The 144,179-nt window shown below is 41.0% G+C and overlaps 3 protein-coding genes and 1 long non-coding RNA gene across 9 annotated transcripts; 3 read left to right on the plus strand and 1 right to left on the minus strand.

Annotated features, from left to right (window-relative positions):
- On the plus strand, positions 891-18,885 carry CNIH4 (cornichon family AMPA receptor auxiliary protein 4). Of its 3 annotated transcripts, none has more exons than XM_018060206.1 (5): positions 891-1,053; positions 4,448-4,516; positions 9,378-9,490; positions 11,749-11,889; positions 15,204-15,401. In XM_018060206.1, exons 1-5 carry the CDS (start codon positions 985-987, stop codon positions 15,229-15,231), a joined length of 420 nt encoding a protein of 139 aa, XP_017915695.1. In that variant the 5' UTR covers positions 891-984; the 3' UTR covers positions 15,232-15,401. The 3 variants fall into 3 exon arrangements, with proteins under 3 accessions (XP_017915695.1, XP_017915696.1, XP_017915697.1); XM_018060207.1 differs by lacking the exon at positions 4,448-4,516 and adding an exon at positions 3,281-3,336 and having other exon boundaries at positions 964-1,053; positions 15,204-18,885; XM_018060208.1 differs by lacking the exons at positions 891-1,053; positions 4,448-4,516 and adding an exon at positions 5,830-9,038 and having other exon boundaries at positions 15,204-18,885.
- Positions 24,463-65,348, minus strand: WDR26 (WD repeat domain 26). Of its 4 annotated transcripts, none has more exons than XM_005690519.3 (14): positions 64,561-65,348; positions 62,563-62,662; positions 62,358-62,462; positions 56,736-56,872; positions 53,859-53,956; positions 52,288-52,444; positions 49,810-49,948; positions 42,856-42,996; positions 39,667-39,786; positions 37,623-37,768; positions 37,253-37,331; positions 36,853-36,982; positions 33,423-33,608; positions 24,463-28,883 (listed from the first exon to the last, which is right to left on the minus strand). In XM_005690519.3, exons 1-14 carry the CDS (start codon positions 64,986-64,988, stop codon positions 28,858-28,860), a joined length of 1,992 nt encoding a protein of 663 aa, XP_005690576.3. In that variant the 5' UTR covers positions 64,989-65,348; the 3' UTR covers positions 24,463-28,857. The 4 variants fall into 4 exon arrangements, with proteins under 4 accessions (XP_005690576.3, XP_005690574.3, XP_005690575.3 ...); XM_005690517.3 differs by having other exon boundaries at positions 62,406-62,462; positions 64,561-65,313; XM_005690518.3 differs by lacking the exon at positions 24,463-28,883 and adding an exon at positions 32,752-33,028.
- Positions 84,336-95,390, plus strand: LOC102186708. The gene is made up of 3 exons (XR_310603.3): positions 84,336-85,245; positions 90,162-90,388; positions 95,349-95,390. It is a non-coding gene; the product is annotated as an uncharacterized LOC102186708 (long non-coding RNA).
- Positions 101,654-102,420, plus strand: LOC100860961 (peptidyl-prolyl cis-trans isomerase A). The gene has a single exon (XM_018060209.1). It carries the CDS (start codon positions 101,720-101,722, stop codon positions 102,278-102,280), a length of 561 nt encoding a protein of 186 aa, XP_017915698.1. The 5' UTR covers positions 101,654-101,719; the 3' UTR covers positions 102,281-102,420.

Genomic DNA, 144,179 nt, shown 5'->3' on the forward strand with positions numbered 1-144,179 from the left:
TACATTATTTTAAAACAATAATTTAAAAAATTGTAAACAATTTTTTACATCTGTAAAAAAATACAGGGGATATTTTTCTCTTTTATTCATTCTGTATCTTTAAGGTCCAGTATTGGCATATGCTAGCTACTCGTAAAATACTGGTTGAATGAATGTATGACTTTCATAAAGTATGTTCCTAGATCCTATAACCCTTTGAAGTTATCTCTTTCTTGTATTTAGCTGCTTATTTATTGTGTGTTCCTCCCACACACCTACCTGGTAAGGGCAGCATCTTGTCTGCCTTACTCATTTCTGTATCTCTGTAGACTACAGAAGTTCTTGGCATATACAGAAATGGAGTTGGTAAGTCTGTGGTAAATGAATGGATAAGACAGTATATTCAATTTTCAAAGATCTTGAAATCTAGAGTGGAGAGAAACATGGCTGTAACGAAGAATAAGCAAGAGACTGAAATTTCCGGAGAAACTGAGATCAGGATGGGCAAGTCTCAACCATTAAGCCAGGAGTACTGAGGTTAGACATGTACTTTGAGATGAAATTCTCTTACCATTCCCAAGTGAGGGGGTCCGGTGGGTCCAGTGCAGAATCTAAAGAATTAGCACATGGCAAAGAAGTTCTACTGGATATTCAGAAGATTACAAGCGATCAGTAAACACTTGTTGACTAATTGCTTGTCACATCTCTGGAAATAATCAGATTTAGGACAGAGACCAGGTTCACCGCTTTGATAGGTATTCGTACTACTGAACCACATTTCCCAGCATGCATCAGATTTAGGGAGGTAAAGTTTTTTAAATGGACTACAACTCCCGGCATGCCAAGTCCTGTCGGAGCGGACTACACGCCCCGACAAACCAGGGCAAAGACTATCAGGAGGCGGGGCGGGGCGGGGCTGGTCGGGTCACTTGAACCGGTTTGACGGAAGAAGCGGCGCTGCAGCGGTGGCTGCGGCGGCGGCGGCGGCGGCGGCGGCGAAGGAGGATGGAGGCGGTGGTGTTCATCTTCTCTCTCCTCGACTGTTGCGCGCTCATCTTCCTTTCTGTGTACTTCGTATCCTTGCCTGAGACGGGCGGAGGCCGGCCTGGGGCCCTCCGTCCGAGGGACCGGGCCGGGGCTGGGCCCGTGTGGGGGCCAGGGCAGGGTCGAGGGAACGAGGAAGGTGGCAGGCGTCGGGCGCGGGTACCCTGGGTGCTGGCACGGCTGGAGGCGAGCCCGGGCTGGAGGAGGGCCCCGGTGGCCCAACTCCGCCCCTCACCTGGGGGTCCGAGCCAGCCTTACTCTCGAAGCGCCCGGGCCCGGCCTGCCCACTGCTTCTGCCTCCCGCGACGCCCGGACCCGCTCTGCCATGCGCCAGCACTGGCACTTGGCTTTTCCTTGTGGCCCTCGGGGGAGAGGGTCGAGGTTTACTTCTTTTTTAGCCCCCGAGAGAGAAGGATCACGGTTTGTCTTGCAGCTGCCCTGGGCCCGGGCCTTTCGCCTGATGCTCGGGGTCCGGAGAGCGAGGGCCCGTGTCCCGGGGGCGGTCTCTCGTGGACGGTTCCGCGCTGAGCCAGGCGGAGACGATTTGGCGCCTCTTGTCATTCTTTGGGCAACTCCCCCGCTGCCTGCCCCTTTGTTCTCGCGGGTGTTGGAACTTGTAGGGAATCTTTCACATCCCCAAGTTGACTCATTTCAAAAGCGAGTGAAGTGTTTTCTTTCACGATGCGCTTTTGTAGGGAGTGCTGGGAACGGTTTGTTTTAAAAAACCAGCTACAGCTGATTATTTCGTTGCCCCTGTTGGTTACATATCTGTAAATTTTAGTATCTGTACACGTAATTTAATTCTCCGTCGTTTCTCAACTTTTAGTTTTCTCTGTCGGTGCATGTTTAAAACTTCCGTATTTTGTATAGCCGTTCGCGCTACAGTATTCAAACTATATTTTCCAGGCATTAATGGTCGTTGAACTCCAGAAGGCGTGTGGGGCTACCACTTTGCTCTTGAGGAAGCTTCTAGTCTTAGTTGTCACCCAGTGATGTAATGCACAATCAAATTTTAAGTAATTAAATGTAAACTAAGGAAAAGCATGAGAAACTCTCCATTTTATTTTTTCCCCTTGGAAATTATATGTGTCTCTTTCTGGCAGAATTAAACTGTTTGTTTGCCAGAGCATTCTGGCATTAGGATGGTTGTACAGAGTATTTTTCAGTGTGGCTTTATAATTTATTATGGACTGGCAACCTGTCGAAGTGGGATAAGGCAAAACCTGGAATCAAGACTTCTTGCTTAGCTAGTTATTTGCTATGCACATTGTTTTACCTTTCTAAGCCTCAGTTGTTGTTGTTTTTTAAATGGGAAATGTTTACTTTCTAGATAGATAGGTGTGTGCACTGTAGAGGTGTGCTCAGCATCTAGTAGCACAATGCGTGCCCCATAGCCAATGCTTAGTAAGTGTTGCTCTGCCTTCACACCTCACCCCTCACTGAACAGCAGTGTTTGCTTTTACTGATGATTTCTGATGAGGAGAACCCTGACTTTTATTAGGCTTGGGGAACTTGAAAGTGCAGCATCCCTTAGGAAGTTTTTGGTGATCTACCTCTCCCGTGGCATAAGAAACTGGAACTTAAGTTCAGAGAAATGAAACTTGGATTTCTTTTATTGCAGTTTGGAAAACTAGTCTTGATAATTTAAAAGAACCTTGTCTAGGGAATTCCCTGGCAGTTCAGTGGTTAGAACTTAGTACTCTCACTGCTGGGGCCCTGGGTTCCATCCCTGATTCTGCAAGCCAGGCAGCATAACCAAAAAAAAGAAAAAAAGAAAAAAAAGAGCCTTGGCTTACACAAATTTATGTATATAGAAACATATTAGGTGGAGTTTTAGTCTTAAACATTAAGGTACATTCAGGATGTGTTTTGATGAAATTCAGCATATTGTATTTTTGAATAGTTATACAAGCTTAATACTAGAGCCGAGAGGTAGAAAATCACCAGAGTATACCTTTTGCAGGAATAAGAGTTTTCCTGGACTTTGAACCTAGAAGAAAACATGCAGAGAAGGAAAGGGGTGGATATTCAGAATTAGACAGTCGAGAGTAAAGGTGCAGAGACAGATGTGTTCATGGCATTTCTGGGTGATGGAGGAATAGGCCATCTGGAGCAAAAGGTTGATTTTTGGTGGCAGCCGAATGTCAGGTTTGGAAAGGCTAGATTAGATTCAGTTTTGGAGGGTTTAAGGAGAAGGGCTTTCACTTTTATCCTCTAGGCAATACTGAGCCATTGACAATTTTTGACATAAACAAAGTGGTGTGTCGTGAAGATAAGTCTGCAGAGTAGGTTGGAAACAGGAAAGACTGGAAGGTAAGAAATCACTGGAGAACGGGTTCATTTGGATCTGAAGTGGGGTGCTAATTGTGGGCAGGTGAAAGGGATTAATGTGAGTGGCATAAGAAAGAAATGATTGACAGAACCTGGTAACAGTTGAATCTGAGATAATGAAACAATCCAGAAACAGCTTTCCATATTTTGAGCCTGGACAAATAATGCTTATGTCATTGAGAGAAGTAAAACAAATTGGAGGTGGAACAGTTTGGAGAGAAAGTGATGATTTTGATTTTAGCTGTGTTGAGGTAATGGGGGGACTATCCATATGGAAATGTGTAGAATTTACTTGAGAGCATTTCTTTTTACCTATTTTATTGGACACTTTCAAACATAAAAGTAGAGTAGTGTAATAGATCCCATGTTTCTGTTATTTCAGTGATTTTGAACACTTTGCCATTTCTTTCTCATTTTTCTCCCAACTATTGTGAGGAGGCTATGGGAGCATTTTAAAGTAAATACACACATTCAGTGGGAGACTTTTCCTTTTTTGTCTGTCTGTCCCTCAGATTTTTATTTGTGTGTTCATATTTTGTGTTAAGACCCATTTTTTCTGTAAGTCCAGTGTAATATATGTTTACTGTGGAAAGTTTGGTAATAGGGAAAAGTATTGGGAAAACAAACTATCTGTAATCCAACTTTCAAAGCATAAACACTGCTAACTTACGACCATGCTGAGTTTATAGTTTTGTGTCCTGTTTTTTTATATCTTAGTTTTCAGATATTTTATGGATATATCATAAATAAACACTTTTTCTATTATTGGGAATTAAGGTTTATAACATTTAAACTGTTTATATGGGTCATATTTTCCATTTCTTGTAGCCACTGTTCAACACTTGAGGAATCCTGGTGGAATGTTCTGATATGGGTCACATTAGAATTGCACATAATAAGAGGATTATATTGTGAAAATAACTTGTTGAAAGAACATAAATGAGAAAATTTAGGTGTCTAATAAATGAGCTTTAAGGAAAGAACTTAAATCTTTTCAAGTCAAATCTAAATCTGCCTTGCAACTGGGGTTGCTTTCTGAAACTTAAATAGTTATTATAAAAGAAATCTAATAATTCCTTATCTTGATCATCAGATAATTACATTGTCTGATTTAGAATGTGATTACATTAATGCTAGATCATGTTGTTCAAAATTAAACAAGGTAAGACGTTTCTTTCCTCGTTTTTCAGCCTTGAAGACAGTTCTCCATTTTCTGTACTAGAGATTATTATACATAGTCAGCATATGTGTATTTGGTATACACTGAGATGTTGGTGGAGCTCCTGTGCTTTGGAATATTTTTAGATCATGAAAGCATACCAGAAGACTTAACTTGAAATTTTGTTTCTTCACTGTTTTTCCGTGTCCCTTTGTCCATTACTCAGACTAGTAAAGGTTCATTATCAGGTAATTGTTTTTGTCTTCTGTGTGCAAACCCCCTCCTTCCTGCTCAGTCTGTCTTTTGTTAAATGAAAGATGACCTTCTTTTGTGGCTTGATGAGAAATTGAATTAGTTAATTTGTTTTCAGACCGTTTTATCTTTAGTATATAATCAAAATTTTATATTGGCAATAAAACTTTGAATTTTCCAGCTTCTCTAAGTATGAGGAAACCAGTTGGTCCTGATTCATTTTATGAGATGAGTAGGCAAAAGTTTTTTGGATATAAAAGTTCATGTAAAGGGAACTTCCCTGGCGGTCCAGTGGTTAAGACTCTGTGCTGTGCAGTGCAGCCAAAGAACAACTTCATAAAATGTTTATATATACAATAAAATATTTTTATTGTATATAGAAAAATACAATGCTGAAAAAAAAAATACAATACTGAGAAACACGTTTTGGCTTGACCTAAAATTCTCATGGGTCTTTTCACATCTTCAGTCTACTTGGTTCCTCTGACCCAGGAGGGAAATAGAGTTATACTTGAAAAGTTACAATTTCTGGCAAACTATATTCCTCCTCTCCTCTCCTCTCCTCCCCTTCCTTTTTTCCTTCCAATTTTCCAGAACATGTTTTAATACAATGATAGATTTAAATAAAAGATTTTAAAGAAAAAAAAAAGATTTTGTTTATCTGGTATGCTTTCAGAGTTCTTGTTTTTCCTCAAGATATAATTGAAATATAACATTCATTAGTTTCAGGCCTCCTCATCTTTAATTCTTTTAGAATTTAAATTTAAATTAATTAATTAAAAAAAAGTCCTCCAGTGTGCCAGGCAGGGTCTTCCCCCTTTTTAAAAAATTGAAGTATGGTTGAATAGGCCTTCTCATCTTTAGAAGAAGAATTTTTTACTGAGAGATAAATCCATCTCATATATGTATATGTGTATGTGTGTTTCATATTTCTTGCTTACTCAGTATTTTTGGTGGATATTTTGTGGGCTTTCTTTTACAAAAATAAAAATTTAAATACAAAGAAAAGATTACCTGGGTTCTTCTATTGAGAAAGTAACTCCTTCAATTTGAAGTTAAGTAGTTTTTTTTTTAATGTTTGTTTTTGTGAAAGTTATACTTGCACACAACTAAAGTTAGAGTATTAGAAAGCTCACAATGAAAACAGCAGACCCTTTCTGACCCTTTAAAATCATATCTCTCTTGCTTCTGAGGGGCCACTGATTTCAACCCTTGAACTGTTAATTTTTTTCTGATACTTACATCCATATTTCTCTATGTGCTTACAGTGCTATTTCTTTCTTTCTTTTTTGTTTTTACTCTATTGCATGTGTTGCAGGATCTCAGTTCCCCTACCAGGAATTGAACCCAGGCAGGGAAAGCCTAGAATCCTAACCACTAGGCTGCCAGGGAACTCCCACTACTTTTTGATTTATCAGTTTTACACATTATCTATCGACTTCTGAGTCAGTATGGTAGATTTTGTTCTTAGGTACCAACTTCTGAACGTCACTCCTGTTTTTTTGTTTTTGTTTGCAGGTAAGTTCATATTTAATGTTTACATCATGATGTACTATTATAATGTTTTTTATTGCTGAGCCTTATGGCAGACAGTGATCATGTTTTTCTAATTTTTTTTTTTTTTTGGATAGCTTGTCTTTTCAGATAACATCTTTAAAGTCTTTCAGTACTATTTCCTACATGGCTCAAACATAAAATAATCTATCAGTTGTTTTTTTCCAGGTGATATTTCTCCACAAGACCTCCATCCTCTTGCTATAGTCTGGAGTGGTTGCTCTTAGACCTTTTCACAGCTTCCATCTTGGGACTCCTGGTTGGATCTCCTGATTCTTGGAAATCATGTCTTCTTTTCTCTTGGCTTACTACCTCATTTTGCTGGAGTAGCTTCTTGAGATTCGGGACATGGGAATTAAGTTTTTTGAGACCTTGCATGTTTGAAAATGTCTAATCCTTTCCTTTGATTGACAGTTTCTCTGAGTATAGAATTCTAGGTTAGAAAAGACTTTTTTTTCCCGAGTTTGCTTGATCAATGTCTTTTAACTTCCAGTGTTGATGAAGTTGGGAAATCTGGTACATTTTGATTTCTTGTCCTTTGGATGGGATCTCTCTCTCCCCTTTCCCCCCACCCCCACCTCCACCCTTTCCAGAAGCTTTGGAATCTTTTCTCTATCCTTGGTGTTATTTATTTATGGTAATCCTCGGTGTTTCGGAATTTTGCAGGCTTCTGAGAGGTTCCTTCAGTCTGGTAAATTTTCTTCTTTCTCTGATGATGTCTTCCCCCTCTATTTTCTCTCTTCTCTTTCAGCAACTTGGATTTGCTTGATGTTTATCTGCTGGGTTGATCTGCCAATTCTTTTTTCTTATTCTTGTCCCTTTAGTTTTTTTTTTTTCTACTTTCTTGTAAGATTTGCTGTTTTATCTTCTGAATTTTCTAGTTTGTATATAGTTTATGTTGAACTTTTAATTTCTAAGAGCTTTTTGTTCTCTTGGTTCATACTTGACTCTTTATCTCTCTGGGATATTGATTATAGTAGTTTTTGAAATTCCCTTCTACTTCCTACATTATATCTGTTTTTTCCAAGTTCCTTTCTCTTTCCCCCTTATTTCGTACTGAGGGCTTTCCTCAACTTCTGATATGTGGCTGTCTGGTCATACTTTATGGTAAAACACTGAAATACTCATTGGAAGCTCTTTGGGTGGTCCAGGCTATTGACTGATAGGTGGACTTCACTGAGGGTGATTGGTTTCTGCCTTTTTTGGAGGTACCTGAAATGGCAGTTTTTGTAGGTGTTTTCTCTTATGCCATTAAGGCACTCCAGAGAAGGATCCTCCAAACTCTTGCCTGGGTGATAACAAGTCTTGAGCTAGCAATCTGAGAACAAGTGAGGTAGAGAACACATTGTTAATGAGGGAAGAGAACAGAGGCCTTGGTTGAAAGTCAGTAAACCAATATACAAGTATAATAAGGTCACGTGTCACTTCCTGAAACTTTTGTTTTAGGTTTGTGTTTATGTAAAACAAAGTGCAGCCCATAGTAAGAAGTTCAGTTTGAAAGCTACTGCTACGTGGGTCTGATAACATGGAGGGGGGTAGTAGTAGTAACATCAGCTAACATTTATTGAGTGTTTACTTTGCATGTGGCTTATGTATGTTATTTGCTCTAATTCTCAATAACAACCTCTTGAGGTGTTAGTATTATTATCTCCATTTTACAGATGAGGAAATCATGATTTAGAGAGGGTAGGTAACTTCCTAAAATTGCACAGCTAATAAATAGGATAGAGCATGGGTTTTACTCCAGGTTTATTTGACTCTGCAGGTTACACATACTATGTGTATGTGTTAGTAGCTCAGTTGTGTTCCACTCTTTGAGACCCATGGACTGTAGTTCTCCCGGCTCTTCTGTCCATGGAATTCTCCAGGCAAGAACACTGGACTTGGTTGCCATTATAGCATTATGTTAAATTGGTTACACTTTAAAAATAATTTGCATATTAAAAATGCCCTTGTTGATTGCAAATTAGGTTTAAGGCCCAGAAAATCCCTTCTTCTTTGTTTATTAAATAAAAAAAAGTAGCCAAGAAAAACTGAGGGAATAAATTTCCTGGTGGTCCACTTTTCACTGCGAAGGTGAGAGTTTAATCCCTGGTTGCACAACTAAGATTCCACAAACCTCCCAGCAGTGGGTCCCCAACCCCCACCCGCAAATGTATCTAAAATCTAAATGCACGAGACCTGGGGCCAGTGAGTCTGAGCTTCTGTTATATTGATTGCCCGGACACTATGTAGTCGTGTGACCTTGGGCAAGTTACTTAATCTCTCTTGAGTTTTATTTTCCTCCTTTCTGCAAGTTGGGAGTGCCAGTTTCTGGCTCCATAAATACTAGGTGTTAACTGCCATTAAAAGAAGTCTTAAAGAAAAAAAAAACAAAAAACAAAAAACATTTTCTGCTCTTAGGAGAGGAAGACTATTGGTGAATTGAGAGCCTGCCACAGTAGCTCTTGATACATGAAAACTAGAATATTACACAATAAAGAGCATAGATAAGGGCATTGGATGCTATAAAAGCAGTAGTCTGGGATTCTTTTATCCTGGTCCTTTATCATATTTGTTCAACTTTGAGCTGATATTGTAAGCTGTTAAAGTACCTTTTTTTTTTTTTTTTTGTAAATGTGAGATTATTTTCCCCAGGGTTCTGGAGCTTGGAAATGTATGGATAGATATTCTGACTTGAAGGCAGCATGAATGTGGATATAAACCATCCCAAATTAGAGTAAGAGATTTTAGCACAGATATTGGAATAGAGAGTAAATAATATTCTGTTTTTTCTCTAGTTGTCATTCATACCTGCTTAGTGAATGAATCTGAACCTATGCTTAGGATAAAATGTAATTAAAGTTTAAGTGCATTATTTTTCAGCTGTGTCCTGATATATTTGCAGGGGGTTAAGCAGTGATAGCAGTATGCAAATCTGGGACATCTGAGTCTAAAAATAATCTTGAAATACTAGCTTGGAAGATTTCTGTACTCCTTTGATTTAGCTTCAAGTAACATGTGCATTATTTAGGAAGAACACAGCATGAGACGTGATAACTGTGTTCTTCCCTTGCAGTGGGTAGCTCCAGAATTGGTTGGCCATACTCTCGTCACTGTACTAATGCTCATTTCATTGCACTGGTTCATCTTCCTTCTCAACTTGCCTGTTGCCACCTGGAATATATATCGGTGAGTACTTTCTGTTTATTGTTTTGTTTAGAGAAAAAAATTTAAGATTTGACAGCTTTTTTTCCTCCGGTAAAACATATGGTAGTCATAAATGATGGCAGAATGCATCATTAAATCAGCACACATTTTTATTCACTTTGTAGCAATTTGCATGGCTCAGTCTTGTAGTAAAAACACAAATTTACATGTGTAAGTTAAAAAAATATTTAATGTTGCACTGTCTAAAGAGAGTGAGTTGTTTTTTCCTTATCTACCTTTTTTCTTTATGAATAATCAAAAACCTGAGAATATAATATAAGGTCTTTATTATTTATATCTGCAATTTTTAATTATAGTACATGAAATGCTCTGAAGAGAATTTCATTTTAAATCTTGCATGTTAGATAATGTAAAAATGTTATCCAGATATTCATGTGGGCTACTAGGATTTGAGGGAGAATTTAAGATTTGTGGACCTCAGAGAGCCATTGCATTTCTCAGAAGCCATAACTGAGAAACCTAATGGTGAGAAACCCAAGGCTGGACCAGAAGAAGCTTGGACGCGAGAGAAGGCAGAGGTCATGAACAGTGCTGGGCTAGGACGTGCATGTTGTGCAGACGGTGCAGTGTGAGTGCCGAAGCGCAGGTGCTTAAACTCACCGATGCTCTCAAAATTACCCCGTTTTCGTACTTGTAAAAGGAATCATTGAGGAAGATTATCTTTTGTAATACTGTGTACACAGTGGTATTCCATAAATGTGAAATGTTATATGTTATCAGGAGCCCCATAGACGTCACAGTATGTTAAATGCAGTGTCTTCAAGATGCTTTACGTTTGAGTCTGAGTCTGTGGGAACACTGAATTGAATCAGTCTGGTTTGGGGACTAGGTGTGTGCTTTCCATGCCCTTTATCTTCTGCAACAACTTTGTAGCCCTATTCTCCTCCCCGCAGCGTGGTCATACCTCCATCACTATAAAAAGTACAGTTCTTATCTGTCAAAACAGTATAATTTAATATTTAGATGTAAATTAAATCTAAATAAAATTTTTAAGAGTCATGTAAAGTTAGGCATTGCATTTGTGTCTGAACTATCCATTTATAGTCTTCATTGAAGAAGAGTTTTATTTTACCACAGTAGCATTTATTCTAAATCATTTCTGTCTTCTTGAAATTGGTCTTTCAAGGTAAGTACTGTTTATTTACCATGCAGATGGAGACACATCTGTTGATCAGCAGCAGCATCACATATGAGTGTTGTATTCTGGGTTTCCCAGGTAGCACTAGTGGTAAAGAATCTGCCTGTGCAGAAGATGTAAGAAATGTGGGTTCTGTCCCTGGGTCAGAAAAATTCCCTGGAGTAGGAAATGGCAACCCACTGTAGCATTCTTACCTGAAGAATCCCATGGATAGAGGAGCCTGATGGGCTAGTCCATAGGGTCACAAAGAGGCGGTCATGACTGAAGCAGCTTAGGATGCATTCTGGGTGTAGAATCTCTCTTTTCAGTGTCATCTGTGAAATGGGAATAGTGTTTGACACTACTCTTCTTACAAACACATTGTGAAGGTGAAGGGAATTGCATTAATTAATTTAGAACTTTGTAGATGAAGAAGTTTCTAAGAACTTGATCAAGTTGATTTGGTCTTTGCGGCTCCTTTCACTTGTCTCAAGGAAGATGGCTATAACTATTACTGATTCAGTAGTTTTCTACAAAAAATGAGTAAAAGGGTCTTAGTACATAAAATGGGAGAAGGCAATGGTACCCCACTCCAGTACTCTTGCCTGGAAAATCCCATGGATGGAGGAGCCTGGTGGGCTGCGATCAATGGGGTCACTAGGAGTCGGACACGACTGAGCGACTTCACTTTCACTTTTCACTTTCGTGCATTGGAGAAGGAAATGGCAACCCACTCCAGTATTCTGGCCTGGAGAATCCCAGGGATGGGGGAGCCTGATGGGCTGCTGTCTCAGGGGTCGCACAGAGTCAGACATGACTGAAGTGACTCAGCAATACATAAAATATCCTTCTCTAGAATATTAGTGGATTTGTTTCAGAGGGCAGAAATTATACCAGAAATTAATAATATTGTATCTTTCAGGGAAAAACTTAAGTCATGACCTGTGGTGATATCATTATAATACCCTGTCAATATATGGTCTGACTATAACTATGACTGATTCCTTTTTAAAGTTTGATTATTACTGGTTACTTATTTTTCCGTGTTTATGCTGATGGTTTGATTTTCTTTCTAATGTATGTACATCCTTTAATTTATCAGGTACATTATGGTGCCGAGTGGTAACATGGGAGTATTTGATCCAACAGAAATACACAACCGAGGACAGCTGAAGTCACACATGAAAGAAGCCATGATCAAACTTGGTTTCCACCTGCTCTGTTTCTTCATGTATCTTTACAGGTGAGTTTACAGTCCTCTTGGCATTTCCCCGGATGCCATGCCTGCTTTTGATGGGTGAGATACTACTATTCTATGAGATTTTATTTGGGCATTGTAGAATTTTTGGGAGTTATGTGAATTTTTTATGACTTACATAGATTTTTTTTTTATGTCATGTCATTGAATCCGTATCCTGTCTGACCTGCAGTAGACTTACTCCATGTTATTAGTTACTCCTTAGCTGTGGAGGCTGTCCACACACTTAAAACTGTCTTTTCTCTTCTTCCCCTGCCCTAGTGTCCAGTTATGAGGTCTTACTGCCTGTTTTAAGCATTTCTAGATGTCCTCCCAGAGACTTTCCCCCTCTTGGGTCTTCTGGGAGTCAGACCACTGATGGCAGTTCTCAACAGCTTTTATCCATCCTGGGCTGCTCTTTCTTGGTGTTAGGGAATTTAGTTAGGTGTGATGGCCTTCTCTCCAAGATGCAAGTGGTCTGTTCTGGTAAGATTGCATCAGTCTTCCAGTTAGATTGGAAGTAAGGATTAATATGAAGGATTAGCTGTCAGACACTGCAAGCCTTATGCTATCCTGCTTTAAAATTGAATTTATTACCTGAAGTTTTAGAGATAACGTGCCACTTCTTTCCTTACTCATTGTAGACCCATAGGATAGACCAAAGAATAGAAAAAAATTGTCGTGTGTGTATGATTTAATTAAGCCTTTAAAAGGCTAGAAGTCAAGGCTTAACTTTTGTATCCAAGCGTAATTATATCATATTTGTTTTCCTGAGGTAAATTTTAATTTTCACATGGGCATAAGACTAGTAGGAAAAAACTTGTACTGAATTAAACTCCTGTCACTCAAAACAGCCCTAATAATTAGAAATTGTACATAGATAAGAATTTCTAAAAATTGCTATTTTTTTCTGAAATAGCTTAGAAGTCAGAGCCATTTTAGCCTCTGCCTGAAAAAGCAGGCTTCCCAAAATTCTTTTGCTGTGCTGATTCCACCCACTAGCATAAATTAGGTTGAAATTAGAGTTTAGATGGTTTCCTTTTTACTATTTATTTGCTTTCCTATATTTTAAAAAATAGGACCAAAAAAGCACAGTAGTATTAGTTTCTGGTTCTCATACTCTATCTTATTGCTAATGTGTTTAATTTTTAATCCTAGCATTAAAGATGCAAAGATCCTAGCATAAAGAATAAAAAGCAAAGAAGTTTAATATTAAGAATACAATGATACACCTATTCTCATTTTTATTACTTTTAAAGTCAAACCATATGAAGGTATCATTACCATCATATATGTTCCCTTGTTTATGTCAGAGGCAAAAAGCAAGGTGGTTATCCTTTCTTCATCCTCCTCTCCCCTCCAGGTTTTATGCTTTTGGAGAGTAAACTAGAGTGGATGCCTCCTGAGTCTTGATAACACGCCCTTCTATCTAGGGGCAAAGCCAGTGTAGTTACACTTCCGGGTGTAAACATAGGATTAGGGAACAGTATCTTGCTTAGTAGAAAAGTCTTAGGATTTTAAAATTGACAAGACTTTCTTAGTTCTTAGCTATTGAATTTAAAGAGATGGGAAGATGGACTGAAGACTAGGGATTGGAAGAATCAGAAAGCAGTTGAGGGCAGGTTTAAGGAAGGGTCCTTTACAATGAAATAAAAGATAGTAAGTAAAGTAGCTCAGTTGTGTCCTACTCTTTGCGACCCTGTGGACTGTAGCCCGCCAGGCTCCCCTGTCCATGGGATTCTCCAGGCAAGAATACTGGAGTGGGTTGCCATTTCCTTCTCCAGGGGATCTTCCCAACCCAGGGATCGAACCCGGGTCTCCTGCATTGCAGGCAGACGCTTTATCCTCTGAGCCACCAGGGAAGCCCAAATAAAAGATAGGCAACCTATAAAACTGGTTTGACTGAGGAGCTGCATTCCTCACTGAATGCATCCTTTTTCTTTCTTTCCCCTTCCTTTCCCCTTCCCTTCTTAGCTTACCATTTTTAGCCATGGTGCTGTTACCTTATTCCTTGGCATTTCCCTGTAGCCCAGGGATTCAGGATGGAAGAGTAATCTCAGAAGATGTCCTTGTAACACTTTTTCTTAGCTTTTGGTTGTCGTCTTTAAAAAGTGTTTGTAATTCTGAATCACCACTTTCTAATGTAGGGGTTTATGCTGCTCCTTCTAGCCCACCTGCCACTACTTGCATGGTGTGTTGCACCACGGCGCCTTGTAGACACTTGGGGTTTGTTAAACAGAATTAAAGGGAAAAAATGCCCAACTTCTTTAGAGATTGGTGGAATCTATGCCTTTGGAGTTTGTTGGGTACTAATCTGGTGGAAGCTACTACTTCCTGATGGTATGACCCGGGGCAAGTTTCTTACCCTCTCTGTGCCTCAGTTTCTTCATCTGAAAATGAGATAATAATAGTGTCTGCCTCATGGGATTATGATACGGATTAAATGAGATAATGCACATAAAGCGCTTTGTTTTTTGCTGACCTCTAGTAAACTCTAAACAACACATTAAAAAAAATTAGTTACTGCCATTAATTTGTGCTATGCAGTGCTTACTCTTAGTTTTGTTAAATTTGGACAACTAATCACTTTTAGCAGTAGTAATGTAAGGGTATTTCTGTGTTTTTTAGTCATTCGATCTCAGAGCAAGGCTGGTTCCTGTTAAAAATGATAGTCTCCTTACTCTTGTTAAATGTGATGGTTTTAATGGTGTATTTATTGAGTGATCACCACATGTCAGACACTGTATTTGATACAAAGGAGCAGCACAGAATCCCTGTGTCAAAGTTGGGACCCTGTTGATGGCAGTATGTGGGTGTCACCTGGAAAATGAAAGTGGACAGGAACTGAGGCATGCAGGGGCCAAGGAGCTCTGGAAGGAGGCCTGGCCACTGCCTGTGGCTGAGAGGCTGGCTTCTCAGAGGAGCTGCCAAAGCCAAGGGGTCATGCAGCCTGAGAGGAATGTAGGGTGTGAGAGGAGGGGTTCCAGGAGTAGGAACAACATGTGCAGAGACCTCCATAGAGAATTAAAGTTTCTTCCCTGGATATAGCCTGTTTTTCCTCAACTATAGTCCAACGTTGGTTTTAGGTTATACTCCCCACCCTCGCCTCTACCCCAGGTTTCTTTCTTTGCTTCCTTCCTTCTTTCTTGAAACATAAGAGCCTCTTGGTGCCCCAGTATAGATCTTCTTCCCTTTAGGTATTGCTTTATGCCCAAATGAGTGTCATCTGGTGAGCCTTAGGGATGCAGGTCTGTACAGAACAGACTCTGTAGGAACATTCCTAAGGAAACATTAGTAACATGAATTTCTTCTCTCCACAGTATGATTTTAGCTTTGATAAATGACTGAAGCTGGAGCAGCCGTGGTTGAAGTCAGCCTACACTACAGTGCACAGTTGAGGAGCCAGAGACTACTTAAATCATCCTTAGAACCGTGACCATAGCAGTATATTTTTTCCTCTTTGAACAAAAAATATTTTTGCTGTATTTTTACCATATAAAGTATTTAAAAAACATGAATTGAGTTTTTGTAGCTTTCTGGTTCTCAACTTTAGCCTGAACCCCCAACATGTGAAGGTGTGTTTCATCATCTGTATATAGAAGACAGTTATTTGTATGTAGGAAGAGGACTCATTCCAGCCTTGCATGCCAAAGAGTCAAGAACATGCTGTAAATGGAAAGTGTAATAGATAAGCAAGGTGCCTCTTCAGGTCAAGAGTACAAAACCATACTGTTAGTCTGGGCAAAGGAAGAAAGAAACTAAACTACCCTTTTGCCTATATTGTGGCAGCTTCTTGTATTTCACGTGGTTTACAGATTTATGGGACTGTAAGCCAAATATCTTTTCATAAGAATGTTAACATAAAAATGACATTTCAAAAAAATATATATTTCTTTGCTGAATTTGTGAAGCCTTATAAGCCATTACAGGTATAATGTAATTCCTGCCTATAGAAAGGAAAATAAGCCAAAACAAATTTTATCAAGAGCTTTCATTTAAAAGCCACTGCCTCCACAATCACCCTCAAACTCATACACTCTCACTGGCTCTTGCTGGATCCTGGTTTTGTATTCTCATTGATCTAATTATATTTGATCTCTCTGATTTGTCTTTCAGTGGTTTTGGAGAGGTGATTTGGTGGAAGATGCTCATCAGGTTAGATGCAGGAGCAGCTGGTCATTCAGTGTCAGTGAAATTGATCCTGCCGCCAGTCTGCGTGGTGCCTGACTGATACTTCTGTCCTGCTGCACTGACCACTTGGTCCATGTCGTGGACATAGCAATATCTAAGCAAACTCGGTGCCTTGGAGTATTTGTCAACTCTTGCAGTTGTTGAGAGAAGTAGCTTCGTAGGTTCTGTTGGCCAGGTGAAGGGAACCTAGCATTTTATTCTTGGTTCTCCTTTGTGTTTTAATGTCTCTAGGCGCTGGTATTTAGGTGAAACAGCTGTGGTTTATGACAGAGTCCAGAGAGATTCTTCAGTCTGTGGAGGCAGAATTGGCTAGCCAGATAAGTTGTGTGGTCACCAAACATCAAATGTTGCATGTCTTTTCAGCCTTGGACTAGGCCTTGGCTTGGCAGAAGCCAGAGAGCCACTAAGCAAAACTCCCTTTATGGACAGACCCACATTTTGCGGATGATGGTATGCCCTGGCCACACGTGAAAGGAAGGGTGAAATGGTAGCAAAGTAAACTTGGTTCTTTCGTTTTGCAAGTCTCCGAATTTGCTCCTTGGGGTTAACTTGTATTTTTTCCAGGGAAAGAGCCAAGGAGCTGTAACATAGAAGTTAGTTTGTTTGCATCTCTCTTACCTTTTCTATCTTAGGCACCTTCCTCTGTTTAAAAAAAGCTGTCACTTACTCTGGCTGTATCCCTAACTTCCAGTGCCTTTAAATGTTCTTCTGCTCAAGGTTTTAAAGCAGTGAAGGTGTTGGAAAACTTAGAACTGAGAGATAAATAAGCTACTTCAGGAAGCTCAAAGGACTTCAAAGGACTGTTGAACAAAATGTTTTACCTTCTCATTCAAATATTCTTTTTTAAAAAATGCCAATATTCACAATGTTGTGTTAGTTTCATATTTATAGCATAGTGATTCAATTTTTATTTTATTCCATTATAGTGTATTACAAGGTATTGAATATATCAAGTATTCCCAGTAACCAAAATAGAAACTCCATGTAGTTGAGAGCATCTGGCTGTCAGTTTGCATGTCATTGGGCACAGAGCAGAGGCTGAGCAGATCAGAAAGTTGCCTTGTTTATAAGACAGGAGCTCTTCTGAAACATTAACTGTGGTTAAAAGCAAAACCACCTTTCTTCTATTGCTTGTCTGTATCAAAGCCAGGAAAGAGGGTGACTCTAGTTTTTTGTTTTTTAGGGGCTCTTCTACAAATGATGAAAAGAGGAAAAGAGCGGTGACTTTTAAGAGCTGTGGTTAAGATGCTAAAGATTTATTTTCTATGCTTTTATCTGATTGGAGAGTTGCAGAGGCCCTTAGAAATCCTTTGGTCTAACTTCATCTTAGAGGTAGAGAGCAGAGCCCTGGGGACTGCATCTGGAATCCTGCTGGTTAGTCTAGTGTTCTCTCTCGCGTATCATTCCTCTTCCCTGTCTGTCTGTGATGATAGTACCCAGGGCCCAGCCACTGAAGGCTGCAGTGGCGTGCTCCTGGGTGCAAAATACTTTTATCTGTGTGTCCTGTCCTTTTCCTTCCCTCCCTTCAGTGGTAGCAGGTGCCCTTACTGATCATGGGACTCTCAGCTAAGAGAGCTGAGGAAGAAAGATCTAAGGTACAGCTTGGTTTTTCAAAGCCTGACAGCCACTTTGCCATGCCACACAGATGACAAAGGAATAAGATTGTCCAAATCTGCTTCCCCACATCTGAACTTTGAGAGATAAGAAAGCTCCCCAATGGAACTTTGTTTTCTGTGGCTCTCACCACTTTCTCTCTGGTATTATGGTCATTTATATGCAATTCATCTCTCCTCCTAGACTGTACACTCGTGGAGGGTTCAGTATATTCTTATTTATGTTTGTATCTTCTTCCTGTTGCTCCTGGCACCTAATACAGTGCCTTGCACACAGAAACAGTAACTGACTGTTGAATGAACGAATAAATCTGACATAGAAGAAGGGGGATGGACTTAGGAAGTAGTTCTGGGTTCAGATTTTCAAGCCCTGCATCTTCCAGTTAAAGTTATTAACCTTCTCAAGCCTCAGTTTCTTCATATGCAAATTAAAGATGATACTACTTACAAGAAAAAAAAAAACCAAGTAAATCTGATTGTGTTGTTCTATTGCTCTTTCAGCTTGAAGTCTTAACTGATGTCCTTTACGTCAGAGAAGTCAGAAGTAATGGAGCAACATAATCAAAGTCTACCGTCTGTTTTCGAGGCAGTGACATTATGGAATGTTCTAAGACATGCTAGGTTAGGAAAGGAAACAGCTGTATTTGGTGCACTTGAGACTTGTGAACTTTACTCACAAGTAATATTTTGTTAGTAATTGTGATAATTATGTACTAGGTATAATTATTCTCAAATGTAAATAAAAGTGTTCTAATATATGGAAACAGGCAGCAAGATAGAGAAGGGACATCTGAAATTCTATGCTTATTTAGATTGGTGCCACCTGAATGTATGTACTTAGGCCAAATTTACTATTTTGCAATGTAGTGTAACAAAACTTGAAATAGTCTTGGTGTAGTGACACTACAGTGGATAAGGTCATTCAGAGAATGGGCTGTTATGCCTTTGTGAGAACTTGTCAGTGAAGCCTTTTGGTTTTAAGCCATATTTACCATGAAAATTCTAAGACAGTAGTCAAACTGTTTTGCTCTAAATATAGTCTGAGGACTGAGGGGCATTCAAAGCCTTAGGGATTAGCATTGTGAACTTTGGTAACCACAGTAATAATTACCTTTAGGACATAGATGTTAAAGGGATTGATCACTAAGTTGGTACTGAGCTCGAATTCTCTTCAGAATAAATTCTTTGATGAAAGCTGCTTTTGCTTTCAGTTGCTTCCCTCTGAAGCTGGGTGAGGAAGAGTGAGTGGGTGGGCAGTCCAGATCAGCTAGCTGAGAGTTTCAGAGGTTTGATTGTGTCTTCCCTGCTGTGTATCGGGTTTGTTGCTTCCATTTATGGAGCAATCTTGGTTTCATCTGTATTAGTTCCCATTCAACATTAATGCCTAGTCAAAAAGTGAGTCAGCTTAACAAAAACTGAATTTGCTGTTCTCCAGCAGAGCACCTTGTGTGTAGAGGCTGAGAGGACTAGTAAGGTGCCAAGTTACACCCTACTACATCATCTCCCTCCAGCCATCTCTCATATTCTTGGTTCATTTTTAAACACCCTGTGTTTTATCAGTCCCCACTTTGTTACTGACCCAGGGGACATAGTTAATCTTAAATATGATATTTTAAGTACCATATACTCTCAGGGTCAGAGACTGGCACTTAAGGAAGGAGCTTGCATCCTTCGTGTGTTTTCACAGCTCAGTTCATTCAAATTGATAACTGTGAAGGAGAGGATGTAACAGGAAATCAAGTTCCAGAGTGATCTCATCACTTGATCTATCAGCAGCCTATTTCACAGACTGGATGCAAACCAGGTGAGGGTTGAACTCGACAGCCCAGTTAAAAGCAAGTTTGGCTGCCACTGCATCTAATCTCTGAGACCTGCGGGGCAAGGCTAGTCTTCTGGTGTAAGTCTATATAAAACACTAACTTTTAGGAAGACAGTAGTAGGACTAGTCCACGTTAATTGGTAATTTTCTATTTTACCAGCTACAGTAATCAAATGTAAGGGCATTATCCACAAACTACTACCTTTCCTGCCTCACCTATTTTGAAGCCAGTACCAGACATTACATATATAAGGTTCTTAAAACACACACACACAGTCCCAATATCATACATAAGTTGGTAACTACTAGTACTAAATAGCCAATTGGTGCTCTGGTTTGCCCCACTGGCTTAAGTTTTATAATTTGTTCACATCAGGATCCACCAAAGATCTGTACATTTCACTTGATTAGTCTCTTAAGGCTCTTAATCTACTAAAGTCCCTTTTTTCCTTTGCAATTTGTTGAAGAAATGGTTTCATTTGACATAGCAATCAAGTCATTTGTTGTGTAGAACTTGTAGTATTCTGGCTTTTGCTGACTGCATCCTCTGCCATAAACTCTTAAAAAAAAAATCGTTTGTAATTTTACTGTGTACATTCTCACCCATCACAGTGCTGTCTGATAAGATACCGTTAGATCCTTTCTTAGGTAAGGGAACTAACTTAAGTACTTGCCTAAAGTGACATGCAAGTTACAGTATTTGCATTCAGGTCTGATGATTCCAAAACCACTACTTTATAAAGTAATTGAGATATTCATATTTACTGTGGAGGTTTTCTTCTATAAAACGTCATGAGCCTGTTTTATTAATTATATGGAGAAATATCAAGAATTTCAAAGGTGTCATTTTCTTCTATGAACTACACAGTTAATTAGAATCAGTCAAGTGTGCCCTTAAATGTTGTACCTATCTTTGACAAGTTTTAAGTCGATTTTTAATCCAGGGTTAAGTGGCCATCTACAGACCAAGTAAGGTTTGTATGACATAGTGGCTAAAAGCATAAGCTCGGGGGCACCTGGCTTTGAATCCCAGCTCCTTCATACCAGTTAATTTATTTAAACCTACTTCCCTCATTTGTAAAATGGAAATTAGTATTTGCCCCATGAGGCTACCTTGAGAATGAGAATTAAATGAGAATGAAATGAATGGCTCATCCACAGTGATTGGCCTAAAGCAAGCACCAAATGCATTAGCCCAAAGGAATACCTGTTCTGTAATCATGTTACTTAACCAACTAGTGTATAGCTTTGTGTTTGAGAGTGTCTGACTCTTTGCAACCCCATGGACTATACCTATACAGTTTATGGAATTCTCCAAGCAATTTTACTGGAGTAGGTAGCTGTTCCCTTCTCCATGGGACCTTCTCAACCCAGGAGGTGAGGGGGTCTCCTACATTGCAGGTGGATGAGCTACCAAGGAAGCTTAAGCGCTGTGGTTGGCCCCTCTCAATACCATTCTTGCTTCTACTTTTAATTCTTGGTCTCAATGCTAATGTAGCACAGTCCCAGTTTTCAAAAACCACCAGTAGGTGCCAGCTGACAACATAGTTACCTCATGTGTTAACAAATCTGATTCATGATCTGAAGATGGCTTAGAAATCTAAAGGTTAAAAAAGCCTTGAGTCCCACGTGCACCTGGATTTAGGAGTTAAAATCACAGGTTTGGGAATCAAAATGAGTTTGAAAATCCCAATGCTACCACCTATTAACTGTATTAGTTTTCTTAAGCCTGAGTTTATCACTGAAAAAAAGTGAGCAATACTTGCTTACAGAGAAGTTTAAATAATGTATATAAAGTACCTGGTATCTGATAAGCACTCCAACTATATACACAAACATTAGGAGAAAGTATACAAAGGAAAAGGAAATTAAAACTAAACCAGTTGGTTTATCAATCAGTTCTTTCTGGACAAGGAAACAAAATCTTACTGAAAAGGTCTTCATGTGGATCCATTAACGGGAAAAAGAACCCATTTAAACAGTGTGAAAGAACTTTTAGAACAAATTTTTTATTGGTAATAAAATCAAGACCCCTCTTCTGGATTCACAGGCTGAAAACTGGTATTTTTCCATTTGGGGGATGAGGGAAGGTTAGTATTTGGAAACTATTTGGTACACAACTCCCAATTCAATATGTAGCTGCATTTTAATATATTAAAAAGGAAATGAAGCCACACAGGACTTAAATGAAGAACATTAATTTATTTGAATTGTAGATACAGTCTATCACCATGGCTAACTATATCTTAAATAAGATGTTTTCCCTGAGGCTATGAAAAGAAAAAAGGCTTGGACTCATTACATCCACTTAATACAGTGACCAAAGCAGCCGCTATCTTCACGTCAGAAAAGGAAATGCTCATGGTTGGCACACTCATCAAGTCTGAGGGAGAAGAGCCCACTGCCGTAAAACCAGTGGCAGGCACCTAGAATTGTTGGAAGTACTGACTGACCACTCCAGTATTCCTGCTTAGCAAATCCCATGGACAGAAGAACCAGGGGGGCTGCAGTCCATGGGATTGCAAAAGAGCTGAATATGACTCAGCAAGAGTATGAGTGACAGGGTGATGGGGTGATTTTGTTGAATGTTTACAGGTTTGTCTTTCTGGAAAAAATGTCAAGTCATGAAATGATGTAACTAAAGACCAACTTTTCTCTTGCTTAAGTGGAAGAGAATTGTGTTTTTAAAATACAACTCCCTATTGTCAGATTTATTAAGGTTGGGAAGTTTTCTATACCTGCTGGGATCTGGCATGAAGCTTTAAACAGAGGGATAATCTGACTAAGCTAAATCTGCCAAGTGTAGCTGTATATTTAAAGACTCAAGTAGAAAAAGTTCCTCTTGCCTGTTATCAGAGCAAGTGGCAACCATACCTTCGAAGAGGGGAGCAGTGGGTGAAAGCCCTACTCTCTGCCTCACCAGTAGATCTGCTATCCTAAGCTGACTCTCCACTTACTACCTGCCAAATACAGATTTTCCACATTTGAAGTTCCTTCTACTGTGCAGAATGTCGCCTTAGCAGTAAAAATCATAAAGCCTACTTCTGTAGTAATTCACTGATGGGCAATTGGTTTTCACTTCCATAAATACAAGTGTACTACATAGCTTTGTATATATTTATTGAATGTGTTCTCCAAGGAGATCTTTAAAGAAGATCTTTGTTATGAAATAAATTTTAATTTCAAATTGGAAATGTATTTTCGTCCCTTGTCAACATTTCCACTGCCTAACTGCACAATTTCAGATGTAGTAGTATTTCTGAAACTTTCCCAGTCCTGTGGCCACTGCTGGGTCTTCCAGACTTGCAGACATACTGAATGCGACACCTTGATGGCATCATCCTTTAGGGATTCCATCGCATCCACTAGCTTTATTAACGGCAGTGCTTCCTAAGGCCCACCTGACTTCGCTACACAGAATGTCTGACTGGGTGACTGACCACACCATTGTAGCAATCCAGTTCATTAACATCTTTTTGGTACAGTTCTTCTGTGTTCTTTCCATCTCTCCAGCATCCACCAGGTCTCCACCATTTCTGTCCTTTATTGCGCTCTCTTTGGGTGAAATGTTCCTTTGGTATCTCCCGATTTTCCTGAAGAGATCCCTACCCCTTTGTTGTCTTCTTCTAGTTTTATACACCTTTTCATTGAAGAAGGCCTTGTCTCTGTGCTGTTCTTTGGAACTCTGTGTCTAGTTGGATATGCCTTTCCCTCTCTCCCTTGCTTTTTGCTTCTCTCCTTTGTCCAGCTCTTTGTAAGGCCTCCTCAGATGACCACTGTGTCTGCTCTTCTTTTTCTTTGGGATGGTTTTATTCGCTGCCTCCTGTATAATATTATGGACCCCTGTCCGTAGTTCTTCAGGTACAGTTAATTAGATCTAATCTCTTGAATCTATCTGTTATCTCCACTGTGAGAGCTGGACTGTAAACAAGTGAAGTTTAAGTCGCTCAGTCGTGTCCAACTCTGTGACCCTATGGACTATATACAGTCCATGGAATTCTCCAGGCCAGAATACTGGAGTGGGCAGCCTTTCCTGTCTCCAGGGGATCTTCCCAGCCCAGGGATCGAACCCAGGTCAAGGCAGACTGCCAAAGAATTGATGCCTTTGAAGTGTGGCTCTGGAGAAGAATCCTGAGTGTCTCTTGGACAGCAAGGAGATCAAACCATTCAATCTTAAGGAAAATCAACCCTGAATACTCACTGGAAGGACTGACACAAGCTGAAGCTCCAATATTTTGGTCATCTGCTGTGAACAGCCGAATCATTGGAAAAGTCCCTGATGCTGGGAAAGATTGAGAGCAGAAGGAGAAGAGGGAGTCAGAGGATGAGTTAGCTGGTTGGTATCACTGATGCAATGGACATGAACTTGGGCAAACTTCAGGAGATAATGAGCGACAGGGAGGCCTGGTGCACTGGAGTCCATGGGGTTGCAGAGAGTCGGACACGACTGGGTGACTGAACAACATTTTTGAACATGTGGCATATGAGTCCTTTAAAATGCAAATGTTCCTGCAGATTTTCTAAATTAATCCATAATTACATACAATAGCTCTTTTAAAAATAACTGGCTAAGCAGTGCTTTGTTAGACACGGTTAAAAAATTCCAGGTGAATCTATGGATGTCAAATTCAGCAAACTGATTGTTCTAGGTAACAAGTACTATTTAAACACTCAGACTAATGGCTATTAGATTTAACACAGCTACAATTACTTAATTATTCATTCTGTTTATTGAATTAAAAAGGAGTACAAACAATTGGTTAAGTGCTATGCACTGACATGGAAAAGGTGTATTAAAAAAAAACAAACCCAGAAAAGCAAATCAAAGTTAACGTAGTTTCAGTTGAACAAAAATTTAAAGACATTTAATATACTACACATTTATAAAATAAAAGTTAACAAAGGGTGTTTTGTAAATAATTAGTAGAACAAGTGAAAATAAATATACCAGAGACCTCAAGTTTTTTACGCTTTAATGAAATAACAAAGCAAAGAAATTTAAACTACTAAATATAATCTGAGAGGCAGTTAAAAACAAAAAACAACCCCCCCCACCAAATTTAAGAACACAATCCTTTGAAACATTTAATCAGTCCATAGCAAATAATTATTACATACCAAAAGCTCTAAGTGTTAACTAGTTCCACCACAATGCCATGTAAATCTTGACAACTTAGAAATCTTGAGATCAACACTTAAGTTCTTTTTTTGATCTCTACAGCTTGGTTTGTAAATACACACATGCTTTTGTGGATCTATTTCCCCGCCACACACACACATTTTCAAGGAGCCAATAAAATTTTTTCCACCTGTGCCTAAAAATGTTCTGATTCAGTTTTAGCACATTGACCCTGATGATGAAAATGTTTTTAAGTTAAAGATGGGGACACAATTTCAGTCTTATAAAAATATACCAGTATTAACCAAACCTTAATTCAGAGAGGGCACTTCACATGTGCACGAGACTGTCAGTAAAACTGCTAAGAACCCAGAACAGCTGCTCCTAGGGCTTAAGTACTCTCTCTCTTTCATACAGATACAACACACACACACATTTTTATACTATTAGTTTCATTAAATCCAGGCTATCTGGACTAAGTAGATAAAGGATGGGTTTTGTTTTTGCAACTATAGGGCAGCTACTGTAACAATAGCTTACCACCACCAAAAATTTTCAATTAAGTTCACCCTGTTTTTAGAAAGTGTCTAAGTGTAAATGCAAATTCACCTCTTCTCTTAAAGTTAGCGGTTTATATTAAATCAGGTATGGTTTTTGAAATGGAAGTAATGTTTTCGGGAACAACCCCAAAAACGTTGCTAAAATTTAAATGAGAAAGTAAAACGAAACCAAGATAAACATTTTAGATATGGGACAAAAAGGATATTAATAAAAATGTCTTCTTTCCTCCCCATTCAAAAGTAGTCATTCTTCTGCTGTGAAAGAAACTGACATGGATATTTCCCTTTCAAGAGATGTAAGATATATTTACCAGTGTGAGCAGAGGTGTTAGGGTCAGTTCTTGTGTGCAGGAACCTAAAAAAGAGAATTTCAAAATGGGGAGGGGTGGGGAAAAAGGGTTTTCTATTAATGTCATGGAATGCCACTCTACAGGGACAACACTCCTAATAATAAAAATCACCAAATTACTACTAGTGTGATTTCAGATTGATAAAATATTGACAAGTCATTTTAATTAGTTTATTTTTAAAGTTAGGTAATCCCTTTTTGTTCTCCCACCCACTAAAATGGGCCAATCTGTAGGGGTATTTGGAAACAAAATTTCCTCTGTTTAAACTACTTACCTGGTTAAATAGAACATTTACCTGGCCAGTAACACAAAGTGTAGCTAGCATGAACACTAATAAAATACAGAAATAAAAACTGAGGCCATCTTCCCTCCCAGCTAATTCCCTACTCTTAATTCACCACCCACACACCCATTTTAGGAACCCCATATCCAACACTGTACTATTAATAACCAGTTATTTGGAGGAAAAAGACATTTAATTTCATACATGCTCTAGCCCTTGATCAATGAATAGTTAACAACAAAAACATTTTCAAGCACATGGAAATGAGCCTACTAACCTGATTTTTGGAGCCAAAATTCTCCACTCTATTTTGATCTATGTGCAAAAAGTATTGGTACTTTTCAGTTTATACATTTGTGAGTATCTTGCAGCTGGCTTGAAAATACTCTCACCTCAAGCCTAGACTACAGCACAGAGGTTTCAGTTGACAGCTATGAGTTAGACCATCGTGCCATCAGGTTCTTTGTACCATAAAATCCTAGGTTTCTTCATGTATTTCACCTTTCTAGCAGTCGCTGCACGGCACATGCACGAAATAGACGTTTACAGCAAGTTGGCACCGCAAAGTTCCAGTATATGTAGGAAGCTGCCGAATAAGACAGACTTGGAACACAAACTCACCTAGCTGCTACAGAAACCTTTGCATAGTTGTTACTCCATTTTAATGGAGTTATGTTCTTGTAAAATGTGCCTCACTTTGCCTCCACTTTTTTATAGTGTTCTTAAACTGTACTTCAGAAGCACTCTGAAAACTCAGATCTAGGGGTGGTTGGGTGAAGGACAGTAGACTCTGAGTGCCAAATTGCCCCTGAACGGGCACAAATCCCAGTGAATGTTACAAATGTACCATGGCACACTGTAATGCAATTTGTAAACAGCTGTGGAGTTTCTATGCCCACATTTTGTTAGTGATGTTACCATAGAGATCAGGGTAATTAATGGCTTCAGGGTATACATGAATCACTTAAAATATGAATGGATTTAACTGTGCTGAGGTAAACAGAAGTTGCCACTTAATTATATACAGTTACCAATGAAGATTTTATTCAAGCTTAAAGTAAAAAGTAATTTTAGTTAAGAAAAATGAAGTACCAGATAAACTGTAACATATAGTTATTTTAACTTAGAAATATCAAAACAGGAATTCTTGATTCTCTAAGTGGTGGTCTCTGCAAAATGGAGCTTAAAGAAATCTTTTACATTACCAATTTGATAAAATAATCTGCTGACCACGATCTGTCATCTCCTCTTACTATGAGCTTCTGGGAGAATCCGAGCTATTTTAAGGCCAATTTGTGTTTTTCTTTCTTCTCCCCTTCCCTGACTTGACCATTTCTCCCTGCTACCCTCCTGTTAAACGCCCCCCACCCCCATCCCACCCACCAAGGAAGAACTCCTGACATCCAAGCCTTTCTTCTCTTCTTTGTGGATCCTGAAGAAGTCTGCTCATGGTAAATAATAAAGATTTGGCTGGGTCAAAAGGAAACAGTGTTAAGACTTTTTTCTTCACCAGAATCTTATTTTGGAGATATTCCCACTCTTCTCAATGTAACAGCTATGGTCACCATATTCATCCTCTACTGAAAAGGGGAGGGAATTTCAAAGGAGACTAAGTATGTTGTACTCAGCTGTTATGGGATTTTAAAAGCACAATGTGAACATCAGGCTTTTGGCGTATTTTAAATGTGAAATTCTCAAAAGTGCTTTTCCATGAAGGAAACCTTTCCTTAAACTAAACAGGGAGGGGAGAGGGACACTACCCACAGCACCAGTTTAGAATGAGGTTCAGTATGGCAATATCTGAAAAACTGAGGAGAAATAGTGTTTAAATTTATGTATCCCTATGTCAAAATATTAAGGGCAATTAGAGAAATGATTATGAGGTTTGAAACCCAGTTTAAGTATGTTTGTAACCTGCTGAATTCTAACAAGCTCAATTATACTATAAACTTCCAAAGTGGTTATATCTGCTGATTTCTACTCTCTTGCTAGATGACACCAAAATGATTCCCCAAATTGAAAACAACTTGGAACAAGCTTTGTTGAAAACTTATACGGACTACTGATCTCTCATGTTGGTACAAATTTAAAATTCTCTTTTTGAATCTTGAATTTCTTCAAGATCAGGTACTGATGTTCCTTCGGGAATAAAACAAAAGGGGGAAAATCTTCAAAGCACTACTCTGAACTTTCTGTATAATGTCCTTCCAAGTACTGTTTCTGACCATGTCTCATGTGGTATTCCAGAAGAGCATCAGTTATACTGCGTATCTAAGTCATAGAGGAAACTCTTTTTTAGCTGGTTTAGATTCCAAATGTATACAAATGAAGTCACTTTAATCCTATAAATACTTCTTAATTTATTTTTAAAAAATTGTGCTGTTAACCCTTTTACGGGGCAACAAGCTATGTGAAAAGTACAAAACTTTTTGTCAAATGTAATATTGAGAGTGCTTTTGACATAGTTCACTGGTTTATCATCTGGATCAGTATATACTGCGCAACGGGCAAGGCTAGAATCCATGAACCAAGCTGCAAAGATCTCAAGCTAAATAAGGCGGAAAGATTTGGAGAAACAAAAGAAGGAAATTCTTTCCTATCCAATGTATACTCTTCAGACTAATGCACTCTTTCTATCAAGCCTTCTAAACTGTTAAATAAAGTTTTCCAAACAAGCATTTAAACTTCATTACACAGAAGAGCAACAAGAATGGTATCCTGCCAGACAAAAGGCAGGAGGGAAAAAAATATATATACTGAGTTCAATGGGTAAGCCTGAATGTAGCACAGTTCTTCACAACCGATGGGGGGATAATTCAACATGGTGTCCAACAACGTTCTAACGACGTGCTTCATCTCAACTGGTTACTATGAAGCAAGGTGTAAATGTTTGGCCCCAATCGGGCTTCAGAAATGGTTCTTTTTTCATGACGAGCATGTCAGTCCAGCTATCAATCATGTTTGTTTGCACCAAATCCCAAGCCATTAAAATACGACTAATTTTAAGTTAAACAGAAGTCGTCTGCTCCAAATTCGCCATCAACTATCCATGCTACTGCATTCCTCTGAATGAAGACAAGATGAAATGTGTATTGGGGGAAAAGAAGAAGAGGGGAGGGGGAGAAAAAAGTTACCAGTTAGAAAGTTTTGAAATCAGCATCATGACATCACAAAATATCTTAACATTAAAAAACAATCACATCAAGGCAAATTCTTGGTATTTTCATCATGATCATTAAAACTGTGTTATCTTAGGCTACATATTAACAGTCTAAACCCATGATTATTTTGAATATTGGAGAACCCAAGTGAATAATCATATTGGAATCTTATACTTTAAAAAGAAATCTTGAAATAGTTACTCAGAGTGGAAACATTTTTATGGTAGAATAAATAGAGAAGAAAGAAATAGAAGAGAAGAAAGAAATAGAATAGAAGAAAGAACATCAGGCAGTCCAAGGCAAAACTGCACTATAGCTATTGTACTGGGTTGGCCAAAGTTTGTTCAGTTCCCCAATTTTACAGAAAAATCCAAATAAACTTTTTTGTCCAATCCAGTATTGAATTATTTTAGTGGCTCAGCTTGAAACTCTGCAATATTACCCTACTCTGTGTGTGTTTGTGGGAAGGACAATGTGTTAACAGCTCTATTGATATAATTCACGTACTCTACAATGCACCCATTTAAACTGGACAATTCAGTAGTCATTAGCATATTCACATAGGATTGTACAACCATCAAGGCAATAAATTTTAAAACATTTTCATCACCATTAGAAGTCAATCAACAATCCTTAGCAATTACTAGTCTGCTTTCTCTACAGATTAGCCTATTTGGGACACTTTCATATAAATGGAACCACAATAGGTACTCTTTTGTGTCTGGCTTCTTTCATAGCATATTGTTTTTACAGTTCATCCATGTTGTAGCATGTATGAGTACTTGATTCTATTCGATTTTGTATAGTCCTCAAAAAAAAAAGTGCAGTATGGATTGCTACTTATAATGAAAGGTCAGCGATTCTTTTTTTTGGGAACTTAAGTGTTTTTAGTTAAATGACTTATAGTATCTTAGGATACTTATGGTTTTGGAATGCCATTTCCTTAGCTTCATCTACATTTTTCCCAAATGTCTATTCCAAACAGGTATTAATTAGAAAAAATGTTTTCAAGCAGGGGAAAAAGAACTCAGAGGATATCTTAATAAAAGGCATGTAACTAAGTATCTGGTTATAAAGAAGTTGTTTTCTTATTGTAGGTATAAATGAAAATCTTTTAGTGCTATACCTATTTGCAAAGCACAACTGAAAATTGCTTAATATGACCCAGTTCTTACAACTGGACTAAGTTTGTCTCATCCACCATAATGAGTATCCACAATAATTAAATTACCAAATAGCACTGCAACTCTTATTCCACTGTAGTGGAGGCACAAACATATCCTTAAAGCTATGTCTAAAATAAATCTACTTACAAGGTAAATCTGTTACTATATACCTAGTATTTTCCTAGTTCTTTGTATCAAATGTTTATTTGAAGAAGTAATTTCCAAAATGACTAATAAAATTTGAAAATCACATATAATCTCAGTTTATAGATCTCTAAAGTATCTATGAGTAGGCCTTGAAACCTAAAAAGGGCCAACAAACAAACACAAAATCAATCAAGACTTTTGCCTTTAGCTAATTTCAGAGGTATGTTAGTGAAATCATGTCATGTAGTGATCTACAAACACAAAAAGGCCCTAGAATGTTCTGAGTAACTCAAGAGTAGTTTTCAAACTTCTTGAGCTGTGTACTCTACATGCTTTTTACCCTTGTCTTTGGCTGTATATCCTCACCTACCAGTGAGATCTGGTACAGCTTGTACCATACAGATAAAAGCACAGAGAACATGCTTTTAAGCCATTTGTGCTACCCTGACAACCCTCCTCCTCTGAGAATAACTGAGAGCAGCTGGTCATCTTTCTTACTAAAAACACTTAGGTGGGACACACTGTGAACAAAAAAATCTGTTTATCCGTTTCTAGGTAAATTATTTCCTTTTAAGCAAACTAAACATTTTTGCTCTGAAGAAAGAACAGGTAAGTCATTTACATAAAATTTCTCATTATCTCTTCTTTCTAGCATATCTTGCTCAATTAAGCTATGTGCTTAACTTTTTAGCTTTCTGGCTTTGGGTTTTCTTCTGGTATCTCAAAGTAATGGAAAACACCTTTTAGACTTAGATTTGAAGACCTGGTAGCACTCTACAAGTTAATTAGTCTTGCCATGCTTCATTTTTCACACTCCAGAAATGAGGACAAATACACTTCTCCATTTCTCTTATAGGGCTATACAGATTGGGAAAGACTAGAGATCTCTTCAAGAAAATTAGAGATACCAAGGGAACATTTCATGCAAAGATGGGCGCAATAAAGGACAGAAATGGTATGGACCTAACAGAAGCACAAGATATTAAGAAGATGTGCCAAGAATACACAGAAGAACTGTACAAAAAAGATCTTCACGACCCAGATAGTCATGATGTTGTGATCACTAATCTAGAACCAGACATCTTGGAATGTGAAGTCAAGTGGGCCTTAGAAAGCATCACTATGAACAAAGCTAGTGGAGGTGATGGAATTCCAATTGAGCTGTTTCAAATCCTGAAAGATGGTGCTATGAAAGTGCTGCACTCAATATGCCAGCTAATTTGGAAAACTCAGCAGTGGCCACAGGACTGGAAAAGGTCAGTTTTCATTCCAATTCCAAAGAAAGGCAATGCCAAAGAATGCTCAAACTACCGCACAATTGCACTCATCTCACATGCTACTAAAGTAATGCTCAAAATTCTCCAAGCCAGGCTTCAGCAATACGTGAATCGTGAACTTCCTGATGTGCAAGCTGGTTTTAGAAAAGGCAGAGGATCCAGAGATCAAATTGCCAACATCCACTGGATCATGGAAAAAGCAAGAGAGTTCCAGAAGAACATCTATTTCTGCTTTATTGACTATGCCAAAGCCTTTGACTGTGTGGATCACAATAAACTGTGGAAAATTCTGAAAGAGATGGGAATACCAGACCACCTGACCTGCTTCTTGAGAAACCTATACGCAGGTCAGGAAGCAACAGTTAGAACTGGACATGGAACAACAGACTGATTCCAAATAGGAAAAGGAGTATGTCAAGGCTGTATATTGTCACCCTGCTTATTTAACTTCTATGCAGAGTACATCATGAGAAACGCTGGGCTGGAAGAAACACAAGCTGGAATCAAGATTGCCAGGAGAAATATCAATAACCTCAGATATGCAGATGACACCACCCTTATGGCAGAAAGTGAAGAGCAGCTAAAAAGCCTCTTGATGAAAGTGAAAGAGAGTGAAAAAGTTGGCCTAAAGCTCACCATTCAGAAAATGAAGATCATGGCATCTGGTCCCATCACGTCATGGGAAATAGATGGGGAAACAGTGGAAATGGTGTCAGACTTTATGTTTTTGGGCTCCAGAATCACTGCAGATGGTGACTGCAGCCGTGAAATGAAAAGACGCTTACTCCTCGGAAGAAAAGTTATGACCAACCTAGATAGCATATTTAAAAGCAGAGACATTACTTTGCCGACTAAGGTCCGTCTAGTCAAGGCTATGGTTTTTCCAGTAGTTGTGTATCGATGTGAGAGTTGGACTGTGACGAAGGCTGAGCGCCGAAGAATTGATGCTTTTGAACTGTGGTGTTGGAGAAGACTCTTGAGAGTCCCTTGGACTGCAAGGAGATCCAACCAGTCCATTCTGAAGGAGATCAGCCCTGGGCTTTCTTTGGAAGGAATGATGCTAAAGCTGAAACTCCAGTACTTCAGCCACATCATGCGAAGAGTTGACTCATTGGAAAAGACTCTGATGCTGGGAGGGATTAGGGGCAGGAGGAGAAGGGCATGACCGAGGATGAGATGGCTGGATGGCATCACGGACTCGATGGACTTGAGTCTGAGTGAACTCTGGGAGATGGTGATGGACAGGGAGGCCTGGCGTGCTGTGGTTCATGGTGTCGCAAAGAGTCGGACACGACTGAGCGACTAAACTGAACTGATACAGATGTTCTGCAAGACAGTGTACATAAAGGGCCTAGCAGGTTACTAGGCACACAGGTACATGATGAATTCTAGTTCCATTCTCTTTATCCATCATGCACAGTTCATGCTAGTGTGCTACATGGTATTAACAGACAGTCATCTGTAAGGATAAAACCATAAGCAAGATCATCCTGAAGTTGTTCAAATTTCATATACTAGCTAGTTTTCATGAGCACAGATGTATAAAATACTTGTCTAATGAAGCAAGATTTTTAGGAAGATTTTGAAAGTGGCAATACTAACTTGCCTGTAAATGAGGTGGCATATTCCTGCTTATTCTCACCACTGTCATCAATAAAACAAACAAAAAAATACTGTTGCATATTAGATTAATTAAAACTCCTGTGGAGTGAGATACAGTGTACAATCTTTAAATGAGGGAGAAAATCTATTATATCCTACACTTTAAAGTATCACCTAAAAGTGCTACAACTTTATGATAAATTAAGGCAAGGTTTCATTTGGAAAAAAACACAATACTGTATGACGGTTACCTTCAATATTCTGGTGGTCTATAAAAGGTGCTGGTCCCCATATCCTAACAGTGCCGTCATCTGAGGCGCTGGCCATCATGGATGGAATCTGTGGGTTCCAGCTCACGCAGTTGACTGTACGTGTGTGCCCTGTCAGCTCCGCAATTGGCAGTTCACTACGTTTGTGCCAGATGTAAACCTTGTGATCTGAATAACAGTAATTCAGAAAAAAGTTGGGAAAATGTTAACAGATTAACAAAACTGACTGATTTTAAGTTTTCTGCTCATTACAGAACATTTATCAGACTTGAAAGGACAACAAAAATAATGTGAAAAACAACATATATTATTTTTTGAAAAATCCATTTAAATTTTAATACACATTTTCCCTGTTAAAAACGACAGACTAGCTTGCAAGTCATCACAGAATCTGCAATATTCTGTAATATATAATGTATAATCACAGTCAAGACCTTTGAATATAAAGAAATCTAGGATGAAGATAAATTCTATGGAAATGAGAGGTGACAGAGAAGCAATGTATCCAAACTCAAATATGGCAATTAGGATGACAGCTAAATATTGAGTGCTTACAACATTCTAGGTGCTAAATAACTCTTATTTAATCTTCACCATCAAGAGGTGGTGCTCATCCCTTTTATGGTGACTGATGAACTGCAAGTGTAAGCAATCTCCTCATGGTTAACAGCTGGTAAACGGTGACCCTGGGATTGAAACCCGGGTAGTCCTGCTCACGTGTTTACTTGTGAGGCTAGACAGCTGTCCTACAGCTGTATCATGATATGACTGTGTGGTAGTCTATACTCTCATCAAGTGCCCATAAAAACCAAAAACCCCAACAACTTTGTTTCTTTGGATAAACTAATCTTCATAAACAAAACGAAACAACTGTCTAGTACAGAGCAGTGGTTCAAAGAAAGGGCTACAGAGTCAGCCTGCTTGGTCCACATCCTCCCTGTGTTCCTGACCAGGTGTGCAGCTGTGGGCACATTTCCCGTTCCCTGCAACTTTTCTTCTGTAGAAGGGGAGTCATACTTACCTCATCATGTTATGAGGATAAAATAAGTCTGTATATGAAGAAATGTTTTGACCAGAGTCTAACACACAGTAAACACCATGTATTCCCATAAAGAGTTAACTAAATATAAGTGATGGTTCTTGAACAGACAGCAGAACCCCAGGGTGAGTTAGAGAAGTGTCCCATCTGAAGAGCTGTCACTCAACTACATGATCAATGTGAGAACTTTCAGCAGATGTGCTGCCAACTGAGGAAACTTTACAGTGGTGAATAGGTAATAAACTTGTGGTAAAAGAACATGCCCTGGTTTCAAAACTTACAAAGGTAAAAAGTTGGAACCACTGTTGAACATTTTTTTGTGTATGGGAAGCAAAAGCTAAAAGGAACTCACTGATACTGAATTTATCTTTCCTAGAAGGTATTTGTTGTTCAGTCATTTTTGAAAATAATTTTCCTTGAATAAAACAAAACTTGAAAAAAAAAAATGCCCAGACCTGCTATGTTTCCCCTTGGACAGAGCAAGTCCACAAAGAAAGACTACAGGCTTTCTTGAAAAGTGAGAATGCAACTGAAATCTGCCTACTGAAATCTGGATGAAAATGCTTTTGTGAACACTGTAAATATCCAAGGAGGATATTTATTGAATATGCAGGAAAAATTAAGAAAGATCTGAGCAGTCAAGGTCAGAATGACAGGCCTTATGATCAAGTTCTGCTTACTTTCATCAGTTTAAGGAATCCAGTGCCAATGAAGAGGAAAAAGAAAGTTTTTCTCTTTATTATCAGCATAATGAAAAGGCTGGAGTAATGGCATAACTTTTAGGTGGAAATGCTTCCTATTGCTCTATCTTATATTGACATTCATGATTTTGGGGGTTTGGAAGGTTCTTGGAATATATTTCTTACAAATAAACAACGAATGGATTACTGTGGACATCTTGGGAGAGAGCATATTTGCTATAACCACTTGGTGTTGAAAACATTTTTAGAGTCATTCTAAACCACCCGAGTCATGAGAATCCTAATCTCTTTCCTTCACAGTTATGTTTCATTTTTAGCCCTAAATAGAATATAATGTGGCTTAATTACATTATTCATCAGGCTTAGTTCTAAAGTTAGTTTGGGCCGAAAAAAAAAAAAAAGATTGGCATCACTAGGGATAATGGTGGCAATACATGTTTTTTAAAAGTACTTCTAGGCTACATATTATTTTTAGAAAGAGTATAGGGGATTGTCACAGTTGGTAAAGAATCCACCTGCCAATTCAGGAGACATAATAGATGTGGGTTCTATCCCTGAGCCAGGAAGATCCTCTGGAGGAGGAAATGGCAACCTATGCTATGGTCCATGGGGTCACAAACAGCTGGACACACACAGACACAGATATACACACACACACAAACATACACATGCCAGGAAGATCCTCTGGAGGAAGAAATGGCAACCTATGCTACGGTCCATAGGGTCACAAAGAGTTGCACTTGCACACACACACACACACGATTGTGTCCATGGGATCACAAAGAGTTGGACACACACACACACACACACGATTGTGAGGCATAATTAAGAGGGGTAAAAAACCCCACCAGGAGCAGGATTAAATAGAGCATGGGGAAGAATCTTTGAGTAGGGGAGCTAAAAAGCATGTAGAAGGGCTTAATATATTTAAATCATATCAAATAGAAACCAATGGAAAATCTAGAAGAAAATAACATTAAATTAACAGATAAAAAAGATTTTTTGATGGGCAAGAAGTGAAATTTTTAATAATCTGCCATTATTTGTTTCTATTACCTTAAAATGTACAGCAACTTTTAATACTGCCTCACTTATTTGTGCTTGCATATTTTAAACAATTTGTTTTAAATTAGACTACTTGAGGCACATGCCTGCCTGATATACTGATGTTATTAGACCAGAGTAAGTTATTAAAAAAGGTAGTAGTTAATTCCATAATTTGAGCTTTTCTGAGATCATAAGAATCCCATGGTTTCAAAGAAAATCTAAATTATTTTCTTTGGTCATTAAAGAACCACTGAAGATCTAATTACAATCAATTTTGTCCAAGATCAAGTAAAACATCATTAACCTTGATTTTTAAGATACTATTAATATCTGAAAACCGTTCAATGTCACGAAAAGAAAGAGTAATGATTTAACTAAATCTTGATTTGACACATGCACCAAATACACTTCCACACAGCCACAACAGGCACTATTGATCTGTGACAATGAGGGACTCAAATCATCTCAAGAAAAGGGAAATCAACAGTGCACTGGATAAATGACTCATACAGTTTCTGATTTAACATCCTGAATTTGTTTGGAGACATAACTACCTTTACAAACAGAATTATAGAACTTTCAGTCCGTCTGTATATATCTGTGAATCAACAGAGACACAATTCACCTTCACTGCCACTAGCGATGAAGTCTTCATTATGGCCTCCAAAACATGAATGAATCGTATAAAACCCTTGTGTAACACCTTGATACTTTCTTACTAAAACTCTGTCTTGCAAGTCCCATAAATGAACTCCCTGTAAGCAAAAGAGAATATAGGTATTTATTCTTAACGCAAAAGAATTTTAAAGAGTAATCTGTGACTATGCATTTGCCTGATGAACATTTCCATTTTCTGTTTATGCAAAATGCCAATGTCCTGAAAAATTTCCAATTGACTCTACAAACTTATGGATCAAACACATGAAGTAAAATTTAAGAATTCATCAAGATATTTGTTATATAAACTAAAACCCACGAATTTTAACTAAGCTAAATTTTCCCGAGAATTATGTTAATAAACTTACCTGAGTTGCTACATTTAACAAAGCTAATCGGCCATTCTTTGAAATAGTAAAAGACATAATGGGATGATCTTCTTGTACTCTGTAACCAAAAAATAATTTGTCAAAACCAACATACTAAGAATCAAGACATTAAAATTATTTAAATACAACAAATTTTGTCTGTAATCACTATTACATACTATATTTCAATCAAGAAAAAGAATCTGAGTTAATAATTACTAAGCACCACTTGACTATCCACCCAAATTACCAATCAAACCAAAAATATAATAAAAATAATAACTCTTCTTTTGAAGAAGCAAGTTCTACTACACTTTTGTTTTAATATAAATCAGATAACTGTTGTTTAATGGATATAAAGTATATTTACATGTTTCTATCTGTAAGGTCCTCGAAGTTATATCCCCGAATTCGCTGGTGTGTATCTGATGCCAGAACAGTCTTCCCGTCACTCAAGCACCAAAGACATTGCACTCTCACTCCTTCCCAAGAGTCAAGGAGATTACCATCTAAATCCTGAGGAGAAAATTACTATTAACTTCATTACTGAACAGCACTCAGAAAGCAGACAAAGAACCAAAAGAATCTTTTTTTTACCCCAAAAGAATCTCTTAATGTATCTTTTTGTAATATCTATCTTTTCCTGAGACTGATCGCAACCTAGTTGTTCCTTAAGTATTTTCAATCATCAAAATTTATATAAGTCAAATTTCATTACAATACCTAGGGGAAGGGGGATAATCTTAGTAAATCTATCTCCCCTTCTATCAAGCATAGATAAATACAATAAATACAAAGAAAGAAAAGAATCCTTAAGTTTCAAGGGCTCACAACTTTTGGAAAAGAATTTAAACATCCCTTTAAAATACACTATACTGGGATTTGTACTGTAATATTCAGAAGCTGTGATATGGAAAAAGATAACTAATATGAATTATAGCTGTATAGAACTTAGGAATCTGTTATGATGTTTTTAAAAAAATCACCAAGTTTGTAACATGCTCTACCGAGCAAAGCTCTTAGGATCATTATCTTCCTGAACATTCAAAGCTCTGAGTGGCAATCCTATTTTTACAGGTTAGGGAGCTACCAAGTCATGTACCCTGAAGGCTTAAACACTGTAAGGGACGGCAAAGTCAGCAGAAACACACAAGGCCACTTTGAATCCAGGGAATTAAGAACTAATGGCTTAAATGCCAAAATGATGACTATAGTTAATAATACTGTATTGCATATGTGAAAGTTGCTAATAAAGTAAATCTTAAAAATCCTAAGAAAAAAATTTTGTATGTATGGTGATGTTTGTTAATAAGACTTATTGTAGAAATCATTCTGTAATACATACAAATACTGATCATATTATGTCATATACCTGAAACTAATGTAACAATATATGTCAATTATATCAATCAATCAATCAATGAAAGTACAGCATTAGCCCATGGAGAGAAAGTCCAGACATAAAATGCTTAAATTAGTATATTATAATGGTACTGACCACTTAAAATAACAAAAGAAAATCAGGGGTGTATCAATAAACTGTATTGGGACAACTGGGGAAAAATTAAATGACTTACAACCATGCTGAGACAATAGCACACTAGATTCCATGAGTCTTGCAGTCAGCTTAATGAAACTGATAATTTGTAATGGCAACATAAAAGCTTTTATGATAAATGACCTACACTGAATGATTTGATGGGGTTATGATATTTAACTTTAGTCTTAAATAAATAAATCTAGAAGGATCTACTGGAACCATGGTAGGCAGTGATATGAGACATGAAATCTAGATAATAGGGAGTAATGACACTGCATTTGTATCATTATCTACTTTCTCAAAAGACTTTTTACCTATTACTTACTTTTATTATCCCAACACACCAAGATTAATAGAGCAGGTAATGATCAGAAGACACCTCAAATAAAGACTGGACAGTTTCCTGGCAACATTCATCATCACTTTTATTCCTCAAATATTTAAAAGTCAGTCTCCTCATGAAATACAGCATTTTTCGGGGGGTGGGGGCGGGGTGGCGGGAGGCCGAGAGAGATACAAAAAATCCAAAGGGCTAAAGACCTCCCCACCAAAGAAAATTAATACTAAAACTTTTTGTCCCTATACATAAGAAACTTACTTATTTATAAGAACAAAATGTTTAGTAGGACAATCTTTTTTTTAATGTTTCACTAAATTCAAAGCCTATACTTTGTATAAGCACTTGAAATGTGTTTTTAAAAAAGAGAAAGATTCCACAGAAAGTTCTATTGGACAGTGTTTATCTTAGACAGTCAAATGGGTTTTCATATATTTTATAAAAGTTATCAAGTCAAGTGAATTCTTTATTTTTACAAAACTAAATTTGCTTTTAAGTAAATTTGTAGGCATCTGAAATAGGGCACTAAATACTCACACACTGATAGAACTGCCCACGCTGACCTCCAGTCACAAAGCGTTTCCCATCTGGATTCCAAGCCACACTTGTTAAACTGTCTTCATGAGATTGGCTCATTTTTGTCCTTAGCTCTCCCGTCTACAAGGAAATAAAACTGTGGATGAGATCTTCAAGATACTCCTCTAAAGGGAATGTATAAAGAAAAAAAAGAAAAAGGATAGTAACTGGGATATCTGGTTAGTTTAATACTCCTAATTAGCGAAGTAAACTGTTTAAATTGGCCTTACAGAACAAGACTATAGATATTCAGAAGAGAAATTAAATACTTGAAAAAAACTCAGGAGTCAAACAAAGCCTGGCATAGGTGATTCAAAGAATAGCTATGAGATAAACTTCAAACAGAACTCTTGTCTTAAATCAATTACATGCATAAATTAAAACAAGTAATTTTCCCCAAGTACAATGATGAAAAGCCCAGCACAACATACCTATTGCTTCTGAGTTCTCACTTCTCCTTAGTTCACAGTTCTTTATTTTATTCTAAAATTGTAGTTCATGCAATTAGCAACTCCTTAAGAACATGAGTAATAGGCAGAAAAACTATGCCCTTACTCTAGGCCAAGAGTGTAGGTAGTCTAAATTACATTAATTTCATATCCGATATGCTCAAAATGTAGAAGGGAGAATGGGAAAACAAAAATTATTTTTCTGATACACTTTGTACTGTTTAGCATAGTCATTTTAAAGCATTCCCAACTAAGTAAGACTATTTAGTTGGTTACAACCCTCAGATATCCTCCTGTTATTTTTTCTAAGTTATTCAACTTAGAAGGTAGACACATACCATTTAATCTAGTCTTGATTCCATTTTGTTCATGGATTAGAAACAGGATCTGAGAGATTAGAGCTGCCCTTGGGATAATAAAAAGTACATGGGCATAATTTTCCTGTGAGAAATGGGTAATCAAATTAAAAAAAAAAAAAGAAAAAAAAAGGGTGCATGATCAGGAAATGGGGCGAAGTAATAAAAGCAAAGAGGGCACAAAAACCAGAATGTCTTCCTTACACTGAAAAAGAAAAAAAAAATTCAGCAGTCTTAAACCCTTCCCCCCATATTGTTAACTATTCTCAAGTCATGATCTTTTGAAATAAATGGGTAAAAAAAAAAAAAAAAATTTAGAAACACAAATACATATGCAACAACTGAATCTTCAGCATTTTCTATTTATAGTAAGTTCTGAAGGCAGAAATGGTCTTTTCTTCTGTTATGCTCAGGACTGTTTGAGTATGAGGACAGGTATCCCCAGAATTTTGAAAGTTTGCTTTGTACCACTTGGCTTTTACAAAGATCTACATTAGTACCTGTTTTTGCCAAGCAAAAGAGGATGTTTGCTTTTACGAAAAATGTCTGTGGAAAGTGAAAACAGTGTTTTGCAGGGAGTTGTTACAGAGGCAGCATACACTCTGAAGCGTGAGAGTGGCTCCTTCCCAGGAACTACTCTCAGCATCAAGCTGCCATGGCTTTGAGCTATGTGAGCACCTGTGCTTTATCTTGATTTATTTTGTGCATGCTTTAGTAAGATGTGTCCTAAGGTAACTGCTTCTTTATGCCATTTTAGCTTATGAAAAATTTCACAGAAATAATTACTTTCAGATAGCAGGGGAAACCTGTAATGAGCAGTCTACATAAAATCTAAACGAAGCAATTTTGAAAACTGACTTAAAAGGACCACCCTTTTAGAATAAGTCTGTAACATAACACACAGTAAAACAGTTAAGCTGTAATAGTCTAACTGTCCAGAAATTAAAAATTGAATTTAAAGAAGACTATACAGGCTGACTCTCTGTTGTGGCACTATGACCATATACTTCTTCTCCCTTTGAGGGGTGGAAATTTTAGGTCAGATTCATTTTAAGCTTGAGAAGCCATCTGATCTACTCTGTGCTTTGCCACCCTGAGCCCAATCACAAATACAACACTGATTCAACACTAGTTTGATAAAAATGGCATAGACACATTTTGGGAACAACTGGGGATTTTTAAATTATGAAACAAATATTAGAGAATTATAGGTAAGATAATGGCATTTGATTACACAGGAAAATATTACTATTAAGGAGATACATGTTTAAATAGTTAGTGGTAAAATATAATCTTAATCTACTTCCAGATGTTTTAGGTATAGATATATAAATATGTATGTTTGTATGCATGCATGTATATACACACAAAATGTAACAAAATGTTAATAACATCTGCTGAATCTATAGTGGCACAGATACAGGTCATCGCTATATTCATATTTCAACCTTTCTCAATATTTCAAAATTTTTTTAATAAAAAAAACTGGGGTGAAATATAAATGTTACTGTAGAATTAGATTTATGGCACAGGTACATTTTAGTATTCATCTGTCTCCTATACCATCTTATTGAGTCATTTCTATGGAGCTTTTATCTTTACTCTTGAAAAAAATCAATTTACACAGGGGTCCCTAAACTCAAAACCATATCCCATCAGCTTATACTTTTACACCCAAACTGTAGCCTGAACTATTCCCCTGCCAAGAAGTTAAAAAAAAAAAAATCATTTAACCAGCCAGCTTATGGAAGAAACTTAAAAATAATTTAAAATGATTAACTAGAAGATTTCCAAAATAGAGCCAATAGATGATAGGGTGAACTCAGTGCTGAGTTTTTCTAAAATGGAACTCTAGATAAAGTGTTTAAGTTTTCATTTGGAAATTACAATAAAACTCTTGATAGTAAGTACTGTAAACATCATTTAAATCTACTAAACGAGACTGTAACATTAAATATAGGTAAGGAAACGGTGCAATTGCCACTGGGATGGAAAGTGTGGTCATGTCCATGTTTACACCCTTGAAAGTAAGTTTTATATAAAACTGTGCAACCTCAAAGCAACTGTGAAATCTTTACTGAGGCACAAAGTATCACAGTAAAATAGTACATATTACACACTACAAAGTACAACATCCCTAAAAATACCTACTGATCATTCTTTCAAAAATGCTCAACAAAATATTTAAATTTATAAATCTGGATACCTGGGTTCCATTTGATGAATTAATTATCTTTTATAAGAAATACATCATGGGAATTTAGGTTGAATGAATAAAGTTATAACAAAGATGTGCAGTATGATTATACATTATAAAGACTAAACCAAGGATAAAATTTGCTCACTTGTACATTCCAAAGCCAAAGCTCAGAGCAGTCATCTGGGCCACAAGCAACAAGATAGTTGTCGTCAGGACTCCATGCAATATAAGAAACGCCGTAAGCATGTCCTTCTAATGTTTTAAGCAGTTTTAGCAGGTGTGTATCCTAGGAGAGAAAACAGACAACTCAGTTAACTCTCATTTCTAAAGTCACTGTTTTTTGGGCTTAAGAACTTAAATAGCTACAAAGATGAGCTTTGATAATATAGTTTAATAGGAGGACATTTTCACAGATTTTGCCAATTCCCTGCCCCTAAGAGAACCTCTAACTTGCTTCATAAAAACTCATTCACGCTGCAACATCCATTAAGCATCAACTACACACAGAGCACTGAATGCTAGATGGAAATAAAGATGACACAGGTTTTGTACTTACGAGACTTTCAAGGAAACTTAAAACAGGTAATAATAAAAGCTACCCCCTCCTCTTAAAAAGTTTTAATGAGATGTATCTTAGCATAAAATTCATCCCTTCTAAAGTATATGATTCAGTGACTTTTAGTATATTCAGAGATTGTGCAACCATTACTGAGAACATTTTCATCACCCCAAAAAGAATCTCTATACTAAATGGCAGTTATTCCCTATTCTCCCTTCCTCCAGCCCTGGCAACTGCCACTTTCTCCATGGATTTGTCTGTTATGGACATTTCACATAAAATAAATTATACAACATGTCCAGTTTTTTGTAACTGGCTTCTTTCACTTAGCATAGTGTTTTCACAGTTCATCCCTGTTGTGGAATGTATCAGTATTTTATTCCTTTTAATTGTTGAATAGTATTCCACTTTATGCCTATACCATATTAAGCAACATCTGGATTGTTTCCACTTTTTGGCTATTATGAATAATGCTGCTACAACTATGTAAGAGTTTTTGTGCAGACCCATGTCTTTATTTCTCTTGGGTATATGTGTAGGAGAATTGGTGGGTCATATGCCAATCCTGCACTTAACAATGTGAGGAGCTGCCAAACTGTTTCTTAAGTGTTTAAACCATTTTACACTCCTACCAGGAGAGCTACCACTTATTTGGTGCTAATCAGTATTAGCACTATTCACAATCAATCTCATTTAAACCTCATAAATCTAAAAGGTTAAGAATTATTCTCCTCCCCCATATTACAGGAAAGGACATGAAGATTGAGAAAGGTTAGAAACAACTTGCCTTTACTGATAGTATTATCAGGGATTTGAACCTGAGGTGCCTGATTCTAAAGCTACATAGGATGAAATACATAAACTGCAAACATGGAGTGGCAAATGAAAAGACTGGAAAATTGACATCTTTATTTTAGACTAAAGGGTTAAATTTTATCCTGCAAGTGAAGAATGATTTTTAAGCTTGGAAATATACAACATACTTGGCTTTAGGAAGAGAACTCATTAACAGGGTGGAAGAAGAATCAGAACAAAGAGAGACGCAGAATAAGGATACTCCCAATAAAATAGGAAAAGGAGTACCCTGCTTATTCAACTTATATGCAGAGTACATCATGAGAAATGCTGGGCTGGAAGAGGCACAAGCTGGAATCAAGACTACCGGGAGAAATATCAATAACCTCAGAAATGCAGATGATGCCACCCTTATGGCAGAAAGTGAAGAGGAACTAAAAAGCCTCTTGATGAAAGTGAAAGTTGAGTGAAAAAGTTGGCTTAAGCCTCAACATTCAGAAAACGAAGATCATGGCATCCGGTCCCATCACTTCATGGCAAATAGATGGGGAAACAGTGGAAACAGTGTCAGACTTTATTTTGGGGGGCTCCAAAATCACTGCAGATGGTGACTGCAACCATGAAATTAAAAGACGCTTACTCATTGGAAGGAAAGTTATGACCAACCTAGATAGCATATTCAAAAGCAGAGACATTACTTTGCCAACAAAGGTCTGTCTAGTCAAGGCTATGGTTTTTCCAGTGGTCATGTATAGATGTGAGAGTTGGACTGTGAAGAAAGCTGAGCACCGAAGAATGGATGCTTTTGAACTGTGGTTTGGAGAAGTCCCTTGGACTGCAAGGAGATCCAACCAGTCCATTCTGAAGGAGATCAGCCCTGGGCTTTCTTTGGAAGGAATGATGCTAAAGCTGAAACTCCAGTACTTTGGCCACCTCATGCGAAGAGTTGACTCATTGGAAAAGACCCTGATGCTGGGAGGGATTGGGGGCAGGAGAAGAAGGGGACGACAGAGGATGAGATGGCTGGATGGTATCACTGACTCGATGGATGTGAGTTTGAGTGAACTCCGGGAGATGGTGATGGACAGGGAGGCCTGGCGTGCTGCGATTCATGGGGTCGCAAAGAGTCGGACACGACTGAGCGACTGAACTGAACTCAACGAGCCAGCACAACAGTCACATAGTTAAGACAAGAAATGGGCCTTAAACTAACATGGTCAGGACTGAAAGAGGTTGTGGAACATAAAACTGACATGACAGAATGAGACAAAAAATGTTCCAAGACTATCTCTAAATAACTGTTTTAGGGAATAACAATGAACGTAAACAGTGTGAAGGAAGCAGAATTTGGGAAGACTAGACTAATGGAGACCAGTTTGGGCTAATTCCAATGCTGATGGAAATTTCAGTGATGACCTATAGCAGTTAGAAATGGGTCTGGAACTAGTCTGATAAAACTAGATTGGGAATTTATTTTGAAAATTCAATAGTTTACAATGCCATTACTTCTGATTCTTCTTTGGGAAGATGATAATAGGCCTGGGGTATTCGATCATAGTATCATTAAGTCAAAGTAGCATGCATAATTTAATAAGCAAGTCAAGTCTTTTGGACTAGCCCAGTATCTTCTGGGAACAAACTTTCATTCACAGTGGTGTTTTAGATTTACAGAAAGATTTGCTTCTAAACTAATGACAAGCTACTACAGAAGTATTTACCTAAAAAACTAATAATTTCATGCAATTAAAAAATAGAAAGCCATGAAAGGAAAAGCTGAAAACAAATGAGAATATTAATATTATATCTTCAGAAGTACAATGCCTTTATAAAGAGTAACCTATTCCAAATGGTAATATCATATTCATGCAATCCACTTAATTTTGCTTGGATTCTGAGGAGGGGAATGGGTAAAGTTCTTTATTGGGAAAAAAGGTAAAAAAAAACCTGTTAAAGGAAACTTACCACTGGAATAACATCAATTCAAATATTAAGGTTCTCTCTATATACTCTTTCTATCCACTAAAAATACATATTCAAAAACATAACTGATTTTCCTAACAAGTTTTTCAAATAGTATTTGACATAGAAAAATACCATGATACCAAACTCTAAAACCCACTGTATCACAGATTTAAATATAAGCACTGACTGCATTTGCCAAGCTAATCTGGACATAAAAGCCCTTTACATGTAACCACTGTTAACATTTTACATAACCAGTATTCTCATAAGAACACTTTGGGAAACAATGGCATAAAAGTCTGATGTCTTTAGCAAAGTATAGAAGATCCTCCTTGATCTGGCTGCTACTTACTTCATGAACCTCATCTCCTAGTCTACAGAGTCTTCACTCAAACTGCCCAGTCACGTTATCTTTTACCTGAGGGCCAGCTGTAATGTTTTGCCTAAATAATTTACTTCCCCTTCATCTCAGACTTACTTGTCATACTTTTCCTTGCTTTCCAATTCCAGTAGGATCTTTTTTGAGTTCCTGTAGCATTCACTAAAGAATAATTACATGTATTATCGGGAGCCCAGTCCGACTTCTATCAAAAAGGCCAAGCACACAGCAGGTGCTCAATAAATACTCCCTAAACAAAAGGGACTCATACATTGCTGCTAAAAGAAAATATGTAATAAAGAAGTTTTGATACGGCTGCTTTCTTTTCAGACATGTTATAAATATCTACTGAATGAAAATACTTCTTATAGTAGTTCAGTTCAGTCACGTCGGACTCTTTGCGACTCCATGAACCGCAGCACGCCAGGCCTCCCTGTCCATCATCAACTCCCGGAGTTCACCCAGTTTGTCCATTGAGTCGGTGATGCCATCTAACCATCTCATCCTTTGTTGTCCCCTTCTCCTCCTGCCTTCAATCTTTTCCAACATCAGGGTCTTTTCAAATGCATCAGCTCTTCGCATCAGGTGGCCAAAATATTGGAGTTTCAGCTTCAACATCAGTCCTTCCAATGATAAGGTTATGATGGATCCCAACCTATTTTTCTAGTCACATTTCCCATGCTTTGCCTTACTCATCCTATTCGCTTACTAAATAGTAGTTCTTATACTTGAAAATGCACTTCTTTATTTTCACTAACCACACACTGATATTCAGTATTTCTTTCAATCCTGAATACAGGCAATTAACAAGGCAGCATTGGGTGGTATTAGGCAACTATTAATAATGGATATTTCAACTATTTTCACATATTATAGCTTTGGATATCTCAAAATTTTATGCTTATCACTACTTCAAAATTTTTGAAGTTATCAGATCTGCTACTAGAATCTGTTACTAAGCTTATAAAAAGCAGCATATTACTGTACTGTATCTGTTTTTGTACTATTTTGATAATTATATTTCAGTATAATTTGGTTTACATTTATGATACATACTTGGGCTTCCTAAGTGCTTTGGATTACGCGTTTAAAAACATTATTCTGAGGAGGGAGTCCATAGGGTTCAGACTGCCAGAGGAGTACATGGTACAATAAAAGGAAAAAAATGCCTGCTTTAAGGCAGAGTAGATCTTGTTCATCTTTCTTCATTCATAGCATATTGCAGGTACACAAGAATTGATGTATGTTCTCAAACTGACTCTACTCTTTTTAAAATATTTCCTTCTATGGCTCCCTTTCTCAATAATGTTATTTATACTTTCTGATTTTAGGTGAATGACTCCTAAACCAAATACATCTTAACCTATTTGGAGTCATGTACTTCCTTAATTGCTTGGCTGAAAGAAATGGACGTACTCCTCTCTACAAATTTGTAGGTCACCTGGTCCATCCTAAAGACAATTTTGATTTTTGAGGGAACTTAATGCCAAAGAATGCTCAAACTACCGCACAATTGCACTCATCTCACACGCTAGTGAAGTAATGCTTAAAATTCTTCAAGCCAGGCTTCAGCAATACATGAACAGTGTACTTTCAGATGTTCAAGCTGGTTTTAGAAAAGGCAGAGGGACCAGAGATCAAATTGCCAACATCCGCTGGATCATGGAAAAAGCAAGAGAGTTCCAGAAAAACATCTACTTATGCTTTACTGACTATGCTAAAGCCTTTGACTGTGTGGATCACAATAAACAGTGGAAAATTCTGAAAGAGATAGGAATACCAGACCACCCGACCAGCCTCTTGAGAAACCTGTATGGAGGTCAGGAAGCAACAGTTAGAACTGGACATGGAACAACAGACTGGTTCCAAATAGGAAAAGGAGTATGTCAAGGCTGTATATTGTCACCCTGCTTATCTAACTTCTATGCAGAGTACATCATGAGAAATGCTGGGCTGGAGGAAGCACAAGCTGGAATCAAGATCGCTGGGAGAAATATCAGTAACCTCAGACAGATATGCAGATGACACCACCCTACGGCAGAAAGTGAAGAACTAAAGAGCCTCTTAATGAAAGTGAAAGAGTGAAAAAGTTGGCTTAAAGCTCAACATTCAGAAAACGAAGATCATGGCATCCGGTCCCATCACTTCATGGCAAATAGATGGGGAAACCGTGGAAACAGTGTCAGACTTTATTTTTTGGGGCTCCAAAATCACTGCAGATGGTGATTGCAGCCATGAAATTAAAAGACGTTTACTCCTTGGAAGGAAAGTTATGACCAACCTAGATAGCATATTCAAAAGCAGAGACATTACTTTGCCAACAAAGGTCCATCTAGTTAAGGCTATGGTTTTTCCAGGGGTCAGGTATGGATGTGAGAGTTGGACTATAAAGAAAGCTGAGCACCGAAGAATTGATGCTTTTGAACTGTGGTGTTGGAGAAGACTCTTGAGAGTCCCTTGGACTGCAAGGAGATCCAACCAGTCCATCCTAAAGGAGATCAGTCCTGGGTGTTCATTGGAAGAACTGATGTTGAAGCTGAAACTCCAATACTTTGGCCACCTCATGCAAAGAGTTGACTCATTTGAAAAGACCCTGATGCTGGCAAAGATTGAGGGCAGGAGAAGAAGGGGATGACAGAGGATGATCTGGTTGGATGGTATCACTGACTCGATGGTTATGGGTTTGGGTGAGTTCCGGGAGTTGATGATAGACAGGGAGGCCTGGCGTGCTGCAGTTCATGGGGTCGCAAAGAGTTGGACACGACTGAGTGACTGAACTGCACTGAAAATTTTAAATCTAGAATACAATACTTTTCGTATGCATCACTTGGCGGGAAAGAAGTGTGTGTGTGGGGGAAATGTTTAACAGAAGTTCCACAAATTACAAAAGATAATGAAGGGTTTGGGAAGGCAAAGTGGTAAATGAGTCTTTTCTAACCTGTGTCAGAATGGTTACTGCATTAATCTGTAAATCAAATACTAACAAAAATAGCCGACTGGCAGAGAAATTGAAGAGCAATAGGTCTAGAGTAAAAATATCCCTGGATTTAAGTCTAACTCTGCCATTTACAAGCTGTGAGAGCCTGGGTGTTCAACTTCTACCTTGGTTTCCTCATCTGAAAAGAGGAGATATTAGTATCTCAAGAGAGTTAACCAGAGGATGAAATTACAAAATGCACACACAGACTAACTACAATCCCAGCATGTAACACTCACCAATTCTGATCATACGAATCTCTATGTATTATTTAAACAACACAAAAAGAGGTAAGACATGACAAAGATGACAAAAAATGCTCTTGGAAAGAATGCCATTTATATACACATACTTGAAAATTATGTACTTAATTAGATGAAAAATTACCTCTTTTTATAATCTAAACATTCATATTTAGAATACATACCGGATCAACTTGCCATATGATAACTGTCGTATCTTTTGATCCTGTTGCTAATTTAGTGCCATCGTTAGAGAATTTACAGAACCATACTTCATTACAATGCTCCGTAAGTATCTGCTGAGTATAACATGGGAACTGCCTCCTGAAACAAATAAAGCCACAAATAATTACTCTTAAAATCAATTAAGAGTAATAATAATGAAAAATGTTAAAAAAAAAACAATGAAACATTTTTTGCTCAGATTAAGTCAATTCATATAAATAAAAATTAACCAGGTCTTCATGTTTGTCTGTATTAAGTGGCTGGGATCAGGTTGTTCTAGAAGAAATAATGTACATTTTCACTGATATAAAAGCAACTTGGTGTGACAAACAGAATAGGCACTATAGAGAATTTGGGGTTACAAGCTTTAGTATCTTTGCCAAGCCATTTAACTCCTGAGTCTCAGCTCTCTCATTTATAAAATGAGATGAATCTACCAAGGTTCTTAGGGTTCCCATAAGGATGAGAAATACATCTAAAATTCCTGGAATGCAACAGCCATTCAAAAGTGGACTGCTAGTATTATTTTGGGGACAGCACAAGAGAAGTGCAATATATGATAGAGGCCGTAGTGGTCAAAAGTAAAGTCTTAAGAATGGGGGCAGTAGAGTCTGAGAGACTCAGGTTCATATTCTGGCTACTTACTAGCTGTGATTCTGAGAAGCCTAATCTCTCTAAATCTCAATATATCCAACCATAACCTAAAGACAAGAGTACTTTATAGAACTCCTTATATAAGGATGAAATAAAAATGATGAGACAATGAATGTAAAGCATTTAGACTGGCTCTGATGTTTAGCTAGTATTTTATAAAGTTGCAGTTATTATTAAAGACAAAGAATTCTATGATTAACTTTGAGTTAAAGAGGAAAGAGTTAAGACTGACTATTCTCATTAAGTATTCACTTTTAAAAACCATTCTATCCTTTTCCAGTTATCAGGACCGTTCAGTAGAGCTTCCTGTGATAATTCCAATGTTATATACCTGCACTGTACAATCTGATAACCCTAGCTGTATGTGTTTATTGAGCACTTGAAAAGTGGCTAGCATACTTGCGGAACTTAGATATTTTCATTTAAATTAACTTGAATTATTTTTCATTTAAATTTAAATGTAATCAGTGGCTACTGTTGGAACAATACAGATCTGTATTGTAAAAGTTACTTAAACATTAATGGGTAAACTCTTAAGTCTATTTTTAAAAATGTTGTTTCAGGTTGCTAACTGTGTCCGACTCTTATGACCCCATGGATTGTAGCCTGCCAGGCTCTTCTCTCTATGGGATTTCCCAAGCAAGAATACTGGAGTAGGTTGCCATTTTTTTCTCCAGGGGATCTTCCTGACCCAGGGATTGAACTTACATCTCCTGCATTGGCAGGTGGATTCTTTACCACTAAGCCACCGGGGAAGCCCCCTCTTATATGGGAACACCAAAGTGGCACTCAAATAGTCACTATTTTATTATTACTTAAGTAATCTTCTAAAAAGACTAGTAATTAAGCCCTTAGTTTATTAAAAGGCTAACTCTAGGGTATTAAAATGATAGTCTTTGTTTTCAAATAAATGTAAAATTTGCTAAAAATATAAGGACCTTCCTTAACCAAACTGAAAAAAGTAGCATTTTAATCAAGCTAAATACCCTAACATTTGATAAATCTTGGAGTTTGAAAGATTTCACATTTTGTTTTTCAGTATCTTAAAAATGGAAGCTCTGTTGAAATTTTGGAGATCATCATTAAAACAGTAGGGACTTTCATACTCAAAATACTTCTAACATCAAAAGTGAAGCCTGAATTCTTGTAAGTTAAACTATGCAGATGCATAGGTTATGGCAACAAAACCCAAACCAGAAAATTAATACCTGTTCTTATAAGTATTTCTAGTCAAAAGGTTACCTTCAACTAAAAAGCAGAGCGTCCATTATGAAAAGTACTTCCATGATCTTCATGAGCAGAAAATAATTTGGGCCACAGTTAAAACAGTCATAATGTCTGGGAGTGGGTGGATGGGGTGGGGGCATGCAGGGGGGGTGGGGGTTGGGGAGGGGAATAACTAAGTGGTCTCTGGCATACAAAGACAACAAAGGCTTGGATCACTGGCATTCTCACATAGGATCACTTACAATTTCTTTAAAAAAATAAAATAAATAAAGGCCAGATACAGAAAATGACCAACCAAACCCACAGACAAGTAAAGGAACAAACAGGCTAACCAGCTTCAGTTCTCAAGGAGTAATTTCCTATACAAACACAAACAAATTTCTCTTAATTGTTAACTTCAGTGGTTCTAGCACTATTTGTAAATGCTAAAGCAAACATGAATTGCTTTATGGTGACAGGATAAAAGTCTAAAACAGAATCCTAACATTTTAATAAATTTCATAAGTGAGTTTGTAAAATGTTAGCCTACTTTAAAATATAAAATGTTTTCCTCTTACCTACTACAAACATGATCTATAAGCAGAGACACAGAATCTAGATTACTATCAAGTTTGGTATTGTGATAGAGGCACCGATCCCTTTGTAGTTCCACCGCTTGCCGCAGGAGAGTCTGTAAACGCCGTGGGGGAAGCATCACTGATGGTGGTAAATAGGCTTTAATAGAAGATATTTTTAAAAAAGAGAAATTAAAATTAAAAAACAAAAGAGAACAGTTTACTTTTATTTAGGACACTTGACTCATCTTCTCTTGCACTTGCCCCTACCTGAGTGATGTCCTGACCTTTAAATAGAGCAGTTCTGGGTGAAATGATGTAACATGTAAGCTTTATGAGTATTTGTCAGCGACTACAGCTATGCTGTAGAATACATACTTGGGTAGAATGAATATACTTGGGTAGGAGAGCTTTAAATTTCAAGTGAATTTTCTAAAACAACAGCAAAAACCTAACAAAAAAAAATTTGACAGAAAATGAAAAGGTAGTGATGATGAAAATAAAATCTAAAGATATTTGTGCCCCACAGGTAGACAAAGCATCACTAAAAGTGTAAGAAAAATCTCTACTTAACAAGGAGCAAACCAAAATGGAGGAAGAAATCAAGTTCCAGGTTTCATCAAATTGTGTCTAATGCCAAGGTACTGTGAAAATGCAGGGAATAACTGGTGTTTTACCAATTTATTTCAATCCTTTAATGCCTTATCCCTCCACAACATTGTTTTCTAATTCTGAAGTATCTCCACTCTCACCTCAGTATGAAAACATAGGATATGGTTTAAATAAAGAGGGAAAGACAGTCTTTTATTATAAAGATGTGGCAAACAGGAAATGGCTACTGTAATTTGGAAGTTATATAAAAATATCTAGAGGGAGGGTAAAACAATTTACCAAAGGAAATTGGTGCTTTACGCTTGAAATCAACATAAAAATAGGTACACCTCAGAGGTATTGAGGGTTTGGTTTTAGATCACCAAAATAAAGCGAACATCCCGATAAAGTGAGCTACAGAAACTTTTCTGGTTTCCCAGTGCATATAAAAGTGGTGGTTATACTATAATGTAGTGTCTTAAGCGTGCAACAGCATTATGTCTAAAAAACGGTACAAGCTTTAATTAAAAAACACTTTATTACTAAAAAATGCTAACCATAATTTGACAACTCAAGGTTGCCACAAACCTTCAATCTATAAAAAAATGCAGTATCTGTGAAGCACAATGAGGTCTGCTTCTATCTAAAACACTTGTGGCTTAAAGCTGTGGTTTCCATGTTTCTTCTCTAACCACAGTACTTCTCCCCCAGACAAAATCTTAAGGGGAGCATCACTACATAAAAGAAATGAAGGAGACATGCTCTGGGAACAGCAACCACTCGCTGACTCCTGAGGTTTAGATTCTTTGACTCCACGGTGGATTCTGAAGCCTCTAGTTTAAAGGGCGTCCTAATGGGTCTCCACGCTCATCCCTCCTATATAACCACCTGATAAGAGTATGTCTAGATATAAGTCTTCCTAATGGATTTGTAGTATCCTTTCTAAGAGAACATATAGAAACATCAAAAATGAGGATGCTTACTCTGAAGTTTGTCCAGCAGTTTGGATCGGGAAGCTGTTCCTTTGCCTTCCCATTCTGCTTTTGCACGTAGGTCTTCTGCATGGCTACACATCAGATACCTAAAAAATACGACAAAGAGAGCACCAAATATCAAACCCTTTTCTTTGGATTAAACATAATTGATAAATACTGATTATACTCTGGAGATCTAGTTCTTATAAAAAATATATATCAAGAAGAAATTTATACAGTGGACTCAATTCATTAATACAATCTAGCACCTGAATAAGAGTTACAGCAGAACAGACATTACTATTTGCTATCAATTAATAGAATGTATCCGTAGATTTGGTACTTTCCTCATAGCTCAGCTGGTAAAGAATCTGGCTGCAATGAAGGAGACCTGGGTTCAATTCCTGGGTTGGGAAGATCCCCTGGAGCAGGAAATGGCAACCCACTCCAGTATTCTTGCCTGGAGAATTCCATGGACAGAAGGGCCTGGTGGGCTATACTCCATGGGCTCACAAGAGTTGGACACGACTTAGTGACTAAACCACCACCACCATCCTTAGATTTACTGTTATGTATCATTATACATATGTAGCTCTTATGGTGTGCCAGGCTCTATTCTTCACTAAGCACTCAACATATATTGGTTCATTTTATGTTCATAACGATCATCTACGAAGTAAACACTATTATTGTATTTTTATAAATGAGGAACCTAAGGCACAGAAAGCTTAAGGAACTGGCTTAGGAGAGGCAAAGTAGGAAAATAAATCCAGGCATGGTAGCTGTAGAACTTGCTCTTAATCACCATGCTAACTTAATTGCTCCTCAATAGTTAAGACAAAACAAACAAAAAACCCCCAACAAAAAACCTTCAAAGATATTCATACTAAGTTAAATAAACCAAACCAACATATCTTCAAGAGTTGATCATAAATGCCACTCAAGAAATGGTATAACTGGATTATCATCATTGTGTGATCTTATGAAAGTTATGGGATCCCAAAGAACAACATTTGGGTACTATTTTATTACTCACTATATATGCCGAAGGAGGTGTAAGTGCTAAATTCATGGATTCTAGAGAATACATGAGGGCCCACTGCTGGAAGTGTGAGTCTAACCTGGTTCTGCCTCTTGTCAGAAGAACTGGCTTTAAAAGTAAAAGAAGTGAAGGCATTAATCAAACATGGAGATTAGCCCTGGCAAGTAACTCTCCTCCTATTCTGCCTCATACTCTGGTCTCAGACCAATCTGTTCTTATTTGTAAAAAGGATATTAAGAAGGGATGTAGTGAGGATTAAATAAGATGGAATACATGAAGTACTTGATCTACTGTCTGGTATACAGAAATGTATCAGTTTACATGAGTATCATCACCTTCTTTTCTTAAACTGCATACTGCATTTAGCAAATTGCATTTAGCAGGTAAAGAATTTAATAGCCTCTTACCCAATAGCAGGACTACTTGTTCTCCTGCTATTTGCTATATAATATGCCTTGACTGGAGCTTCCCAGGTGGCGCTAGTGGTAAAGAACCCGCCTGCCCAATGCAGGGGACTGATGTGGGTTCGTTTCCTGGGTGGGGAAGATCCCCTGGAGCAGAGTATGGCAACCCACTCCAGTATTCTTGCCTAGAGAATCCCCATGGACAGAAGAGCCTGGCAGGCTATAGTCCATAGGGTCGCAGAGAGTCAAACATGACTGAAGCAATTTAGCATGCACACATGCCTTAGCTGATGAGAATTTATTTTTTAATAGTGTAGTAATCAGACTCACAAAACCCTATGAAAGAAGTTGGACACTATAAAAATTTGGTTTGTAAAATAACTTTTTGGGAGGAAAATTTATTAACAATTTTATGAAAAACTGTTTTCTTTAAAAAAATTTCCAAGTTATCCATGATTACTTCTGCTTCCTTTTGAAAATATACATTATACTTTAAGGTTTCAAATGTGTGTCTGTTCATGAGGGTCACACAGTATAACTCAAAGGACACTGAACTAAGAGAAAAAAACCATGTCGAATTTGATACCTGCCTTCTATGGGCTATTTCCTTACACGAACAATATATGTCACAGTTAGAAGATTAAAATCCAAGGATGAAGTTTAAGTTTTTTGTTGGAAGAAGTGGGTAGAAGATCTTACCATTTACTGAGATGGGGAAAACTAGAGGAAGAACAGGTTTGTGGCGGTAGGTGGAGGGATCACAGGAATCAAGAATTTTTATTCTGAACACGTAATTTGTTCCTATTATATACATATATATAAATACCTATTACACATCCAAATGGACACTATCAAGCAGGCTATTAGATATATACGTTGGGAGTTCAGATGAGGCTAATTTTATGAGCTACTGGCATACAGACGGTATGTGAAGCCATGCACAGGAGATCACCTAGCAAGTGTGTATAGACAGAACAGCGGGCGGTCCAGAACCAAGGTTCGGGGCACTCTAATATTTAAAGGGTTGATGTGAGGATAAAATGAGACTATGTATATAAAATGCTTAGCAAGGACTTTGTACGTGACAAGTATATGTTTAAAAAAAATGTATGCAACAACCCTAGAAACTTCACTGCTTATTGTATCTATAGAACATTATGCTGTAGGACTTTTACAGAAGATCATGAAATGGCATTTCACTGTCGATACATATTTCTTCTTTTCATTCACTTAAATACCTCTATTCTAATATGGAAAGCTTCCTAGGATGACAAAAATAGTCTGAACACACATAAGTGAAACTACCCAACAAGTATTACCCAAGAATTTAGCAATACTCAGATCTTGGGAAAATGTTAAAAGAAACGCAACTCTGGGATGGTAACCTTGATAAAAATAGCTTCTTCCTCAACCTGAAGTCTAAGAATTGAGCTTCCTTACCCACTAAGAACATGAATGCGCTCTGTATTGTATTTCAGTGGCGTCAATTCACAGCGTAGAACTTGAAGTGCCTCCAGGACCTTGCCATCCTCCAGGTATTCCAGGTACTTCTGCTGCAGCAGCAAAAACTTCATCCTCTGACATGACAGAAAGCAGCAGTCAGGGGAAAAAAGTTGATGGAGGTTTCAGAAAATGTTTGTGCCTAAACAGAACAGTAGAAACCATTCTACTATGCCCTTTGAAAATAATTTTTATAAAGCTTTAAAATGACTCAAAATATCTTTATTTAATAGGGTCACAACAGATGAAACGTGACTCTATTGCTCATTTCACATCTTAATAAAACTCTTTGAACGAATAATCTCAAATTAGAAAAGATCATTAGTGACCAAGGCATCAACGTTGGAGAAAACTTACTCTGTCCTCAAAACATTCACCTAGAATTTTACTTCTGTGAAAATTTAGAACTATTTCAAATATCCTAAATTTGCTTTTAAATTAGCCTTTCTTCTCTACTGGGCATTGGGGAGTTTCATGCAACAAGTTTAAAAAAGATGGCAGAAAAACCAGTTAATGAAGGAATTATTCAAAAGCCACAATGTGAAAGAAGGACTAAGGAGACCAAAAGCAGAACTGGAGCCACTGGGTCGAAGCTACAAAGTGTCAGATTTTGGCTTATCAAAGGTAAGAGGAGTCGACCGGCAGCTGGACTAGAGGTTGGTGTGCAAAGTACTGGGTTTCCTATGATTAAAGTGGACAAGCACGAGCTTGATGGATTCACTCTCTCCAGGTGGCAATAAAGGGATGCCTACAACTGAAGGTTAAACTTGAAGGTCTTTGTGTATTGGTAACATCTCATCCTGATGCATTTCACTATGAAGCACTACTATTAACACTTTCCTCCCCACAAAAGACAAACCATTTCCAGCTTATGGTGAAGCCCTTTCACATTTAGTTTTTTTCTGATACATGTTTAATACTTTTAATGTTCCTTTACTCTGTTACTTTACTTTTAACTTGAAAGTGATCATCACTCGTTTAGCAGCTTTCTGCTAGACAAAAGTTTTTACTAACATTAAGTTTGGAATTTCTTTTAAACCTTAAACCTAATTAAAGACCACTGCTTGGAGGGTTAGGGTTTCATCTATCATATTTGCTACTTGTGGTGCTTAAGCAAGCCAAATGATGCAGATAGAAAAGTTGACAGGAAATGTTAGTCATACTTAGAGATGCCAAGGAATATAGCAGTAAAGATCTCAAATCCATTTAAAAGAACACGCCAAATGACTTTTCTTCTTCAATAAGACGCTTACTTTAAAAAATAAGGTACTGCTGTCAAAAATGGTGTGGAGAAATCATCTTTTACTTAAAAATTAACAGTATAATTAAATGGTCTATAGGATTTTCTTTTAGGGAGTATTTAGAAAGGAAAGCTTAACCTACAAGTTTATAAAAATGGTTTCTAGAGAAAGTAAACAAAACATACCCTCCCATGTAACTTAGGCATACATTTAAATACATCTTTTACAATATACATTGCTTATGTTTGATAATAATCTAATCTTAAACCGACAGTTAAAGAACAGAAAAAATTTTAAACTATGAGATAAGCTCCTGTAACTCTAGAAAAATTACATTTACCAAATTTTACACATAAAGTTAGATAGACAGTGAATGTTTCAGAAATAGGTTACCGAGATGTCTTGAAACATATAACCTAATGTTAATCTCTAGATGGCAAATAAAATATGTAAAGTCTACCAGGTGACAAAAACCAAAAGTCTAAATTAAAAAAATCTAAAAATCAAAGGATTTTAAAGTTATTATGGGTATTCTCACCATTTTATCTTCTGGAAAGAACATCAACTCTAATGAAGCATTCATATATTTACCAACAAACTGTTAAAAAGTTTATAATCATTTTATAGTGTTTTTGAATCAAATTCAAGTATCTTTTACTTGTAGAATTTTTTCATTTAAATGCCACTGGTGGCATGTGTATTTAATTTGACTAAATTTTCTTAGTAATTGAGAATTTGGTGGAAAATTTTGTTTTAGTTCAGGGCACATCTTAATTTGTGGGGTATCAATCATGTAGGTCCTATGTACTCCTCCTTGCCCATTCCAATCTGTGTAGGGACAGTGCCCCAAGAGCTACTTCCTATTTCCCCCTTTCTTTCCCATCAATATCCTACTACATGTTCCTCTCTTTCTAAAGGGCAGAGGCAGGGCAGGAGAGAAGAGAAAGGCAGAGTAAAACTTTGAGAGAAGCCAATATAAACACACATTTCTGCATGTACAGGGAATGCTATAAAAGCAGTGCAAGAACATTTCTCTATGAGTCATTTTATCCAGATTAAGACACAGAATATCCTCAAACAGATACCAATTTCTGGTAGTGTGCATGGCAACTAATGTTACTGGCCAAGAACTGCTAGAGTTTTGGTTGAGAAACTGTTTATTCTGCTAAGAATCAATTTCAGTATTTGACACATATGATAAAGATGGAGAAAGTAAAGCCATTATTTTACTTTCCAAAATTTAAAGCACAAGAGTAAAAATACAATTTCAAGAAAATGAACATCTTTCACAAAAGATGTTAACTATTTACTGAAAAAATTTAAAGAATCAGGTAAAATTAAAGCTTGCTGAGGTTAGGGATATGGTTTTGCTATTTTTTTTTTTAAAGATCACATGCTTCTTAAATGAAGAAAAAAAGAAAACAGGTTGAGAAAATAAACTCTCCTTGTATCTTTCCCCACCTCCTAACTAGACCTCTGTAAGAGATTATTCTTAATCTCTGGTAATTTTTCAGCATCTTTGGTCCTAGTAATAATTCTTTCTCTTTTATTATTTAACAAAAACTTGAAATTGTAAGTGACTAGGTAGGATAGTTTGAAAGATAGTGTATGTGGTAAATCTTAAGGATTTAGGTTGTCCCCTCAACCCTATCCATTGTTTGGATTTATTGTTTTCTTCCATTAACTGAATTTAATGTGAAGTTCTGAAATTCAGAACTTATGATATACAGAAAGTCTGGTTATTAAGGGCAGACTGCTAGCTAACTTAGTAGTGATTCTGACTATCTCTGAAACAAGGTTATAACCAAGTTATATCAATTAAATCATGACTCAGAGAAAGGGGAAATGAATTATATTTAAACCATGGCTTTCAAAATGTCTCCCTATTTGACTTTAAAATACACTAGTAAATTTTTGTATATCAAGTTAATATCTGAACACTTTTGTTAAGCATGTTTCTATTATATTAAGAATCAAACATTTCTAGACATATAAAGTTTTCTATGTTATTGATCTCAAATACCGAAATTATCTAGACACAGCTAAGCATATCTGAACCCAAACTGAAATATGTTGATTCACAGGCTCAGCTTCTAGTAACTCCAGAAAAAAATTCTGCTATTCGTAGAATCACTTGACTAGGAACAATTTAAAAATATGGAGGCTGAGAGGGAGAGCGGACTGGGTCAACAGAAACATTCAGGTTTAAAAAGAAAATACAATTTTAGTCTAGACTAAGTCATCAAATGTGTCTGGGTATACAATTAAAATAATTATGTTTTTTTAAAAAACCCAAATAGTTGTCTTCTAAGGTATTATTACAAATTTATGCTTACATTAGATTATCTTTTAGCAATGGAGTGGAGGAAAGGAGTATATCTAAACATAATTAGGTGAAAAAATGCTGACCTAAATCTTTAAAAGCAATTGATATTAATGTTTAAAGTGAGATACAGTTGGAACCCCTTTCTTTTATAAATACCTAAACAGTTTGATGGTGTGAGGCTCAGCCAGAGATTTTATCTTCATCTCTTATTAGATCCTAGAATGTTCTATAGACTGAACAGGCTGTAAAAAGAAAGGATTCCTCCTTATTATCTACAACTACCTCTCATCAGTTTACATGTTGCTTCTAATGCAGATTTCTAATGAGATATTTATAATCAAAATCCAATACAGAAGTCTCAAACTACTACAAATAAATAAGAAAAAAAGAAGTGAGCCTATTAATAATTCTTCTACGAAGTTACAGATACAATTTGGATGAAGCTTAAAAGAGGAAAACAATCCTCCAAGAAATCACACATTTATTTTAAAATAGTCCACGGGCAAGTTCTCTACTGTCACCATACAAGTAGTGCTAATGTCCAATGGGAAAGGAACCCCAACTCTTATTTTGGCCTTTTAATTGTCTTCACATTAGGGTCACCTCCATTCTGTCAGGGCTAACAATTTATTAAAAAACTGCCCAATCAAAATTTATTTGGGTATCACTTAATAAAAAAAGCAACCCCCAAACATACTGATTGGGAAAAATTTACTTGCTAGAAAATCTGCAATCTTTCTGAATATAGATGTTGAACTTCTGTGTTTCCATTTAAAAAATTTACCAGAGTTGATTATTCCATCAGTTTATTATCAGGCATCTGATTCAATAGTAACATAAACATTTTAGTATTTTAAGTGTTTAAGGGGAAAAATCCCACAAAACACTAGATCATCAATTTAAATGACTCCATATTTGTTCATATGGCTCCTCCTTTATTTCACCTGAAGTCCATTCTCTAGGATTATATTTTTATAAAAGATTAAGAATTTGAAAACTCTCATAATTAAGATTTTCTTAAAAAAAAAAAAAAAATCCCAAAAAACAGAACAGGAGGGTCTATTAGGTTTATAGACAAAGGTAGAAAGATTAATGTTTGACCCAATTAAAAAAAAATCAAAATGTAACAGTCAACAAACAGCTGGTTTCCCTACTTCACTTCCTATTCGCCTTCTTTCCCTCCCCCACCAGACAGGAAACTGCTTTTGACAACAAATGAATCAGCTAGAAGTTAAAAAGACAGCAGCCAGCAGCTGATTTTTCATGGTTTCCAATCACAAGGAGTTAGGAAAAAAAACTGATCCCCTCCTTTCCCTCACCAACATCTACTGAAGAATTAAAGCCTATTAGTATAAAAGATTCATTAAGATTTATGAAAGAGGTTAACAGGTTAAACTTCGACAATGATCTTGTCGGGAAATAAGGGCAATAAGCAGAGCCCAATGGTCAAATTTGCCTATGAGTCCTCCACCAGAGTGATTTATATCATACAAACTTTGACACTGTCAATTCACACAACTGGAATGCAGGAATGGAAAATGGTGAGCACACCAACGGAGCTGGTTTGAATTAATTATAATTCCCAAAGATTTTTTTTTTAAGTTACTTAATGTGGTCAGCTACTTAAGGTTATACAGATACACATACATCCCAAAATGTTTTCTTTAACAGCACATTCAGTATTTTAAAGAATAAAAGGATAATTTATCCTTGATCCTATAAATATAAAACTCCTATTAATAGCATTGAGTGTAAAGATCTTTCAATATAACTTAGTAGAAAATTTATAAACTAGATTCAAAGGACGTATTTATTAAATATGATTTTAAAAGTATAAAGCTCAAACTTTAAAACACCATCAATATTCATCTTAGTTTACAAATGTAATGCTATGAAAATTACAGCCTTATCTTTTATAAGAGGCAGAAGCCTAGACTTATCAATAACCTACTAACATAAGCATAAATGTGAAACTAAGAACAAAAGTGTATTTACCACAATTATTCCCAACAACGTTTGAGAGATTTCAAGTGCGCCTCTTACCACAATAGCATGAGGAGAATGCACTAAAGGCTTTAGTTCATTCAGGTCATTTTCTGCCTGCAAAAATTGGTATAAGAGAAAAACAGAAATGTCACAAAATGCACATCAAATACATAATTTTAGCAGCAGTTACACAGCTCTATATGCCCTACTTTACCTTATCCCAGTCTCCTTCCATGACATGATTTCGGAATTTGGTAGCAGAAGGATGTTCTAAACGACATCCTGACTCTTGCATGAGGAGATCAACAGTCTGGCTGCAGGAGAGATACAGTGTAAAAAAGACCTGACCAACTTTAGGGTTTACTCTTCCAAATAAACTACTGTCTATGAAAACAGTTTCCAAAGTTCTTAAGCTAACCTCATGATGAAGGAAAAAGAAATAAACAGCTTTGATGTGCTTGGCTAAACAAGATTTTTAAACTGCCATCTATGTTTACATCTAAAGTCGAAAACCTTCTTGAAACCAGAATCAAAATAAAATTCTTTCTTCTTTTCCATTTTATGCCTTTAATAAAAGTATAAAATTTCTAAAAATGTGTTGTAACCAACTGGTAAAGAAACATGAAAAACCATGATTTACATACTAGCTACATTACTACAGTTTTAAAGATTAAAAAAAAAAAAAGTTAGTTCCATACAAGGTGATGGAAATGACCTGTATTAGGTAAGAGCCTTACATCCAGGTATTATGTCTGCAAAGAATTCTAACAAGTCAATCTCTAAAATTAAAATAAATCCAGCATCAAAAAATCATTCCCTTTCTCTCTATACTAAAAATAGCAAATTTACTATGGTGTAGGTTCCAAACAGTCACGAGTTATTTCCTCCTGCTGCTGTCAGCTTGCTTCTTGTCTCAGTAATAGGTTCTGTTAGCATTTACAAAAATCTGTTTTCACACTAATCCTTTTCCTTAGGGAACAAAGTGAAATCTTCCTTCGATACATTTCTTTCAGAGCTTAAAGGATTCACAACATGTGGTTTCTTCCATCAGATATTTTGATATCTCTAAGAATCTTTATCCATCTTACATACTTATGTTTCAATGCTTTCTTATTCAGCTCCATTTTTCAGCAAAAACAGTGCAATAATCTGCTTGAGAATCAAAATATTTATGTCACTCTTAAAAATGCTCTTTCACCTTCTTCCCAGAACAAATCTATAAATCCAAAAATACTAAGTGTAGGCTAGGTCTAAGAGCTTATTCTATTTAATCTATGCTTTGAAGCTGGAAACTGACTGTTGCATGCTGTTTCCTAGTCTTTTTCTGTCTGGTTCCTCCATCAGGCTCCTCGGTACTCTCACCAATCCTACCGTCCACCCCCACCCCCGGCTTGGTTTTTCTTTGTGTGTATACAAAACGGGGGTGGGGGGGTTGGGGCCAAGGTCGTCTACCTTCACCCCATTTTAGGTACACAAGGCCATCTAAACTGTATCTGAAAATAAATGATTCACCAGATCCGATGTCCCTTTTTCAGAGGCAACCGCTTTCTTGGTATTACATTGGGATTTCAGATAAGTTAGTGGTAGGCCTCTTGCACACACACAAGGGCCTTTACATGTCATCAACATGGTATCTTACTTCATTATTCCCATCAGATTTATTTAGCAGCCTCCTTCCGAATGATCCCAGCCCCTCAGTTCCCATAAACACTTGTAACTGATTGTCTTTCCTGATTGGTAGTTTGCCTGGGTCGTCTGTCATGGTTGGGGGTGGGGAGGTGTCCCACAAAGATGCCTCTGAGATACACTTGAAAAACAAATCCTCCAAGGTTCATTATTTCCACCAGCTCTAATCCACCCCTCCCCCAACACATACAGAGACACACTCCCGCATCTGTCTTTACTGACAGACAATTAAGCTCTGAAGGTGTGTGGAGAGGGGTGAATCTTTGGGCTCCTACGCCCCCTCTCCCCCAACCCTCCCAACCGCCTGTCTCCTCTCACAATTTGTCCGACAGATTGATTTTCCCTTATTTCCCTTCAGGTCAGCTCCTCCTCCCTGGTCAGTCTGTCTGGGCCGCGTCCTCCCGTGTCCTGGGCCCAGCAGTAATTCTCTTTGAGCTCTTTCCAGCGCGCCCCGCTCCCCTCGCCTCCCCGCCAGCTTCGGTCCCCTTGGTCCGTCCACACCAGCTTGCCTGTAAGGGATACTTACTTGAGCCCTAAGCCATTCAAGTGCTGTCCTATTAGCCTAATGACATCCTCATCTGACTGGGAGAGCCGCTTCTTCTTCTTGAGGCTGCTGCCCAGTTCGGGGGTGGCCAAGGAAGAAGAGGCGGCGGTGGTGGCGGAGGCAGCGGCGACGGTGGCGGAGGCAGCGGCGGCGGCCCCGCCGGGGACCCCGTTATTGACATTCAGGCTGTTGCTATTGTTGCTGGCGGCGGAGGGGGCGGAAGGCAGGAGCCCATTGGCGTGGGCCAGGTCCCCCGCGGACGACGAGGACGAGGGGGACGACTCCCCGTTCTGGGCCGACAGGCAGGCGAGTTCCTGGGTCTGTCCCTGGCCCCCGCCGCCCCCTCCTCCTCCTCCGCCGCCGCCGCCGCCGCCGCCTCCTCCTCCTCCTCCTGCCCCGTTGGCCTGCATGATGCTGCCGCTGACCAGGCTGTGGCCGCTACTTCGGTGGGGGACGGCAGCGGCGGCGGAAGGGGCAGCAGCCGGGGGGAGTCCCACCACTACCACCACGGAGGAGGAGGAGGAGGAGGACGACGACGACGACGAGGACGAGGACGACGAGGACGGAGGGGAGAGGCCTGCTCTGCCTGCCGAAGCCCCGGGCTCTCCTGCTCCCTCCGCCGCCGAGGCTCGGGGTTTCTTCCGCGGGGGCGGGGAGGCTCCGCCGGTGTCCGAGTCGGAGGAGGAGGAAGCGGAGGCCAGAGTTTCCTCGCCGAGAGAGGCCGTGGTGGGAAGCCGGTGGGGCGAGGCGGGGGAGGGGAGGCGGGGGCCGGGGACAGGGTCGGGGTGAGGGGGGGCTGGGGAGGCGGGGAGGGGGGTCAGGGTAAGGGGTGAGAGGAGGGGGAGGAGGAGGGAGAGGAGGAGGGGGAGAAGGAGGATCCGGGCCCTTTCCCCCCCCCCTCCCGGAGGCAGCTCGGGGTGCGCGGCCCGGGGGTCGGGCCGGGGGGGGCGCCGCGGGGCGGCTGCGGGGGGCTCGGGGCCCGCCGCTGGGCTAAGCCCCGGCGGTGGTGGCGGCGGCGGCGGCGGGCGGCAGCGGAGGCAGCTGCCGCCTCTGTCCTCGGGTCCGCTCCGCTCTGCTCCCTGGTGTGTTGATTCTTCCCCCAGCTGCTGCCTAATGGAGTCCAGGCGCTCGCGTCACAGGAAATGCCTATACTGCCCTCCTCACTCACTTCCGGTGGCAGGTATGGAACCTATAGGGGGGCCTGTCACCCGGCACGTGCGCCGGGGGCCGGCCGGGCGGGAGGGGAGGAAGGCCGGCGGGCCGGCAGGGGGCCGACCCCGACCCCGACCCCGACCCGACCCGACCAGATCCGCCCCGGAGCCCGGGCCTGGCCGGCTGGGCCTCGCTCCCAGCGCCCCTGGCAGGGCTGCCTCGGCGAGGAGTAAGTTTGTAACCGCCCTCCGAGGCTGGGCGTGCACAGGAGGGCGGCGATCTCGATCGTGTGCGCGAGAAGTGTGCGTGTGGACCCCGGGGTGACCTAGAAACGCCAGGGGTGCGGAGGGACTGCAGATTCGCCATCCCCGGCCGAGGACGGGGCCGAGCAGGTGGCGAGGTTTTTGTCATGAGAACGATCAGGCACAGGGCTGTAGTAGGCCCTGTCGACTCGCCCAATGGTAACCAGGACTGGCCAGCTCTTGGTTTGAGTGTGGAAAATTCGAATTTCCACAGCCAGGTGCCACACACAGTTGTCGTGCCTGGGCCATCCCTGGAGGTTTGAGATGATGAGCCGGCCCCCTGGGAGACTCTGTGTTCCACCCAGGGAAGATCGAATAAGATGGCTAAGAGCAATATCTGATGGGGGCAAGGAGTCAGAAAAAGGCTGTGGGTGTAGAGGGGCGGGGAAGGACTTTGCTGAGGGGCTTTCACTTAGCTTTTGCCCAGCATCTCCTCCCTTCCAGTTGCCTCTTGAGTCACTGCCCACTCTAGGCAGCAGTAGTAGAGACCAAACAGCTTCGTCCAAAACATGCATCTCAGGGAGAATTCAGACTCAATTTGGATCCAGGCTTAAATGTTTAGGTGAACTGCGAGGCTTCAACGTCGCTGTAACTTAACCCATTTATGTGGCTGTAGAAATGCAACAACCAAGAGCTAGGCTGTCTTGATCATTGGTGGATAGTCTCTCTCCATTATCCCAAACAATTATTTACATATATGTGGTCGATAGCATATACACCTGACATGTACAGTGATTTTCTCAGACATTTAACAATCTTATTCTGAAGTAGTTTCCATGTGGAAAAACAGACTCAACAATAGAGTATATTACAGCTCAGAAATCTCAAAAGTTTATAGCGCAAAATAACTTTGAGACTTTTGGTTAGGTTTCTAAAGTTAGAAAAATTCGTCAGTTGGTAAAGAATCTACCTGCAATGCGGGAGACCTGGATTCGATTCCTGGGCTGGGAAGATTCCCCTGGAGCAGGAAGTGGCAACCCATTCCAGTATTCTTGCCTGGAGAATCCCATGGACAGAGGGGCCTGGTGGGCTACAGTCCATGGGTTCATAAGAGTCGGACACTAGTTAGTGACCGCCGCTCTGCATTCAGTTGTGTCCCACTCTGTGCGACTAAACCACCACAAAAAATAATTCTTATGAGAAAGTATTAAAGAATCCTGAGCTCTGTTGATCCTCAAACTTAAGGAAGGAAGAAGACCAATGCAAGATCTGACAGAGATTTAGCTTTTAGTCTCATCTCTTAAATATGCTTCCAGGTGGCGGTGTAATTTCAAGGTGACTCACATTCAGTATTCTTACTCACCTGAGACAGACCTGAGTTCTACCTGAGGTTCATAGGGCACTGCCATTGTATCCAGCAGAGCCTGAATTACTAGATAGTTAACACTTCAGAGAGTCCTGGTTGTATGCTAACTTTAGACAGCCTTATTATTAAAAGTGTTGTTATTGTTTATACAAAATTAAATTTTGCAAAGTCATTTATAATAATTTATGAGGCCCATAGCAGTACTGAGGACAAGCTTCTGAATAAAGTCTGTAGCTTTCATGAAGGAAACAATTACTTAGTGATAGCCACAGACAAGGCTTACACTTCATGAACAAAAGTAAAGGATGAAAGGCAAAGGAAACTGGTCTCAATTGGTGTCTAAACTCATATATATACACCCTAGCTTTTGTATGTTTTATATGACTAAGGTGGCTGTTACTAGAATTTTGAATTTATGAAGTCCACATGGGCACACATTTTTCTCTAAACTAAAGTACAGCTGGAGACCCTGTTGTCTGAACTTTGAGTGTTTTTAGACCCAGGTTTGAAGCCCATGTACAGATGAATAATTCTGAAATACCACTCTGTACACTCTTAGAATCTTCAGTAATACCATATTACCTGCAGGATGCAATCCAGAGTTTATCTTGCTCTCCACAGATTGTTCTCCAGCTTTCTCATTGACTTTGTTTCTTACTGCTCCCTTTATGAACTCTTCACTCCCCAAAATGTGCTGGCCTCATCTTCTGAGTCTGATCACATGCTCCCTCCCACCTTTTCTCTACCCTTCTGATTCAAGACTTGGCTCCTTTCTCACCTCCTTGGAGGAGTTTTTCCTGACTTCCAGCCTCCTTACCCTCCTTCTGAGAGTCATTTATTTAGACTTCCAATATTGAAGCCTGCTTGCAATATTTAACTAAAACCCCTTCTTCAAGTCTTCAGAGAGGACTGATTCAGTCCCCCTGATTCTTCCCCTTTTCACCCTCCTCCTGGAAAAGACTGAGATAGATTTATGAGTAAAGGTCCAAGATGTCTTTTAAGAAAAAAAAATTTGAATGTATATTCAGGTATTTGATTCATTTATTTTCATTTCCTGTGCTATTTTAACAGGTCTTTATATGACCAATCCTGTGCTAGGTTCCAAATAAGAGGCAACTTTTATCCTAGAGATACTGAAACAAAGACTTACAGGGATGTAAAAGGTAGTTGAGCTAATTTATGTCTGAGGACTTTCCAACTACAAGATGTCTGTGAGTTATGTACATTATGTGTCTCTCAACTAGTGTATAAATTCTTTGAGGTAGGATCTGTGTATTGTTCATTTAAGCCAATGTTTCTCAGATTTTGGACCCTGACCTGTGAATCATAAAATTGGTGTATTGGTTGTGATTACAATTTTTAAAAATGAAATGGAAAAATGGAAGAGGAGGAAACATCCAAGTCAGTCACTAGTAAGAAAGGTCATTATTATTTTGTTAAAGTTCTGTTTTAATGACAGACATATCTCTCAGCTTTACAAAGCAAAATGCATCCTTCTGTAGACCATTCTCATAAAAGTTTGCAAAACCCTCATCTCGGACGGTCTAGACTGACAAAAGGCAACTCAGGAAATCAGTGTTAGACAAGTTCTGTCCAGAGCAGTGTCTTAGCCGTAAAAATTAAAAGCTACTAGATTAAAAAATTAAAAGCTACTTAGATAGTATGGGTGTTCATAATAAAACATAAAACCAAATTTTCATAAAAGACTTTGTTAAAAAAAAAAACTAGAGACTGTTTACTCTTCTGTCAAGTTTTAAATTTAGTGTTAGCAACATTACTATTATTCAGTTTATTAAATTTCTACTGGAAGAGGTAGTTCTCGGGTGTCCTTGGAGAGGGATATATTTGTATTTACATCTCTAGCATCATTTCTGGGGCTTCCCTGATGACTCAGACGGTAAAGAATCTGCCTGTATCATTCCTAGCTTTTCTTTGTTCAGGGTTCTAATACTGGCAAGCTGGACTTGTTGGACTTGGGAGAATTCAGGAAAGAGCACTGTTCTTGGAGTGAGAGCACATTTGATCAGCCAGTTGACCTTGGGCAAGTAGTTTGACTTCACTGCCCTGCACTCATTTCACAAAAAGGAAGTGTGGATAATGGCACCGGCCTACCTGCCTCAGAGACTTGATCTGGGAGTCAAAGAAGATATCAGGTATAACAGATAGCTGGGAAAAGACTATCTTGAAAGGTTTTAAAACATAACTTAAATCTTCCATCATTTCAAAAAGGATTTGAGGCAATGAAGTTCAAAGAGAATTTAATAACTGCTCGTTATTTCTGAGCTGTGGACTCTATAGTCATTTGTTAACCCCAACACTGCCACTCCACTGGGTTCTTGTGCACCTCTAGCCTGACAGCTCTCACTACTGTGCTTCCGATTGGTCTTCCATGAACGGGGAGTTTCCAGTACAGTGAATGGCACGGTAACCCGGCAGTTACTGCTCTGTGCGTGTCTCTCTAGCACTTGCTTGTCCTCCCCTCCTACAAACATTCTGCTCTTGGCCACCAGCATCCTCCAGTACCCTCCAGTACCGTCCACCAGTACCCTTCTGAAAGGGAGGGGAGGGGTGGCACACTGGGTGAATCCAAGTGCAGAGACAGGAGCCTTATACTTAGAAGGGAACATGTGGAAGTATTCTTTCTCCTCTCAGCTGAATACAGTCCTTTTTGCCAAGAAAACTAGATTGTTCTTTTCCCACCACACCGCTGGGTTAGACTGCTTGGAGTAGCTTGTTCTTGCTGCTCTGTCACGAAATGCATGTAACACGAAGATGTGTGTGCAGAGATATTCACTGAAGCATCATTGGTAGGAGCAAAAAGAATGGGGTCATCACCTTGTGCTAATACAGAAAGAGGATCAAGATATATTGAGTAAAAAATGCCTATAACAAAACAGTGTGCCTAATATGACTCACCTGATAAATAAATGAATAGAAATGTATGCATTATTTTTTTCTGGTAGGCTAGAAGAGCATAAAGCAGTGATTTATCTTTGAGTGGAAGGACTGGGGTGGTTGAGGAGGGAGGTTCTGATTTTTCCGTTTGATACTCTTCTGCAGTGTTTGCATTTTCTAACTAAATATAAGTATTTTTTTTAAAGTGTCAATAGAGGTTATATGGATTTTGCTTTTTTATGTATTAATAAGTGCCATGTTTTTAAAGTACTTGTTTCTATTTTTATTTTAATTTTTAAAATTTTTTCACATTTTTAAAAGTACACTCAAAACCAATCAAAATATTCATGATCATTAATCATAATAAAAGATGCCAGATGAAGCAGTGTTGTGTATAATTGATGACATTAAATATATTTGCTTTGTAAACATCTCTTTCTTTCCCATTACCTGCACTTCCTATGTTCTCAGACTGCTGACTCTGCACACACACACACACCCATTTCTCATTTGGTTAAATTCATCTGGGGAATAAAGGGCAAAAAGACATTCCTATTTATTAACTTTGAAAAGTAGATAAATAATTAATAGCCCCTGGAGTCCATGGACACTGGACAGCAGGCCCTTTGGGCAATCTTTCTTCTTCTCAGTTTCCTGTATGTGGTTCATCTCTGTGGCACTATGTTAATTGTAAATAATAATCAGTGGAAAAACACAATTATTGTTAACCAACAAATTCTAATTAGTATGAGAAAATATGTTTTCTGATTAGATTATACACAGGCCAGATAGAAGTAATGGTCTAATGCCTAAACATTTTAAAGGTTTTAGGTGATTATTCGTGAAGTTTAAAAAAAACTGTTGAAAGAGTCCCTGCATTTCTTCATTTAATTTTATCTCAAAAAATGTGCGGTTTACTTAATCATACTAAATGTGTAGGCAAATGTGGCACAGGATGGTAGCCTAAATTTAAAAAGCTGAAGGAATTAGTGAATGCCATTCATTAACAACAAAAGCGCAAAACAGTAGTTCTTAGCTTTTTTTTTTTTTTTAAAGGCTTGTGGAGCAGTCTTTGGCTAAGTCAGGACCTAGAGGGTTTTAGGACTTTCTGGTTCTATAATACCAATGGGGTTTGTGTCTTTTCATAGGAGTGACCTTCCTGTGTACATCTGTGAAATACAAGAATGTCCACTTTCCAACTACACCTCTGATCCTTTCTCAGAGTAGCTTTTTCTCTATCCCTAAATTATTGACAAATATAATGAAAATAGAAATAGGTGTGTTTGTAAGGTTCAGTCACAGAGTTTGAACAACACTGTTCTTTTCCTTTTGTTTCCTGGTGTCCATCCTTCGCATTCTTATCCTTTCTTTCCTATGATTGGACATGTCCACCACAGGGTTTACCATAGTAATAAAAAAAATGAAGAGCTAACACCTACCAGGCCTTGTTTTAAGTCTTTACATTCACTGTACTATTTTAACCTTCCCATCAACCTTATGAGGTATGTAATATTATTGATGGTATACAGTATTATCAATATTACCCCCATTTTATGGGTGATAAACTGACGCACAGAAAGCTTGAGGTCCCATAGCTGGTGTGTGGGAGAGCCGGATGCACAGGCTTCAGAACTGTGTGCTCTGCACTCCACTGCTTTTTGGAGATGGCTGGTATGACTCTGAAAAGTACTCATTGTTTAAAGGGGCCAAAAAGAAGAAATAGAGCAAGTCCTATAAATTAATTCTTTCAAAGAATTTTTTTTTAAATGTGGACCATTGTTAAAGACTTTAATCTGTTACAGTATTGCTTACATTTTTATGGTTTGGTTTTTTGGTATGTGGGGTCTTAGCTCCCTGCCCAGGGATCAAACCTGCACCCCCAGCATTGGAAAGCAAAGTCCTAACCATCGACTGCCAAGGAGGTCCCTGAATTAATTTTTTGACTTTGCCCTTTTTGTGCACATAAAATTTTGGTCCCTCACCTTTGAAGCCCCTGTTGTCTCATCAGCCCATTTAGTGGTAGATAAATGACTTCATGAGCGCTAGGAAAAGGTTTTCCTTCTTCCAGAAGCTACCTGGGGGAGTGCCCGAAAGCTCTTTGTCAAACATACAGTTCATTTCTTCAAAAAAGTCCTGGTTGAAATGCAGCGTCTTGCCTAGAAGGGATAGATAGCACACTAGGCTAGGTATAACCTGGAGATTTGTTTATCCATTTAGCGAACTTCATCTTAAAATAGTGAAGGAGGGCCAGAAGGAATGAATGAACTTAATTTCCTTTCGAACTGGGAGAGCTCCAAACCTAGAGGGCTTCTTGAGAGACACATTAAGTCAGGAGGCCTCAGCCGGGTTGTTTTGCAACTGCTTGTGTCTCTCTCTAGTGCGAGTTTCTCAACTATGTAAGCCTGTACTTGTCTAGGATCCTGGGAAAAGAAAGAACCAGCCTTGATTTATACAAGAATTCGTACTTGATTGCTTTACTCCATTAGTGGCTCCAGCCAGGTCAACTGGCAAAGGAAGATAGATGTCTAACTAAGATGAGGCCAGACAGCAGATGCTTAGTATCCAGGGGCAGGACAGGAAGGGCCAGCTCAGAGACTACAGGAGCTTCTGTTGAGAGTCTACTGTGAGGGAGGGCGGCTGGGCTGCTTGGAGCCCTTACAACGGCATGTGCCCCGAAGAATGTGGGTAAATGATTGCTCTGCCTTGTGCTGGTGCCCTAGTCAAGTTTCTTTTTTAGCAGCTTCTCTGAGGGTAAGCACACTGTGTCTCCTGTGCCCATCACTGCGTAGTTGGGGTGTAGGTTCTCTTCTATTTCAGATACTCTACTTGATAACGAGAAAGTGGCCTAGATGACTTCTTTTTTTAATTGTTATTTTTTAATTTTGTTTTTTTAAATTAATTTTTGGTGGCATATAGTTGCTTTACAATGTTGTATTTCTATCGTACAGCAAAGCGAATCAGCTATACGTATAGGTATAACCCCTCTTTTTTGGTTTTCCTTCCTATTTAGGTCACCGCAGAGCACTGGGTAGAATTCCCTGGGCTATACAGTAGGTTCTCATTAGTTACCTATTTTATTCATATATAAATATGTCAATAGTGAAAGTCGCTACTCAGTCATGTCCAACTCTTTGTGACCCCATGGGCTGTACCAGGCCAGAATACTGGAGTGGCTAGCTGTTCCCTTCTCCAGGGGATTTTCCTAACCCAGGAATCAAACCCAAGTCTCCCACATTGCAGGCGGATCCTTACCGTCTGAGTCACCAGGGAAACCCAAATATGTCAATATATATGTATATATATGTCAGTCTCAATCTCCTAATTCATCCCACCTCCCCCTTCCCACCTTAGTGTCCATACATTTGTTCTGTATGTCTGTGTCTCTATCTTTCTTTTGCAAATAAGATCATGCCCTAGGTGACTTCTTGAGGTCCCTGTAGCCTAAGGGTTCAGTGTATCTGGTTTCTGTTGCCACTACATAGTATTACTTGATTAGGTTTTGCGGGTAGAAGAAAGGAATCCTAAATAGCCCCAAAGCATAAAACTTTGGCTATGCCATAGCTTTGTTTCTTTTTTTAAGACTTACTATGCAAGATTTTAAGGATATGCAAAGGTAGAATAGTCTAGAGATTCCCATGTGCCCACTGTCCAGTTACAGTAGCGGTCAATTCATCCATTCTCCCTCTTTTGCTTATTTTGAAGTAAATCCAAGATATTATTTATAATATATGTATTTATATTTCGGTGTATAAGTCTAAAATAACAACCCTTTTTGAAAACATTGCCACAAAGCCATCATCATACCTAAAAAGCTGAATAATCCCTTAATTACCATCAAATATGCAGTTAGTGTTCAAATTCCCCCAACTGTCTCACATACATATTCTTTTTAAACAGTTGGCTTGTGTGAAGCAAGATCCAAATAGGATCCACACATTGCTTTTGGTTGATATATTTCTAAAGTCTCACTGTTTAAGGAAGCGTTTTTATTTAGGTGTAATATTAAGAGGGGAGCGCACACCTCCTGGTGTACAACTCAGTGAATATTTCTCCATGAAACCACCACCCATGTGTCATGAAATAGAGCTTTAACCAGGATCCCATAGTACCTTATTGTAGTTTTAATTTGCATTTCTCTGATGACTGATGATGTTAAGTCATTTTTAAATATATTTTTTGGAGCCATTTCTATAGTCTCTTCTATGAAGTGCCTAGGAAAGTTCTTGTGCTCCTCTCTCTCCCTTTTAAAAGTGTGTTTCCTCCTTATCGATTTGTGGAATTCTTTATAGATTCTGAATACGAGTCCTTTGTTGAATGTATGTACTGCAAATGTCTTCTCCTCCTGTGTGGCTTGCCCTCACTCTCTTAATGGTGTCTTAATGAGCAGAATTTCTTAATGAAGTTCAGTTCATCAATTGCTCCCTTCATGGTTTGTGCTTTTCTTGTCCGACTTTAGAATTCAATCCCTGGCCTCAAGGGCATGGTGATATTCGCCTAAGTTATCCTCCAGAAGTTTCAGCGTTTTGTTTTTTAAAATTGTCTACATCTACACTCCTAGTATTTGGTTTTGTGACAGGTATGAGGCAGGGGGTCTACATTAATTTGTTTCTCCATGTGAACATCCAGATATCTGGCACCATTTTTGTTGTTGTTTACTTATTTGTTTATTTGGCCTCACCGTGCAGCATGAGGGTTCTTTGTTCCCTGACTGGGGATTGAACCCAGGCCCTGGGCAATGAGAGCAAGAGTCCTAATCACTGGACAGCCAGGAAATTCCTGATCTAGCACCGTTTTGAAAAGACCATCCTTCCCCCTCTGTCCTGCAGTGATATCATTATCCTACATTAGAGGACTGTACCTGTGCAGCTCTGTTCCTCAGCTCTGTTTGTTCTATTGGTCTGTTTATGTATCTTTGTGTTTCAGTTGGCAAAAGTTTGTGCTAATACCATGCTGACTCAATTGCTATAATTTTATAATAAGTTTTTCCATGTGGTTATGTAAATCTATCAGCTGTTTTTCTTCAAGATTTTCTTGGCTGTTCTTGGCCCTTTACATGCCATAGAAAAATAGAATAATCTTGTCAGTTTACACAAAATAACTGCCGAGATTTTGACTGGAATTAAATAAAATCTGTGCATTGATTTGTGAGAACAAATATCTATAATATGGCAAGATTTCATTTTTTATGGCTGAGTAATATTCCATTATGTGTATGTGTGTGTGTATGCACATAGCTATACCTATGTACACACATCCACACACACGTTGTTGTTCAGTCACCAAGTCATGTCCGACTCTTTGTGACCCCATGGACTACAGCACGCCCGCCTTCCTTGTCCCTCACCATCTCCAGGAGTTTGGCCAGGTTCATGTCCATTGTATCAGTGATGCCATCCAACCATTTCATCCTTTGTAACTCTCTTCTTCTGCCTTCAATCTTTCCCAGCATCGGGGTCTTTTCCAATGAGTTGGCTATTCGCATTATACACAAAATTGTGTGTGTGTATCATATCTACACACACATATATACATATATACATATATACACATATATACACACACACATAGGTCCCATCTCTTGATGGGAAATAGATGGGGAAACAGTGGAAACAGTGTCAGACTTTATTTTGGGGGGCTCTAAAATCACTGCAGATTGTGACTGCAGCCATGAAATTAAAAGCCGCTTACTCCTTGGAAGAAAAGTTACGACCAACCTAGACAGCATATTCAAAAGCAAAGACATTACTTTGCCGACTAAGGTCCATCTAGTCAAGGCTATGGTTTTTCCAGTGGTCATGTATGGATGTGAGAGTTGGACTGTGAAGAAGGCTGAGCGCTGAATTGATGCTTTTGAACTGTGGTGTTGGAGAAGACTCTTGAGAGTCCCTTGGACTGCAAAGAGATCCAACCAGTCCATTCTGAAGGAGATCAGCCCTGGGATTTCTTTGGAAGGAGTGATACTGAAACTGAAACTCCAGTATTTTGGCCACCTCATGCGAAGAGTTGACTCATTGGAAAAGACTCTGATGCTGGGAGGGATTGGGGGCAGGAGGAGAAGGGGACGACCGAGGATGAGATGGCTGGATGGCATCACTGACTCTATGGACATGAGTCTGAGTGAACTCCGGGAGTTGGTGATGGACAGGGAGGCGTGGCATGCTGCGATTCATGGGGTCGCAAAGAGTCGGACACGACTGAGCGACTGACCTGAACTGATACACACACACACACACACACACACACATATACACACATACAATGGAATACTGCCTGCCTTCCTGTGTGCTCAGTTTTGTCCAACTCTTTGGACCCCTCGGACTGTAGCCTGCCAGGCTCCTCTGTCCGTGGGATTCCCCAGGCAAGAATACTGAAGTGGGTTGACATGCCTCTCTCCAGGTATCTTCCCAACCCAGGGATGGAACCCGCATCTCTTAGGTCTCCTGCGTCTGCAGGCAGGTTCTTTACCACTAGCATCACCTGGGAAGCTACTCAGCCATAAAAAATGAAATTTTACCATTCACAAGGGTGTTATGCTTGGTGAAATAAGTCACACGTGTGTGCTAAGTCACTTCAGTTGTATTTGACTCTTTGCAATCCCATGGACTGTAGGGATCTCTTATGTCTCCTGCATTTGCAGGTGGGTTCTTTACCACTAATGCCATCTGGGAAGCCCATAAGTCACACAGAGAAAGACAAATACTTATGTTACCACTTACAACTGGAATCTAAAAAATAAAACAAATTAGTGAATATCACAGAAAAGAAACAGACTTAATATATATGCAGAACAAACTAGTGGCTACCAGTGAGGAAAGGGAAAGAGGGGAGGGGTAAAAGAGAGGTAAGAGATTAAGAGGTACAAACTACTATGTATAAAATGAATAAGCTACAAGGGAATACAGCACAGGGAATATAGCCAATATTTGATGAATCTGCCTGCAATGCAGGAGACCCAGGTTCGATCTCTGGGTCAGGAAGATCCACTGGAGAAGGAAATGGCAACCCACTCCAGTATTCTTGCCTGGAGAATTGCATGGACAGAGGAGCCTGGTGGGGTGCAGTCCACAGGGTTGCAAAGAGTCGGACACGACTGAGTGACTAACACACGCTCACACACATACACGTATATTTTATTTATACATTTATCTGTTGATGGACACTTAGGTTGCTTTCATACCTTGGCTATTATAAACAATGCTGATATGAACATTGGGGTACATGTATCTTTTCAAATTAGTGTTTTTGTTCTCTTCAGATATGTACCCAGAAGTGAAATTGCTGGGTCATACGGTATTCTATTTTTAGTTTTTTGAGGAACCTCCATCCTGTCCTCCATGGTGGCTGCACCAATTTACATTCCCACCAAGAGTGCGCAAGGGTTCCCTTTTCTCCAGAGTCTTGCCAGCACCTGTTACTTGTTGTCTTTTTGATAACAGCCATTCTGACAGATGTGAGCTGATATCTCATTGTGGTTTTGATTTGCATCTCTCCGATGATCAGTGATGTGAGCATCTTTTCATGTGTCTGTTGGCCATGTGTATGTCTTCTTTGGAAAAAGATCAATTCAGTGTCTGCTCATTTTTTTAGTTGAAGTATAATTGATTTACAATATTATATTAGTTTCTGGTATATAGAAAAGTGACTCAGTTATACACGTATATTATATATATATTCTTCTCATATTCTTTTCTATTATGGTTTATTACGGGATATTGAATATGGCTCCTGTGCTATGCAATAGGACCTTTTTGCCTGTCTGTTTTTCCTTTTTGGCCACGCAGTGGAGCTTGTGGGATTTTGGTTCTTGAACTCCACCACTGGGCTGGCAGGGAATTCCCTTGCCTGTTTTATATATAGTAGCTTGTATCTGCTAATCCCAAACTTCTAATTCAGCCCTCCCCACCGCCTTTCCCCTTTGGTAACCATAAGTTCATTTTTTATATCTATTTCTGTTTTAGAAATAAGTTCATTTATATAATTTTTTTGGTTCCACATGTAAGTGATATCGTATGATACTTGTCTTTTTCTGTCTGACTTACTTCACTTAGTATGATAATCTCTGGGTCCACCCATGTTGGTGCAAATAACATCATTTCATTCATTTTTTGCAGCTGAGTAGTAGTCTATTGTATATATTATGTATATACCACATCTTTATATCCATTCATCTGTCAATAGACATTTAGGTTGGTTCCATATCTTGGCTACTGTAAATAGTTTGCCCACTTAAAGTATTTTTAAAAATTTACTTACCTGTTTTTGGTTGCACTGGGTGTTCGTTGCTGCACGCTGGCTTTCTCTAGTTGTGGCAAGAGGGGCGACTCTTCCTTGTGGTGCCCAGGCTTCTCATTTCTGTGGCTCCTCTTGTTCCGGAGCACAGGCTCTAGAGTGCCTGGGCTTCAGCAGCTGTGTCCCACGGGCGTAGTTGCTCTGAGGCATGTGGGGTCCTCTCAGGCCAGGGATTGAACCTGTGTCCCCTGTGTTGACAGGAGGATTCTTAACCACTGGACTGCCAGGGAAGTCCCTGTCTGCTCATTTTTAATTGGATGGTTTATTTTTGCTGTTGTGTTCTGTGAATTCTTTATATATTTTGGATGTTAACCACATGTTGGACATATCATTTGTAAATATCTTCTCCTATTTAGTAGGTTGCCTTTTCTTTCTTTTTTTGAGTTTGTTTTTTTTTTTAGTTTGATTAGCTCCAATATGTTTATTTTTGCTTTTGTTGTCCTTGTTTGAGGAGACAGGTTCAAATAAATACTGCTAGGGCTGACATCAAAGAGCATGTTGTTGTTTAGTCGCTAAGTTGTGTCCGACTCCGTGACCCCACAGACTGTAGGGGTCCAGGCTCCTCTGTCCATGGGATTTCCAAGGCCAGAACACTGGAGTGGGTTGTCATTTCCTCCTCTAGGGGATCTTCCCAGCCTAAGGATCGAACCCGCATCTCGTGCATTGCGGGTGAATTCTTTACTGCCGAGCCACTGGTATCAGGTCTTACATTGAAGTGTTAAACCATTTTGAGTTAATTCTTGTGTATGGTATAATGGTCTGGTTTCATTCTTTTGCATGTGGCCATCCAGATTTCCCAATTATATTTATTTCCAGCTCCGTTGTATGTTCTTTGCTACTTTATTGTAAATTACTAATTGTTCTTGTAGGTGTGGGTTTATTTCTGGGCTCTCAGTTCTGTTCTGTGTATTGAATTTTTTATGCTAATATAAGTGGTATCATGTTTAACATTTGATTTTCCTCTGCCTGTACTAATGTTAAGACAATTGACAGGTAGTTTATCATTACAGATAAATTAAAAGTCCATATCAGAACTAGCCTTTAGTCTTGAATTCAGTTTGTTTTTACAATTTATATTTACTTTCTACTTACGAATAATTTAACAATATAGCTGGTCTTTTACCCTTTTCAAGTATCAGATTTAAATGCTTCGTTTGGAGGGATTGAGAAGTGGGTGGCTCCAGGAGGCTATTTAGGTGAGGAATGAGCGATTCTCGGGGGAAGAACTTGTCCTAAGGGAGTGGGAGCCAGGCTGGACCCACTTGACCCTGTAATGAAGCCCTGCCCCGAGGGAGTGAGACTGTGTGCTGTCTGTCACTCATGTGTCTTCTAGCCGCGGTACCTGTGGGCTCATGTCTCAGTCCTTTGGCGTGGGGAGGGAGGGCTGCCAGTGAAAAATGCAAAGAACTCTTTTACTGGCGATTTTAGAAAACACTGTATGCGTGCACTGTACCGCTCTGTGGCCCCTTTGATATGGTGCAAAAGCAGGACGTTGGCCCTCAGCTTAGAACTCGTTTTGCTTCGGCACTTTATTTCAGAACCTACCAGAGGCTCCCCCAGTGCCACTGAGAGCAGTAATAGTAGGAGTAATATTAAGAGCTTCCATTTACTTATTTATTTAGATTGGACTATTTAAAACGTCTTTTGTTGAATTCGTTACAGTATCGCTTCTGTTGTTTATGTTCTGGTTCTCTGGCTGTGGACAATGTGGAATCTTAGCTCCTCCACCAGGAATCAAACCCATACCCCCTGCACTGGAAGGCAATGTCTTAACCACTGGACCACCAGGGAAGTCCCTAGTAGCTTACATTTATTGAGTGCTTGTTACTTGTTACTCTGTTAGGTACTGTTTTCAGTACTTTATTAACTCAGTTAATAATCACAGCTACCCCATGAGGTAAATTAGATAAAAGTATCCTTATTTTACAAGGGTGGAAACTGAGGCACAGAGAGGCTGGATAACTTGCCTGAGATCACACAGCTTATAAATGGTAAAGCCAGGTTTCAAGCACCAGTGCCCCCCATCTCTTAACATTATATAGGCTCTCAGGTGGCAGCAGCAGATGGGGGCTAAAGTAGGAGAAAAGGAATAAGCCGGGGATCCCTGAAGGGCCTCTGGCCAGAGAGCCCACTCTGCTTGCTTTTTGTCACCCGTGGGCTAGCTAGCCCATGAGGACCGGAAGCAGTATCTTGGGGTTGGGGTGAGGGCTGCTTTAGATGGATCTGAGGGCGAAATTAGCAGTTAATATCAAGAGAATGTGAAACACAGGTGAGGCAATCATAATTTTCTCTTTAGATCAGATTTATAGACTTAAGAAACATGATATCAATTTGTTTTACAATTTTGTCACCTTAAAATTTCCCTGGAGTAAGTGGAATCATGACTTCTGGTCTGTTCTTTCTCTGAGGTGACAGGCACATCTATATTTAGACCAATAGTCATGCTCCTGTGGTGATGGATCAGTGTGTGCCTCCAAAAATGGCCGAGCATCGAAAGAATACTGTGTGTCTTTGTGAACCGATAAATCATCGACGTTGTAGATTTGATGCACACACTTCAGAGGGACGTCTATAGAAATTTACTTGATAAGCAGAGAAAGGAACCTTTGTGCTAGGATCACAGAGAGCCACCTGGGCAAGGGTCCATGAGCTCATGTTAGTGAGCAGACTCAGATTCAGCCACATCACAAACAGAGTGAATCTAGGCTTCCCAGGCCTGAAGCAGGAGCACCATTCATTTTGATGACACTGACCACAGCCTGGGATTTTCTTTAACCCTATCCTTTCTTTTACCTCCCACATTTCATATGTCACTAAGCTCTATTGATTCTGCCCTTTAAATAGCTTTCATATCTGTCTGCTCTTTTCCTTTTCTGCTGCCACTAATTGGGATCCTGGATTGGACAATAACCTCCTGAATGCTTTTTTCCCTCTAACTAGTTCCTTCACTGCCATCAGCATTATCTTTATAAAACATAAAACCATCATATCACTTCCCTGCTTAAAAACATCTCCATGGCTCCCACAGATCACAGAATTAAAATCTTAACATCCAGAGGCTGGTCTGTGAGGCTCCTTAAAAACTAGCCCTGGTCTCTCTTTTGAGGCCCCATCTCTCTCATTTTGTCACTTGTGGAACCAACCATCCCAGTCCTCCTGGGGCTTCTGGAACCCATAGTTTGCTTTCAAATATCATGCCTTTCTTGGGATGTTTCTCAACAGGGTGCCTTCCCTGCCACCCTTCTTCTCATCTTTGCCCTTTTGGCCAACTCTTAACTTTCCTTAGAGATTGTCCTCCTACTCACCTTGGGTGGAAGGCATGGCATGTGTCTTCTTTTTAGAAAAATATTTATTTATTATTAATTTGGTTGTACCAGGTTTTAGTTGCGGCACGCAGGGTGTTTGATCTTTAGTTGCAGCATGTGGGATTTAGTTCCCCGACCAACAACCGAACCTCGAACCCCTGCTTTGGGAGTCTTAGCCCCTGGACCACCAGGGAAGCCCCATGGTATTCTTCTATAAGCAGTTCTCTCGCCATGTTGTTCCGCTTAAATGTCTGTCATCCCTGGTAGATTGTGGAGTCCTTGAAAGAGGATTTCATTCCTCATCTCTTCCCAGGTTACCATAGATGCTTCACAGATATTTGCTGGATGCATTCTTCCCTTCTTCATCCAACTGTCCATTGTTCTTTCGACTAATATTTATTGAGCAGTTGCCATATGCAGAGCACTCTAGCTGCTGGAAACACATGGTGAAAAAGACACAAAATCCTTATTTCCATGGAGTTTATATACCAGTGAGAGAGGACAAGCAATAAAGAAAGAAATGGGAACTGAATCAGATGGTAGGAAGTGTAGGCAGAGAAGTAAAGTAGGGTCACGTGACACAGAATGCGTGGGTGGATTCTGTGGACTGCCAGAGAGGGCCTTTCTGAGCGACAGCCTGCAGGCTGAGGCCTGAATGAACTACCTTGTGGAGATCAGGGTAAAGAGCATTCCAAGAAGAGGGAACAGATAATACAAAGGCCTTAGGGTAAGAACAAGCTGACTTAGAACAAACACTGGTTACCTAAAGCCAGGGCAATATCAGGGCACAGTAAGGAAAGTGTCTGCAGCAGGCAGAACTGAAGCCATAGGTCATAGCTGGTTTAGGAGTCAAAGGTTCTTTAAATCATACTAGATACTTATTGGCAGCTACAAATAGCAAAATAAAAAGGCCCTGCTGTTCACACCTGATGCACAAAAGCACTTAGGAATGTAGGTGCCTCCCCACTTCACTGGAAGCCAAGCTGTCCATGTCAAGATGGCCTGTGTGAAGAAACTGCCCAGTTGTAATCCACTTGGCTTTCTCTTCTTGGAGCCTTCAGTTTGCCCAAGCCATACAGTTAATATAGCCACAAGAATGTGGACTTTTATCTGCTCTGAAATTTGCCTATTTTTTAACCTTTCCAGTGGGAAAGGGCCTTTACTTTACCCATCCCTCATTATTTTCCAGCTTAATGTTTTTTACTCCCTTCCTGTAACTGAAACAAAAAAAGCTGTATCTGAAGATCTGTGTGCTTTTGTACAGGGTGAGCATGTGCTCATGTACACATGTGGGCCGTGGCCGAAGGTTACATAACAAGAGCTGTTCTGAGTACAGTTGGCTCATGCCGAAAGCCCTGATGTGGCAACTCCAAATTTCATCGCAGGTAGGCTGAGCATGAACTTGAAAATCAGGAGTCGTGGCTCAGGGCAGCCTGCTGGCCAGCTTTATTTTCCAGCTCAAAATGTTTCCTGAAAACCCTGGGTTTGGGTTCAAAAGGGCCAAGAGAGTTCTGTTTTACAGACAGGTGCTCCCTGCCACAGAAATGGTGATATACAATTTTCATCTTCCCCAGTGGGTGGGTGGCTATGATATAGGCGATCAGGCCTGATAGAAGTGTTCACATTCTTTGTGGTTTTATTAACCAAGTGGCTTGGCCACATCAAGGCCATGTCTAGACAGCATAATAGGCCCTGCTATGGCACAATGATCTGGTTTTTGTGTGTGTGTGTGTGTGTGTGTGTGTGTGTGTGTGTGTGTGTGTCCCCCCCCCCCCGCACTTTAATTATGTTTCTGGTTGTTCTTCGTGGAATTGACCATCTAGAAAACTTATTTAAATATACAGTGTAATAATTTAGGATTAAAAGGATTCTTGGACCTCTAAGCCTTTCAGACAAATTAACTGCAGTGTTAGGTGTCTTGCCCAGGGATAGACGGTGGGTTGGTGTCAGACTAGGTCTGACAGTCTTGGGTTCCTGGCTTCCATGGTGGCTTTTCTGTTCCCAGTCATACTGCCTTTAATCACTGAAGGGAGATAGCAAAATGGTGAACTGATGAGTTTTTTTAAACTGGTAGTTCATATTTTAAAGTTGGGAGATTACACATCAGAATCTGGGTTTCTGGTTTCTCCAGAAAGGCTTGAGTCCATACTCTTGCAGGACTGGCTGTTGGTAGCAGCAGTGGCTTCTTCCTTTATACAGGTCATGTGGTCTCCAGTTTACTACAGTCTGCACTAGTCCTTATTATCTCTCAAACACTGAAATTGACTGTCAGCTGCCATTTATGGTCCATTGTGAGCTGCTGTATTTCTGATAGGAGAATTAAGAGGAAAGAGAGCTATTTCTCATGCCCCACCTATCTATTAAAAGTGGGCCATATTTCAAGAAGAATGGATTACAAATTTTTTTTTTTTTTTCCACACCCCATGGCATGTGGGACCCTCATTCCCCAATCAGGAATCACACCCTGCATTGGCAAGCAAAGTCTTAACCACTGGACCGCCAGGGAAGTTCCAGAATGGATATTTTAAAAAGCAAAGTGTTTCAAGGCCAAAGAATACAGCTCAAGATACTATAAAACAAATCTATTTGGAACCTATAAGGCATTAGAAGTTGCAACTCTTGTGCTAAACTCTGATACCATATCAGAAAAACTTTGGATACATTTTTTCAGTGAGGTTACAGAATACCCTTGACAAGTTTTGCAAAGAGATTTTTGTAGCATGGGGCCAAGAAGAAAAGCGGAACAGAGAAAGGAAAAGGGACCCTTCTCTCGCTTTGCCCCATGGCAGAGCTATTAAATGTGAGATTAGTCTGCTTAGACAGTGAGTGAGTCAAGTTATCCAAAAGGCTGTGCATTAAGAACTCTTCATATTAACTTTAGGCAGGAATATCTTGAACTGTTCAGCTGTGAGCTGATATTCAAGGCAACAGAGATACTGAGAAAGTCAGAACCGAGGATTCCTTTCCCATTTGCTGGGATAACCGTGAAATTGCTTAAAGGAAATGTGCTATATTATTCTGAGAAATCAATGACAAATAAGCAACACCCAAAGTGTACCACACTGATGATTTCTTGAATAAAAGGCTCATTTCTCCTCGTGATTTCTTTCTTTTTTTCTGGTCTCTGCTTCTAGCTATCCTTCAACTTTACCAACAAACATTTGGTTTGTGAAGCCAAGAGGCTCCATAAAAGGTTAAAAATAATTCAGCTATATTGTGTTGAACTTAATTGAAGTGTCATGAACCATCTTGAGAGCAGGAGAACCAGTTCTCTCTTGTTGCTATTGGCTTAGTCTGTTTACCTTTCTGGTGCCCTGTCCTCTGAAGCTTGGGCTGGGAGGCCTGGTGAGGAATGTTTCCTCTGAGGTTTCGACAGGTTTGGCTGTTCAGCACTGCCTCAGAAGCTGCTTGGCTGCAGGTAAGGAAGGCTGCTGCCCTATGGGAGGGATAATTATGGTCAGTGAGTTTGAGCCTTTAGCTTGGCCTTACTCTGCACCCGAATTCACATCTGATTCAGGAAATCTATTTTTGTGTGTCCACATCAACAATTTCCTTGCTCGCTTTATCGAAGGGAAACAGCCTTGCGTACTGGTGAGGAGATTCTGAATCAGGCCTCTTGCCTGGCTGAGTTGCAGGGCTTGAAAGGATTAAGTCAAGGGAGGAGTCCCTGTCATCAGAATATCCACACACAACTCCTCTCTGACTTACCTACACAAAACATGATCACCCTGGAGGGGGCAGGTGGTGAGCAGGCATTGGGGAGGCAGGGGCCTGAAATCCTTTTTTTCCCCAGTTCAGGGGGCACCATTGGTTGTGCCTTTTCCAGAGAACCTTGAAGTCTGGGGATCTCAAGATATGCCTTGACTGTGAGAAGTCTCTTCTGGGCTTGTGACAGCCTTGTCGCTTAAGTGGCTCGAGTATCCATCACAAGTAGAACATGTGATGGACAGCCAGACTTTTCATGGCTAGGGGAGGCTCTTTGACTTACAGGAACATAGTGGGTCCAGGATTGTCCAGGAGCCACAGTGAGTGGGGCCTCCTGAGGTTGATAAACCCTGAGTAGATTAGGGTGGAGCTCCCTTGGGAAGGGAAGAGTCCCTTCCCTTGGCTCAGTCTGGAGAACCTTGCCTTTGAAACAGTCAGGCTGTGGTTAGCATTATGAGAGATTCTTTTTGTTCCATCCCTCTTATAGCATATGTAATAGGATAATGGAAAAAAAAAATCCCTTCAATTGCCATACCAGTGTTGCCACATCAAAGCAACAGTTAATGTACTTGTCATGGCAAATTAACATGGATCCCAATATAAACACTGCTTTATCCCTTTTTGTTTTTAAAAGAAGCATTTGGCTTGTATATTCTGTTTGAAACATCAAACATAATGCATGGTCATATTTGAATATGGACACTACTTATGTTTTAATAATAACTGGCATTTTTATTATGTCTGTGGCACCACAGGTGTATCATTTTAAATTATGTATATAGCATTTAAGGTGTATAGTGACTTATATAATTACTGTTGCTTCATGTGGCCTACATAGGATGTACCAATTTAGCAGATGATGTCACTCAAATCACATGAAAACTCCCCTTAGAATTCCCTGGTGGTCCAGTGGCTAACACTCTGTGCTGTCTCTGCAGGGGGACTCCATTCAGTCCCTGGTTTGGGAACTAGGATTCTGCATGCTACTGGTACCCCTCCACCCACCCCAAAATAGTCCCCTTAATCTTCCTGTCTGAATTCATGGAAATCACAAGTCTGGAGAAGTATTTTCATACCAATAACATTGTCCGTGAAATCTTGACAACTTCTTACCTTCTCCCCTCTCCTTACACCACCTCCTCCCACAAGCTTGGCATCGCTTCACAGTAAAGGTCCACCCATGACAAGCCCCAGTGTGTAGTGGGTCTGAACCCTTGCCTGGATCCACGGCCAGAAATGGGATGTGGTCCAGGGAACAGCCTAGACGAGTGCCAACAGGGACACGTGGCAAGGGTTCTCCTTGCTTTCTGACACTCTTCAGCTGTCGTCTCCCAGGGAAGAGGAGCCTTGGCCATCATCCCCTCCTCCTACAAGTCTGTGTTGTAACTGCCTCAACATCCCCTTTTGGCTGAGTTGGTGAATCCAAGAAGGGTAATGCTTGCCATGAGCATCAGCTGGAGTCCTCCACAGAATGTTGACTCCACTAGAGCCGGGTGGGTGGTGCCAGCGAGGTGGTTGGGCCCCTAGAGGAAGCGTGTAACTAACCCTGGGCAACAGCCTGAAGACTTTGGTGGTAGATGCCCCACCCTGTGCTCTCAAGCGTGGGCGGGTGCATGTTTTCTAGGCCAGCAGCTCTAGAGGACAGCCAACAGGCTCCACCATCAGTTCTGGTAAAGGAAATATATGTGAGGAGGCCAAACTGGAAGTGAATAAGAGACCATGATGTTCAAGGTTAGATAGGAAGAGCTCCTGACGCAGAAGTGGGTTTTCCCTTTTAAAATGAAGATGGCCACAGCTGATGTGGCCTCCTGTGTGTCCTCCTCTGGTGATCACCATCCTCTGGTCTCCTACTGAGGAGAGGGGAGATGGCCCTGGATTCCCAAAGTAGCCTTACAAAGGGAGGAGGCCCAACTCCGCCCAGCCATTTTCACATTTCCCCTGTGAAATTCACCAGCACTCGGAGCTCTGAAGATCCAAGCGTGCTCACCTGAGTGGCAGTCTGTGAGTGGCAGTCTGTGGGGAGAGAACGTAAGATTTCTTTCCTGCTGCTCCCTTTACTGTCTCCCTACGGAGCCCTAAGTAGACAAAATATTGGGCCAAAGGGCCAAATAATCTTGTTTGGGGAATCTCAGCATCTCATTTTCCAGCCAAGCACTTTCCCCATCCTGTAACTTTCCAGTTGTAATTCGGGGAATATTATTGATAACTCTGACACCTGGTGGTCACTTCAAAAACTGCAGTCTGGGAGGATCGACAGTCCTCTGATCACTTTTAAGTTTTTGTTTTTCCGGTTCCAATTTCAATGTAAATAAGATATACTTTATACCTTAGTTAGTCTTACTAATTGAATTATTTATAAGTAAAATTCTTGAGAATGCATTTAACAGAATACACTTGTATAAAACATTTCTGTAAAGACATACCCCAAACTGCATGTTACGGTCCTTGGAGTGAAGCTAGGTTTGGAAGGGAGGGGGAACTTATTTACTTTACACCCAGTAGTTATGTCTGAGATCGATTTTAAGCAGGAAGGAAGGGTTACTCTGAGTGTGGCTGGAGGACCCCACTTGGGCAGGAGGCCCGGAAGTCCAGGATATTCCCCTCCAGGGCTCCGACCCTCTCCTGGTTTTGTGTCCAGGGACCTGTAGTGCTTTCATGTGTTGGGAGGGCGTGGAGTATGGCTGGCCTCCCTCTGATCTTGTTCACTGTTGGTGGTGGGGGAGCCCAGCAGCTGAGCAGAGGCCGGTCCTGGGGAGCCGAATGGCCGGAGTGCTGAAGCAGGGAAAAATTCCCCTCTCCCTTGATGGTCACGGGCTTCCCTGGTGGCGCAAGTGGTAAAGAACCTGCCTGCCAATGCAGGTGACATAAGAGATGCATGTCTGATCCCTGGGTCGGGAAGGTCCCTTGGAGGAGGGCTCGGCAACCCACTCCAGTATTCTTGCTTGGGAAATCTCATGGACAGAGGAACCTGGCGGGGTACAGTCCATAGGGCCACAAAGAGTCCAACATGACTGAGGCGACTTAGGAGGCATGCACCTTGGTGGTCACAGTAGTGAAGGAAGCAGCCATCCTGTCAGGTGTGGGCTGCCCGCTTCCCGAGGTCGTGCTCTGCGTTGGGGCTCCAGTTGGAGAGTCAACCACTCATTTGAGTTTCTGACGCCTCACAGGTGTAAGGCACCCGGAGCTAAACTTCACAAGGTGTGTGAGGCGAGGCCCCTAGAGGTGCGGGGCAAAAGCTCCCCAGATTTTAACCCCAGAGAAGTGGGCTGGGGGCAGATGTGGCCTGGGCCTGGCTGGCAGGAGCGCCCGGTCTGACAAAAGCCGTCACCTTTTGACTAGCTTCTCTGTGCCTCTTACTGAGCAACACCAGCATTGCCTTCTGCTCTTGAACACACCTCCCACCGCTTTCCCACCACTCCCCCTCATGATAACGTGCCTTCATGAGGGCGCGTGTGTTGCACGTAGCCACTTTCCAAGTATGTGCTCTGGACAGCAAACACTCCTCTCGCATGACTGTGCCCATTCACCCAGCTTACCAGCCAGCAGCCCAGAAACACTGGGTGACTGGGTGACCACAGAGGAAGTTGCAAGGTGTTCAGGGCACAGCCGCAGGGAAGTCTCCCAGGGCCAGGTCTGATCTCCAGGGAGGAGAGAGTTCCTGCCTGTGCTTGTCATGTGGTCGCTGAGGGTGGAATCAGGACCAGGACACAGGAGTGGAGCTCTTTCAAAGCAGCTCTTCAGGGAAAGAAAATCTCAGCACTGCACTCAAGTATTGGTCTTTATACCCAGAGAACATGTTTCAGCTCCAGTGATTAACTCTTTTTTTATTTTTGGCCCCACCATGTGGCATGCAGGATCTTAGTTCCCTCACCAGGGATTGAATCCATGTCCCCTGCATTGGGAGCTTGAATCTTAAGCAGTGGATGGTCTAGTGATGAACTCTTTTTTTTTTGGCGGGGGGGGCACATTTTTATTTGACAGAAGCAGAATTATCATGTAGATACTGTTCTAAGGCTTTTCTTTCTTCCATTAAAAGATTTGTGCTGGAATTTTTGGTGGAATTTTTTTTTTTTTTTGGTTTTTGAAATTGTTCTTTTTTTTTTTTTTTTTTTTAGTTTTTTATTTTTTAAATTTTAAAATCTTTAATTCTTACATGCGTTCCCAAACATGAACCCCCCTCCCACCTCCCTCCCCATAACATCTCTCTGGGTTATCCCCATGCACCAGCCCCAAGCATGCTGTATCCTGCGTCAGACATAGACTGGCGATTCAATTCTTACATGATAGTATACATGTTAGAATGCCATTCTCCCAAATCATCCCACCCTCTCCCTCTCCCTCTGAGTCCAAAAGTCCGTTATACACATCTGTGTCTTTTTTGCTGTCTTGCATACAGGGTCGTCATTGCCATAGTGATGAACTCTTTTAGGAGTCCCTCAAGGTGCAAGACAGCACAAGTGCTGTCTCAGGATTGACCCGAGTGTCCACCATCTTTTGACTTCCAAAGTCAGGCATTCCTGGATCACTCTTGGTGACCCACCTCTCCTTCCTCCAGGTAGTCCCCCCCTTCTACCTTCCTGGAAAATCAAGGTACCTCTCTTTTCCTCCTTCCTTCCTCCTCCTGCTCAGATCAAAGCTCTCCAGCCAACACCATGTGACCTTGAGGATGGAAAACACGTGCTTGGGGAGACAGAAGAAGGCTGAGAGCCTGGTGACTTCATGGAGCTGCCAAAACAGTTGACTGCTTTACTCTCAATAAAGTGAGAAAAGAAACCCACCTACGTGAACGACTGGACTTTCTTATGTGAAGCCAAACTTCGTGGTAACAGATAATAGCGACCCTCTGTGATAACCAGGTGTTTCCTTGTTTCTCATCTATACTATTGCATGGGGGCAAATAGTTCTTAATAAAGAACAGAAATAACACAGATTAAATCTCTGGGGCTAGGGGTTGTTCCTCTGGTAGGACTCTGCACATAGTAATATAGATCTGGTTGGGCTGTTGTTCTTAAATTACTGATTTTAAGTGTTCCTCACAGTGGAGTGGAGTTTCAGAAGCACGTATTTGGTTGCCTTAGCTTCAGTTTAAATATGTGGAGAGCAGTGAGGGAGGCTCCTAAGGACACAGAGGGGAAAACCAGGCATTGCCTTTGTAAGATGGACGAATGGGGAATTCCCTGGTGGTTCAGTGGCTAGGACTTGACGCTTTCACTGTTGTGGCCTGGGTTCAGTCGTGGTTAGAGACCCAATGTCCTGCAGGCTGCCCAGCGTGGCAACAAAACAAACAAAACCAAAACACATTTGGAGCTCGTAAAAAGCTCTGGCACTGAGCTCAGAGAAAGCTGGGTTGAGGCCCTTGGTTCAGTTCCCCTGCCCACCAGCATGGTGAGCTTGTTAGTGTCAGATGATCCATGTATTTTTTGATCTCTGAGTCATCTTAAAAGTCAGTTTATCAAGGTATAATTGACATACAATAAACTACATCCATTTATTTTTTAATTGATTTTTTGGAGTATAGTTGATGTACAATGTTGTGTTCATTTCTGCAGTACAGTGAAACGAATTGGCTATATACATAGATATATCCCCTTTTTTTAGGTCACCATTGAGCATTGAGTGGAGTTCTCTGTGCTATACAAGGTTCTCACTAGTTATCTATTTTATCAGAAAAACTATGACAAACCTAGACTGCATATCAAAAAGCAGGGACATCACTTTGCCAACAAAGGTCCCTATGCCTGCCTGCTAAGTCGCTTCAGTCATGTCCAACTCTTTGCAACCCAATGAACTGTAGCCCACCAGGCTCCTCTGTCCATGGGATTCTCCAGGCAAGAATACTGGAGTGGGTTGCCATTTCCTCCTCCAGGGGACCTCCCCAACCCAGGGATCAAACCCACATCTCTTATGTCTTTTGCATTGGCAGGTGGGTTCTTTTTCACTAGGGCCACCTGGACACATGAAAGTTCATATAGTCAAAGCTATGGTTTTTCCAGTAGTCATGTACAGATGTAAAAGTTGGATCATAAAGAAGGTTGAGCAGTGAAGAATTGATGCTTTTGAGCTGTGGTGCTGGAGAAGACTCTGGAGAGTCTCTTGGACAGCAAGAAGATCAAACTAGTCAATCCTAAGGGAAATCAATCTTGAATATTCATGAAGGGCTGATGCTGAAGCTGAGGATCCAATACTTTGGCCACCTGATGTGAAGAACCGATTCATAGGACAAGACCCTGATGCTGGGAAAGATTGAACGCATAAGGAGAAAGGGGCAGCAGAGGATGAGATGGTTAGATAGCATCACCGACTCATTGGTCATGAATCTGAGCAAACTTCGGGAGATGGAAAAGGACAGGGGAGCCTGGCCTGCTGTAGTCCATGGGGTCGCAGAGTTGGATAGGACTTAGCCACTGAACAGCAACAACAACAACATATACCCAGAGTGGAATTGATAGAGCATAGTAGTTCTATTTTTAATTTTTTCTATTTAAAAATTTTTTTATTTTTATTTTTAATTTTTATGGAGTTTCCATACTGTGTCCCGTAATGGGTGCACCAATTTACATTCCCACTGACAGCGCACAAGGAGTCACGTATATTTCATGCTCTTATTTTCTCCCGTTCTGTAGGTTACCTTTTAATTTTGTTGATTGTTCCTTTTCCCGTGCAGGAACTTTTTAGTTTGATGTAGTTCCATTTTTATTTTTGCTTTTGCTTTTGGCATCAAATCCAAAAGGTCATTGCCAAGAGTGATGTCAAAGAGCTTACGTCCCATGTTTTCTTCCAGAAATTTTATGGTTTCAGGTCTTACATTTATGTCTTCAATTCATTTTGAGTTGATTTTTGTGTATGATGTGAGATAGTGGTCCAGTCATTCTTTTTGTGTAGCTATCCAGTTTTCCCATTACCACTTACTGAAGAGACTATTCTCTCTCCATTTTGCAGTTTTGCTTTTTTGTCATAAATTAATTGATGAAATATGCATGGTTTTATTTCCAGGCTCTTTATTCTGTTCCATTGATTTATGGGTGTCTAGAAGTTAGCTAAGAGTCTTTAAAAATATCTTTCATGTGTTAACTAAAATTCTGAACATATATAATACAACTATTATCATTATTTTTACATCTTTGGACACAAAACCAATGGGTCAATTCTGGCTCAGCTTATTTTGACTTATCATTCTCTTTAAGAGTAAGTTTTTTCTGTTTCTTTCTGTGTCTGGTAATCTTTGACTGAATGCCAGACATTGTTAGTTTCACCATTTTGAGTGCTGAGTATTTATGTATTTTTATTAATATTGAAAAATATTTTAATTAATTATCAGAACTGTTATTTTTGCTTAGTTTTTTAAAACATCATACAGCTTTTTTCCTTTAGGGAGAAAAAGAACAAGTTCCACCAAATCAAATAAACAATCTGTCTTAACTTGAAGTTTGGGAATCCCTGGTTTATAAGCTAGGATTGAATGAAAGGAGGTCACAGCCACAGTTGACCGTCTCATGCCAATGGCAGCAAACAACAAGATCAACCAGGGCAAAATGAATATGTGGAAGCCTTGATAAGTGCTTAAACAGACGGGTTCCCTGAGATATCACTATAGATATATTTTTGATATATATACAAATATATTAATATTTCTTAATATTTTGGACTTTGTTCTTAAGTGCAGTTATGTTCATTGGGAACAGTTCTCTGTTAAAAACTTGCCCTTTTCTCATGAACTCCTTGTGTACTCATTCTCAGCTCTTCTGTATTGGGTCACTCTGGTGTATTTTCCAAGATACTGGCTTTTCTTGGTGATTTAGAGTCCTACATTTCTTGTAAAAACACTTTCAGGTTTTAACAGGAGGATCTTTTCCTTTCTTTCCTGAGTTTTGTTCTCTTGAAATCCTACGACTATTGTTGAACTGGGGGAAAGAAGTTCTTTCTTAAGTCATTTTAAAATCAGAGTTTCTTTGTTTTCACACATCACTCTTCTTCCGTCTCAGGAAGATGGCTATTCTTTCTTTTCCTCTTTTCTTCCTTTCCCTTCATTTCACACCTTTCTTTCTTTTAAAACTCTAATTATGGAAAATTTTAAGCCTGCAAAAAGACAGCGAGACTGATACAATGGATAGTTCCACATAACAATCAACAATCATTAACTTGTGAAATTGTATTTTTCTTTAAAAAAAGTTTTTTTTCTTTTTAAAATTGTGGTATAGTTGATGTAGAAGCTTTATTATTCTAATGCTTCTGATTTGCAAGCATTAGAGACTTATTTTCAGGTTACATTAGCTATCATGTGGTAGAGAGATGCATAACCCATTGTCTTGTGTGTGTGTGTGTGTGTGTGTGTGTGTGTGTGTGTGTGTGTAGGACTGTGGGTTTTTATCCCAGGTAGGATGCATGCAACATGAAAACTAAGAGCCTCCAGTGAGTTCCAGGCGATAACTGCAAGCATCTCAGTTACCCTTTCCCTTTATGTTTTATGCACAGTCCTTAAGTGCAGCCTGTAGCCTTTGCTCTGTGATTTGTTTCTAGCCTCTGGTTGATTTAGGCCATGTCTTATATTCAGTCTAGGTTTACACTCCTGGAATACATTTCCTAAGTTCCTTCCCTTTTTTCCCTGTAAGTATATATGTATACCTCAAGTGTTCTTTATATTTCAACTATGCTTAAGGAATAAAAGCAAACTAGCAAAAAAAAAAAAAAAAAAAAAGCAAACTAGCGTAATGTAGTGAAAGGTATCTGAGAGAATCCTGACACCAGTACTTACTAGTTGGTGTGACTTTTCCAAAGTTGCTAAACCTCTTGGAGAGTCAGCATCATCATCTGTAAATTGAATAACACCCATCTTCAGGATTACTGTCAGGATTGCAAATAATGCAAGCAGAGTGCTTATCCCAGTGTCTGATGCATAGTAGTAACTCGATAAATGACAGCTATTATGATCATGACAGATGTAGCAGTGCTGTGAAATGGATAGCAAAGAGTATTATCCCCAATCGACTGACTAAATAGGCACCAGAGAGACTAAAATACTGACTAAAGTCACAGACAGATTCATAACCAAAGTCATAAATGCCACTTCCTGGACTCAGAGGCTCCTGCAAACATACCGAAATCTAATTTCTGCTTATATCTTTATGAGTGAGTTCTATTTTTTAACAGAAACAAGACATTTCCAACAGCTCATTTTAAGGGGATTTACTAAATTCATGGTTCCAGGCATCTAGGTTTGGGCTTTGTGCCCCAAACCATGTCCTTACATACATGGTCATACTTGAAATGAGCATATCAGACCAGTGCATCTCTGTTGTGGTGTTTTGCTGAGTTTATTTGTGGATAGACTGGCTTTCAGAATCACAGACTGTTAGTAGATAGTTTTTAAACAAACTGAGTGAAGTGCTTCAAGCTTTCACACAGAGAAAGGAATGTTGAGTCCTACTTTGTCTCTCTCAGTGTTCTCTCTCTCTCTCTCACACACACACATATGCACACCTAATTCTTTTGATCTTATACACTCCAGGTTCTGGAGAGGTATGCACATTTCTGTGTATTCTTCCCAAAGTGTAGACATTTTCTTTCCCAGCTGTTTCCTCCCATATTTTGCTGAGGTATAAAAATATGTACTTACTGACCAAGTGTCTAGAGGACGTAAGTTCTGCCTGAAAGCTAGAGGCAAATGTAAAAAAAAATTATTGAAAATTGTACAGAAGTATCGCCCCTGTTTGTCTTAATTGAACCAAGTTGGGGAGAATAGGACTGTTTGAACAGGCTCTGGAATGTAACCCCTCTCACTCTGGATATACAATGTTATATTCTCCTTTTGATCTCCAGGAGATCAGTCCTGGGTGTTCACTGGAAGGAATGATGCTGAAGCTGAAACTCCAATTCTTTGGCCACCTCATGCGAAGACTTGACTCATTGGAAAAGACTCTGATGCTGGGAGGGATTGGGGTTAGGAGGAGAAGGGGACGACAGAGGATGAGATGGCTGGATGGCATCACTGACTCGATGGACGTGAGTTTGAGTGAACTCCGGGAGTTGGTGATGGACAGGGAGGCCTGGCGTGCTGCTGTTCATGGGGTTGCAAAGAGTCAGACACAACTGAGCAACTGAACTGAACTGATTCTCCTTTTAGCAGGGAGTACAGTAAGCAAGTTAGATGAATTGCCTAGGGAAAAATGAAAAACAGGAGCCATTGGAAACCCTTCTTGAAAACAATTGAGGCTTCTCTCTTTTATCTTTTTCAAAATTTTCTTCATTAAGCACAGTGGCTGTAACTAAAGCATATTTGTGTCTGTAGCACCTTTCATCATGCTTTACAGACAGCAGGCACTCAATAAATAATCATTCTTGATGCTGAATGTATAAATATGTATTAATTGAGAACCCACTATGCAGCCTTTGTTAGGTGCTATGTGGATTAATAAAGAGGTACAACTCAATTCCTTGCTTTCATTGAGCTTATGGTCTAGCTGGGGATATAACAATTATGGGAAATGTTTGGTTATTATTTCCTCAAGTATTTTGTCTGCTTTATTTTATTCTTCTTCTTCTTATGGAACTCTAGTTGTATATGACAAATCTTTTGATAAGGTTCCTGAAGTGCTCTTAATTATTTCAATTATTTTTTTCTTCTGTGCTTCAGATTATTAATATATAATTAATCTATTAATCTTTCTTCAAGTTCACTGGCTCTTTCTTGTTTTTTATTCTGCTGTTAAGCCCATTCAGTAATTTTTTAGTCTAATATTATACCTTTACTTTTTACATTAAAATTTTTAATCTATCTGGAATTTACTTGTAAGTATGGTATGTTATTATTGTTTTTTAGTTGCTAAGGCATATCTGACTCTTTTGTGACTCCAAGGACTAGAGTCCACCAGGCTTCTCTGTCCATGGGATTTCCCAGGCAAGAATACTGGGAAATTGCCATTTCCTTCTCCACCAATGGGTAATTTTTTAACATTTCAAATGTATATTTTTAAATTCCAGAATTTATTATTAGTCCTTTTCTATGGCTTCTAGTAACCTGTTGATACTTCTTAGTTTTTCTTTCATTACTAGCATATTTTCCTCTGTGTCCTTGAACTTAAGATATAGTAATTATTTTATAACTCTTATCTACTAATTTCAATACATGAATCATTTCAGGATTGACTTTCATTGATTCTTTTTTTCTGAGAATAGGTAATGTCTTCCTATTTCCTTTGACTGTTAAGTAATTTTGAACTGTGTCCTGGATGTTGTGAATGATATGTTATAGAGATTCTGAATTCTGCTGTGTTCCCATGAAGAGTAGTTTTTCTTTTTTTAATAGTAATCAGTTAACTTGGCTGATTTCAAACTGTAAACTTTATCTTCCTTGCTGTGGGTGGTGGCTCAAATTTCTGCTCAGTTCTTTCAGTCTTCTGCTTGAAGTTGGCCTCACACATGTATAGTTTCAACCTCAGCCAGAGATCTGGCTAGAATTTATACACATGATTCAGGTCCCCTCTTTCCTGGCTTGCTACTTTTTAGGATTTCTCCCTTTGCTTTCCAGCAGCTGTGTTTTCCTCAGACTCTGGTTTTACCAGCTAGTAAGATTTTGAATTTTTCTTTGATTTCTAGCTGCATTGCATTGCAATTTGAGGCCTTCTCTCAGGGAAAAAGTCATAAAAAATGGAAACTCATCAGTGCTTTTCTCTTCACCCAAATGTTGACTCCCTTTCAGTATCTACCTGTTCTTAGTTGCTCTTCAATATCATCAGATAGTTGCTTGTATATTTAGTTCAGTTTATATTTGTTTTCCGTGAGAAGTTTGGTCTGATAGGCACCACATGGCTGTGACTAGATAGGTAGGTAGGACCAAAAAACATAGGGACAAATAAGCAAGTTATTGTCAAAGAAAGACTCAGAGACAAAAGCATTTAGGAGAGAAAAGAACTTTACTTAAGAAGAGGTTTGCAAGGGACTCTAAGCTTTAGAGAGGCTTCCCAGGTGGCCTCCCAGTGGTAAAGAATTCACCTGCCAATGTTGGAAATACAAGAGATGCAGGTTCGATCTCTGGGTCTGGAAGATCCCTTGGAGAAGAAAATGGCAACCCGTTCCAGTATTTTTACCTGGAAAATCCATGGGCAGAGGAGCCTGGCGGGCTATAGTTCATGGGGTCACAGAGAGTTGGACACAACTGAACAAATGAGCACACTAGGCTTTAGAAAAATAGGTTTATCAAGTAAGAAAAATGCAGCAGATGTTTAAAGGGAAAAAATTACCAAATCACAGAGTTTGCTGTCAGTGTGTTTACGGTAGAAAAATAGTAGTTTTCTTGCATGACTTTAATGTTTACAAAGGACAAGATATGTCTTCAGACACTGATATTAGAAAAGTTAGGTATAGAGACATTTTTGTTAGGTAGGCAGTGACTCATAGGAAATATTCAAGGTTTCATATTTTGAGGACTAGAAGTGTATACAGTGACCATGTTTTGTGTGTGTGTATGTGTGTTTGTGTGTGTGTGTGTGTATTGTCTCTGGGATTCTTTATGGTCAAGTCTCACTCACATGCAGATTTGACCTCATAAATTGTTTAGAGATTATCTGATTCAATGTAACTCATTTGATTTGTTTTATTTAACTGGTTTTATTTATATAGTATATAAGAGATGTTAATATACAAAGACATCCTTGTTATATATTAATAAAACTGGAGCAGTTCTGGTTTAAGAATTAACTTGTAACTCCTCTACAGTTATAATTTACTTTTAGGTATCAGAATTATTTTATCGCCTTTATCAGCTCATCTATTGAGCTAAAGAGCAAAGACCTTCCAATTTGTTTCTATGAGGTTTATCTATTTAGTAGCCTGTAAGGGTCTCTCTGTGATGTTGGAGAAGACTCTTGAGAGTCCCTTGGACTGCAAGGAGATCCAACCAGTCCATTCTGAAGGAGATCAGCCCCGGGATTTCTTTGGAAGGACTGATGCTAAAGCTGAAACTCCAGTACTTTGGCCACCTTGTGCGAAGAGTTGACTCATTGGAAAAGACTCTGATGCTAGGAGGGATTGGGGGCAGGAGGAGAAGGGGACGACAGAGGATGAGATGGCTGGATGGCATCACTGACTCGATGGACATAAGTCTGAGTAAACTCTGGGAGATGGTGATGGACAGGGAGGCCTGGCGTGCTGCGGTTCATGGGGTCGCAAAGAGTCGGACACGACTAAGTGACTGAACTGAACTTAACTGAAGGGTCTCTCTGTCTGCAACACTTGGGTTTCTCAAATTCCTGACCTGCTAGGAAATTCTTTATTACCTAAAAAGCTCATATTCTTTAAACCATAGAATAAGTTCCAGGACAGTTTCCTGAGCATGGTATACTGGAATTGGTTCATGCTGGCTCATGAGAGCTCGTTGCTAAATTTATAGGAATTTTGGAAGCTGCTTATTAAACATGGCCATTATCAGAAATTAAACTTTGTAACATAATTAAATGGGTTATATTTAAATCAGTGGTAATAAATACTCAAAACTTATCACTTCCTAATTATTGTATGACCTTTTTGAAAGCTACTTTTAAAAATTGAAGTATAGTTGATTTGTAATGTTCTGTTACTTTCTGGTATACAGAAAAGTGATTCAGTTATACAAACATAATCATATATGTATAATCTTTTTCATATTCTTTTCCATTATAGTTTACTATAAGGTATTGAACATATACTGCAACTTCTTTATCCGTTCATCTGTGATGAAAATACTATATAATGGTGTGTTATTGCATGTCTCGTCCCAGCTCCATGTTTAGTGATGTCATGTTAAAATTGGCCATGATGGAAGTGTTTACACCACAGACATCGGCAAATGCTTTTTTTTTTTTCCTTTGGTGAGCTGGATGTTAAATATTTACTAGCATATTACTGTTTGGATGCATCTCCCTTCAACCTGTAAAGTACAGTCCTTGGTCCTAGCAGCAGCTTGTCATATGTAATTAAATGACATTTGAGCCTTACTGTTGCAAATTTGATTTATCCAGTTAAACCTTATAGGAAAGAGAATGAATTTTTACTAAGCCTGAATAAATAACTACATGATTATAAAAAATAGAGGAATTTGGTAAAAGCATTTTGAATAATATTGAACCATTGTTACTGTTGTTTTGGGTACTGGAGATAAGGCCTATTAATATAGTCTATAGAATCGCTCTTTTTAAGTTTCTCTCGGTTCTTTTACATTGAAAATACATACTGAGAATTTTCATAAAAAATTTTTTTCCCATGAATTCTAAGGAGGGATGTTGGAATAATACACCATTTAAAGAATGTTTCCTTCCAGTTTGTGAAAGTATGTAGTATGTAAGTATCTCTACCTTAAACTGATAGAGATAAAAGAGAAAGAAAAGGATTTTTCTCATATATCTACTCAAAAATAGAACATTAACTACAGTTAAATCAGTTCACTTAATCACAATTCTTTTTTTTTTTTTTTTTTTTTACACAGTCTCAGGATAAGTAGGCTACTTTCACAGGATCATCTTTTTCCAAGCTAGAAAGCAAGAAGTCCTTGGTACAGACTGGACATGTTTCTGTGGATGTCAGCTCCGGGGGGAAGCTTGCACTTTTGAGTCTGTTTATTGTACTATCAATAAAGTACCTGCTGCAGTTTTTATTGAATCTGTTTTTGAGGTTGCTATCAAAATTTTCAATTTTTCTTCTGAGTTTATGGCAGAGGCCTTTAGGCAAATATGAGAGAAAGGCAGAGACCATCTTGTTTATAAAAAGCCTGAATGACTTAAACTGTTTTATAACATCGAATAATATCAGAATGGAGGAGAGTGAGCCGTCTAATCAATTTACAAGGATTTAGTCAATGATTTCTGTGGATAGTGAGGGCATTCATCCTAGGGCCTTTAATTCAACCTACAAAATGTGTTTTGTTTGTTGCTAGTTGACAAGAGCATCTTAGGCCTACTAGTAAAATCTTCTATTTATTTATTTTGCTTAAAGGGATTAATTTGTTGAAAGTTATTTGGTTAGTTTATGTATATCAACTTAATATGGTGGGTAATAAAGAGGTTGTTGGGTAGGTGGCTGATTTATGTAATAGACATGTGGAAATTTTATATTTCTAGAGCATAAAGGGAGTTTACAAGCCACTTTTTGGTTCTTAAAATTGTCCTTAGCAAACCTACCTGAGGTTTGACATTGAGAATGTGTGTGTATGTTTATGCACATTTTTGGTGGTGGCTGGAGAGAACTGGGACGCTTCTCTGAATGTAGTTTCAGTGTGCCCCAAGGGCTCAATGAAGGGATATGACTGCTATTAGCAAAAATAATGAAAAGTAAACATTGGGGTAGGAGGTAGAGAGGGGAGCAGATGGTTCCCCATATAGAACAAAGCACAAAGATGAGAGAGTCCTGTTTTTGCCTGTCTGTGCACTAAAACTGCTTAAGGAGTTGCATATTGAGAAACAGTCCTTTTCTAGTTTACCAGTATTATTCTTCTTCACATCTTAATTTTGATTGACTTTAGGGTTGTTCTAATTGTTAAATTTAAATTCTTCTTTTTTTTTTGCAGATGTTCTATCAGGTTGAGGTAGCTCCTCTCAATTCCTAACTTGCTGGTTAAATGGATATTGGATTTTGTTAGATTACTTTTGTCAGTTAATGTGATTGTTGTTGTTGCTGTTGTTTAGTCACTAAATTGTGTCCAACTCTTTGTGACCCCATGGACTGTAACCTGCCAGTCTCCTCGGTCCATGGGATTTCTCAGGCAAGAATACTGGAGTGGGTTGCCCTTTCCTTCTCCAGGGGATCTTCCCTACTCAGGGATTGAACCCATGTCTCTTGCTTGACAGGAGGATTCTTTACCACTGAGCTACCTAGAATGCCCTAAGATTTATTTTAATGGGAAATATTAATGGTTTTAAAATGTTTGAAATACAGATTTTCCTGAACTTAAGTGAAGTTCACCATAAAAAGATCCAGATAGAGAGCATGACTGAATAATTATTCAACTCTATCAATAAGATTCAGCACATATTTCTTTTACTTTACAGTGTTAGTTTTAAAAACATCATTCCAGAAAGTTTGGAAAGCAGAATGAGACACAAATAACTCATATCCCATCTCCTAATGTAACTATTATCATTTTTGGTAAATTTCATTCCAAAATTTTATCATATGGTGCCTTGCAGACGCCGCCACCCCGGAGCCTCCTTCGCTGTCTAGCCATGGTCAACCCCACCGTGTTCTTCGACATCGCTGTCGACGGCGAGCCCTTGGGCCGCGTCTCTTTTGAGCTGTTTGCAGACAAAGTCCCGAAGACAGCAGAAAACTTTCGTGCTCTGAGCACTGGAGAGAAAGGATTTGGTTATAAAGGTTCCTGCTTTCACAGAATAATTCCAGGATTTATGTGCCAGGGTGGTGACTTCACACGCCATAATGGTACTGGTGGCAAGTCCATCTATGGCGAGAAATTTGATGATGAGAATTTCATTCTGAAGCATACAGGTCCTGGCATCTTGTCCATGGCAAATGCTGGCCCCAACACAAATGGTTCCCAGTTTTTCATTTGCACTGCCAAGACTGAGTGGTTGGATGGCAAGCATGTGGTCTTTGGCAAAGTGAAAGAGGGCATGAATATTGTGGAAGCCATGGAGCGCTTTGGGTCCAGAAACGGCAAGACCAGCAAGAAGATCACCATTGCTGACTGGACAAATCTAATAAATTTGACTTATATTTTACTTAACCACCAGACCATTCCTTCTGTAGCCCAGGAGAGCACCCCTTAACCCCATCTGCTCGAAATATCCTATAATCTTTGTGCTCTTGCTACAGTTCTTTGGATTCCATATTTTCCTTATCCCCCTCCGAGTTTAGCTGGATTGCAAAGTTAAATTTATGATTATGAAATAAAAACTAAACAATTATCTGTCAAAAAAAACACAAAATTTTATCATATGTACATCTATGTTATTTAAAAATTGCAGTCATAGTGTGCACACAATTTTGATTATTTTTTTCCTCTCAACACTGGCTCATAAGCATTTTTCATGTTGCCACAAAGTCTTGGTAGCTCTAGTTCTGATATTTTCTTAATGTGGAATTCCTTTACTTTTTTTGTTAATTAATTAACTAATTTGGCTGCACCAGGTCTTAGTTGTGGCACTCAGGATCCCTGGTTGCAGCATGTGGGATCTGGTTCCCTGACCAGGGATTGGACCTGGGCCCCCTGCTTTGGGAGCTCAGAGTCTTAGCCTCTGAGCCACCGGGGAAGTCCCTGGAATTCCTTTAAATAGGAAGCTCCCTTAGTGCCTTTCAAGTGCCGTACCATTTACAAGACATGAAATGCACACAGGTTTCCAGGAACATAGTTATTATGTTAAGTGAGATAGAACTACAAAGAGGTTGAAAGGAAGCTAAATTACTCCGTTTGTTAGCAGAGAGTGGTAATGTGTAAATGTGGACTGGTAAGCCAGTGTATCGTTTTTTCTTTTTTCCCCTGAGGAAAGCAGTCAACTCCATATTAAGTTACTCAAACAGGTGTCCAGATGAGTTACAATGTGTATCACAAATGATTATTAATGTTATAGTATAATTTGTGAATGATTTGCTTTCATCATGCATTAGAGTTAATTCAGGTCACTCTCACTCCTGGCCCTCCCCAGTAGTTTTTGGTCTAAAGCTGTATGTGGGGGTTGGAGACCAGGAGAGCGAGGAAGGACAGAATGCAGTTCCTTTCTCCTCTGGCCCCCGAGTTATGGTCTCATACACTTCCTCTCCATTCTGCAAAGGACAGGTCAGAATTCCTTCAGTAACTCTACTTTGTGCTTGTCACCACCCCAGAAACAAAATGCCGTGTAAATTAGCTGTTGTTACTGCAGTATTTTAATAGACAATAAACTTGAACACATTGGATGAGAAAGGACAATGTAAAACCAGTAATTGTGCCCTTCAGGTGTTTAGTCTTAGAAGTCACCAGGGTTGATTTTTGGATGTCTTATCACAGATGTTGATTCAAAAGCCGTGGTCAGGTAATTTCTATTTTACCAGCAGAGTTGGTATTTCACATCTTTTATTGATAAAATTGACTAAAAGGACTTGAAAAATTAGATCTCATGTCATTTTCATACCGAATTTCCAAAATCACCAAGCCCCTTGACACGCTATGTAGTCTGAGTGATTAGAATGAATGAATTCCGCAGGTATTTCCTTAGCTCGCTAAGTCCTCCTAATTTATCTCTGTGTCCTTCCAGTGCTCTGAGACCACTAGGCTGAGAGAATATATGTCTGAGAGTAGCCAGTGTCACATATTCAGATCCTCCTTCAGCCTACATTTTGAAAGCAGAAAGCAGTCACTAATTAACACACTGCCTGACAGTCGTTTTTCTTGAACCCATTCCTGCCAAGTTTCTGCAAAGTTGAAGCAATGCGGTCACTAGCTTGATGACTTCATAGCTTAACTCCTATGGCTCTTTTGAGGTTCTTTATGCAGCAACTTTCTTCTAGAGAGCTATTAGGGTTTCAGTCCTAATCATCACAGGAGAAGAAACCTTATTTTTTTGTTAACAGGGAGATCAAACCAGTCAATTGTAAAGGAAATTAACCCTGAACACTCATTGGAAGGATTGATGCTGAAGCTGAAGCTGAAGCTTCAATACTTTAGCTACCTGATGTGAAGAGCCAACTCATTGGAAAAGATCATGATGCTGGGAAAGATTGAGGGCAGGAGGAGAAGGAGGGGCACAGAGGATGAGATGGTTGAATGGCATCATCGACTCAACAGACATAAGTTTGAGCAAACACTGGGAAATAGTGAAGGACAAGGAAGCCTGGCGTGCTGCAGTCCGTGGGCAGAGTCAGACATGACTGAGTGAACAACAGCAACAGATGTGAGCCAGTGAGCCCTGAGGGAACTCAGGAAGGAGAAGAATGCTTGCCATCTAGCAGCCATCTTTGCAGATTTCTCTGGTGGCTCAGACAGTAAAGAGTCCACCTGCAATTTCAGGAGACCTGGGTTCAATCCCTGGGTTGGGAAGATCCTCTGGAGGAAGGAATGGCAACCTACTCCAGGACTCTTGCTTGAAGAATCCCATGGACAGAGGAGCCTGGCAGCTATGGTCCTTGGGGTTTCAAAGAGTCAGACACAACTGAGCGGCTGAACAATGACAAATGATGACACAGGTTAACTGGCCGTATTGCGGTGATCCTAGTCGAATCATTATGCTGTGTACGTGAAACCAACATAATGCTAAATGCCAAGTATACCTCAGGAAATACCAAGAAGAGGTGGCAAGAATACACAGAATAACTGTACAAAGAAGATCTTCATGACCCAGATAGTCACGATGGTGTGATCGCTCACCTAGAGCCAGACATCCTGGAATGTGAAGTCAAGTGGGCCTTAGGAAGCATCACTATGAACAAAGCTAGTGGAGGTGATGGAATTCCAGTTGAGCTGTTTCAAATCCTGGAAGATGATGCTGTGAAAGTGCTGCACTCAATATGCCAGCACATTTGGAAAACTCAGCAGTGGCCACAGGACTGGAAAAGGTCAGTTTTCATTCCAATCCCAAAGAAAGGCAATGCCACAGAATGCTCAAACTACTGCACAATTGCACTCATCTCACACGCTAGTAAAGTAATGCTCAAAATTCTCCAAGCCAGGCTTCAGCAATACGTGAACCGTGAACTTCCAGAAGTTCAAGCAGGTTTTAGAAAAGGCAGAGGAACCAGAGATCAAATTGCCAACATCCACCAGATCATGGAAAAAGCAAGAGAGTTCCAGAAAAACATCTATTTCTCCTTTATTGACTATGCCAAAGCCTTTGACTGTGTGGATCACAATAAACTCTGGAAAATTCTGAGAGAGATGGAAATACCAGACCACCTGACCTGCCTCTTGAGAAACCTGTATGCAGGTCAGGAAGCAACTGTTGTCCAGTTGTTCCAGAACTGGACATGGAACAACAGGCTGGATCCAAATAGGAAAAGGAGTATGTCAAGGCTGTTTATTGTCACTGTGCATATTTAACTTATATGCAGAGTACATCATGAGAAACGCTGAGCTGGAAGAAGCACAAGCTGGAATCAAGATTGCTAGGAGAAATATCAATAACCTCAGATATGCAGATGACACCACCCTTATGGCAGAAAGTGAAGAGGAGCTAAAAACCCTCTTGATGGAAGTGAAAGAGGAGAGTGAAAAAGTTGGCTTAAAGCTCAACATTCAGAAAACGAAGATCATGGCATCCGGTCCCATCACTTCATGGGAAATAGATGGGGAAACAGTGGAAACAGTGTCAGACTTTATTCTTGGGGGCTCCAAAATCACTGCAGATGGTGATTGTAGCCATGAAATTAAAAGATGCTTACTCCTTGGAAGGAAAGTTATGACCAACCTGGATAGCATATTCAAAAGCAGAGACATTACTTTGCCGACTAAGGTCTATCTAGTCAAGGCTATGGTTTTTCCTGTGGTCATGTATGGATGTGAGAGTTGGACTGTGAAGAAAGCTGAGTGCCGAAGAATTGATGCTTTTAAACTGTGGTGTTGGAGAAGACTCTTGAGAGTCCCTTGGACTGCAGGGAGATCCAACCAGTCCATTCTAAAGGAGATCAGCCCTGGGTGTTCTTTGGAAGGACTGATGCTAAAGCTGAAACTCCAATACTTTGGCCACCTCATGTGAAGAGTAGACTCATTGGAAAAGACTCTGATGCTGGGAGGGATTGGGGGCAGGAGGAGAAGGGGACGACAGAGGATGAGATGGCTGGATGGCATCACCGACTCGGTGGACAATGTTTGGGCGAACTCCGGGAGTTGGTGATGGACAGGGAGGCCTGGTGTGCTGCGATTCATGGGGTCGCAAAGAGTTGGACATGACTGAGCGACTGAACTGAACTGAAATAGATACTAGTACCTCCCTCCTCCAATTGAATTCATTTGTTCAGCAAATATTTATTGCCCTGCTGAGTTTCAGGCTTTGTTCTACGTGCTGGGGTACAGAGCTGAGGCTAATAGAGAGAATCTCTGCTCTAGTGGAGTTTTTAGTTCAGCTGGCTGTAGACATGAGTGAACTCATCACAGTCTGCGTGTACTGTCACAAAGAAGCTGTGCCTAGAGCAGCTGTGCTCTAGAGAGCCTAGAGGAGACACTGTGGCTCCGAGGGAGCCTCCTTGCAGATTCTGTGGTGCAAGAGGAGCCAGGTGAGGCAAAGAGACGAAAGGAGGTCAGCGAGTCTGGAGGACAAGAGTGGAGTGGGAAGGGGTTGGAGGGAGGAAGTCAACTTTGAGGAGAAACATGGAAAATTTGTGTTTAGTTAAGTTGAAGATGTTTGTGAGATATCCATGGGGGAGAGAGAGACCAGCTAAGCAGTAGGGTGTGCTCTTTTCATGTGGAGTGGACATCATCTGGGAAATGAAAAATTACTGGAGAGCTCATGTAATTCCAGAGAGTCAGCCCTCGTCCTTCCTTCCGGCTGCAGGAGTTTGTTCATCTCTGATCTGCAGTGACACAGTGGTTACCAAGCAACGCCCTTCCCTTCTTCTGGGTACCTATCTTCTGCTTCCTCAGGACGTCTGCTATCGTCTCCTCTCTTGTGTCTTCTGGAGTCTGCCAACTACCATCTACCTGAGGAGGAAGAACTGATTGGCCACGGGTGGGTCTGGGGAAGGACTTTCACATCTCCTATCTGCTGGCACATGGAATGAGTCAGTGGTGGTGGTTGTGCAGCCGTGAATCTACAAAGTCCCACCCAATGGTATACTTTAAAATGGTGTGTGAATTTTATCTTGATTTGCAATAAATGTAGGAACTGATCAATTATACTGTGATGTATTGTGATGCTTTGAGTCAGAAAACATGGGTCAGATTTTCTTGTGGAGTCATCCTTACCCTCCACCTCTAGAATCAGGAGAAGCTATATTTCCTAGATGGCTATGAATATTAGACAGGATAATGCTTGTGATAGACTTGGCTATCTGTAAAAGACCCTGGGAGCTTTCTTAATTGTTATGGTTATGGCATGGTTTGGAACCACTTTATTTATTTAAATGAAATATAGTTTATTTACAATGTTGTGTTGATTTCTTCTGTATAGCAAAGTAATTCAGTTACATACATATATATAAGAAAGTCATTTCCTAGGCAGGTTGATAAGAAGTCTAGGGATCGCCAAGGGGAGAGTGGTCTGGAATTCTCAAGGAGGAAGAAAGGACAAACTTTTTTTCCCTCTACAATCTTTAGGATTATATAACAATAATGTATCCTGCCTGAGGACAGTCTCTGGATTAAACCTTCTGGCTAATCCTGTTATCTTAAAATGTAAATTATGGGAGTAGGTCTATATAACAATAATGTATCCTGCCTGAGGACAGTCTCTGGTTTAAACCTTCTGGCTAGGCCTGTTATCTTAAAATCTAAATTATGGGAGTAGGTCTGGTGAGGTCTTTACAACCTCCAGACACTCTTTGGATTCATTGGAAAGTATATAACTCCATTGCTAACACTAGGCAAGCGGGTACTCTTTCTACCCCCTTCTGATGTCTATGTCAGAAGCTTTCTCTATCTCCTTTATACTTTAATAAACCTTTATTACACAAAAGCTCTGAGCGATCAAGCCTCATCTCTGGCCCCGGATTGAATTCTTCTCCTCCGGAGGCCAAGAATCCCGGCGTCTTTGTGTGGTTCAGCACAACCCTTCATTTATATGTCCTTTTCAGGCTTCCCTGGCGGCTCATCGGTAGAGAAACCCCTGCAGTGCCGGAGATGCAGCAGCCACAGGTCTGATCCCTGGGTCGGATCCCCTGGAGGAGGAGATGGCACCCCACTCCAGTATTCTTGCCCGGGAAATTCCATGGACAGAGGAGCCTGGCAGGCTACAGTCCATGGGGTCACAAAGAGTGGGGCACAACTGAAGCAACTGAACAGCAGTAGCACAATATCCTTTTTGTATTCTTCCCCAGTGTGGTTTATCACAGGATATTGACTATATATTGAATATAGTTCCCTGTGCTATACAGTAGGACCTTGTTTACCCATCCTGTATCTAATGGTCTGCATCTGCTAATCCCAAACTCTGAATCCTTCTGTCTGCACCCCTTGTCCCCCTTGGCAACCACAAGTCTGTTCTCTATGTCTGTGAGTCTGTTTCTGTTTCATAGATGAGTTCATTTGGGTTATAGTTTAAATTCCACATATAAGTGACATTACATGATATTTGTCTCTCTCTGACTTAGGATGATAATCTCTAGGTCCATTCATGTTGCTGCAAGTGGCATCATTTCATTCTTTTTTTGTGGCTAATCAGCAGTGCATTATATATGTCTACCACATCTTTATCCATTCATCTGTCGATGGACATTTTTTGACCTTGCTTCCATGTCCTGGCTATTGTAAACAGTGCGGCTATGAACATGGGGTGCATGCATATTTTCAAATTATAGTTTCTTTAGATGTATGCATGGCAGTGGGATTACTGGATCATACGGCAATCTTATTTTTAGTTTTAAAAGACACTCCAAATTGTTCTCCCTAGTGGCTGTACCAACTTACATTCTCACCAACAGTGTAGGAGTGGAGCCCCTCTCATTTTATTCCTGCATTTATAAAGCAGCTTCTAAGTGAATTGCTCTCTGCTGAGGCTCTTTGAGACGACCTTGGAATCCAGAGAAATCCCCAAACTAGAGTCATGGCAAAGGGGTGAGTGTTTTCCCAACTGCCAACCCTGTAGCCAAGCCTGGTCCTGGGCAACACTGTGAAGTAATCGACATCTGTGTCACTTTTCTGGCCTGGTTGTCTTTTGGGTTATCATTTCTGCATCTCTTCCATGTGCTTTCTTAAGTGATTCGTGTTTTCCAAAGTGAGCTCATCATATTAATCATATTAGGGTGTGAGTGGCCTGGTTAAGTTGTCTTTGTATCTTAAAGGAAGACCAGTAAAGCTCAGAGGGAGGAATCATCAGGCCCTGCAGAAAAGGCAGGGTAGGAGAAGCAGAAGTCCTTTTGAAGCTGTGGTGCCCTCCTGGGCATCCCTGAAGCCCCCCTGATTCAGGGCCAGCCTTGCTTGGCCTGTGCTGACTACTGCCTCTGCTACACCATCTGGAAGAGAAGATCAGGAAAACTGCTTCAGTTTCTTGCTCTCCTAGGGTTAGGCTGTGGGCCACAGCAGCTTGGGCATAAGCAGGGTTGATGGCGGTTGGTGGTGGTGGCAGGGTGTCATTACAACACTAATGAATCACGGCTGGGCCTGGCTCTCTTCTCTGACTCAGCTTGAAACTTCTTTCTGTTAACAGGAAGCCAGTAACCAGTGAGGTCAAAAGCTTGTATGAAACTCTGGATTGGAAACCACGGGGTGCTTTTTAAGCTTCTGTTTCTAAAATAAGAAGGGAAGCCATCAGAGAGAAGCTTCCCTGTCTCCTTTGATGCGGAGGGACTGGGTTGGTAGAAGGTTGATTGTGAGTCCAGGCTTTTGTTTCTTATGAAATGAAAAAATTGTCCAGGAGTTTACAAAAACAGGAAGCTGGCAATGAGTGCTATTGGAATTATGTAAATTAAACAGTTGCTGTGGAATGCAGGTGGCAGTCTGCCTGTGGGAAAGACTGGAGAATGAGGCCAGATGGGAGCAGCCAGGTTATCAAGCGCTGTTAAGGCACTGGCGAGGAAGCTGCGAGGCAGGGGGGCTAGGTGAGGGGGTGTGGCCCATCACTGCCCCGGCGTTGTCAGCCCAAGGCACTGCTGGAACGGTGGGGCAGCCCAAGGGCAGCAGGGAGCAAGGGCTGTCTACGTGCAGTGTGAGAAAATGAAGATGCTTACATCTCTCCAGGAGAGATTTCTATCTTCTCGTGGATATAAAGGATGGAGCCACATGAGTGCTGGAGGCCTCTTCTGTGCACAGGTTCTAGAAGGGCCTAGCAAACTGACAGCTGCCCAGGGGCCTGGGAACCCAAGCTGTGGTGTATGCTCCCATCAGGAAGGGAGCTAGCAGCACCATGATTTATCAGTGATTCACACACTTAGGGAATGGAGACATTTTGTTTTGGCTTGTTGTTCTGGGGTGTATTCTTTTTCCTACTCTTTAAAAGTATTGTTAGTTCAAACGTTTAAGTCAATTGAAATGCACTTTGTTTTAGATTAAAATTTTTTTTAAAGTCCTGTTATTTGAAACTTCTAAGACAACTAGATAGCCTGCTAAGGTATCACAGTACTAGGATTTGGGTTCTCAGCTGTATACTGGATGACTTTGAGGGCAAAGGAAAGGCCTTTGGTAGTGATAAGAGGGGTTACCACAGGAGTATTTTTGCTTGCTTACCGCTCCCCACTCCAGGCAGTGTTGACCTCTGGGGGGTGCTTGATAAAATTTCCTTTCCCCAGACTCATTGCTAATCACATTTTCTTGCTTCTAATCTCTCTTCCCTGCAGTCTATCACTCATCCTGCCATCAGAGTTAATTTCCTTAAGCACAGTGTATTGTGTCACGTCCCTTCCTCAACAATTTTCAGTGTGGGTCTCCCCACTGCCTACATACAAAGTCCAATACCTTAGTATGGGTCAAGGAAAGCCCCTCATGATTTAACCCTCTAATTCCTTTCAAGTGTCAATGTCTTTTACAGTCCTCCATGTTCCCCCACCCCCCAAATTCCTGCTATACATACTTTGAGTTCATCTCTTGAACATCAAGACATGAAAAGCTTGGCTTATACAATCCAGGCATTTATTTGCTTCTGGGTTTAAAAAAAAGGCCATTATCTGTCTGAGCTGCAGGCAGGGCTTGATCTAGCAGCTCAACCATTTCCCCAAGGACTCAGTTTATTTTCAACTGATTCTCATGGTCTCAAGATGATTGCCAGCAACTCTTGGGCGTTGTGCTTCTTTGTTCACGTCTCTAAAGAAAAACAGAATGTCCTTGCCCCAGCATTCCTGATCCATCTTCAATCTGATTGTTGCTTAGTCTCGTCAGACTTTTGTGACCCCCTGAACTGTAGTCAGCCAGGCTTTTCTATCCATGGGATTATCCTGGCAAGAATACTGGAGTGGGTTGCTGTTTCCTCCTCCAAGGGCTCTTCCCAACCCAGGGATGGAATCTGTGTCTCGTGTGACTCCTGCATTGGCAGGCAGATTCTTTACCATCGAGCCACCAGGGAAGCCCAATCTGCTTAGACTTTGTTTATACCATCTTTTTACTCCTGCACCAAAGCCTGTGGTCAGTGGGCGGTGCAGCTACAAAGTTCCTCCTTACATCAGACGTTTTTCCCAGAACTGAATGGACCCCTAAATGGACATTGGGAACTGTTGGGAAGAAGGAAGACAGGCTAGAACCTAAGGAAGCGTCCAGCATTGTCCATTCCATACACCCTGCCCCTTCTCATTTCTGTGCCTCCCCCGATGCTTCCATTGGCTTCCACTGATCACAGACCTATGCATGCTTTAAGACCTTGCTCAAGTGCCACTGCTATGTCTCTTCTGTTCCCCTGGTAAGACTAATCCTTCTTTTCTCCCCCACCTCCCCCAGGATACACCATACTTGTAGCTCATATGTAAATGCATTTATTCCAGTTCATATGTAATTCTGTTTGGCATTTGTCTGGGGCAAAATGTGCTACGTTTTACTGTACCCTCACACTCAGTACTTCTGAGGCCAGATGTGTGGTTTTGCCCACACCAACCCATTCTCTGACACCAGCTGGGTGTCTGACAGTTCAATTCAGTTCTGACACTATTTTCTGCCTATAAATTCAAGGGCTCAGTCCCACAGACGGTCCCACTTCAGATGCTAATTGCTAGTCCCAGACTGTCACTTGTACTTCTGATGAACTGGCTATCAGTTGTGGTTCTCATGACCTCCTATTTAGGTTTGATAATATACTAAAATGACTCACAGAATTCAAGAAAACATTTGTGTTTACCAGCTCATTATAAAGGATACAGATCGGTCATATGAATAGGTACATGGGGTGAGGTCTGGAAGGATGCTGAGCATTCAGGAGCTTCTGTCCCTGTGGAGGTGGGGTACACCATCCTCCTGGCACATGGATGTGTTTACCAGCCTGGAAGCTCTCAGAACTCTGTACTTCAAGGCTTTTTGTGGAGGCTTCATCACGTAGGTATGATCGGTTGGGAACTCATTTTGCTGTTCATTTTCCCTACCCAGGTGGGGCTGAAAGTTCCAAGCTTCTAATCACGGCTTACTCTTTCTGATGACCAACTCCCCATCCAGGAGCCCACCAAGATTCATGTCCTTAGAACAAAAGATGCTCCTAGAAAGTTCCAAGGGTTTTAGGAGTTCTTGTGTCAGGAATGAAGGTCAAAGACTAGACCTTCATTATGAGAAACCAGAGACAGAGACGCCTGTCTATATCTTATTGCTTTATAGCATTGTATCCAGTTGTCCCTTTGTCTGACTCCTCCAGTGAACAGGAAGATCCTTGAGGTAGGGGGAGTCCTACTCAGCTCATTGTAGTGTTGAATGGTCATGAGTAGTAATAATACCATCACTGAGAGCTTTCTGTGCAAAAGGCACTTTTTAAAAAACGCTTCTGAGAGAATTTTATTTAGTCTCATTTAGTGTTGGCAACACAGTCAGCAGTAGTAGAGACTTGAACCTAGATTTTTTCCTACTCCAGAGTTCATGTTCTTCAGCGTTTATCATGTTTGTGCAGAAATTTGCAAAGAGATACTTTCCTAGAAGATAAGTCCCTGTAGAGGTGACTCTGAGTGGAGAAGGTAGAGGAGGGCAAGGAGGTTGAGGCTCCCTGAGAAACTGAAGGGATGGTATGGAGGAGTGTGGGGTAGGGATCAGGCGAGTAGAGGAAGATTATGGGCTTTGTTCAGGATGGTTTGCCAGAGAGGTCTTCCTTTCCAGTGCCGCTCATGGGCAGAATCGGAAGTGCTGCTGAGTATGGTACCCTGACTGAGGCTCCTGTTTGCTTGGAGTCCTCACGAATGAGGGAATCAAGTCATTTGACTGTCTCGATGAACTGGAAATGAGAAACCCAAGTGACTGTCTGCCAAGATAAAAGAAGTGGTGAAACTTCACTGGTGGCCCAGCGGCTAAGACTCCATGCTCCCAATGCAGGGGGCCTGGGTTCCGTCCCTGTGCAGGAAACTAGGTCCCACATGCTGCAGTTAAGACCAGGTGCAATCAAGTAAATTAGTTAAAAAAAAGAAGTGGTGAGACTGTGTCCAGATATTACCTATGAGAAAGCAGCTGGGCAGCAGAGGGCTTCTCCCTGTAGAAACTCCATGCTGATGACTTCGAGGGAGGAGATGAGGGGCCTCTCTGGGAGCAGAAAGCCCAGATCTCCTGAAAGGTGGCAGCAGTGCAGCAGGAGCTGAAAATCTGTGATCCGGAGGCTCACTCCTTCCTTCATAACTGAGCCCCCATTGCCTGCTCCAGGGCCCCCTGGCTTGGGAGAGCACAGGGCAAAGCCTTTGCCCCTCTGGAGGTGACTTTGCACTAGCCAGTCCTGGGAAGGTGATTTGCTATCCCTCCAAGAAGAGTTGGGGCCCCCACAGGATGGGGGCCAGGTGGATGGAGCGTAGCAATTACTGAGCACCCCCCTGCCTGTTTTTCCTGCTAAGCTCTACATAAACAATCAGTTGAAAAAGACTGTCCCCTTTCATAGGCTTTACCACTGGGTGTTTTCAAAAGCAATTTAAACACTGGCAAACATAAAGGAAAGCTTTTATCCCTTCTCTAACCACTGAAAGGAAGCGGTGGATTTAAAAACCATATGAATTGCAAGGAACAGAGCCAGAGAGACAGAAAAGGTGGAGGGGAGGGTGAGACAGATGATGAAAATGTGTGAGCTGATGGGGTAGAGTGGAGGAGGGCAAAGGTGGGGGGACAGGTCCTAGGGAGGGAGAGAGGGGAAGAGGGCAGGAAGGCGGTGCCAGCCTCGGGAGGAGTCTGTTCTAAAGCACATGGCTCTCTGGGGGAGAGAACCCCGCCTGGGAAGCCTGGGAGACTTCCGCAAGGATGAAGTCACCATCCTTTTGGGAGGAGGATGTGAAGGAGGATGGTCTTTATTTTGTATTAAGGGCCAGTCTGCGGTTTAGTCCACAACGTAGTAAATTTGGGGTAAAACTTAACTTTGTTCAGTTAAAATTTCTATTTGTTAAGCAGAGGCTGATACACCAGCCTCAGGTTTGATTGAAAGCTAGGTTGGCAGCACAGGTAGTACCCTCTTTCTCCAGTGTTAGTCTTTTGGCCCGTAATTCCTTTGTCTTCTCCTCCCTGGCTTTTCTTCATTTGCTTTGCCTCTGTCTTGCTCCCCTTCTTCATTTCCTTCCTCCTGGCATGGGCAAAACCCCGGGGTTCCCTGCGGAGGGAAGGCGATGCCTTCCAGGGGCTCCTGGTGCTGAAATTGACATCCCGGGCCTCCCAACCCCCAGGGCCTCACAGGCGGTGGCCCAGGGGAGGCCTGTGCCCGAGGTTGTCCAGGCCCAGCCAAGTCCGGCGCCTCGTCGGTGCCCACCCACGGCACAGGGGCGGGGCCCCCTCCTAATCTTATCCTCGCACAACCCTGCGGCGACCGCGCACGGGAGCCTGGTATTTAATAAGGGGAGTTGGAGTGCGGTCCTCCCACGAGGAGAGGCGAGCAGGAGGCTCTCCCTATTGAAAACACAGCTGTTGCAGAGGAGATAGACAGGAAAGCCGACCCAGCCCTCTGGCAGAGGCCTCGGCGGGAGTGCCAGCTCCTGTGAAATAACAGGCCCAGCCCAGAGGCGCAAACATGCGGTCCTGGCGGTAGCCAGGCAACCGGTTTCCAGGAGGGCGGGAGCTGGAGACCCCTCAGTCCCCGGAAGGGAAACAGGCTCTCCCTTCTTTAAGGGAGTCCATCTTACACCTGGTCGGAGGAAGGGGACTGGGGAGGCCTGTCCTGGGTGGTGGAGGGGTAAGCAAGGGGTAGGTGCTGCCAACCTGGTTTGGTTCTAATGGAGTAAGCTCACTCAAGTTACTTGCTCTCTTTGAGACTCACTTTCTTCCTCTGAAAGATGACAATAATCCTTGCCCTGCTTACTAAATGGGTTGTTCTGAGAACCACGTGGTTGAATGATGTCTTCCAGAGTTAAGATCTGGGCTTAGACCCTACTGTTGCCATGTGTTAACTGACCTAAACATCTATTTTCTCATCTGGGAAGGACAGTAATAGAACCTGCCTCATTTGGGTCCTGGTGAGGCTGGAATGAGCTTAATACAGTGCCTGGTTTATTATAAAACTGTACTGTTACTTGCTCAGTCGTCTCAGACTCTTTGTGACCCCATGGACTATGTAGCCCACCATGCTCCTCTATCCATGGATTTCTCCAGGCAAGAACACTGGAACGGGTAGCCATTCCCTTCTCCAGGGGATCTTCCCAACTCAGGGACCGCACCCTGGTCTCCCACATTGCAGGTGTATTCTTTACCATCTGAGCCACCAGGGAAGCCATGGTTTATTATAAGTTGCTCAATAAATGTTGCCTCTTGTCATCATCAAATGCAAAGATTTTGTGTAAGCATTTTGTAAACTCTGGTGCATTGTTTAAAATATGGGACATTATTCTTACGTGTGAGGCCAGCTGAAATTCTGGGTTCCAAGCAGTATTTTGTAAAGGAATTCTCTTTCTGGTTTCTTTTCCCCTTAAGAAAGTTTCCGCTTTCTTTCTGTGGTCCTTTGGAGTCTTCAGTGGGAGGCTTTTCCTGCGATTTACTCACTCTGCGTCTTCTGCTGGTCCAAACCCCACTCTCCTCTGGGGCCCAACTCACCTCCTCCAAGAAGTCTTGAGTCACTAATTTTCAGTCACTCAGTTGTGTCCAACTCTTTGTGACCCCATGGACTGTAGCGCACCAGACTTCCTTGTCCATCACCAACTCCCAGAGCTTGCTCAAACTCATGTCAATCGAGTCGGTGATGCTATTCAACCATCTCGTCCTCTGTCGTCCCCTTCTCCTCCTGCCTTCTATCTTTCCCAGCATCAGGGTATATTCAAATGAGTCAGTTCTTCATATCAGGTGGCCTAAGTATTGGAGTTTCAGCTTCAGCATCAGTCCTTCCAATGAATATTCAGGACTGATTTCCTTTAGGATTGACTGGTTTGATCTCCTTGCAGTTCAAGGGACTCTCAAGAGTCTTCTCCAAAACCACAGTTCAAAAGCATCAATTCTTTGGCACTCAGCTTTCTTTATAGTCCAACTCTCACATCCATACATGACTACTGGAAAAACCATAGCTTTGACTAGATGGACCTTTGTCGGCAAAGTAATGTCTTTGCTTTTTAATATGCTGTCTAGGTTGGTCATAGCTTTTCTTCCAAGGAGTAAGCATCTTTTAATTTCATGGCTGCAGTCACCGTCTGCAGTGATTTTGGAGCCCAAGAAAATAAAATCTGTCACTGTTTCCATTGTTTCTCCATCTGTTTGCCGTGGAGTCATGGGACTGGATGCCATGATCTTAGTTTTTTGAATGTTGAGTTTTAAGCCAGGTTTTTCACTCTCCTCTTTCTCTTTCATCAAGAGGCTCTTTAGTTCTTCTTTGCTTTCTGCCATAAGGGTGGTGTCATCTGCATATCTGAGGTCATTGATATTTCTCCCAGCAATCTTGATTCCAGCTTGTGTTTCATGCAGCCCAGCATTTCTCATGATGTACTCTGCATATAAGTTAAATAAGCAGGATGACAGTATACAGCCTTGCATATGTCTTTCCCAGTTTGGAACCAGTCTGTTGTTCCATGTCCAGTTCTAACTGTTGCTTCCTGACCTGCATATAGGTTTCTCCAGAGGCAGGTCAGGTGGTCTGGTATTCCCATCCCTTGAAGAATGTTTCACAGTTTGTGGTGATCCACACAGTCAAAGGCTTTGGCACAGTCAATAAAGCAGAAGTAGATGTTTTGCTGGAACTCTCTTGCTTTTTCGATCCGGTGGATTTTGGCAATTTGATCTCTGGTTCCTCCTCCTTTTCTAAAACCAGCTTGAACATCTGGAAGTTCACGATTCACATATTGTTGAAGCCTGGCTTGGAAAATTTTAAGCATTACTTTGCTAGCGTGTAAGATGAGTGAATTGTGCTGTAGTTTGAACATTCTTTGGCATTGCCCTTCTTTGGGATTGGAATGAAAACTGACCTTTTCCAGTCCTGTGGCCACTGCTGAGTCACTAGTCTAACTCCCCTTTAGTTTACAAGACTCAGTTGTATCTAAGTCATGTCTGTAGATTTAGGTTGCTGGAGTTCAAAGCCGGTATTTGAGCTCTGTGGCCTTGGGTAAGTAACTAAATCTTGCCAAGCCTCAGTTTCCTCATCTGGAAGATGGTGAATGGGTAATGACTTCATTGGGTTGTTAAGTGGATCAGATGAGACCCTGTTCCTGAAGTCTGCATGTGTTCACCACATTGTAAATGCTCAGTTGAGGTTCATTATGACTTTTATGTTGCTAATTGCCTAATGTCAACATTTTTGTATCCTTGTCTTGAGTTTAAGCTCTTTAAAAGCAGACATATCCTCTGTTTTCCCATCATATCATGAACTGTGGTGTACATGTGTTGGATAATCAATACATACCTTGGATACATTTTCCTCCCATTTAAAAAATAAGCCAGAAGGCTGATTATTTATTTATTCATCTATTTATTTTTGGTTGCCCAGGGTCTGTATTGCTGTGTGTGGGCTTTCTCTGGTTGCAGCGAATGGGGGCTACTCTTCCTGGTAGTGTGTGGGCTTCTCATTGCAATGGCTTCTTTCATTGTGGAACACAGGCTCAAGGAAATTAAGTTGACCAAGATTACACAGCTGCCAGGATTGAGAATCCTGTGCAGTTGTTTGACTTTAAGGTCTTATTTCGTTTTATCTTATTGTTTGTGCCTTTTAGTCACACTGTCTTTGCAGAACATATTCTGAACTTTAATTTCGTTTACTGCTTATACTGACACCATACCACCTCTTGGTGTTAGACGAAATTGAACTCTCAATTGATGACCAAAAAGACCTGCAGATGCAAAGTGCCTTGAACAGGTTGAAGCCTTAACTGGAAGTAGTACTTTGATCCCTGTGACTTATGGCACTAAAAGTTTGGTTATTTCTCTTGAAGTGATTGGCTTAAATCAAGCTTAATCTTGTTTGCCACTTTGAAAACGCCCTCTCTCTCCAGCCCCCAGTCAGAAAGATTTTGGTGCCCAAGGAGGGAAGCTTCTTTATTTTTAGGAATCTTGGCTCATAGAATTTTGACATAATGATTCTTTGGGAATGAATCTTTCGGGACAAGTGAATCTCTTGGGAAGGAATTCCTTTGTGACAAAGGCAACCGGGTGTTAAACACAAACAACAACTCCACAGCGAAGTGGTGTCGGTGTGAGTCACCAGGACAGGGGCTGCATTCCCGTCCTCTGCACACACAGCCACTCCTCTTTGTCCGAGAACAGAAGAATGTGAAACACTGCGGGCAAAGTTCTGAAGCGAGCACATTCCGTCTCGACTGTCTTTGCTCCTTCCCTTCAGGCTTGGCCTCTGTTTTGCCAGGCATCGGTGCTCTGCTCTGTAACACCCTCCTGCCTCCTCCCGGCCCTGGTAGCAACAGATCTGCTGGCAGTCACGGACTCCACTGCTCAGTGGACTGAGTTTTAGTGTGCGTGTTACTCCTGGGGGCATTTGAGTCAGAATGGGGTTTGTCTCATGCCTACCTCTGAGGCCTTCCCTGACATTAAACCTGACCTAGCCCTTTTAGGGGAACAGTGTGAGCTCAGAAGGGGAGCAATAAGTCACCATGTCCAGCAGCCATCCTTTGTTGTTCAATCGCTCAGTCATGTCTGACTCTTTGTGACACCATGGACTGAAGCACACCAGGCTTCCCTGTCCTTCACCGTCTCCTGGAGCTTGTTCACACTCATGTCCATCGAGTCGGTGATGCCATCCAACCATCTCATCTTCTGTCATCCACTTCTCCTCCTGCCTTCAATCTTTCCTGCCTTCAGCCATCCTTGAGAAATGGAATTAGTTGTTTTTACATTAGATCCTTTTCTGTAGTGGAATTTTACATGTATTTAGCCATCAGACTATGCCCAAAATTGGACTAGAGAGGAAATGATCATGTTTTAATCAACCCAGAAAAGAGGTGTGTACAAGGCCAGGAGTTAGCGTTAAGACACAGAATTTGGTTTCAAATCTTGACTGTCGCCTATCTTGACTATCGCCTGGTAGCATTGGCACCCTGGGCAGGCTTAATATCCTCTCTGTGTCTCAATTTTCTCATCAGTAAATGAAGGTAATAACAGTGCCTGTCTTCTGGGTTTATTATGAGCATCAAATTAAATGAATATTTTAAAGTGATTAAAAATAATGCTGGGCATATAATAAAGTCTGTATAAGTGTTTGTCAAATACATGTATATTTGATATATCTCAGACCCCCATGATGTTAGAGACGGCAGCCTGATTTGTTAACTAGGGTCCATGGTTAAACCAAAAGGTTTTGAGCATCGGTCCCCAACCTTTTTGGTATGAGACCAGTTTCCTGGAAGACAGTGTTTCCATGGACTGGTGGTGGAGAGATGGTTTGGGGATGATTCAAGCATATTACACTTATTGTACACTTTATTATTATTGTGTGCGTGCTCAGTCTCTCAGTTGTGTCAGACTGTTTGTGACCCCATGAACTGTAGCCTGCCAGGCTCCTCGTCTGTGGGATTCTCCAGGCAAGAACACTGGAGTGGTTGCCATTTCCCCCTCCAGAGGATCTTCCTAACCCAGGGACTGAACCCCTGTCTCCTGCATCTCCTGCATTACCACTGAGCCACCTGGGAAACCCTTTCTGTTATTATTACATTGTGATATGTAATGAAATAATTATATAACTCACCATAATGTAGCATCAGTGGGAGGCCTGAGCTCGTTTTCCTGCAACTAGACGGTCCCATCTGGGGGCGATGGGAGGACAGTGGAAAGCGGCTGTCAATATGGATGAAACTTTACTCGCTTGCCTGCTGCTCACCTCCTACTATGCAGCCTGGTTCCTAACAGGCCATAGATTGGTACTGGTCTGTGGCCCAGAGTTTGGGGACCCCTGGCTTTGAGTATGACACTGCCCGAACCCCAAATTAACCCCATCCTTGCTCTTTTATCAAAGGTGTCTGCAAGAAGCAGGTACCTGGCATCTTGCTTCCCAGTTAGAGTCTTACTGAATGCAGAAACCCCATAGGCTTATCAGTGGGAGGGACCAATTTAAGTTTATACCTTGTGTCAAGACTTCTTCTTTAACTGATTCTATATACAATTACATTTGAAAGTGTTGGCTACCTGCTTGTGTGTGGAGGCTTGGTCCCCACTAGACCATGAATGTTGTTTATAGTTCACTTACAGGTTTGACATCTGTGCCTAAGGGGTAAGCATTTCTGCCCATCCTGGACAGCTCTTCATTGTTTTATAGGCTCTTCTTTCTGAAAGCAAAGTCCATTTCCTTGAACGTCAGGAGCAGGCCATCTGCCATAGCCAAGTAACAAATGAGACAGGTTTCCATTTTAGCCCCTACTTTCTGTTATTTGTAAGCACGGTGAGAATCCAGGCCTGTGTGCTTTTTTGGTGATGGGGAAGCTTCTCTTAAAACAGAGAAGCTAGATGGTTTGAGAGGAAACCTGTCCCTCCTCACTTACCCCGAGATGCAAGGTTTGCCCTCCTTTCTAACTCTCTAGCCATGTTTCTTTTTTAACAGTGGTCATTAAAGCCAAATGTGGGCCTCTTCAGACTCCCGAGATGGTACAGGCTGAAACTTGGAAGAGTTGCAAATGCCTTTGGCATTTGAAGGAGTGGGCTTTCCCAACAAAGACAAATATGCGAACTAACACAGTTGGACTTCATACTGTATTTGCGTCTGTCTTAATTGGAATTCCTGGGATGTGATTTCCAATTTAATGAGCAGTAACTTAGCTCGCATTCTATAGAATGGGGCCATAGGCCATGAGTGAACTCTCGGCAGGAGTTCTTCATGCTAAAATATTTCTGACTGATCCTACTAGTTCCTCCCTGCTCTAATCTCTTAAACATATCTTGGCCTGTTTGGTTTTCCTAAGCATTGTGGTAGTCACTCAATCATGTCTGACTTTTGTGACCCTATGGACTATAGCCAGCTGGCTCCTCTGTTCATGGGATTTTCATAGCTCCGATCAAATTACTGTCCTTCTTATAAAACTTCCATGACTCCCCATTACTTATAGTATCAATAGACAACTATCCACTTAATTCAGCATCCTTAGAAATACGGCTTAGCTCTACCTTCCAACTTCTCCCATTAATTCTGTGTGTATATGTTCTTGTGGGCTTCCCTGGTGGCTCAGATGGTAAAGAGTCTGCCTGCAGTGTGGGAGACTTGGTTTTGATCCCTGGATCAAGAAGATCCCCTGGAGAAGGGAATGGCTACCCACTTACCTGGAGAATTCCATGGACAGAGGAGCCTTATGGGCTACAGTCCAGCGGCCAGACATGACTGAGTGACTAACACTTCTGGTGCTTCCCTGGTGGCTCACACGGTAAAGAATCTGCATGCTGGTGAAACCTTATTGACTTTATTTACTAAACATTTATTTTATGTGAGGTACAATGTTAGACTCGGGGGTTCAAAGATAAATACAGTAAGATTTTTTAAAAATAGAAGTTGTTTTATTTTGGCTGCACTGTGTGACTTTTGGAAGCTTAGTTCCCCGACCAGGGATTGAACCCTAGCCTCCAGCAATGAAAGCACCGAGACCTAATCATTAGACCACCAGAGAATCCCCAACTAATATGATTTTTTTTTTTATCATAAAGTAACTTATAGTTTGGGGCTTCCCAGGTGGCTCAATGGTAAAGAGTCAGCCTGCCAATGCAGGAGGTGCAGGATACATGGGTTTGATCCCTGGGCTGGGAAGATCCCCTGGAGGAGGAAATGGCAACCTGATCCAGTATTCTTGCCTGGAAAATCCCATGGACAGAGGAGCCTGGTGGATTACAGTCTGTGGTGTTGCAGAGTTGGACATGACTGAGCTACTGAGCACCCACCCAACTTATAGTTTAGTAGTGGAACTAGGCATTTGAGCAAAAACTGGAGGTAAAATGTGTTAGATACTCCAAGGGAAGAGTAGCCCTTAGTGTCTGCTGCTGGGCAGAGATCAGGGTAAGTAAAACCCCCTTCACTGCTGGTATATTGGCCATGAGTATTCCCCTTGGTTCCCTCTGTCTGTTCTGGCTCCATGCTTCCCCCACCTCAGATATCACCACCCTGCCCTGGAGACCTGACACCCTTCTCCCTGAGTCCAGGGGCCCTGCACAGTTCAGGCTCTTGCCATCTCCCCCAGACTCTTGTCACCATCTCCCAAGTTGTCTCCCCACCTCCATACAACTGCCAGAGTGGTCTTTCTGCAAAGCCCCCATCTGATCATGTCACTCCCCCAGGAGAGACTCCTTGGTGGCTCCTTGGCCGCCAGGTGATTCCAAAGCTGTGGTGTGAGGTGCCCAGGTAGTGAGACAGGTGCTCAGGCTCTGGGTGCCTCTGCGTTTCCCTCACCCAGGAGTGTGAGTGCTGGAGTCACGGCAGTGCCTAAGTCTGGCCTGCTGGGGTGGCATCTGGACCTAGAGTGTCCTCAGGCCGCGTTGCACCCTCAGAGCTTCAGTGGACTGGGTCAGTGTCTCCAAGGAGCAAACCCAGGGAGCCGTGGGGCGGCAGGCCTGGGAAAAGTGGTAGTGTCCGCAGCTGGGCGCTTCCTTGGTTTTTTGCTGCTGGCCCACCCTCTTCATCCTGCCTGGCTTAAACTTGATCCCTGAACCCTGGACTCGTCCCTCCTCACTGACCCATGGATGGCATGTCTGGATGCTCTGTGGGGAATTTCTCCAGGGGGGCTCTGCTTCTGGGAAGGGGGAGCAGAGGCAGGTGAGGCTGGAGGCCTCATGCCCTATGCGAAGGAGTGTAGATTCCATCCTCCACAAGTGGGGAGGCCTTACATTTTCAGTGGGGGCCCGCCATGGTCAGATTTGGGCTTCAGGACTATCGCATCCAGCAGTCTGGAGCCACAGAGGCCGGTTAGGATGCTAAGAATGGAGGCAGTTGAGACGGTAAGGACCAGAACCTTATCAGTGTCCCGGCCAATCGCTTGCCCTTGATGCTGTGGGGATCAGGTAGGCAGGGAAGAGGAGCCGTAAGAGGAGATGAGTTCCAGGATCAGCCGTCAGAGATGTTTCCTGTGACTCCGCAGGGGATTCCGGAGCCAGTGGTCTCCGTACTGGCTCTGCTCGGACTGGGCCTCCTCTGGTGGTGGAGGCCCGAGGCCAGGGGCCTTCCCTGTTCCTGCCACGTCCTGTCCGCTGAGAGAAGGGGACACAGGACAGGAGGTGAGCTGCCTCATTCCACCAGAGGCCCTGCGCTTAAAAAAGCCGAGCTGGACATGTGAAATAAAAGCCTGAGGATGTGGTTTGGGTTGTCCCTGAAAAAGATGTCTATTTATGTGTGGAAGGATATTTTCAGATGAGGCTTCATGTGAAGAAAGGGAGGCCGACCTCTCTGTCAGGGCTGTTCCTTCAAAGCATGGTGTATTATGCTATGTCAGTTCTGAGGGAGCCGCCGACGCTGTGGCCTATTCATCTTTATCGGGGAGACCCATCACAGTTGTGGTGAGGCCAGAGGGCTGCCTGTCGAATTTCTAAGTCTCTAGTCTCAATGTAGAGTGCCTCTCATGGTGTGATGTTAGACAAGACACTTCATTTCCCATAGACTCTCTTTAACTATCTGTAAAATACTCCTCCATCTTTTCAGAGGTGACAGGAGATGCAATTAATTTGTGTTTGGAAAGTTCTCAGAGGCCCCCAGATGAAAGCTGCTGTGAAACAGAACTTTCCCCACCAGGATCGAACCTGTGGTTTCACGGTCAAGCTCAGATGTGATTGCTAACAGCCTGATTTTCATGATTTCATATTCTGATCCTTGGAGGATTCATACTCGCTTCCAGTGTCTTTCCTTCTTCTTGAAAAATATTATTTAGGAAAGTTCTTTAAAAATACAGAACTGTACAGATATCATGAATAGCCCTGTACTCACCAACCAAAGTTGGACACGACTGAAGCGACTTAGCAGCAGCAGCAGCAGCACCAACCAAATTAACAAATAATGAAATTTTTTACAATTAACAGTTTTATTAGCATTTAAAGCTATATTTATCCAATGATACACCATGTCGTGGTTTTAAACCTTGTTTGTTTTCTACAAGAAAAGAAATAAATGTTTGTATATTTCCCATCCCACCCATTGACCTTCCTCTGACCTTTGAGGGGACCCTGTGGTGGATATGCACCCGTCCTGTCCACGAGTGTGTGCCCAGTTGCGCCAGAGTGGGTGGCTGCGGCTTCCCCCGGCGAGTGACAGAAACAAGGCATAGAGGATGTGGGGTGCAGAGCATGGAGTTTGGAGTCAGGCGGACCAGGGATTGAGACCTGCCTCTACCACGTCTGGCTGGTGTCCTTTGGCCTTTTTGAGCCCGTTTCCCCATCTGTAACCTGGTGATGATCAGTTCACAGTATTGTTGACCTGGGGCATAATGATAAATGGCTGGTAATAAATGGTGATTAGTATTATTTAGCCATTTATGTTTTTATCTCTTTTTTTTTTCCCCTGGATGGGAAACCTTTGAGAACAGGGCCCCTGCTCCTAGTCTATACTAAATACCTTTTGGATTATTTCCAGCGCCTCCTAACTCAGTATAGAAGTTTATTAATTTCTTGAAGAAATCTTCGAACTGCCTCAGGCCTGCTCCCAGCCTCAGCTCAGAGGCACACAGGGGCTGGCTTACAGGAATTGTGTTCTCAGTATGCCTAGGAGACACTGGGACAGTCTAGCTGAGAACACTTAGTGGGTTCTGCTGTCATCTCAGATCGCACAGTGGTTCACTGTAGTGGTGAGGGACAGGGCGCACAGTGGTTCACTGTAGTGGTGAGGGACAGGGATGCAGAGCTCCTTCACTGCACTTGATCTTTTAAACTTTATTAACTAATTCTTTATTTGGCTCTGCCAGTGGTAATATGTGAGACCTCGTTCCCTGCCCAGGGATCAAACCCAAGCCCCCTGCATTGAGACAAAGAGTCTTAATTACTGGACCATCCCTGCCCTTGATTTTCTTAACAGTCATGGATTTTATCATTGATGTTTCAGATGCAGTTTTACAAGACTGTGCCCTCATTCCGCTGTTACATGCTCATTTTGCAGCGACTCTTCCCGCCCACCATGGTTGGGGATGTCTGTCTCCGGCAGAACATGGGATACACAGGACACCAGACACAGGGGATGCAGAACCCAGAGAACACGAGACACAGACACAGGCAGGAAGGGGACAGTAGGGGGCGCCAAACCCGCACGGTTCTGCTGGCAGATGGCGCCTGAATGAGTGACAGGGCCTGCAGTTCACATTTTTATTAGTCTGTTTGCTGTCTTCTCTTTCCTGGGATTTGGTCATTTCTTTCCATAATAGATTTCACAGAAGAATAGCAGAGCATGTTCTTTGTTAAAAGAACAACCAAATTGCCTGTCCCGTTTTTCTGGAAAAAGAAACAAAAAGCTGCCCAGAGATATTAGGAATTCCCAGAGGGTCCTGTGAAGGTCTTGGGCTCAGAGATCAGGGTCCCTGCCTCAGAGAAGCTGTCACCACAGAGGCCATGTCAGTCATCACCCTTTGGTTTGCATTTGTTCATCTTAATCAAGAGCCAGAGTCCTTTGCTCCAAGTGCGATGGATTGAATGTTTGTGTCCCTGAAATCTGTATGTTGAACTGCAATCCCCAATGTGATGGTTTTAAGATGGGGCCTTTGGGAGGTGATTAGATCATGAGGGTGGAGCCCTCTTGAATGGAGTTAGTGCCCATATGAAAGAGGCTCCAGCCCCTTCCACCAAGTGAAGACTCAGCCAGAAGAACCTGAAAACCTTCACCTTGATCCTGGAGGTCCCAGCCTGCAAAACTGAGAAAGAAATGTTTGTTGTTTAAGCCACTCAGTCTGTGGTGCTTTTGTTATAGTAGCCTGAGTGAACTAAGACATGGGGAAAATCTAAACTGAAACATGCTTATCTAGGTCCTATTATTTGCTGTAAGAGCTTGACTATATTTGAGTTTCAGACCTGGGTACTGTATGGAGGTTATCTAGTCCGGTGTTTCCTCATCCATCCATCTCTCTAGTTTTTGACATAAGAGTGGGCACTCCAGCTAAATGACTTGCTTAATATTTTAACACTCATATAAACACTCATATAAGCATGAATTGATTTTATAAGAAAACCATGGCCATAAAAGGAAAATTAATATTCCTCAAGTACATATTACGATGAACAGCAAAGGGCTTCCCTGGGGGTCCAGTGGTTAAGACTTTTCCTGCCAGTGCAGGGGGTGCAGGTTCAGTCCCTGGTTGGGAGCTAAAACCCCACACGCCTCACAGCCAAAAACCTGAAACACAAAACAGAAGAAACATTGTAACAAATTCAACAAAGACTTTAAAAAATGGTCCGCATTTTTAAAAAAATTAGCATTATAATAAAAGCACCTAGTACAGCAACTTTGTTTTGCATGCCTGGAAGCAGTGTGAATTGCCCCAGATCTCTGTGAGTTGCAGAGCTGAATTTAGCTGGGTCTGTTTCCTCTCTGGCACACGGCCACGGTGGAAAGGAACAGTCTGGTTAAACTGGTAGGTCTTATGCTTTGGGATGGTCTTTGACAAAGTTGTGAACATGGCAATGCCTAGCTTTGCTTCTTAACAGTTTTCCTTCTGTTGCCAAGTGCGAAAGCCAAAGAAGTCCTCGGGAGGAAGGGGGGCTGGGGTGGGGGTGTAGGCTATCTCTGGGTGGCATCTTTCAAGGCAGTCACTTCCAAGGCGTTGTGAATGCCCACTGTTGGCAGTGAAGTGGGTTGCATGTGCACTCCCAGCAGATGTACACTCATTTATTTGTGATTTTGTACGTGCATTACAGTACCAACACATCGTGCATAAAAATTCAGAAAAGACATCTTAAAGATAATGCAAGCAATATTTTAAAATACTTTGTTAATTGCTATGGTTTCTCTACTGTCATTCGCTAATATCTCAGGCGCCATTGACACTTATAATTAGGTTCATTACCAACAGTAAATGTAAAGCTATATTTCAAATTGTCTTCCGAGTAATTGAAAAACTTTCTGGCTGATGTGTGAGGTCTGATTATATTGTTGTTGCTAACAATGTGTCAGGGTTGCCTTTTTCTTGGTATTCATATTCTTGGTTTTGCATTATTACATCAACCCATATTTTCTTTTTAGATTAAAAAAAAATGTAAACTTCTATCCCCTTTTTGGGGTGGTTAGTTAAAAATTAAATCCGTTGTGTAATTCCACTGACTTAGGCTTGTATGGAGTAGGTCACGTGGTGCTGCCAGAAACAAAACTGCCACTGTCCACCAATGTCTACATGCTCCCAGGATCCCTGGAGACCCTCAGTGATGTGTGATCATCCCTGATGAGTGGACCTGGTGAAGATGTGAAAGTCATTGCTTATATGAATATTAATAGATCTTATTTTTGTGTTTATTTATATGGAAATAAATAGGTGGACAGTTTAATATTTTCTTCCTTCACCCTCTGGATCATCTTTTGCAGCCCACAAAATCTAGAGATTGCAAATGTAGGCGTATAATCCGTATGCTTCAGCTTGGCACATGAAGCCCTTCATGGAGCAGCCTCAGTTCATATGCAATGACAACTCTACTATTTGGCCCCATCTGTGGTTTTTCCACGAGAATGTGAACTTTGAGGGTGGGAGTCCTAGTCATCCTTGTATTTTCAAAGCACAGCTCATGCCACAGGCCACAGACAGCAGATTCTCAGTTTTCAAAGCAAAAGTGCTATCGTGAAGGGTCATGGGCTTCTGGCCTTTCGGGCTGGGCCTGCAAGAACCCTTTGTACACCCCAGACTGTGGGGCCTGGTCCTCCTGGGAGAGGTCTCCATAGACTGCTCCAGCAGCCTGGGCCCCAGCCCTGGCTGGCCTGGCAGGAACTGATGGGCCGTCCGGTGCCTGAGGACAGAACAGCGCTGAACAGAGCGGGCAGCCTGCAGGCCTTGCAGCATGTTTTCTCAGCCTGTGCCTTCCTGGCATCATCCCCACTAGAGGATCTGCCCCTAGGCAGCGCTATGGTGACACCCTCTCGCCTTTGAGGCCTTGCTGGGCCTCCTGGGGTATTTTAGGAGACTGAGGTAGAAAGCCAGATGGCTCCACCCACTCTCCCAACCCGGCTTCTGTTTCAGGGCCCGGGAAGTGATAAGCTATTTTAAGAGTGGAAGTAGGGGCAGAATTTTTCCTGGATCCTGGAGCCGGGGTACCCCGTGTATTGTGGTGGGCAAATATGAGTGTTCTGGCAATGGGATGTATTTGGGTTTTGGGTGCTGCTTCAGTCTCTTGTGTGTCCCCCTGATCCTCTCAGCTTTCCTGTAATGATGGAGGCTGGTGGGCTGAAGGTGACCCCTACGAACCCTGCCGACTTGAGTTCCCATGATGCTGAACAGACCTCAGAGGGAGCCTTGTCCTCAGGGCATTAGCCTGTGAAGTGTGCAGAAATGGCAGGCCGGGAACATATTTAGCTGATTTATCCCATAAACGAAGATGCATAAACTCACACTGTTTTTGTTAGGTTCAGGGGTGGGGCTTATCTCAGCCTCAGGAGGGTTGAAGTACTTCTGTGAATAGGCATTTGATACCTTACCTTCTAGGGTGACTCTCTTTGAGGAGAAGTGTGTTCTTCTCTTTTGGCTGTACCCCAAGGCTTTCAAGATCTTAGTTCCTCAACCAGGGATTGAACTGACCCTCAGCAGTGAAAGTACGGAGTCCTAACCCCTGGACCGCCAAGTTTGAAGTCCTGAGTTTGGGCCTTGAATCTGCAAGCACTCTGGAAAGCAGAGCAAGCTCTCACCAAAGGGGCTGCAGACAGACACTAGTGCTTTAGGAGTCTCACGAGTTTGTACTTGATGATATCCTACAGCTTCCTAAGCACTTTTGGATGCATTGTTATTTCCGTAAACATTTATTGAATGCAAAATGCCAGAGATGCAAGACAGAGGTGGTACCTGCCCTCAGAGCCAGTCTTTTTCATTTGGTTACTGCAGTAACTGTGACACAGGCAGGGCGGGAGGCCTGGCCTCATTTTACCACGAGGAAACTGAGGTTTGGAGACACAGAGTGGCCTGGGCAGGGCCAGAAACCAGCCTTCAGGGTCCAAATTCAGTCCTACCTACGCTTTTCACATCCATGTCTCTTGAGATCCACACGTGGCTTATCAGGGTCGAATCGCTGGGTCATGTGTGATGGTCAGTTATTTTAACCCTTTCAGCCTCAGTTCCATCATTTATTCAGTTCATTTCAGTTCAGTCGCTCAGTCGTGTCTGACTCTTTGCGACCCCATGAATGTAGCACTCCAGGCCTCCCTGTCCATCACCAACTCCCAGAGTTCACCCAAACTCATGTCCACTGAGTCGGTGATGCTATCCAGCCATCTCATCCTCTGTTGTCCCCTTCTCCTCCTGCCCCCAATCCCTCCCAGCATCAGAGTCTTTTCCAATGAGTCAGCTCTTCTCATGAGGTGGCCAAAGTATTGGAGTTTCAGCTTTAGCATCATTCCTTCCAAAGAAATCCCAGGGCTGATCTCCTTCAGAATGGACTGATTGGATCTCCTTGCAGTCCAAGGGACTCTCAAGAGTCTTCTCCAACACCACAGTTCAAAAGCATCAATTCTTTGTTGCTCAGCTTTCTTCACAGTCCAACTCTCACATCCATACATGACCACTGGAAAAACCATAGCTTTGACTAGATGGACCTTTGTTGGCAAAGTAATGTCTCTGCTTTTGAATATGCTATCTAGATTGGTCATAACTTTCCATCATTTATAAAAGGAGTTAATAGTAATACCTATCCCCTTGGGTTATTTTGCCAATGAGATAAGGTTTGTAAACCATTAGCTCAACATTTGAATATCGTGAGTACTTAATAAGTAGCAGTTATTACTATGGTTGGGCTTCCCTGGTGGCTCAGATGGTAAAGAATCTGCCTGCAATTCAGGAGACCTGGGTTCAATCCCTGGGTTGAGAAGATCCCCTGGAGAATGGAATTGTGACCCTCTCCAGTATTCTGGCCTGGAGAAGCTCCATGGTTAGAGGAGCCTGGCAGACTACAGTCCACGGGGTCTCAAACAGTCGGATGCAACTGAGTGACTAAGCACATGATTATTATTGTGAGACTTGGCTAACTCTGGGTTTGGAGATACTGGGGTGAGCCCAGGAGACTTTATACTGTACCATCAAACAACTGTCCAGCATTCAACACTCACTTCAGTGAAACCCTTCAGAACTCACAGGATGTGCCTGTTTACTAAAGTTGATGACTTCCTTTGTTGACTGCGATTTATGTGAGGGAAGCAAAGCAGCCTTGCTATTAGTATTAGTGTTATTACTGATTATGACAATGATGATAACAGCTTTACTACTACTACTGATTGGTGCTATTATTCTTATTAAACTTTCCCTAGGTACCACCCGTGGGCGTCCCTGGTGGCTCAGTGGTAAAGAATCTACCTGCCAGTGCAAGAGACCCGGATTTGATCTCTGGGTTGCAAAGACCCCCTGAAGAAGGAAATGGCAACCCACCCCAGTATTCCTGCCTGGGCAGTCCCATGAACAGCGGAGCCTGGTGGGCTACAGTCCATGGGGTCCGCAGAGAGTTGGACCCTACTTAGCAACTAAAACATCAGCAAGTATCACCTGTACCTCTCAGGGAGAAGAACACTGAAATCCATAAGGACCAGATTAGCTTTATCTAATATTTTTGTTCAGGGGCTTTTGATTCTGAATTTATGTCACCCATGGGCATCTTTATTTTCTGGTAGGAAGTGGGCCTCTCTTTACTCCTGTCTCGGGGAAAGAACCTTGTGAGGCAGATGATAAACCCTAGAAAGGTACAGTTAACAACAAAAAAATTGAGGAGCCCTGTTGCAGGATTTACAACAAGGAAACATGTTCTTAATAACCAAGGATTCTCACAAAGAAGGAAAGTTATCAAATTAACATCCTGAAGACAGGTATTCTTCATTGACTGTAGTGATTTTGAGGCAGATACAGAAAGAAAATCATGGTGTAAATATTAAGGCTATACTTTATTTAAGACATTAAAAAAAATTATTTTTAATTGAAGGACAAGTGGGTTCCCTTACCCTACTGCTCTCCGCCCGGGTGCCCTTTTCCAATAAAATCTCTTGCTTTTTCAGTACATGTGTTGCCTCAAACAATTCATTTCCGAGTGTTAGACAAGAGCCCAGTGTTGGGCCCTGGAAGGGGTCCCCCCGCCTGCAACAAATGGTGACTCTGGCGGGGACTCTTCTTTGCTGCGACTGACATCCTGACCAATTGGGGTACTCAGGGACCACCTTGCCTGCCAATGGACCAGACCCAGCGGCCGCAACTGGGACCTGTTTGTCCCTAGTCTCCTCCTGATGTGGACAACTGGCCAGAGTGCCCCAACTGGGTAAGGAACAAGAGACTCTATTGACCTCTCTCCCCTTCCCTCTCTCTTTCCTTTCCTTAACCCTTCCTGACCTTCCCATTTTTTCCTAATCCCCTAGTCCTGGACGCAGGAATCAGGTTGAAGGGCCTCAGCCCGAGATGAAAATTGGAGACTGATCACCTCCTCTTGGCAGAGAACTCGAATTTTGGGCTTCCCTGGTAGCTCAGAAGGTAAAGAATACACCTGCAATGCAGGAGGCCCTGGTTCGATTCCTGGGTTGGGAAGATCCGCTGGAGAAGGGATAGGCTACCCACTCCAGTATTCTTGGGCTTCCCTTGTGGCAGTATTCTGGCCTAGAGAATTCCATGGACTGTACAGTCCATGGGGTTGCAGAGTCAGACACGACTGAGAGACTTTCACGTTCAAGTGCTTTACAATATTGTGTTGGCTTCTGCCATACATCAACAGGAACCTGATGTGGACCATTTTTAAGATCTTTATTGAGTTTGTTACCTTATTGCTTCTGTTTTTTTAAGTTCTGTGTTTTTGTTGGCCCTGAGGCATGTGGAATCTTAGTTCCCCAACTGGAGATTGAACCCCTCACCTCGCCCCCTGCACTCACGCTGCACTGGAAGGTGAAATTTTAACCACTGGACCGCCAGAGGTGTCCCATAAAGCTGTGCTTTCAGTTCAGTTCAGTTCAGTCGCTCAGTCGTGTCCAACTCTTTGCAACCCCATGATTCACAGCACACCAGGCCTCCCTGTCCATCACCAACTCCCGGAGTTCACTCAGACTCACGTCCATCGAGTTCGTGATGCCATCCAGCCATCTCTTCCTCTGCCATCCCCTTCTCCTCCTAACCCCAATCCCTCCCAGCATCAGAGTCTTTTCCAATGAGTCAACTCTTTGCATGAGGTGGCCAAAGTACTAGAGTTTCAGTTTCAGCATCATTCCTTCCAAAGAAATCCCAGGTTTGATCTCCTTCAGAATGGACTGGTTGGATCTCCTTGCAGTCCAAGGGACTCTCAAGAGTCTTCTCCAACACCACAGTTCAAAAGCATCAATTCTTCGGCACTCAGCCTTCTTCACAGTCCAACTCTCATATCCGTACATGACCACAGGAAAAACCATAGCCTTGACTAGACGGACCTTAGTCGGCAAAGTAATGTCAATGCTTTTGAATATGCCATCTAGGTTGGTCATAACTTTTCTTCCAAGGAGTAAGTGTCTCTTCATTCCATGGCTGCAGTCACCATCTGCAGTGATTCCGGAGCCCCCAAAAATAAAGTCTGACACTGTTTCCACTGTTTCCTCATCTATTTCCCATGAAGTGATGGGACCAGATGCCATGATCTTCGTTTTCTGAATGTTGAGCTTTAAGCCAACTTTTTCACTCTCCTCTTTCACTTTCATCAAGAGGTTTTTTAGCTTCTCTTCACTTTCTGCCATAAGGGTAGTGTCATCTGCATATCTGAGGTGATTGATATTTCTCCCGGCAATCTTGATTCCAGCTTGTGTTTCTTCCAGCCCAGCGTTTCTCATGATGTACTCTGCATATAAGTTAAATAAGCAGGGTGACAATATACAGCCTTGACGTACTCCTTTTCCTATTTGGAACCAGTCTGTTGTTCCATGTCCAGTTCTAACTGTTGCTTCCTGACCTGCATACAGATTTCTCAAGAGGCAGGTCAGGTGGTCTGGTATTCCCATCTCTTGAAGAATTTTCCACAGTTTATTGTGATCCACACAGTCAAAGGCTTTGGCATAGTCAATAAAGCAGAAATAGATGTTTTTCTGGAACTCTCTTGCTTTTTCCATGATCCAGCGGATGTTGGCAATTTGATCTCTGGTTCCTCTGCCTTTTCTAAAACCGGCTTGAACATCAGGGAGTTCACGGTTCATGTATTGCTGAAGCCTGGCTTGGAGAATTTTGAGCATTGCTTTACTAGCATGTGAGATGAGTACAATTGTGTGGTAGTTTGAGCATTCTTTGGCATTCCCTTTCTTTGGGAATGGAATGAAAACTGACCTTTTCCAGTCTTGTGGCCACTGCTGAGTTTTCCAAATTTGCTGGCATATTGAGTGCAGCACTTTCACAGCAGCATCTTTCAGGATTTGAAACAGCTCAACTGGAATTCCATCACCTCCACTGGCTTTGTTCGTAGTGATGCTTTCTAAGGCCCACTTGACTTCACTTTCCAAGATGTCTGGCTATAGATTAGTGATCACACCATCATGATTATCTGGGTGATGAAGATCTTTTTTGTACAGTTCTTCCATGTATTCTTGCCACCTCTTCTTAGTATCTTCTACTTCTGTTAGGTCCATACCATTTCTGTCCTTTATCAAGCCCATCTTTGCATGAAATGTTCCCTTGGTATCTCTAATTTTCTTGAAGAGATCTCTAGTCTTTCCCCATTCTGTTGTTTTCCTCGATTTCTTTGCATTGATCGCTGAAGAAGGTTTTCTTGTCTCTTCTTGCTATTCTTTGGAACTCTGCATTCAGATGCTTATATCTTTCCTTCTCTCCTTTGCTTTTCGCCTCTCTTCTTTTCACAGCTATTTGTAGGGCCTCCCCAGACAGCCATTTTGCTTTTTTGCATTTCTTTTCCATGGGGATGGTCTTGATCCCTGTCTCCTGTACACTGTCACGAACCTCACCCCATAGTTCATCAGGCACTCTATCTATCAGATCCAGGCCCTTAAATCTATTTCTCACTTCCACTGTTTAATCATAATGGATTTGATTTAGGTCATACCTGAATGGTCTAGCGGTTTTCCCTACTTTCTTCAATTTAAGTCTGAATTTGGCAATAAGGGGTTCATGATCTGAGCCACAGTCAGCTCCTGGTCTTGTTTTTGTTGACTGTATAGAGCTTCTCCATCTTTGGCTGCAAAGAATATAATCAATCTGATTTTAGTGTTGACCATCTGGTGATGTCCATGTGTAGAGTCTTCTCTTGTGTTGTTGGAAGAGAGTGTTTGCTATGACCAGTGCATTTTCTTGGCAAAACTCTATTAGTCTTTGCCCTGCTTCATTCCGCATACCAAGGCCAAATTTTCCTGTTACTCCAGGTGTTTCTTAACTTCCTACTTTTGCATTCCAGTCCCCTATAATGAAAAGGACATCTGTTTTGGGTGTTAGTTCTAAAAGGTCTTATAGGTCTTCATAAAACCATTCAACTTCAGCTTCTTCAGTGTTGCTGGTTGGGGCATAGACTTGGATAACTGTGATATTGAATGGTTTGCCTTGGAGACGAACAGAGATCATTCTGTCATTTGTGAGATTGCATCCAAGTACTGCATATCGGACTCTTCTGTTGACCATGATGGCTACTCCATTTCTTCTGAGGGATTCCTGCCTGCAGTAGTAGATATAATGGTCATCTGAGTTAAATTCACCCATTCCAGTCCACTTTAGTTCGCTGATTCCTAGAATGTCAACGTTCACCCTTGCCATCTCTTGTTTGACCACTTCCAATTTGCCTTGATTCATGGACCTGACATTCCAGGTTCCTATGCAATATTGCTCTTTACAGCTTTGGATCTTGCTTCTATCACCAGCCACATCCACAGCTGGGTATTGTTTTTGCTTTGGCTCCATCCCTTCATTCTTTCTGGAGTTATTTCTCCACTGATCTCCAGTAGCATATTGGGCACCTACCGACCTGGGGAGTTCCTCTTTTGGTATCCTATCATTTTGCCTTTTCATACTGTTCATGGGGTTCTCAAGGCAAGAATACTGAAGTGGCTTGCCATTCCCTTCTCCAGTGGACCATGCTCTGTCAGACCTCTCCACCATGACCCTCCTGTCTTGGGTTGCCCCACAGGTATGGCTTGGTTTCATTGAGTTAGACAAGGCTGTGGTCCTAGTGTGATTAGATTGGCTAGTTTTCTGTGATTATGGTTTCAGTGTGTGTGCCCTCTGATGCCCTCCTGCAACACCTACCATATTACTTGGGTTTCTCTTACCTTGGGCGTGGGGTATCTCTTCACGGCTGTTCCAGCAAAGCACAGCCGCTGCTCCTTACCTTGGATGAGACCCGTTAGCACCTTTATATGGGGATTGACCAAGTGGGTGACTGACGCTCTGCCTAGGAAAGAGCAGGGCATTGGTTACCTGCTTGGCCAGAGGGTTAGGGAGGGACTAGCTCTTCCTGCTGCCTGTACAGCTCATCCCCATCAAATTGTCTCTTATGTTTTTGGCCTCTCACCTTGGGCCCTTGCTGCAGGAACTGTGATTTCAAACAACATAATCCATGGGCTGATCCCTGCTGGTATATTCTATTTTTGTTAAGGTACGTGATACAAACTAGAAAGAGGAATGTGCTGAGTTACATGCAAAATCTTTTAGAAAAAATTGAACCTCTTATTGTACTTTATATCCTTCTCTTCATTTTCCCCCCTATGTTCCTTCTTTCCAACTCTAGGTGTTTAGCTTGGTTGTATTTATGTGTAATTTTTCTCATGGGGACAGAGGATATGGGGTTTGGGATGTATATAAATAGGCCAGGACTTCTGTTTCTTTCCCTAGTTTTGTGCTGCTTTGATTTTAAGGCTTAAATCAAGGTTAAGTTGGAAGTATATTTAAGCCATAAAGCATCTCCCCCAGACTAAGGGGTTCAAATTTTTCTGGAACCACATAAACCATCCATTGCTGAATTGTTCTCATGTCTTGGTCTTGCTAATGCAAGTGCCTATTGTGGGGTGTAAAGCAGTCATTTGTTTCTGCTGTGCTAGTTCATTGCAATGACCATGAAGTAGGGTTTTGTCTAGTTTCAATCCTGTGTTGGTTCCATGATAACCCTGAAACGTGAATCCAAGCTCTTGTTCATGAAAGCAAAGAGTAGAATCCATGAACACGCAGACACTCACACAGGCAAAGTTTTATTTCAGAGAGAGAAGTACAAAGCTCTCATCATAGACACTGAGAGGGGGAAAATTGTCCCCAAACAGTGGGAATCACAACAGTTTATATCTTTGCCTGTTCATTTTCGGTTGGTTAGGGGTCCTGATGTATGCAGTCCCTGCCCAGTCAGTTTGAAAGTCATCATGCATAGTTTGTCAATTTTATGGCCTTTTTTGATCTCTCAGTCCTTGAGTTTTCCTAAGACATTGAGTCTCCATCCCCCGACCTTTTCTCATGACCTCAGGCCGTCATTTAAGGACCAGATGCATATCTTGGTGTTGATGGTTCACCTAGTGTTTTCTTTCTCAATGAGTTGGACAGCAGTTACTGATTGTCTTGTCATGGGTTTGAATGTTTTATGGCCTCCAGGCCAGGGCGGCATTCCTCTCAATGCCAGGAAAACTGGAACAACGAGTATGGTTATAGTTTAATGAAGTGAGATGCTTGTGTAAGAAAACAGGTGGAAATTTGAATTGTATTTTTAAAAGAAAACGAGGCCTTAACCCTACACTGACTACCTAATAATTTTCTATCTCAACCCGAGAAGGTCAACAAAGAGGAAGTGTCCTTTGCTTATCACTCTAGTTCCAAGAATAGTGGTTTTCAACCCTAGCAGCACATGAAAATCACCTAAGAGCTTTAGACAACACCTGTGCCTGAGTCTTCCCTTCAAAAATGCTTATTTAATTGGCCTGGAATGGGCTCAGGCTTTGATTCATTCCCAGCTGGTTCTGATGCTCTGTGACAGTTAAGAACCTCTTCTAATCATATCATTTTCAGATAATTCTCCAAGACTCAGCTCAGGCTGGCTTCCCCTGAGAAGCTTTTTCTGACACCCGCTCCTCACAAACCTCAGCTCAGAGCTTTTTCTCTCTGTTCCCAGAGGTACCCAATCTCTGTGTGTCTTGTTCCTGGTGCTTATCTCCTTTCTATTATAGTTTATTTAATAAATAAATTAGTTAGATTTATTTATAATTTCCAAAGATCAGATCGGAGAAGGCAATGGCACCCCACTCCAGTACTCTTGCCTGGAAAATCCCATGGATGGAGGAGCCTGGTAGGCTGCAGTCCATGGGGTCGCTAAGAGTCACATATGACTGAGTGACTTCACTTTCATGCATTGGAGAAGGAAATGGCAACCCACTCCAGTGTTCTTGCCTGGAGAATCTCAGGGACGGTGGAGCCTGATGGGCTGCTGTCTATGGGGTCGCACAGAGTTGGACACGACTGAAGCGACTTAGCAGCAGCAGTAGCAGTAGCAAGATCAGATACCATATATTTTTAAATCTTTGAGCCTCCTGCATTTAGTACATTTCTGGGCATTCTGCGTGAAATCAATATTTGTTCAGTGAGTGAATGAATGAAACTGTTATCAAGGCTTGCCCCAGAATCACACTCCTGCCCCTCCCTTGAATAGAAACCAGTTACTCTTATCTAAGTTTTAGGAGGAAGATGCAAAGAGAGAAAAATAAGAACTGGTTAGAGCCAACTGGGTCTAAGATGGTGGAAGATTTGACTTCCACCTGAGCCTCATTATATGCTCATTGTAATAAGTTAGCATGTTATGACACACCCACCAGCACCATGCTCATTAACAGTTGCCATGACAACAACTGGAAAAGCCCATACAAGGACTGAAAAGGAGAGTTGCATCAATTCCGGGTCCAAACCACACCCCTGTTCTTGGATAACTCATGAATATTCCTCCCACAAACCCTTTCCTTTTACTTCGATCCTCCTACATATTTGATGTCTCCATCCGAACTGGGTTGAGAAGTTGATTTGTGAACACAGTTCCCACTTCTCCATTTATTTGGCCATTGAATAAAGCTTGTGCTGTTCCAGCCTCAGCATCTGTTTTGTTATTGGCTACTTGAATCTGATTGGAAAAAGAGCCTTCCTCTCTGGCCAGGCTAGGATCTCTACACAGGTCCAGTTGGCCAATTTGGTAACAAAACTACACATAGATTGACCAAGAAGTCACTGCAGTCAATTTGCAAGCTAAGTTTTCCTACAGTTATACCCTTAGATCTATACTGATCATGTCTTGTTTTTGGACTTTTCTCAGGATGAGCCTGCTGGCTTCAATATGTCGTAGAGATATCTAGTCCTGGAGTCTTCTGATCAGAGTTTAAAAATATTAGGTTGTTTAAAACTCTGGAGAGATCAGAAGAGAATGCTGATGTCTTGAGCTGTTCACCACACAGAGCCTTGGAGGTATTCATTCACCTCCTTGGTGGTTCTGAGGAATCAAGCTGTTCCTAGGTCCTGCATGGAACATGTGTTAAGGCAGTCATCACCTTCCTTACCATGATATATGCAACACGTCTCAAAATTTCTTTGAAATCCCAAACTAGAAGCCTGCTCTCATAGCCCAGGAGAGATTCTGACATTGAAAGGGATAAAAATGAGTAGAGTGTTTCCCAAATTACTTAGGATACTAAGCTCCTCTCCAAAGGAACCTAGTTTTCAATAGCAAAACTGCTAGGGTACCTCGTTTAAGAATCTGTGTTGAGTCTGCAGGATCATTCCAGGTGTTTTTTTTTTTTTTTTTTTTCATTCCAGGTTTAAAAAGCCTTTTTAGAATGAGCCACTTGAAAGTAAACTACTTGCACACAGGGGCTTTGTTCTGCTCATCTCTGCATCTTCAGACCATACAGAGATTCTTGGCCCATAGGAGACATTCTGTGTACTAAACCGATAGCTAAATGAATGGATATGAAGTTCTTTTAGCTTGGTTTTAGACCCCTGCTGCAACAAGCAGAACTCTGAGTTGGGAAAGAGGACCATAGACATTCACAGACAATTGTATTTCTTGCAACAGGTTTGGTTTGACCCCAACTGAGACTGAGAAACTTGTGGACAAGACTGAACTGTCACCATCATTCCTCACCACCCTTAAATAAAGACCCTAACTGAAGAGATGATTTAGTGCCTGAGGTTTCCTGAGGCTTGATTTCTGGGGAGAAGTGAACCAGAACACTTGCTGGTTTTCCAGCCTTTGTGTATTATATCCTGCTCTGCAGCGGGCATCCATCCTATTGAGTGACTGGGGTGCAGCACACAGCCTTGACCTTCTCCAACCAGACTTAGCTCAGGATTCAGGCCGGTTATTGCTTTTTCTGCAATCTGCTGTTTAGGTCATATTTGCCATAAGATTTAACTTTACTGGAAATGATGGAGCAGGATGAAGGTCAGTCTCTGCCATTGAAATGAGGCCTTGGAAACAGTCGTTAAAAATCTAAAGCTACACTGTCCAGTGTGGTCGCCATGAGCCAACATGTGGTTATTGAAGTTGAAATTAATTCAAATTAAATGCCACTAAAATTCAGTTTCTCAGCCATACTAGGCCCCATCTCACATGCTCAAGTGACTTGAGCAGCCATATGTGGCTAGTGACTACCATATTGGACAGCACAGAGCAGAATGTTTCCTTTACTGTAGAAAGTTCTGTTGGCTAGTGCTAGTCTAGAGTGTCCAGAGACCATGGCTGGGAACCAGTCAATGAGCAGGAAGCCTGTTCCCCAGGGTGACTCAACAACAGCTGCACCTGTCACATCTCCTCTAGCACTGCTTACTATTATTATTGTTATGTTTTCCAAATGTTGCTCAAAGATTCACCATGGTTGGGAAATGAAGAAAATGATTTCTCAGGTTCTATAGTTGGAAAGATTGAAGGCAGGAGGAAAAGGGGGCGACCGAGAATAAGATGGCTGGATGGCATCACCGAATCAATGGACATGAGTTTGAGTAAACTCCGGGAGATAGTGAAGGACAGGGAAGCCTGATGTGCTGCAGTGCCACGGGGTCGCAAAGAGCTGGACATGAGTTAGCAACTGAACAGCAACAACAACACTTGTTAACATAGAGGCAGCCTTGTATAGGGGTATAAAGGAATATCCCTCCTGGTAAAGAGATTATATTAGATTGAACCATATGAAATAGCTTTCTTATTTTTCTGTAGGTCAGAAAGGGCTAAATATCAATTTCATGAGGTTCAACCTAAGTCAAGGGAAAGAGTGGAGAATCAAGGGCAGAATGGGCATCTGTGGGTTGTGTTCCTTTCTTCGTTATGGGTTGGCAATAATATAGGTAGTTTTAACTTGGCAATGGGTGGTTGGCTGAAAGCCTGCTTCTTCCTTGCCTGCTGCTGCTACATAAAGAGAGGCTTATGTGTGTTCGTAGTGAATAGTCATGGAAGAGTTAGAATGTATTAGTGGTAAGAAACAGAAAACCCAGCTTCATAGATACTGTTTTCCTAACAAGCAGCCTGGATGTGGTAGCTCTAGAACTGGATGAGCAGTTCCATGACCCCAAGGGCTCTGAGCTGGAGTCTCTGCTTATTCTCCTGGCTTTCTCCTCCCGGTTTACCGGATGGCTGCAGCAGCTCCAGGCATCACATCCCTGTGAAATGATGTCCAAAGGCAGGAACTGAGAGTGGGCTCAGGGGTGGGCAGGACAGTGAGTGAACTCTCTGCTTGGACCTCTTTTCCCTTCTGGGAGCAAAATCTTTCGCAGAAATACACCTCCCCAGCAGATTTGCTCTTTGTCTTAGCCACCAGAGTTTGTTATGAATCCACTCATTAAATAATCTGGAAAAGGGAAGTGTGTTTATTAATCTTAGTTTAAACCAGCTATGATTCATGGCCTAAAACTGGGCATATTTCCAAGCAAGCTAAATTGAGACTCCATCAGCCAGGAAGAAGGAATAGAGAAAATGGACCATGAGTGGATAAGTCATACTGTTTCCTCCAACTTATTAAGATGCTTTCTGTTGGTAAATGACTGTTGAGAACATCTTTTATTTTCACCTGCCGGACATCCACTGGGCCTCCTTCAGTGCTACTCACTGGTTTTCCTCTGGCTGTGGAGGGAGGGGGAAGGGACCCTTTCCCAAATTTCTGCAAGTGGGAACATGATCTGAGGATAAATTTCAGGACTTCTGTTTGAACTGTTAGGAAAAGACATGTTCTACTTACCCTGGAGTCTGAGAAGATGGCATGCCAGTTAAAACTGTTGGTGATTTTGCCTGCCTGCCTGCCTGAATGCATGAATGATACACACGCTCACACGATGAATGCCACTTGACTACTTTTTTTTTAATTGCAGTGCATGACTTGTGGGATCTTAGTTCCCTGACCAGGGGTTGGACCCACACCCTTGGCAGTGAAAGTATAGAGTCTTAACTATTGGGCTGCCAGAAGATTCCCATGAATGACACACAGTGCTAACACAGAGGAAAGAAAAGTGGAAAGATAGTGAGAAGCTTGGTCCAAATGGAATTGAGCGCCTGTATGCAGTTATGACTGATTTATACTGAGACTATTCAGTTACATGACCTAATAAATTTGTCGCCTACTCCCTCCCCCCCCCCCCACCGGCCCCCACCACTCCCCTGGTCATTTTTTCACAGAAGCTAATCTGAATTGTGAAAGATTCCTGCTAGGTGTCAGTCTCTAGCCGTGAGGTGTTACAAGTGATAGACTTTATTATTTATTTGTTTTTATGGTTTGAGTTTTTAGCTGTCAGGCATGTAGAATCTTAGTTCCCTCACCAGGGATTGAACCTGTACCACTTACTTTGGAAAGCTAAGTGTTAACCACTGGACTGCCAGGGAAGTGCCCAAGTGACAGACTTTAAAATGTACCATCTAAGGTAGAATGGAAAGTCGGGCAGGGTCTGTACCCCTGGCTGAGAAGTTAGCTGTCTTTGTTATGCTCTAACAAGGCACCTAGCTAAATTGTTGCCCATTCTTTCTTGGAACTCGGAGCATGTGTCATTTGAGACTGGAATCATTAAAGTCCTTGTAGAATGTCTTAGCCTGTGGAATGTGTTGGCTGCTTCTTAAAGTGCTCAGTGAGTTTTTTTATGAGAAAGAGACAAGTTTCTTTGAAAGTTGGTCCATCTAGAAGTAGAAAAAGAGGAAAAACATGTCGACAAAAAAGGTCTTTTCTGCCTTTCGTAACTGAGAGCCAGGTGAAGTTTTACCTTGTAAGAGTGGAAGAGGTGAGTTCTCTGCCTTATGATGAAGTTTGTCCCAGCAAAAGCAGGCAGATGAGAAACAGAGGAGAAGACAAACCAGGAAGGAGCCTGAGCTTGACTGCAGCTCATCCTCATGGTCGTCAAAAGACATCACGGTGGAGCGAAAATACAAGCCACAGGACGGGAGAAGACATTACAGCACGTATTACTGACAAAGAGCTCATATCTGGAGCTCCTATAAGCAAATAAGAGACAAACCAACAGAAAAGTGGGCAGGATTGATCAACAGGCCTTCACAAAAGGGACTATCCAAATAAATACGAGAAAATGCTCAACCTCATCTGTCATGAGAGAAATGCAATGAAAACAAATAGGAGGTCCCACTATAGGTTCTGCCAGAACAGCTAAAATAAAGAAGACAGATCATACCCATGTTGTTGAGGAACTTTTGGAGCCCACAGACACTTCTGGTAGGAATGTAAATAGGTGTTTGGAAAAGCGTGGTAGTGTCCATTAGAACTGAATGTGTGCATAGCTTATTACCAAACAGTTCCACTCCTAGATATATGAGTGCATATCTACCAAAAGGTGCAACAATATTCTTAGCAGCATTGTTTGTAACGGTCCCAAACTGGAAAACTTTCAATGCCTATCAACAGCGAATGGGTAAATAATTGCAACGAACTCTATGGTCCAAAGAACACGATCACACTATTGCCAGCATCACCAGGAGGACTAAATCTGGTAGATATAATTTTGAGTGAAGAAGCTTGACATAACACATCCTGTAGGGTTCCATTTATGTAAGCTTTGAAATAAGCAGAAACAACCTACGGCGTCAGAAATGAGGTGAATGGAGACCCTGGGAAAATGGGAGGAGGTCTGATTGGGAAGGCACACAAGGGGCTTCCGAGAGCCCTGATGTCCTATTTCTTGACCTGGCCCTGGTTACACTGGTGTGCTCACTTTATGATCATTCATGTGTGATTTCAGCATTTCTCTGTCAATAACATTAAAAAAAATCTTCTAATCATAGGCTATGGAAGAAGAGAGATGGTTGTGAGAGTGCAAATCAATGATTCATTAAAATAATAATTATCCCCTGGCTGCTGGTTGAGAGGCAGCTTTGCTGAACCTTCCCTTTCCAGACTCTGGTTTGGAATTTCACTGATGCAGAGGAGAAAGTGGAGGCCATTAAGCTGAGAAGGAGGGAGAGCCCTCAAGCTGCTGCTAAGAAACCAAACTCCCAGGCCAGAGTTTAGATTAAGGACAATATCTCTTGCTTTGGTTAATATTCCATGAAATGACCAAATGCAAATG

The sequence above is a fragment of the Capra hircus genome, chromosome 16 (genome assembly GCF_001704415.2).
Source record: "Capra hircus breed San Clemente chromosome 16, ASM170441v1, whole genome shotgun sequence".
NCBI classification, from domain to species: domain Eukaryota; kingdom Metazoa; phylum Chordata; class Mammalia; order Artiodactyla; family Bovidae; genus Capra; species Capra hircus.

Excerpts from the sequence above, each read along its gene's own strand:
- CNIH4 (XM_018060206.1), top strand. The coding sequence starts at position 985 with ATGGAGGCGGTGGTGTTCATCTTCTCTCTCCTCGACTGTTGCGCGCTC. Across the intron at positions 9,491-11,748 it reads GCCACCTGGAATATATATCG|GTACATTATGGTGCCGAGTG; the intron begins GTGAGTACTTTC and ends TTAATTTATCAG. Across the intron at positions 11,890-15,203 it reads TTCTTCATGTATCTTTACAG|TATGATTTTAGCTTTGATAA; the intron begins GTGAGTTTACAG and ends TTCTCTCCACAG.
- WDR26 (XM_005690518.3), bottom strand. The coding sequence starts at position 64,988 with ATGCAGGCCAACGGGGCAGGAGGAGGAGGAGGAGGCGGCGGCGGCGGC. Across the intron at positions 49,949-52,287 it reads ATAGATCATGTTTGTAGTAG|GAGGCAGTTCCCATGTTATA; the intron begins GTAAGAGGAAAA and ends TATTTGTTTCAG. Across the intron at positions 33,609-36,852 it reads CATCGCTAGTGGCAGTGAAG|ATCACAAGGTTTACATCTGG; the intron begins GTGAATTGTGTC and ends ACTGTTATTCAG.
- LOC100860961 (XM_018060209.1), top strand. The coding sequence starts at position 101,720 with ATGGTCAACCCCACCGTGTTCTTCGACATCGCTGTCGACGGCGAGCCC.